The sequence below is a fragment of the Tauraco erythrolophus genome, chromosome 25 (genome assembly GCF_009769465.1).
Source record: "Tauraco erythrolophus isolate bTauEry1 chromosome 25, bTauEry1.pri, whole genome shotgun sequence".
NCBI lineage: Eukaryota > Metazoa > Chordata > Aves > Musophagiformes > Musophagidae > Tauraco > Tauraco erythrolophus.
This window is the reverse complement of record NC_141489.1, coordinates 7,646,288-7,768,686: the sequence shown is the minus strand read 5'-3', so window position 1 is coordinate 7,768,686 and position 122,399 is coordinate 7,646,288. Positions and strand designations below refer to the sequence as shown.

General features: G+C 45.9%; 2 protein-coding genes and 1 gene segment (V, D, J or C); 1 reads left to right on the top strand and 2 right to left on the bottom strand.

The window, feature by feature from the left end:
- The first annotated feature begins 6,737 nt into the window (after positions 1-6,737).
- Positions 6,738-9,040, top strand: LOC147527054 (dolichyl-diphosphooligosaccharide--protein glycosyltransferase subunit DAD1). The gene is made up of 3 exons (XM_086626654.1): positions 6,738-6,978; positions 8,124-8,274; positions 8,827-9,040. The coding sequence occupies exons 1-2, from the start codon at positions 6,738-6,740 to the stop codon at positions 8,252-8,254; spliced, it is 372 nt and encodes a 123-aa protein (XP_086482780.1). The 3' UTR covers positions 8,255-8,274; positions 8,827-9,040.
- A 5,063-nt stretch (positions 9,041-14,103) lies between these two features.
- LOC147527051 (T cell receptor alpha chain constant-like) lies at positions 14,104-50,502 on the bottom strand. The segment is given in 6 exon segments: positions 14,104-14,290; positions 14,774-14,879; positions 16,044-16,091; positions 16,545-16,808; positions 48,272-48,373; positions 49,917-50,502. Coding segments are annotated over 5 exon segments (501 nt in total).
- A 10,272-nt stretch (positions 50,503-60,774) lies between these two features.
- LOC147527053 (Ig heavy chain Mem5-like) lies at positions 60,775-92,461 on the bottom strand. Its single transcript, XM_086626592.1, has 7 exons — positions 92,404-92,461; positions 91,732-92,049; positions 65,224-65,280; positions 63,239-63,523; positions 62,497-62,559; positions 62,037-62,153; positions 60,775-61,386 (listed from the first exon to the last, which is right to left on the bottom strand). Exons 1-6 carry the CDS (start codon positions 92,459-92,461, stop codon positions 62,038-62,040), a joined length of 897 nt encoding a protein of 298 aa, XP_086482718.1. The 3' UTR covers positions 60,775-61,386; position 62,037.
- Between the last annotated feature and the right edge of the window lie 29,938 nt (positions 92,462-122,399).

Genomic DNA, 122,399 nt, shown 5'->3' with positions numbered 1-122,399 from the left:
CACTGAGTGGTCCATTCATCTAATCTGTGTCTCTCCAATTTAGAGACAAGGATGTCATGCGGGAGAGTGTCAAATGCTTTGGACAAGCCAGGTAGATGATGTCAGTTTCTCTTCCCTTATCCACTAACACTGTAACCCCATTGTAGAAGGCCACCAAATTTGTCAGGCAGGATTTGCCCCTAGTGAAACCATGTTGGCTGTCACAAATCACTTCCTTATTTTCCATGTGCCTTAGCATAGTTTCCAGGAGGATCTGCTCCATGATCTTGCCAGGCACAGAGGTGAGACTGGCTGCTCTGCAGTTCCTCAGTTGTCTTCATTTTTCCCTTTCTAAAATGGGGGCTATGTTTCCCCTTTTCTAGTCGGTGGGAACTTCACTGGACTGCCACAACTTCTCAAATATGATGGATAGTGGCTTAGCAGCTTCATGTGCCAGTTCCCTGAGGACCTGCAGATGCATCTCATCAGGTCTCATCAGCTCATGAGGTGTCAGCTGTTTTATTTCTACAATGGCGAAAGGATTAGCACAGGTAAAAAGCTTCAGATGTTTTCAAGTTAGCATGGCTGGAGCGGAAGAGATGGATTTTGGATAGCATTGGTTTAGGAAAAAACTAAGAACTCTCACTCATCAGTCCAAAAAGAAATACCATGCAACAAATAATCCTTGAGCATTCATTCCAGGTCTTTAGGTGGAGTAATGGCCATTGCTTTCTTCTCAAAGGCTTTGTGAAGAACAGAATCAGTTGTGTGGTGGTTGTGTTTTTTCAGCTATTAAATTGGTTGACTCAGTCATGATGAATCCAAAGTGTATTAGATACTAAATCTCAAGTGTGCAGGATAAATACTGGTTCTAGGCAGAAAAGAAAAATGCAGGACAAAGGCAAAGAGCAAGAAGAGGCTTAAGGGGTCCAAAAGGAAGTGGTGCTACAAAAAAATGGGAAGAGAATCTCAGTGGGAGTTGCAAGGGTACTAGAAGTGTAAAAAATGAGAGTACCTTACTACAGGGTCCTTGTAGGGTGTTTTTAAAATCATAATTTGTAGAATCATTAGATTATCACAAAACACATAGTAGTAGTATCATTTGGAAGAAACCTCTGGAGATCTCTGGTTCAACTTCTACTCAAAGTAGGCCCAAACTGGAGCAGCTGCTCAAGTTCAGTTCTGAAAATCTGCAAGATACTCAAGAATTTTTCAGGGTCCCTGTTTCGCTGTTTAACTACATTGTGAAAAATCTTTTCTGAATATCTAACTGAAATTTCTCATGTCGTGTCCATTGGTTCTCATCCTATGTCTGCGCACCTGCAAGAAGAATCTAGCTCTGCCTTTTATATACACTCCCACAGTAAGATCCCACCTGAGCCTTCTCTTCTTGAGATAGAACAAACCCAGTTGTCTTAGCATCATATGCTTTGTGCTCCAGCCCCCACCTCTCCTGGACTTGCTCCAGGAGACCCAAGTCTACCATGTTCTGGGGAGTCCCAAACTAGACCCTGTATTGCAGAAGGGGTTTTGCAAGTGCTGAACAGAGAGGAAGAGTCACCTTCCTTGATCTGCTACCTATGCTGTTTTTCCATCCAATCAGCCCCAAGGCTGTTTTGTTCCATAAGATTGTCGGGGGAGTTCCTGGCTGTCGGGGGAGCTCCTGGCTACTACAATAGAAAGCACCTGTGCCTTGTTAGGACAGGTGCTGTGAGTCATGTTGGTCAGCCGGAAACCACGTGACTCATGGATGAATAAAGGTGGGGCACTCCCAAGAGGGAGTGGGGCAGTTCCCTCCTGGAGACTGGAGTGATAGGAGCCCCTGGAGAGCAGCATCTTGAAGCTCTCTGTTGGAAGCCTTTGATTGTGACAAGGACCTTTGGAGTGTGATAAAACCTTCTGATATACGAGGAAGATCATAACAACCTTCTGGGTTGTGATCCCCGAAGATTGAGACACCAGTAGTCCGCAACAATTGGTGACCCCGACGTGATTCGTCGGAACAGGAACCACTGGGACTGCAGAACGAAGCTTGAGAGCGGCAGGAGCTGCGGACTGACCAGTTCTGACTTAGACACCTGGAACAAGGTGAGCCACTGGGAGTGAACATGGGTCAGAATTTTGTAAAGGAAAGCCAGACCTTCACCTTTCTCAAATCTGCAGGAATGGCTGCGGGGCTCAGTATAAGTAATGAGGATTTATATTACCTACTCAACTGGGCAGCGGGACATGAAGATCTAGTCAACCTCACCTTTACCTTTAACCTAGAACTTTGGAAAAGGTTGGGGGATAAGTTACTCTATGAAGCTGTGGTTAAGCAAAAGGGCCGGACCGACCTGCTGCGTACATGGGAGGCCCTAGATAATATAATTCAAAAGGGGTCAGCAGAAGAGGAGGAAGAGGAATCAACAGATTATGTATCTGCAAGCGAGGGGTATGAAGGGAACAACGAACTATCTGAAGGAAGACTAACCCCAGACAGCGTGGACAGCGAGTTAGACGTATCCTCACTGTTCACAGAGATCAATAAAGTTGCGGGGACTATGCAGGGACTCTACCCCACCCTGCAGGAAATAGTGGAGCGTCCCCCACCCTTTGCCCCAGCAACCCCCCCTTCCTCCTCAGGATGCGTTATGCCTACGGCTCCGCCATTTGAGCAATTGGCCCCACCCTTGGCAACTTCATATCCCGCGGTATCTGGTTATCCGGCCCAGGTACATTTGGCGCAGCCAGCACTAGTGCGCCAGGCCGTGACAATGCTCCAAGGAGTATCTCAGCAGCTAGCAGCTGTAGTGGAGATACTGCATCAGGCTATGACCCCCCCTGTAGCAAAAGAAATCTCCAAAACAAGTGACAGCCCAGCTGAGGAGTTACCACCGAGGGAAAAGTCACTAGAATCTGTCTGTTTATTAAATCCAAACCCCTTGGGAACCCCTACAGTGACAGTTCAATGCCGTGACCCGGTCCGTTTTTGGAACGAAATAAAAATGAAAGCAATAGAGGCTGGGGATTGGGACTTGGCTCAAGTCTTGGGGCTGCCAGTCAATAACGAAAAATTATCCATGATGGAAATAGGGGAAAGGCCAAATGTATTCCCTGTGGAATTGACCCTCCCGGGTTCTAACCAGCCCAATCAATACCTGGGCTGGTCATGGAAAGTCGTACGAGACATACAAAAGGCAGTAGCACAGTATGGGCCAAACTCCCCAGCAGTAACACAATTATTACGATTACTAAACCTGGAAATATTGGTGCCATATGACTTTCAACATCTAGCTCAGATTATGTTTCAGCTGGTACAACGCTCCATTTTTATGAGCATGTGGAGGCAGTTGGCTGATCGTCAGGCACTACAAAATATACAGTTACCCCAAGGTGACCCATGTTATGCCGTAGGTGCAGATGTCCTGATGGGAACGGGTCAAGTATTTAGTAATCCGGCAGTACAAGCCCAATGGCATCCCCAAATTCTTGGGCAGATCAAACAAATAGGAATGCAGGCCCTCATGCGGACCACAGAAATGGCGAAACCCCAAGCGAGGTATTCCACAATTAAACAAGGAATCAAGGAGCCTTTCTTACAATTTGTAGAAAGATTGCAAGGGGCTATAGAAAAACAAGTTTATGACGGCAATCTACGGGCCCTGTTGACAAAACAACTCGCAAGGGATAACGCCAACGCTGACTGCCGAAGAGCTATTGAAGTACTCCCAGGGGACCCCTCCCTAGAGGAGATGGTCATTGCATGTGCTAAGGTCGGGTCTGTGGAACATGAAATGACCGCGCTAGCCACCACCTTGATGGCCTCAGATAATAAGAAACTGAAGTGTTATAAGTGCGGGAGAATAGGTCATCTCGCAAAAAACTGCAAATCCAATGGCCGGCCGAGGAGCAGCAGAAAGAGAAAGTATGCACAGATGTCTTATACTCCAGGCAAGCCCTTTGCGGGAACACTGCAACAACCGCAAACTAATCCGGAAAAGACCCCTGAAGGAATGTTGCGGCAGCCGCAGATTAAGCAGCCAGAACAACCAGGGTGGATGTATCCAACCTCATCAGAACAGTGGATATATCCACCACCGACGTGGTATGACAGGAAAACATAAGAACGACTCCCCCACGGTTTTGTTCCAAGGCATCTGACAAATGGCAATGAAAAATGGAACTGGAACATTAGAAAGCCCTAAATGCTATTAGGTATTTTTTCAAAAAAAGAAAGGGGGAATTGTCGGGGGAGTTCCTGGCTGTCGGGGGAGCTCCTGGCTACTACAATAGAAAGCACCTGTGCCTTGTTAGGACAGGTGCTGTGAGTCACGTTGGTCAGCCGGAAACCACGTGACTCATGGATGAATAAAGGTGGGGCACTCCCAAGAGGGAGTGGGGCAGTTCCCTCCTGGAGACTGGAGTGATAGGAGCCCCTGGAGAGCAGCATCTTGAAGCTCTCTGTTGGAAGCCTTTGATTGTGACAAGGACCTTTGGAGTGTGATAAAGCCTTCTGATATACGAGGAAGATCATAACAACCTTCTGGGTTGTGATCACCGAAGATTGAGACACCAGTAGTCCGCAACATAAGATTATAGTACATCAGGATCAGGACTTTGCTCGAAACTTCATTGAACTCGGTGGTGTTTCTTTCGTTACATTTCTTGGCCTGTCGAGATCAGTCTCAATAGTAGCCTTGCCCTCCAGTGTATCGACTGCTCCTTCCAACTTGGTATTGTCCACAAACTGAGAGTGAACTCCATCCCATCATCCAGGCTGCTAAAAAAACCAGTATTGATCCCCAAATGATTCCACTAATAACCGTCTGCCTGTTGGACTTTGCATTATTGATCATCACCTTTTGAACTTGGAGGTCCACCACATTATAACTCACCTCTCCATTCCATAGCTCACCTGTATTTCATGTGCAGCCTAGCTCTGGGGTAGCAATTGTTATCTCCCATCAAAAGCTTGTTCTTCGACGCCATGGAGAGAACATCAAGTGCAGGCATTCGCTGATGAAAGATGACTTGCAGCCTGTCTTTCTTCGCACATGAGCACAGCAAGTTCCCACAGGTCCCAGCAATCCTGAGCACCACCAAAATTGTTAGGAGTGCCCCAAGACTGCAGCCACCATCTTCACCCAGGACATGGCATCACAGAGCTGTCTGGGTTTGATAAGGTGAAGAGAAAACACTACAGTTTCTGATGCTTCTCTGTAGCTGTGAATATGCAGAGGACTTTCACAGAGCAGTTGCTACTATCTAGGGGAAGAAGCAAGGGACATGGCTGTGGAACCCATCCCCACCCAGGCCTTTGCTCCTGTGCTGGACCAGAGAAGGGACACAGGCAAATGATTATTCCCAGAGATGTCACAAAAATGGGCAACTGACCAAGGCAAAAAGGTCCTAGGCCCTTTACGGGCACTGCAGAGAAACCTTGGGGGAAGATGCATGTTCAGGTCCAAATTTCCTCCATGACCAGTTAGACTTTAACAAATCAGGAAACCAGAGGCTGTAGAAGATGGTAAGTAACCCCCCAGACGGCGTCCTAGCAAAATCATGCTGCTAATCCCATCTCCCAGCCACAGAAACTGAACTCAGAAATGGAAAAGGTCTCTTGTACAGGATGAGGCTCCTTCAGGAGCCATTGCCAGCATGATCAGAGGATGGAGCACCCGCAAACATCCCAGCTCAGTTCTGCCACTTACAAACATGGACCTCAAAGGGGAAACAGTCTGCGTAAGTTGAAAAGAAGGGAACGTGTGCACACTTCCCCTGCCCAGCCCCAAGAGGGGTGCGTTCCCTATCACGTAACCACGTGTTCCTTGGGGGTATTTCTATCCCTATCTCAAGGACGGATAAGGAGAAGACATTCATGAGGAGCAAGCACACGAGTTAGAAGGGATGTCTCCAAAGATTCAGGCTACAGGATCGACGCCATGACGTAGTTCCAGTGACACACAGATGTCACTTCCGTCAGAGGGCAGGGGACAGAAGAACGCCCCACCTGCATTGCAGAGCCCGTCAGGACTATCAGCTGCCGCACGGAGAGCATCCCTGGGTTGGGAGTGACAGGAAGGCTGCAACGATTTAAACAGAAGGAAGATGTGGATCCAAAAGCTCTGCTTCTGGTCTCCTCAAAAGTTTGTGTTGTGTTTTTTTTCCCCAAAAGCCTAAAGCAGCAGAGCCACTCTGCACACGTTTGAGACTCGCCACCACGGGAACTTTTAGCCAAACGCAAGGAATAAACTGGTTTGCCCCTGCTCAGCCCTGAGAAAGCAGCCACGGCAGCCGGGCTCCCACCGCCTCCCGCTGGGATCGGGACAGCCCCTCGGTAAAGCGGCCGGCGAACACGCGGGGCGAGCGCTGCCCCCGGCAGCCGGACCCGCCGCTGCGGCCGCGGCCGCTCCAGACCCGCGGGGGCGGCGCGCGCGGAGCAGCTGCTGACGGCCCCGCGCGCGCGGGGAGCCGCTCCGGGATCTGCCCAGCAACAGCCGCCGCGTGGCTCCCATTGGCTGTCGGGACGCCTCGGGGGCGGGCACTCAGGAACGCCTTCCGCACCGGCGCGCGCGCCCGCTCCTCCCTCTCCGCGACACGTCAGCGCATGCGTGCAGCGGCCGGCGGCGCCGCCAGCTCCGCCCTGTGGCGGGCGAGACAATTGCGCCTGCGCAGCAGCCACCGGCCCGGCGGCGCGTTGCGCGTGCGCCTGCGCTGACTGCGGCGCCCCGGAAGCGCTTGCGCCGCTTCCGGCCACCTCACCGGGCGGCGGGGCCATGTCGGGCGCGGCGGGCAGCGGCGCGGCGGCCGCGGGCTCGGTGTGCGCGGTGGCGCGGCGGTTCCTGGCGGAGTACGGCAGCGGCACGCCGAGCCGCCTGCGGGCGCTGGACGCCTACCTGCTCTACGTGCTGCTCAGCGGCGCGCTGCAGTTCGGCTACTGCCTCGGCGTCGGCACCTTCCCCTTCAACTCCTTCCTCAGCGGCTTCATCTCCGCCGTCGGCAGCTTCATCCTCGGCGGTCAGTGCCGCGCCGCGCCCGCCCCGGCCGCGCGGTTCGCCCCGGAACCCCCTGCGCAGCCCGAGCCTCGCCGGGGCCCGCGGAGCCCCCGCACGGCCGCGGCCTGCAGCCTCCGGAGAGCCGCCCGAGGAACGCCCGCGTTCGCTGCGCAGTCGGAGCGTTCCCTCGGCGGCCGCAGGCGTTGCCAAAGCCCACGGAAGCCGCCCCCGTTAGCTCTTAAACCGGCCCGGCAGCCAGGCAGTGCTCATGCCAACCTCCAGCACCCCCCGCTCCCCCCGTAACACCGGGTCCTGCTCCCGGAACCCCCCGGGCCCCTGCCCAGCCCGCGCTGCAGCAGGATCCGCACTGTGGCTGTGAAGCTGTGGGTGTGCTGTCCCTGCGCAGCGCAGCCTGGCTCCGTACCAGCCCCAGGGTATCCCGGAGCCATAGAACGGTCAGGGTTGGAAGGGACCTCAAAGATCATCCAGTGCCAACCCCACCCTCCACTACACCAGGTTGCCCAAAGCCCCGTCCAACCTGGCCTTGAACACTTCCAGGGAACACTTCCATCAACAACTTCTCTGGGCAACCTGTTCCAGTGCCTCGCCACCCTCTGAGTGAAAAATTTCTTCCTTATATCTAATCTAAATCTACCCTCCTTCAGTTTAAAGCCATTGCTGGTATCCTTGCTTCTCCCTGATAGTCAAGGAACCCTGCCTTTATCATCTTGTACTGGTGTCCTCTGTTCACAGCCATCCCATGGTGAAACCCAGACTCTAGCAGTGACTGCTTTAGGGTGTTGCTCTCCCATAATACCCCCCAAAACTGCTTTGTTCCTCTGCAGCCTCCCCCAACACACCTAGCGGGGGACACAGAAATATCCTCACTTCTGTCCAAGTCCTATCTTATTGTGAGCCTCTTCCCCTCAGGATTCACTTGGCCACCCTGACAGTGTAGTGCCGTGGGAGAGCTGATTGCATGAAAGCCCTGTGCAGATCACCTGCCTCTGTCTTGCTTGCCTTGTAACAAAGATGGCGTTACCTTTTTTTGTGGTGTCCTGGTGGAACCGTGGCCAGGGCTGGGGTGAGCTGTCCCAGGAAGACTGTGCTTCCCGCCGTGACTTCCTTTTGTGATCTTTAATCTCTCATTCTTTCTCTGCCTTGCAGTTTGCCTCCGGATCCAGATCAACCCCCAAAACAAAGGCGAGTTCCAAGGCATTTCGCCGGAGCGGGCTTTTGCCGATTTCCTCTTTGCCAACACCATTCTCCATCTTGTGGTCATCAATTTTGTTGGCTGAGCTCTAGAAGAGCCTGTGAGGTACTGATCCGTGGGATCACAAGAGGGGCAACCACAGCTCACACGACTTCAGTGCCTTGGTAGAGTTGGGAGGGAACTAGAAAGACAATGAATCCCGGAGTCGTAGCTCCCAGCTGTGTCTTGGCCAAGTACAGTTAAGCCGTTGTCCTCTAGGTTGATACAGGATTAGGATTTACAGCTTTCTGGTTTCGTGCATGTATTTGTTTGCTTTGATCATTAAAAAGGCAGTTTAACTAGGAGTGTTAGGGAAACCTCCCCAAGTTTCTCTCTCATAAGAGAAATACCCTATTCTTCTTTACAAGAGGGGCTTTGGGAGCTGGAACTCCCGGGCTTTGTTTGTGAGGGTTGACCTATTTGGAGGCCATGGGATGGCTGATGTCCAAGTCTGGAGTTTCTCAGCAGGTGAGAGGAGGGAGTCTGGGACAGGGAGTTTGGTGCTGGAAAGTGGAGGCCATGTTCTGTTGTTACTGTTGCAAGGGGCCACAAGATCTCATGGGGTATTTCCTCTCCCATTGGAGAAACATCGCTCATGTCGCCTTTCTCTCTTTCCAGATCTTGAATTGCTCTTGAGCTCTGATGCCAAAGCCTGGCATTGGGAAGAGCTGTTCCCCAGCGGACTCTTACCTACTTCCTTGGTGGAGGAAGGGGATGTAGGGCTCAAGACTTTCCGACAGACTGTCCTATGGAGGAATCTACTGTCTTTTGGAGGGGTCTGCTGCCTCGTTACAGTTACTGTAATCCTTTCCATCAATAAAACTCTATAATACTGCAGTCTTTCCCCTGTTGGTGACAAATAGAGAGGTTCTTCGGACACCCTAGTTCCCTCTCAGGCATGACTCCCTGCTTTTACTCCCCCTCCCTCCCCTTCTACCCAGCAGGCTTTTTTTTCTATGCCCCAGTTTCACAGGGAAGCAGGAAACAAGTTGTCATGGAGACTCAATTGTCATGCACCCTTTTCATCTCCCTGTTTCCTGCCCCTTTATCTTATGGAAAGTATATTGCCAATGTGCCATCAGGCTTCAAAGCTCTGGAAAATTTGGGTTAGGCTGTGGTTAGCGGTCATGAATGGAAGGAAGAGGAGGGTGTCCTCCAGCGCATCGCCAGGTGTACCCATCTTCCCACAGGCCCTGCCGTATCTCGCGAAGGCATGTGGGGCAGGGCTGGGTGTCCCATCTGGACTTAAAGGCTCACTAAGGCCTGGCAGCGATCCGGCCACCCTCCCACAGTGTTCGCTTTTCCGTAGTCTGATGTGCTGATAAACCGAAGGGTGTGGGAAAGGGCTGCCAGGCTGTGTCAGTGCCTCAGACAGAGCTGCACTTGAGCTGTTCTGGGTCCATGGAGAAGGTCACCCCTCAGACAACCTCACTGAAAATCCTTTCTCTTCTAAAGCTTTGTGAAATGCTTAAACTCAATGAGTTTGGCCCCTGGCCATTGCCTCCTCAAGTCCAAGCTAGCTCCTGCATTGAGGCCAAATGCTTCTTTGTCCTGACGGAAAATTAGGGCCCTGTGATACCAGATGATGGGCACCAGACGAGATATTAACCCTAGCTAGCCCCTCCACAGCTTTGGCTGTGGAATCTACCTGGGTTACCTTCAGGCACGAGGCTCCATCCTTGTGCTGATCCTGCTTCACACTGGTCTAGTTTGTTCTGCAGCTGGAACACTGGGTAGATAAAATGTGTGTTGAGGCCATGTGACAAAGAAATGCTTGTCTGCTGGCACTCAGGAGATAAAACGTGGGGTCTGATAGCTTCAGCCTCAGCATTGGATTGTGGCTCCTGTTTATGACCTTTTCCCTTTCAACATTTCCAGCTGCGCTGCAGCTATTAAACCCATAAAAGTGTGAAACCTGGGGCTTCTCAGCCTCTTGCCTAACAAGCTCTGAAGAGTGAGGTATGAGGGAGCAGAGTCCTTACTGTCTCAGAGGATGCTGTCTGGGTCTGTGGCAGGAACAGGATTCGTGCCAGCCCTGACCCCACCACCCGCCTCCAGGCCCAGGCATTAAACTGGGTTTGTTTGCAGTGGAACCAGCTTTGCACTGATGGGGAGCCGGCAGGGGACGCGACAGCGTGCGGAGATTGCGAAGGAGCCCCCGAGCCCTTCTCTCCCGTAAGAAGGGCCCTCTCGGAGCCCGGCCTGCGGCAGCAGAGCCAGCACGTCCTCAGGAGGAGAAACAGCTCCGGGTGCCCCCGGTGCCCCGCGGCTGCTGCTGTTGGCACGCTGCGAGTGCCTCCCCGTGGGCCTGGGACGGTCTCCCCGCGCTTTGGCTTTAGCGAGCGCTGCGGGCTGGGACCCTCCCGTGGCCACTTCTGAGAACTGCGGCAGCCTCTGGGCGAGGGGAAACCGTGGGGTTTCCGTGGGGTTTCTTCTTTTCCCGAGTTTTTACCAGCTTGCAATGCCTTAGTTGCCGTAAACTCAGCACGAGGATTCAGGTCCTATCAGAGTTACTCCCGCACCTGAATAAGCTTCAACAAGTCTGTAGATGTCTTCAAGCTCTGCTCCTTATAAAGACCATGCTCAGGTCCCTGTTCACACTGTAGAAGAGGTCAAGAGAGAGGCTGTTTCGTGTACAGGGCCATGTTTAATGAGAGATGATAAATGTCAGGCAGGGTGTTTTCTCCAACAAAACCCTAGAAAATATGCAAATTCATCTCCTAGCCATAGGTAGGTATTAGGGGGCAGGAGGTGGCATAGGGGAGAGGGTGCTAGAGATGGACCATGGCAATATCTCCTTCCCTGCCAAGGTGGGAGCACTCTCTGGCCTGCCCCATCTTCCTTCCTTCTCTTTTGGGTCAGGAAAAGTGAAAGGCTTTTTCTGCCTGGATTCACTGCCTGTATAACAGTGTGCAGAGGCCTATCAGCAAATTCAAAGATCTTACACACTTCTAAGATCTCTCCCTGCCACCCATCACACTTTATAATGTATCTTCTCCCCTCCTTTCCCCTGCCTGCGCTATACATAGCTCAATCTTTCCTGCTATACCCAAAACAACTCCCCAGACCCAAGAGCAGGCTGTGGTGAGGGGGCAGGAAGGGAGGATGCCTTAACCTCATTCGACTTTGGCCTGTGGTCTAACGTCTGCTGTTCTTTTCCACACACTTTTCGCCCTCCCTGCCACGTGCCACACCAGCCCTGCTTCCCCCACCCCCTGTTTTGCACTCCACTTTCCAGAGGAAGCGGTTTCTGCGGTAGGGCATAGGGGAGCATCAAAAGGTGACCCAGATCTCAATTGTGGCGTCATGGAACTGGTGGTGCATCCTCTTCCTGCCCCACCTGGGCCATGAGACCACTTCCACGTCCTGTCCTGCTGTGTTATTTCCTGCCTTTGCTTTACACTGTGTTTTTTCTCCCTCAAAGTAAACAAGAAAGCACAAAGTGGTGAGATGGGGGGCACATTGTTGTGATGGGAGATTGGAAGCCCAATATCTGAAAGTATCTTTGAACTAGACCTACAAATTCAGTGCTTTGGAGATCACATGCTAAGAGTCACTTAGTCAAACCATTTTGCTTTATCTGTGCACTCATCCCCTCACTCAGCAAATCTCATCACTGGGGTCATTTAAGGTGGAACAGAAAAGACTGAGATGTGGAAGCAGAGGCACCGCACTGTCCTTCTTGACTATGCAGCTAAGAGCGTGTTTGAAGTGCAATACAAAAAATTTGAGAGGTATATTAATTTTTTAAAAGTGATGCTAAAGGTAAATGAGCATGGAAACTTTTCTTCCAAATCCCTGAAGGTTTCTGGAATGAGGTTAATCAGTTGGAAATCTGTGAAATGCAATGACTGGTCTCACTTTGTGATTCAAATATGGTGTAGGCAACTTCAGCTGTTTCCCTGTGAAGTGGCAGACCTCATCATGAGCGAAATGCACGCTTCCAGAGCTGTCTGGAATCTAGCGCTTAAAGATCCGTGGGCTCCTACAGCTAGAGAGAAATTAGAGTGACTGTTGTGTCAAGGGAGAGATGAGAATGAGTGCCTGAGCATCTGTACTATAAAGCAATCAGGGTAATAGACCTGGAAAGTTTGAAGTTGTTCCTTAGTAGGAGGGGTCAGCAGGTCTCTGTCACCCTGCGTCAGGGCACCTGATAAATGATCAGGCGGCGGCACCATGGCAGGAGACCGGGGAGAATTTGTTGTGTGGCTGCTCAGCACTGTGGGCTCGGACCCTGTGGCAGGGATGCTGGCATGGGCTTCTCACACAGACCCTCTTCCACAAGAATCACCAGGGCTTTTGGCTAAAAGCATTTGATGCATGAGGCTTTCCAAGACCAGGGTTCCTTGCAATGGCTGTGAATCCAGCAGGGTGAGAAACATCCCATGAGAGGGAATGACCCCACCAGTCTGGCAAGGCTTTCCCTGCCACTTCGTTTGGGCACAGGTGTGAGGTACAGGCAGGTTCAAGCTCTGCAGGGAGGGTGTGATTCCTTCAGAGCACCCTTCTCATTTCTGCTTCCAGAGAAATCTTTGGTGCTTCAGAAGAAAATGGAGAAACTGATGTCGCAAAAGGAGAAGATTTCCAGTCTTGCCAGTGACAGACTGAACCTGGAGACACAGGCCTGTCGCTTGGTGTCATTAATGCAAAACAGGCATCTTGTTCTCCAGTCATGCTTGGGAGTGGGGGGCGTTTAGGGGCAGGACAGTGCAGTCTGCTACATTCTATGTAGCCGTAGACATCACCTTCAAGAACCTGGACCATTTCCTAGTCCTCTCACTGTGGGCAAGCCAAATTTCACCTCTGTTTTCATATAGCAGAGTCTACTCTTGGAGCAGATGTGATCTCCTCCATTTCCCTCCCTCCGAGGCAGCCACACTGTCCTCACCCAGACAAGCAAGGATGTCCTGGAAAGGGAGTTTGTAGCTCTTCCCACCGCTTCTGTGGTGGATCCAGCCAGTTATTGCAAACAGCACCTGATGGCCAAGTCAGCCTGAAGAGGAGAGTCCAGAGACCCCTTCCCCCCCTCGCCCCAAAGGCCAAACTCATTCCTAAAGCTCATCTGAAGGGTAAAACAAGTTCCTCAAACTACACATACAAAAGACAAACAAGTTTCTTATTTTGTATAGGAATTGTTTAATAGTGGCCAAAGGCCTAAAGAACTGCCAAGGCATCAGGGTGGTTGCCGATACAATTCAAGAACTAGCAGTGTTCGATTTCACATGCATCACTGTTTCCAAGGAGTGCACACATGGACAGTTAATATTTCAGTATAGTTTTATGCAAAGATTATTAAAAATAAAATTGGGAAACCTAACGTTGTTAGAAGTAAACAAAAAGAGAAAAAGTAGTTTGTATTTTTACTAAATGCAAAGCCAAATCTTAAGCTGGTTTCAATTCAGAAAATGTTAAGGCCGGATAGACCTTAAAAACATAGTAAAAATAATTCTTTTCTTCTGTGATAATGAAGTGAGAATTTAATTGAATTAGAACTTCTGGGAGACCTAGCAGCTATCTTTTAGGGAAAAGAAGAAATACCTTGCTCTGATCTAGCAAAAGATGGCAGGACATGGTGCTTAGCACCTTGACTAAGACTCCCTTTGATTTTCAGTGTTTCATTTGCAACTGAAATGGTGTCTGTAGGGGTGCACTCTAAGACGTGTGTACCTGAAAGCTACCAAAATATGAAAAATTCACATTCAAGTGATATTTAGCTTGCAGTTTTCAGCAACACTGTCCCAAGCAGAAATTGTGTGTCAATTTAAGGCAAGTAATAGTGATGTTGGGCAATTTATAGCTATAGCAAACTATACTTCATGCAAAAATAGCGTTGTCATACCAAACGAATCGGGCATGTGGGGGAGCAGAATGCTGAGAATTTTAAGCTTATTTTTCAGTAGCTTTGTAACAATGCAAATAAAGCAATTTAGACTATAATGGCTGACATGATATATACACACAGCAAGTGGTATCCCTTGCAGCAGGAATGCCTGTGTTCCCTCTTGCACACAATGCTCTCGTAAAGATTGCTCAGCAGATTTTTCTGGTACTTCAGGACTGCACCATCTGATCACTTTCATTCCTGTAACAAAAACAAAGGTATGTTAAGCATTATTTGGGATAGAGTTGCAGCTACAGAACTGTAGACCTGAAGCATCTAAGCAGTAGAAAGAGGAGAAAGAGACACTGGGCCAAAACGACCACTGGGTCTGTGGTCTTAAAGTCAGTAAGCACCAAACTTTCCCAGCTGGAGACAGGTCAGGGGATGAATCTAATGGAGGAATGCAGACAAGGGAAGGGATGGATGCAGAAAAAGAAAGGACAGATGTGTAGAAAGAAGAAAAAAGTGAAATTTGCATGTGGATAAGGAAAGTAAATAGACTTGAGGGATGGGACAAAACCATGACATAGCCAAAGGAATGGAGGGACTTTATTGTTTCTACAAACAAAAGGTGCATGGACAGACCGCATAAAGAGTTATTACAAAGAGAAGGAACATTCATAGCTAATGAACTGACACAGACATTTTTTGTCAGAGGCCTTACCACCCTCCATGCATACTCACTTTTTTTTCCATATAAGCATCGTCATCAGCACATTAAAAATTATTCCTTTCATTAAAATTATTTTCAGGCCCAGCTGTGATAAAGACAGCATGTTCAGATTTTCATCTGTAAAAGTAACAGAGGATGAAAGTCACAAGAGCACTGAGACATCCTCACTTCCAGACAGACTTAAAAGCACTTCTTAATGAAGCTGTTTCCCTTCGTGTGCTTGAGTCAGCTAGCAGGAGAGCTAACAAGAGAGTGAGCAGGACTGCCTCATCGGGAGACTTTCATTTTTTCCAGCCGGTGTTCCGAGGGCCGGGTTTTCATTCAATAACCACTGAATTATCCAACATGTAAGTGTGCCAGCCGTCTAGCTGTTTTAAACACAGTGTATTTCGAACTCTGGATGCTGGTGGCATCGCTCCTTCCTCTCCCTACATTTTTTTAAGATGGGCAGGGGGAAAACAAGTTAAATTTTATTCAAAGAACACAAAGTCTATTTGTATTTTCTATTCATCTTTTAAATGACAAAGCCATTTTCATTTGAAAATACATTGATCTCTATCAGAGAAGCAGGGACCTGTCAAGAAAAAGTCATTTTATGTTTATCTTTGAAAACCTCTCTCTGAAATGACTGATAAAATCAGCCAAGTTTACCGGTGAGTATTCTGAAGTGATGTTTTGGAAACATTCGGCTAACTGGTTTCTTTTCAGCAAGGCTGCATGTTTGCAGAAGTACAGCTATGCTGCAAGCAGAGCAAGCACGGAGGCAGGCTCAGCTCCTTTGAACCATCAGGAGCAGCAGTTGCTTGGGCTCCCGCACTGGCTAGTATACTCCACAGCCATGAGCTGAAGCAAAGCTTGCTCAGATGCACCACACCTTTAGTGCAACCCTGCTTCTGAGCACACGCTGCAGAACCTGCTTATCTTCTGGTTCATTAAGTGTTTGTGCGCCCAAAAATACAAACAACTCTTCTGAAGTCTGAAGTGCAGACAGACATGCAGTAAGGCTGACTCATACCAGTGCCTTCAATCGTTATGTGGTGAGGAGTAGTTGTTTGGCTTGTCCTAGCGAGATCATGTAGGCACTGGCTACACTGGTCACATAAAATTACCAGCTCAGATCTGGAAGGATACATTAACCCAATGACTTCCAGCCTTGATGTTTAAAGTCTGTGGGATTCTTTTGGAAATGTCTGATCTGAGCTTTTTGCTCCAACAGGAATTTTGCAAACAGGCAACCTTAGCAAAACCTTGGGAAGCCAAGCTTTACTGCTGTGTACATACCTGTCCTGAAGTGCAGAGACACCCCTGTAACACAGACAGTGCTGGCACCTGCAGATAGTAACAATAAATCTAATTAATAAGAGAAATGTACTTCTTCAGAAGTTCATAATGATATCTCTACTTAGAAGGGCCGGATTAGATGTTCTGGCCAGTAAAGCCTCCCGTAAACACTCATTTCTCCTGTTTTCAGGGCAAGCGTAAAACATGATCTAATTAAACTTTAGTGTCTCATCAGACAAAGGAATTTCAAGCTTTATATCCCTTCCAGTGTGATTTTAAGATCTCTCTGCTGTGACCTCAGTCTACTGACCCTTAACCTTGCTTCCACCAAGGAGGAAGGCAGAAGAAAACAGAGGCAATGAGGCAACCTTCCTCTGGAATGTAGGAGCATAATTCGGCATTGCTTGCAGGGTTGGGAGCTGTGAACAAGTCCTGCTCATACTAATAGCACAGATATCAGAGTACCTCTAGCCCTGTACACACATCCAACAACGCCATTACCACTTTCAGGATCCTGGCCCTCCAGCTCTCCAAAGCCCCCGTGATTTGCACCACACTGCATTTCATCTTTCTTGGCCCAGTATGTTGACAGGTAGCTCGCTTCCTCTTTGTTCTCGGATGTTGTCACCTCCACAACAGCATTTGTCTGCATATTATCCGAGTTAAGAGTAAGATTTTCAGGGGAGTAATCTGTGATAAGGCACATTTCCAAATTCTCATCATCTTTAGAGATCAGCCTGTAGGCTGAAGGAGATGGAGTGACATCTGAAAATGGAGAAGTGAAGAGACATTAGATGGGAGTATACATTCATAGTTCCTTCAGTCTTAGCATACAGACACTTAGATGTAAAGGTTTTTCCATGATTTCACTGGGAAGTTACCTGATCATAGGAATCTTGTGCTAGGACTCCTTTAGAGAACCAGGGCATCCAGAGCAGACGATGCAGGAGCTACATAAGACTTATGTTGACTTATGTTGTGTGGGAGATGCAGAGAGTGGTCAGGCAGGATCTCTAGAGCATCTCAAATGATACTCATGTGGGCATCCACACCTTAGATGTCCATATCTAACCTAGTCATTCCTCCCTGAAACAACTCATTCAACTCTACTCTGGAGCCTGGGCTTCCTTCTGGATCTTGGGCTGGATGCATTCAGGAATGTGTATGAAAGGTGGAGAGAGCACTTTCTTCTTTCTTTGCTGCTACGATATGTAATGGGTCTGGAGAGAACTGAGAAGCCCAGGGGCACTCTGCCTTTTCTGCAGAAATTTGCGTAGCCAAATCCACCACTGACATTCACAATCCCACTTCCTCCTCCTGTTCTGAGGGACAGTGGATAAACTACCAAGTCTTAAGGGTGTCCACATTTACCACCAGTTTAGCTAATTGTGTTCCTATAGGAAAAAGCCAGGAATGCCATTGCAAAGTAGGAACACATAGTTGCTTCTAGGGAAAGAAAGATGAAACGAACAAACATTTCATTATATTCCACCACTTGACAGTGCAGTGCAAGATTTTTTAATACATTTTCCCCTACAGAAGAAGGGTTTGGGGAACTGAAGGCTGCAGATATAAGGCACCTGGGGTTTATTTCTATTGTCTTGCTTGAAATTCTGCTAACTAGTCAGTTAGACTAGGATTTTCCACACATATCAAAACACTACCTGTGGTTAAACTCTTTTTTGCATGTTTAGCTTTGTGAACTTGTACTCTTAAGCATACATTTCATCTTGTCCAGCTCTTGAAGTCTGATTCTTTGAGAAGGTACTTTCCTAAATCTTTGTTCATGCGTAATAGTAAAATGTTATGGGCGTTGCAGTAACATGATGAACAGATGAAATATCATTAAAGACATACTGTAGCCAAGATGCAGATGTGGGGCTCTCAACAACCCTCTGGCTGCATTTTCCATTGAACTTCACAATCATAACTGGAGCTTCAATTCACATTTATAAACTGTCAAATTGTTATCATGTAGGATTGAGAGTTTAGATTAATATTTACTTTGTCCCTGTTCACACATCACATTGATAAACATTGTAAAAAATACTGAAGACAGGTTACCTCCCAGGTGAAGAAGTTTAAATTTGTTCCCATGGGAGAAGTTTGGACTAAATCTTGACTTTTAGAAAGTGTCTCAAAATCTTATGCTAGTGCAGACCCTAGTTCTATCGCTGAGATAAATGCTTTTCATCTGTTCAGTTGCCAGTTGTCAGCACCTTAGAGAAACAGGTGTACTTCTATATTGGTGTGATCTCAGAAAAAAACTAATCCACAAAGCCTAATGATTAATTCTCTGGTCCTTCTCCTGAACTGCAGTTTGTCTATCCCAGCTTTGCCCTGGCTTTGAAAAACCTGATGAGATGGACTCTTTCCCAACTATGTAGAATATGGTCTGATATATGTTCTGACTCCCTCGGCACCACTCCCCACCTCCCGTACTCCCAGTTATTGTTTTGGAAATAGATTTCAGTGATCATTTGTTGGGGAGAGTAAGACAGGAGCAGATAAAAAGCTTGTTGGTAGATCCCTGTATGAAATACAGATGAACCAGGGTATATCATTGTCATGGAGTACATGGATATGAAAGAGAAGAGGAGGAATTGATTGAGCTGTTCTGCTTCTCTCTCATAATGAGTACTGTGCTTTATGAAGACCTACACATCCATCTCCAAATTAACGTGTTTTTCTCCCTTTCAATCTGTCCTTTTATCATAAACAGATAAAAAACCAAGGTCTGTTTTTTGCAGACAGCTTCAGCAGCACTTGTTTTGCAAAATACTCATTTCTCATTCTTGCTCAGAGTGGCTACTGGTTCTGGTACTAGGGTATTTTTCTCTAGTTCAAACTTCCTTTGCATATTTGCATACTGTTATGAAAGTTTGCAGATAGTCTGGTAAATATCAGCTTTTATAACCACAGCACTGTGACCTTTGTTTCCTGTTATTCTGTCTTAACGAGTTGGTGGATGTGTTGGAGATGCTGTATTGATATTTATGACCTGTATTTGCAAGAAAGATTGAGAATTAAATTGTGTTACCCTGAGCTGTCGACCCTGCCTAATTTCATCTTTCCTGAAGGATGATGAAAGATCCAGGTGGAAGAACAGGAGCTGTTGGAATGTTATTCCTGACCAGTCTGCAGAGAAAGCCGACTCCAGAGGCTGATTTCAGGGAGAGAGCCTGTTCCAACATCAGACTGAGACCTACGCCTTTTTTTCCAAACAAGCTGCAGTGGAAATCCTAAACTGATTTAACAGACAGCTTGTATTGTAGAGAGATTTATCTCATTCTGCATTGCCTTCAAAAGAAACCCTCTGAATCTCTGATCAGTCTGGAATTGGTGTGGTAGAGGTCTTTAATCCTCTTACCATTCCTCATCCTGAGACATATGTCTCAAAATATGAGACATGTGGTCTGGCGAGGTCCCCGATGACTGGAAGAGAGGGAACATAACCCCCATTTTTAAAAAGGGGAACAAGGAGGACCCGGGCAACTACAGGCCGGTCAGCCTCACCTCTGTGCCTGGCAAGGTCATGGAGCAGATTCTCCTGGGAACCATGCTAAGGCACATGGAGAGCAAGGAGGTGGTGGGTGACAGCCAACATGGCTTCACCAAAGGCAGATCGTGCCTGACCAACTTGGTGGCCTTTTACGATGGGGTGACAGCATCGGTGGACAAGGGTTGACCAACGGATATCATCTACCTGAACTTGTGCAAAGCTTTTGACACTGTCCCGCACGACATTCTTCTCTCTAAACTAGAGAGGCATGGGTTTGATGGATGGACCACTCGGTGGATAAGGAATTGGCTCAATGGCCGTACTCAGAGAGTAGTGGTCAACGGCTCGATGTCCAAGTGGAGACCGGTCACGAGTGGTGTCCCTCAGGGGTCCGTGTTGGGCCCGGCCCTCTTCAACATCTTTGTCGGTGACGTGGACAGTGGCATGGAGTGCACCCTCAGCAAGTTCGCTGATGACACCAAGCTGTGTGGTGCCGTCGACACGCTGGAAGGGAGGGATGCCATCCAGAGGGACCTCGACAGGCTGGAGAGGTGGGCCCGTACCAACCTCATGAAGTTCAACCAGGCCAAGTGCAAGGTCCTATGTCTGGGTCGTGGCAATCCCAGGCACAAATACAGACTGGGCGGAGAATGGATCGAGAGCAGCCCTGAGGAGAAGGACTTATAGCGGTCTTCCAGTACCTCAAGGGGGCCTACAAGAAAGATGGGGAGAGGCTGTTCAGGAGGGCCAGTTGTGACAGGACAAGGGGTAATGGTTTTGAAATAGAGGGAGGTAGATTCAGGTTGGATATTAGGAAAAAATTTTTTACCATGAGAATTGTAGAACACTGGAACAGGTTGCCCAGAGAGGTGGTGGATGCTCCATCCCTGGAGACGTTCAAGGCCAGGTTGGACGAGGCCCTGAGCAACCTGATCTAGTTGGAGATATCCCTGTTCCTTGCAGGGGGGTTGGACTAGATGACCTTTGAAGGTCCCTTCCAGCCCTAACCATTCTATGATTCTATGATATTCCACAGCTAGAGTCAACCTGGCGCTATTAATCAGGAACAGCTACAGAGCAAATATATACCCTCTCACACACTCATACAGGCTAATCTTGACCCCAGAGGAGCAACTCCAGTGACTTAACAAAAGCACTTAAGTGATGTTCACTGGCTGTCCTCCAAAGGAGGTTCCAAAAAGTCTACCAGAGATCCTTTGTGAAACTCCCAAGCCCTGCATGAAGGACAGCAAGACTAGATGTCCACATTTTGTACCTGAACCCTTCTCTAGACTTCCAGTGCTCGTGCCTGGAGGCACTCAGATAAAAGAAGCCAGGTCCTAATCCAGAATCAACCAAGTCATCCCAAGTACAAAGACTCTGTGCAGAGATTCAGTATTTGCAAATCTGAATATGCTGCTTCACTTATAGGGATCAGGCATAATTCTGGTCTCCATCCCAAAATGTGTTTGTCCTTGCCTCTGTAATTACACGGGGGAAATTCAAACTACCAAAACCATCCAAGATCTTTCTCACAAACCTTTAAATGGGAAGATTCCTAGCTGAACCAAAACTAAAGCTGAAATAATAGAGGAAGATACCCGATATGTGAGAAATCAACTGTCCAATGGACTAAATAGTTTTCTAGTACCAAAACAGGATAAATCCTGGACTTATAGCATGTGTTCACATTAAGGAAAAGTTGGCATGAAGTTTTCTTCAATTTCATATTGGGAAGCAATATCCTATTTGTGTTCATGCATCACCTGAACTGCAGGAGAGATTCACTATGATCTCCTCTGCTATTCCTTTCAATGATATTAAGGAAAGATTTTTGGGGATCAGAAGAAGCAATTCTCCTTATCTAATCCCCTCTTTAAAGCTCACAGATGAATGAGATGGCTTAACCCATCTGTGTAACTATTGTGCAGAAATAAAAAGACTGAAGTGGCTTCTCATGAACCTCCTGAGAATCTCTGTCATTTTCACAAAATACTTTTGCATGCTTTTTCTTCCAAAATCAGAGTTGGACTTTAATTGTCAGAACAAGTTTTCAATTTTATATGCCAGAGATTTAGTTTCTAGAAAAAAATTCATAGTGTCACAGAATGTTTGTGTTGGAAGGGACCTTTAAAGGTCATCTAGTCCAACCCTCAATTCAAATAATTTCAACTCAAAAAAAAGAAACTTTCTGAGTTAGACCTTAACTATTCACATAGTGCCAGCCAAAAAAGCCCACATTTGTTTAATAAGTAAAAAAAACCCCAACCAATAAAAAAACATTCAAAAGAATCAACTTAAAATTCTTTTCTCAAAGTCTAAAAGTAGGCAGAAGACCATTTTTACATTGATATCAAAAAGTCAGAAGAACTTTTGATGTTATTCTTGTGGAATTGCCTCGGATGTAGATGTCTATTTCACACCAAAACTATATCCTTTCCTGATCAGTCTATTTAATGGGTACATTTAATTAGATAACTTGTTTGGGATCATAGCCTTGTGCCATTTCCAGAAATTACTCTTCCAGCTCCAGTATCCTGCGTACCACAGTTTGAATAATTGCAAATACTGTCGTCTGAGTCACCTGGGAAATTTCTTCACAATGCAGTGTGAAACTTAGACTCAAACATGAACCCAGAGGTATGGCTGATGTTTTTTTCCCCCAGACTGAGGCAGAACACTATTACAGTCTGAGAGGACTCTGAAGTTAATGTTAATGATATGCCAACAACTCTAGCCCAAGACATGGATCGTGTCGTCTCATTTCCCCCTATTCCCAGTCTCCCTGCTCCATCTTCTCAAGCACTCTTTTCAGAAAAAATCCTGGGTTTGTTTTCTTTCAGCCTTCACTCCTCCCTCCACTCTTCATCAAGAGTTTGTCTTCATTCTCCATAGAGATAGATCTATTCAGAAACGCTAACCAGTGGACACTGCTTCCACCTTCATACCTTCATAGCCTGTCCCTCTCCAAATCTTGCTCACCTGGGTTGACTTTAAATCTAGTCCCTCTTCCAAACACAAATTTATTGCAACTTTCAGTTTCCCACTCAATGAGAAGCTTTTGCAATAAATTCCTGCCTGCCAGCTGCATATTCCAATGGCTCCTCATCCAAAATATGTGGGAAAACTATCTACCAGAGAACGACACAAAAATATTTGAAATTTCATTCCATCTTTCAGGTTTCTAAAGCATTTTAGAATGTAACTGAGGAAAGGAAAAGAGTTACTATGCATCACAACAAGTTTGATTCTCCTTTCAAATACAATTTTACTAGTTCCTGACTGCAACATCAGTTTTTACAAATATGGAAGGGGACTTTACTTTTGGATTTTAAACCCCAAAATCATGACCTGTTTGCTTAAGCTAAGAGTTAGAAAACCGAATCTCTAAGCCATTAGTCAGAACAACCTTTATATACAGTTTTAAAGATGCAAAAATCAAGTCTGAAAACTTCAGTAGCCAGAAACTCCATGAAAGTGCTAAACTTTTTATATAGCATTCAGCCATGTGTGAACGGCTTGCAGCACTCTATGTGTGACTGCGCCGTGCTGTGACTATTAAACCTGTGTGGACACTACCATCTTCTCTAGCTGTTCTTTCCTGCAGTGAGTCCCTGCCATGGCCAAGCACTCCTTGGATTCCAAGACAGCATCTCTATTCCGACTGGTTTTTGTTTTTATCTTGAAAAGCCAAAAAGAGATTGGAACATGCTCCCATGAAAGTCCCTAGTCCATCTACCCAAAGAACAAAATTTGCCAATCCTGGTGTTAATATGGAACAGAAAGCTCAAACTTGGAGTAACAAGAAGTTGGGTCCCAGTTCCAAATGTGAGTTTCACATATCCCTGACTGGCACACTGGTGTCAACCTCTACAACTATATAGAGAGGTTTTCCCAATGTCTACTGACAATTAGGTCAACAGACATTCCACAGCAGGGAACAACTTAAGGGAGCAATGATGAAACACATTGATTCAAGTCACCATAAAAGTACCAAAGAAGTCTACTAGGAAATTATCAGAATCAGAAACAGGGAGATCAAATCAAAAAATGTTCATTCATTCGCTGGTCACAATTGTATATTACGCCTTTCGAGGCAATACTAGGTACAAGCTGTGTTTTTCCGTCTGTAACATCATCTAAAATTCCTGTTTACTGTGCCATGTAGTTAGGGCTGCTGCCTTTCAGTCCAAGTTTTCTGCTGAATGTTTCACCATTTACTACCCACCTGGTTTGATCACCAGCAAAGTTCCTTTTCCTAATGTCAGCATATCTCCTTCTCTGCTTCCGTAATTCACACTACCCAGGAAACCTTTCAAGAACTCCTTTGACCTTGGTTACAGCTATCTCCTTACAGGTTTCAGTGGCACATTGTGACCCTGTCTAGATCTTAGAGCTTCACAGGCATCTGCAAAGGCAATATGAGTCTTCTAACTCTAATAGTTCAGGATTCATATACTCTCACTTATTTAGATATGCAGTAGCAGAAGTAAGTATTAAGTATGGCCTTGTAGCCGTGACAGCTCGGCAAATACGGATTCAAGCTCCAGTCATGAAGAGAATCCACTTACAATATTTGTGGATAGTGTAGTATCTGTACATCAGGCAAACCAACTAAAAGGCAGTCCAATTCCCATTCCAACAGCAATATTAAAAATGTTATAAATATAGTGTACCTTGGTGGGATTCTGCTACAAAAAAAAAAAAAGACCAGCTAAAATGGTGATAATCACTGTAAGAGGATATATTCTAAATCATAGAATCATAGAATGGTTTGGGTTGGAAGGGACCTTTAAAGGTCATCTAGTTCAACCACCCCTATAATAAGCAGGGACATCTTCAATAAGGTCACATTGCTCAAAGCCCTGTCCAACCTGACCTTGAGTGTTTCCAGGGATGGGCCCTCTCTGGGCAACCTGCTCCAGTGTTTTGCCACTTTCATTGTTAAACATTTCTTCCTTATATCCACTCTAAATCTCCCCTCTTTTAATTTAAAACCATTACCCCTTGTCCTATCACAATAGGCCCTACTAAAAAGTCTGTCCCCATCTTTCTTATAGCACTCTTTTAAGCATTGAAAAGCCACAATAAGATCTCCCCAGAGCCTTCTCTTCTCCAGGCTGAACAACCCCCAGCTGCCTCAGCCTTTCCTCATAGGAGAAGTGTTCCATCTCTTTGATCATTTTTGTGACCCTCATCTGGACCTGCTCCAACAGGTCCATGTTTTTCCTGTGCTGAGGGCTCCAGAGCTGGACACAGTACTGCAGGTGAGGTCTCACCAGAGCAGAGTAGAGGAGGAGAATCACTTCCCTTGACCTGCTGGCCATGCTTCTTTTAATGCAGCCCAGGATATGGTTGGCTTTCTGGGCTGTGAGTGTGCTCATGTCCAACAATATAAGTATCATAGCCATCCGTGTATTTCAATGCATTTTCATCTGATTTATATCACCCATGACTTTGTTTGAGTCCAACGAAAATGGTATGGATTTACCCTTAGGAGAGAACAAATCCACGTGATTTACTTGACAGAAGAGCTAAAACAGGCTTGGTCTTAGCTTATCACAGGAATGCAATTGATGGAAGAGCACTGAAACCACATGCCTGCCTGCAGCTGCCTCAAGGAAGACTGCTTGGACAGCTGTCATGGAATAAATTCCACTGGTTAAGGTGAGACCGCAGGCTACTATGCCTTTGACAGCTGCCATTTCCCAGATCTTTGTGTGTGTCCACAACAATCTTGCAAAGTAGGCAAAAAATCAGGATAAATGTACCTGAGAAAACCAGAAGTCTCATCCCAGATCCAAATGTTATTTTGTAACTACTTCCATAGTCACACAATAGCATAGACCTCTACAATATCCAGAGTGGTATTGAACTAAAGACAGACTCGTCTGTATTTTCTCCGTTTCTTTTAAAACGAGCGCTCCGGCCTCTGCGTGCGTGTGTCCATCTCAAACACAGTAAATCCATCGGTCTGTTTCTGACATAACTGTTCCTAGCAAAATGGAGTTCGAAAGAGGATACGATCTTTCTATTAGTACATCAGGGGACTAAGCACCAGGGAGGGGAGAAACAATTTTTCTTCAGGACAACACTCGGTACGGGAACAAACACGTGTAAACTGGTTGTGAAAAGGTTTTGGTTGGAAAAGAGGAAGGCTCATAATGGTCAGAGCAGCGGGGTTCTGGAACAGCTTTGCATATATTCTGCTTAGGGATATGGTTTAATGGGGGATTAGGGACGGTTGGACTGGATGATCTCTAAGGTCTTTTCCAACCTAGAAATTCTATGAAATTCTATGAAATTCTATTAATAAAACCTTCAATAATTGCATTCTCCACCAAAAGAAATCTTATTTATCTCTGTTAGGCAGATCTATCTATGTAGGGCTTTTCTTCCGACTGACTTTCTTTCATGTGGTGTTCTGCATCTTCCAAACTTGCAAACACCTGTTCCTTAATATTCCCCTCCATCACCTGCATCGCAAGTTCTATTCTTCATGTAATTCCTCATTTATTTAGTCCTCCATTCTGACTATTCTCTCAAAAATTAGTTTATTTATTGTTACTTCACAGCTCGCCTAGTCATCGATGATGTAGTACAAACTCCATCATCCCATTCTCTTGGATTTGCCATCTGAGTCAGTCAAGAGTGATTCCAGAGCAAATTTGCCATTTAGCTTTCAAGTAGAAAGCATACTTTTTGGTATGCAAATTCTTTGTGGCAGGGAGACCATTGCTTATTCTGCAATTAAACACTGAAGTATCGGTATACATTCAAGAAGCTCTTGTTCTACAGTGTGACCAAAACAAGATCTGCAGCAGTTGCATGTGGACATGACCATAACAGCAAATTTGGGGACTTGTAAATGAAGTCAGCCAGATCCTTGATTTATAACTTCTTTAGATTGCTGATAGCTCCATATAAACTTGAGATTCCTATTTTTCTCAGATGTTTTTGAACGGGGTCAGGAAGGTCAGTTGAAATCTGAGGAATTTCCCCAGAGGTTTTCAGAATTAATAGTATCTTTAATTGCTGTGTTTTTTAACTTTCAGAATAAAATTATTTTAAAATTATCTTAACAATCATTACCATTTTAAGAAAAAGAAAAATTACTTTACAAGAGTAAACCAAAAGCATTTAGATATTAAATGCTCCTAAAAGTATTCATAAGGAATTTGGAAAAATTGATATCTTTACAAAAAACTTGATGCCTCAGGATCTGCCTTACTTTCTTTCCCTTTCCAAAGACTTACATACAAGACAAGAGGTGTCGGGTTTGGGAGGGATTTTTTTTCAGATACTTGTGACAGCAACTGTCAAAGAACAATTTTTTCATGCTTTTTTTTTTTTAAAAAAAATTATTTGTGGTCAGGGTTGCCTTCAAATGTCATTCAGGAGTGAACTTTGTTTCTTAACCTCTTTCACCTCTGTCTGGTTATCTATTCCACTCCTAGTTTTAAGACCTGTCACACTGTGCAGAATAGTTTCAGAGTTTCAATTCTACTGTGCTCCGAGCTTCACATGGATGTTGAAGGCCAAGGTAATTTCACAGTACTCAACACGTTGACTGTAATTGCAAACTTGGTATCATACTCAAAGATAAGCTTGCTTCCTGGGCTTCCAGTATTTATAAAATACTTCACAATATGACAGAAACCCACCCCCTATCTTTACAGCTTTATAGAGGATCTCCAAAGCAAAGACCCAATACGCGCTTATATTTTGCATTTGCATACAAATGGAAGTCGTATTATCTTAAAGTGTTAGCATCCACACACTAGAAAAGTCCTTTTTACGGCTTTATGAGACTAGTCTTACCACTCTGCATTTTGCTGGCCCATGCTGGCTTTCACCATTTCCCTTTGTTTCTCTTCTACGTGAGAATTTTTGATTTGAGAGCTCACTTCCTGTTGACTTTCCAGGGATAATCCTCTTGCATATGTAAAACTTCTGCTATGACTAGTTCATAGACACAGGGAAAGGAAAATATATGTGTAGTCATGGAAATCACTCTCATACCAGTTGAAAGTTTATAGTCCTATTCCTAATATATTGTGGAGTGAGGAAATAGGCACAATAACTTCCAAAATGAAAGAAGTACTTCCAAGAGGAATCACATCTGAGAATTCAGACATACCTGGAGAAACGGTGAGTTTGGTCCCAGCTCCAAATATAAGTTTAGCATAACTCACAGTATTACACTGTGACACTGTGCTTTGCAAAATGGTACACTGGTATGCACGTGTGCTGGATTAAGATTTGAGAACTGTGCTTCCCACTGCAACACAAACCCCACTGGGATGCTTTGTCATAGGACAGCCTCCCATGGGGCAACTGGGACATTTGGGAGCAGGCATGTGTCACTTTGTCCATCTCAGGCAAGCTGAGAGCAATAAAGGCCTTATTGGACCAAAATGGTCATGATCAACATTGGACCTACAGGTACAAATCCCTTTCATGAGGATTGCTGCTTCTGCCTGAGCCAAAGCCTAAGCGGGCACATTCCCTTAGAGTGAAGTCCATCACTAGACATGGTCATGCATAAATGACCAAACACCCGGACATGCTGCTGCTCTCCACCACCCCAAGAAAGACCTCAAGAAAACAGAACACGTAGGAGCAGTGTTGGACTTACGTGGCCTAACAGTGAGTCTTGTTCCAGAGCCAAAGACAGGTTTATACACACCAGACCCGACGTCACACAGTATTTCCTCTCTCGAGAAAAACTTTCCCAACCACTTGGTCAGTCTGGGCATCAGCAGCTCAACTGGATAGTGATGAACATCACTCCTAGTCAGCTACATCCTGAAGTGAAGAACTCCCCTCGATCTGCCTGTGGAATCAAGAGCACCACTGCACCCCCATTTTGAGGGACTGCTGCGTCTGCTCTGTGCCACAGAAATGGGGATTTAATGCAAATTCACGACCTCTCCATTGTCTGCCTTAAATGAAAGAGTGCCTATGTCCTCCTTCCCCTATGAAAGGTGACCCAGATAAAGAAGTACATCTACAAGGCACTCCAGTGGACACTTGAGGACATAGGACAAATGACACCCAAGAAAGCTGCACGCTCACTGGATTGGACACACAGTCTGGTCCCTGAGCCAAAGGTCAGGTTGCATAACCTGGAGTCATAATCACACAGCATTTCCTTCCGTAACAAATGGTCCAACAAGCCCAGCCATGTCTAAGCTCAGAGGGGCAGTGGAAGAGTATCTGTGTTTCCCACTGCAACACAAACTCCACTGGAACGCAGTGGCATAGGACAGCCTCCCCATGGGGCAACTGGGACATTTAGGAGCAGACCTGGGACATTTAGGAGCCCAGAAAGCCAACCGTATCCTGGGCTGCATCAAAAGAAGCGTGGCCAGCAGGTCAAGGGAGGGGATTCTCCCCCTCTGCTCTGCTCTCATGAGACTCCACCTGGAATACTGCATTCAGCTCTGGAGTCCCCAACACAAGAAGGACATGGAGCTGCTGGACCAAGTCCAGAGGAGGGCCACGAAGATGATATGAGGGCTGGAGCACCTCTGCTATGAAGACAGGCTGAGAGAGTTGGGGCTGTTCAGCCTGGAGAAGAGAAGGCTCCGGGGTGAATCTTATAGCAGCTTTCCAGTACCTAAAGGGGGCCTACTGTTACTCAACAATAAAGGGGTTAAAGTTTTGTGTAGCAGTTTCATGAAGGGTTCAGTAGGCAGTAGGTGATTTACACCTGGCCATGGTCTCACGCCTACCTTAAGTCCACAGGAAGTATGGGACCATCTTTGAACTTAAATTTAGCTACTGTGGTTATGCGTGGAATGCAAATATACTCAGAACATGAGTGGGGCTGGGACAAGGACAGCGAGGCTCCCCTCTTGATGGGAACAATCGGAGAAGGGATCCAAATAGGTTGCCGAATGATCAATGGAACCATCCATGAGAAAGTGACTCAAATTACTGTAGAAGGAACCAATAATTCTGTGCTCACAAAGAATCTTTGTGCCCTCGAAAATGAAAAACTAGAATGCTGGAGCAATTTTACATTAACCCAGCCTGTCTTTATAATTTGCCTCTGGAATACTCAGAAAGGTGACATGGCACTCACATTTAAATTCAAAATGGGCATTATTGAACCAGTGACAACAATCACTCCCAGCCCTAACATGATAACAAGTCCATCTAGCACAACGCCACCTATGCCAAATACTCTATTTTTTGAAATTGGACCTTACGTAATTCAGAATACAGGACAACAGCAGATATTGTTTAACCCGTCACGATCCCTCAGACGAATTGAATTGTCAATGCAAAGTAACATCTCCACTGTCCAGCCAGCCTGTTCACCATTTCGGAAAACCTCTTACATGGGGTGGACAATGTGGTTACATAGACGAAATATCTTCTCCGAAAAACGAATGAAGAGGGATGTTACCGGTATCATGGGAACAGGAATGGGAGTTCTAAATAATATAGACTCTGAGGTCCTAATGAATAAATTAGTTACAATAACTAGTGACCTAAACGAGTTGGAACATCCTTTACGATCTTCCCTTTTGGCTCTGGGAAGTGAACAGTGGCTTTTATCACGTACATTACCTCAGTGGGAGAACATAAATGAAAAAGACCATCAGTCCATTATAGATGCATTTGGTGCAGCCCAAAACAATATCTCTTTAGCTCTCAGCTGCATCCAAGCTCAATCGTGGATTCAATCCACAACAGCTATGATTATAAAGGAAGGTGAAGAAGGCACTTTACCCAATGAGATTCGGAAAGTGATATGGGATAAGGCAAATAATTTTGAAAAAAGATTCCAATCTTGGTGGCAGTTAGTTAATTTTACTTATGATCCTAAAAATGATATGGTCACAGCCTTTGTGTTAACTATACACAATGCTTCAGTATACACAATATATCCAATCATTGCATTAGGATTAAATCACAATGGGACTACACTGTATCCCTTGGAACACAGAGTGTGGGCACGAAAGAGTGAGAATAAATGGCAAACAATTGGCATTAGCACATGCATTGTGCAAGGGCAACAAGGATTCATTTGTGAAAGCAATACCATCAGAGCTCAAGACATCTGTCTTGACACTGAACAGAATGTTTGTCACTTTGAGATACATCCTGACGAAAAACCTAAAACTGTACTTGTATATATAGGTAATGGCTGTGTTTGCATGAGAACTTCCTGTAATTCCATTTTGGTAGATAACATTACTAGAAATATGAATGATCACTCTAACCTTTGTATCTGTAATTTTGTAACTATCACAGGATGCGATTTTACTTATTTAGCTCCCATCACATCTTATCAATTACTAAAATCTAGCTATACATTGTATCATGACCTGCGGCCTACCCCTACTGGAATGAACTCAGCGTTGCTGAAAAGACTGGTGTAACATGAAGACTTAAGACGACTGCTGAAGCAAGTCCGAGAAGATGGACAAAAAACTCTGATAACTGTCCATCACGATGCTGAAGAAATACACCACGTCCTGGAATGAGTGAAGAAAGATGGAGAACATCATTGGTGAATATTTTTATAGGGTATTCACCATCAGCAACTAGAGTGCTGCACTTATTAATACATCCTTTGCTTGTAGTATTAGTAGCAGTAACAATACTAACAATTGTAAACTTTATGTTCTGGTACCAATTAACCAAGTTGACTAGGAGAGTTTGGGTGCTACTCACAATTCTTAAACATGAACAATATGAAGTTTTGCGAAAGAATTCGCAAGGATAAAGAAAAGGGGGGAATTGTTACCCAAAAATAAAGGGGTTAAAGTTTTGTGTAACAGTTTCATGAAGGGTTCAGTCGACAGTAGGTGTTTTACACATACCTAAAGAAACTAACAAGATGTCCATCCTTGAAGCTGCCAGGAGTGATTAAAACAGAGACTCTTTATCAAGAACTGTCTGCCCTTGGAGGGAACATCCCAGAAACTGCAGAAACTTTGTTATCATGTTTTTCTAAACTGTGAACATGCAGTGACTTGGGGGAAAAGGTAATTCCGGCGGGGGGAGATCGTGACCACCGACTCACGGACCACCTACCCCAATTACACCCCAGACCCAAAAGAAAGGGGCGGAGGAGGAAAACTGAGCATGCGAAGTAATTTACATGAAAAGCGAGAGAAAATTAACCAATTGTTTAAGAATATGTAAATATGTTATGAATTATGCATGATTGTAGTGTATAACTAATTTTCTGTCCAGAAGCTGGTGTGCACGCTAGGAGGAGAAATCCCCTGTGCACCCAGCGCTGCAATAAAGAATACCTGCTTTCTAAAACTTTAAAACAAGTCTTGGAAAGTTCAGTTTCCTTTTCAGGTATCACTACAGGAAAGCTGGAGAGGGACTTTTTACAAGGGTGTGTAGTGATAAGACAAGGGGCAATGGATTTAAACTGAAAGAGGGCAGATTTAGATTAGATATAAGGAAGAAATTTTTCACTCTGAGGGTGGTCACTCTGAGGGTGGTGAGGCACTGGAACAGATTACCCAGAGAAGTTGTAGATGCCCATCCCTGGAAGTGTTGAAGGCCAGGTTGGATGGCCCTTTGAGCAACCTGGTGTAGTGGATGGTGTCCCTGCCCATGGCAGGGGGGTTGGAACTAGATGATCTTTGAGGTCCCTTCCAACCCAAACCATTCTATGATTCTATGATTCTATGGGTGGCCACTTTGTCCATCCCAGGAAAACTGAGAGCAAGAAGGGTCATTATGGACCAACATGGCATGATCACCATTGGACCTACAGGTACAAACGCCATTTGTGAGGACTGCTGCTTCTGCCTTGACCCAAAGTCTGTCTTAGAGGAAAGCAGATGGCATTTAAGCCCACAGCAGAAGTGCTACAATCCCACGAAGAGAGATGCTGGAAAGCTCGCTGCCCGCTGGGCTGGGAACAAGCCTGCACTGATCAGCTAAATATAAGGGCTGAGGGAGTTGGCAGGGGAGGACTGGGAGAACAAAGCAGAAGGAATACCACCAGTGGGGCAACAGTTGTACTCACTGGGCTTCACAAGCAGGCATGTCCCTGTCCTCAGTGTCAGTCTGAAGTTTCCTCAATTCACAAGTCCTTCACCCCCTGGCAAAAACCATCAACTCTCATGCCAGTTACTCTACCACTAATCTCCAGGAGATCAGCTCTTTCCCATCATCATCAAGCATTTGAAGTCAGGAATAACTGTAGCCTGGGTAAGAAATCTCTTGGGAATCTCATCTACAGGGAGGGTAACAAATGGGATTCTGTTGCAAACAGGAGTATTATTAGTTTGACCTTTCTTCGGTAGAGCAAAGGACAGACACCCGGGGCTGTGCTAGACAGAGCCGTCAGCAGCGCATCCCAATTATCACAGGTACAGATGGCCATGGTGCAAAGTATCTGTCCCTGAGCAAGAGATTTCATGACCTCAGTCTGCTTATTTGAAAGGCAGAGAGCAGGAGCTGGCAGGAGTAAGCAGAAGCAATAAATTCATTATCTTGTTGAATCAAGGTCTCGGCTGCTGCCAGAGGAAGCAGAGCAAAATCCCCACATGTTGAACCAGTCTCCCTCCACTTTAGTTACACTACCTCATGACCACAAAACTGTTCCACCAAGTAGAGGAGTGGGAAAAGGCTTTAAAACTTACTGGGATTTATCCTTAGCTGAGTTCCACCTGCAAAGATGACTTGGTTGCCATAATTTGTCACACAGTGTTTGCCTTCACAACAAAAACCCTGTAAGTCATGTCTGCCCTGCGCTAGCTTGTTCCTTCCAAAGCAGTGGGTGACTTCCTCGGCACTTCTTTTACAGGAGCTGCAGCTGGTCACCCCTTTCAGCTCTGACAGAGATGATCGCTGACTGCATGCTTGTCCCATCTAGAGAAAAATTGTGGCATTATTTTCACAGCACCTCTCTTAGCCCTAAAAACTCAGGCCTAAAAGATCTCTGGTCTTTCCCTGGACCATCCTGCACACCCTGCATGCCTTCAAAAAGTCTTTATTAGTTCCAGCTGCTATATCTCACACACACACACAAATTCCATGCCTGTGCAGACCATTTTCCAACACAGCTGTTAGTTCATTTTCAAAGTAAGGGACATGACTCTCCTATCCTTACTCCATCACACTGGGTTTCCACCTACCAGGTTTCACCATCAGTTGTGTCCCGCTCCCAAAGGCAACTTTCCAGGTAGATGCTGAAATCACACAATGACACATTCTCTAACAAAAACTGCACACAACTTTTACTCCAGAAAACCGTATAAGATTTCCTATAGAGATGCAGGGGGAAAACAGATTTTACCCTTGTCACATGCCTCTGACTCCAAGTAGGGATGTCTTTCCTCTGAACTCTCCAGGTAGAAACAACTGTGAAACGCACAAAGTGGGAAGCCCAACCATGTATCCAGGTGGACAGATGAGAAAAGAGTCACCCACACTGATAGAGATTTTAAAGTATTTTACCTTTCCAAAGGTGAGTTTTGCATTAATCTATCCATAGTTCACCCAGCAGCCTACGGCTTGAGGGCTTTATAACAGCCAGAAACGTCAGCAGGGAGATGTGAAGAGACAGCATGACCTCAGGAATGGTGGCACTGGTGGCTTCCCAGCGACTGTCTGGGAATATACAAAATACTCTTTTGGGGAACATTGAAATTCACTTGCCTTTCCTCAACAGCCCTCAGTTCCCCCTGAGGACTGAAGCTGAACAGATGCTCCTCTTGCAACTGGATTCTCCCTGTCAGGGAACGCTGAGTGACCATGATGACCCAGCCGCCTCGAGACCTTCTTGTAGATTTCATAGATTTCTAGGTTGGAAAAGACCTTAGAGATCATCCAGTCCAACCGTCCCTAATCCCCATTAAACCATATCCCTAAGTAGATCATTCACCCTATTCTTAAACACATCCAGGGATGGGGACTCAACCACCTCCCTGGGCAGCCTATTCCAGTGGCTGACAACCCTTTCAGAGAAGAAATACTTTCTAACATCCAACCTGAACCTCCCCTGACTAAGCTTATACCCATTTCCTCTTGTCCTATCACCCATCACTAATGTAAAGAGCCCTTCCCCCACCTCCCCACCATCCCTTCTCAAGTATTTGTAGGCCGTAATCAGGTCCCCCTCAGCCTCCTCTTCTCCAGGCTAAACAGCCCCAACTCCCTCAGCCGCTCCTCCTAAGTTTTATTTTCCAGCCCCTTGACCAGTTTAGTCGCCCTTCTCTGGACCCGCTCCAGGAGCTCAATATCTCTCTTAAAGCGAGGGGCCCAAGACTGGACACAATATTCCAGGTGCGGCCTCACCAGTGCCGAGTACAGGGGCAGGATCACTTCCCTGCTCCTGCTGGTCACACTATTCTTGATACACGCCAGTATCCCATTGGCCTTTTTGGCCACCTGGGCACACTGCTGGCTCATATCAAGCCGGTAGTCAACCAACACCCCCAGGTCCTTCTCCGCCAGGCAGCTCTCCAGCCACTCTTCCCCGAGCCTATAGCGATGCTTGGGGTTTTTACACCCCAAGTGAAGGACTCTGCACTTGGCCTTATTAAAGCTCATGCCATTGGCCTCAGCCCAACGATCCAGTCTGTTCAAATCCCTCTGAAGGGCCTCCCTACCCTCGAGCAGATCGACACAGCCTCCCAGCTTGGTGTCGTCCGCAAATTTACTGAGGGCACATTCAATCCCCTCATCCAGGTCGTTGATAAAGATGTTAAACAGAACTGGACCCAGCACTGAGCCCTGGGGAACCCCACTGGTGACCGGCCTCCAGCCGGATTTAGCCCCATTTACCACCACTCTTTGGGCCCGGCCGTCCAGCCAGTTTTTAACCCAAAGGAGGGTGTGCCTATCCAGGCCAGCAGTTACCAGTTTCTCAACCAGAACACTATGAGAGACTGTATCAAAGGCTTTACTGAGGTCAAGGAAAACTACATCCACAGCCCTTCCCTCGTCAACCAGGCGGGTCACCCCATCATAGAAGGTGAGGCAATGACCTCACAGCAGACAGAGTTAAGGAGTCCTTGCCCCAAGTGCTGCCCATTCTCTCTTCCCACACGGAGCTGCCACCAGATCTTTCTCTCTCACCAAAATTTCAGTGAACAAGCCAGTCAACACAGGGCTACTTACTGAGTTTCATGGAAAGTCTGCTTCCGTGCCCAAAGGTGAGCTTGCCGAGACCTATCCCTGCAAATTGCCACAGCCACGGCCAGCTTCACAACAACCCCACAGCTAGCAGAAAGGAACCACTGTCACCTGCAGAAGAGGCTGACATTTGTCCTTCCTGGCACAGCATGGAAAAAACAGTGAAAGGCAAGGGAAATCACTAATTCCTGAGCTACGACAGCATCCTTCCCCACACGCCAGGCTAACACACAGCTGCTCCTCCTCTGACAGTGCCCCTGCCCACAAGGGCTGCAGTGCTGGTGTTGAGCCCTTTCAGGGGTGGCCAGCACTGCTCAGGACACATTTGCTGAGACAGATGCATTTCTCTCAATCTCACAGCACTTACGTGCCTTCATGAAGAGCTTTCTCCCCTTCCCAAAGACAAACCTTCTGCCCTGCCTCGCCTCCTCCCACAGCAGCTCGCAGGTTTTCCATCCCCAGAGAGAGGACAGAGGGTTGCGTGTGCTCACAGGAAGGCTTCCCAAAATTGACACTGTAATATTTTTGCCTTGGACATTTCTGCATTGCCCTGCAGGGATAAAAAGTAGCTTTGACTGTACTCACAAGGCTTCACACTTAGCTTTGTCCCAGCTCCAAAGGTGTGCTTGTTCCCATCAACACTCACAGCAACAAAAGCCATTACACAAACACTCTCATCTCCCCATAGCAAGGAAGCCGTTAATGTGGCTGACAAGAACTTTCCCATCAAGGCACAGGGGACACGTTTCAAAAAATCACACAGATGTCAAATTGACATTTACTCTGTCCTACCACAATTTCATTAAAGAGTGCGCTGAAGGCATTCTCAGAGTCTGTGATGGGAGAGAAGACATTTCAGATATGCAAAGGTTAAAAGAAAGCAATGAATATAAAACCACTCCTACTGCAAGAATGCCATATTTAAGATCAATGGCAAGCAGCACACTCACTGGCTTGGATGGACAGTCTGGTCCCTGAGCCAAAGGTCACCTTGCTGTAGTTGGAGCCATTATCACAAAACGTTTCCTTCCTCAACAAAAAGTCCAGCAAGCCACATCAGAAGCAGCAGCTCTCCCCACACCTTTGCCCAGCCATGGCAAGACTAGGAAAAAACAAATCCTCCATGTCTTTCACCTGCACCAGTGAGGATGCAGCAGCAGGGGACAGGATAAAGTGGAGAAACAGGAGGAGTAAACTTACTTGGCGGAACATGTAGCTTTGTCCTCTGCTCAAATTGGATTTTTCCTATGTTGGTGTACACACACAGCCCAAAAGGAACCCAAGGCTCAGCCTATTCTCTCATCTGCTTTTGTGAGAAGTGGAATTAGCCCCTTGGACAGGAATTTGCCTTGGGAACTGCAACACTGACAGGAGGGAAAGATAAAAACGGAGAGATGACTTTCTCAGGCTGCTTGGAGAATGCCAGTCATTCACCGGCACTGGGACTTTTCAGGACAGAGTGCCGAAATGGCTGCGTCTTGGTTTATTGTGCACATTCTTGCCATCAGCTGTCTAATTTAGTCTGACCAGTCCATGTTACCTTTCTGCTCTGTTCCCTTGCAATGTCCATCTTCCTTTGCAGGCTGCACTTCATCTTATATTAACTAATATTTGTTGAGTTCCACTCTGGGGGGGGGGGCGGGCACTACCATCCATGAGCTTGTATCATACAACCTGAGATGCCCTAGACAGCAGAATAATCTGAACAGATTGTGAGAAAGGCTGAAAAGCATAATGCAGAAACATCAAAACCAGAAACTGAATTCAGACCATGCATTTACAGAAGTTTGTGTCTGAACTGATAAATGAAAAAATGACGACAACAAAGAGCCCATCAAAAAAACCCCTCAGCCAAATGGCAAAGAGAAATCAGTTGGATCCAAACTGGGATAATTTAATTGTCCAAGTGCATCCTCCCAATTTGAACAACTAGCTGGTTTTGCATGATTAAAAACTGGCTTAGCATGCTGGAAGCTCTGTACCCCAAGTCGTATGCAACTGGGAAAAGGCTTCACACAGATGTTGACAATGTTACAAGTGTGAAAGTACCCACAATGTGAAAACCAGTTGCATGAACCTGCAGAAGTTACCAATTTTTCAAATGTTCTCTCACAGGAAAGCTCCACAGCTTGTGAAATTTACATCACTGTTCTGCAGACCATCTCTCTTGTTCTACACTATCCAGCAGACACTATAGTCACCAAGAGATCACTGGTACTACTCTTTGGCAACAGCCTGCTTCTGAACTGCATTCAGTTACTCTCTTAGCAAACAATTCTCTTGGTTTGGGGTGGATTGAATTTTCCCACTGAACAACTGTTTTTTTTGAAGTACAGTGTCATCTACGTTGAGACTACCTTGACTCAGAGAAGAGGCAGCTCACCTGGGGCAACCAGAAGTTTGGTTCCACTTTCCCATGTGAACTTCCCCCATCCTGCAGAACTTACACTGTGTGACAGATCTGTACAAAATGAGCCTCTTCATTCAGCCACCTCGGTGAGTGTTGGGGGCCTTGGATACGTTCAATCATGGATCTGCCTCTGAGAGAAGCTGTGAATGCCCATGCAGATTTCCACAGACCTCCTCCAGTCTCTCTCTGACAAATACCTTTTCCCATGTTCGAATGCAAGGGAATAACTAGATTTGATTACAGTCACCTCAGGCATCAGAGACGGGAAGAACCTGCTCCATAGTTATCAGGGAACACTTTATGTGTTTATGTGTATGTTTATATGTATGTTTATCTTTAATGTTTGTGTGTACACTGCCCCAAAGCCTTGCTGTGCTGGGATGGCAAAAAGGGATGGGAATAACAACATGAACCCAGTTTAGGCTCAGAGTAACTGATGAAGTCCACCTTCCTGTCTGTCCAGATTTCCATCTACAGGTGGATATTGTTCCAGTGCAAGAACCATTACAGTGTTTAAATCCGTACAATGCATTTCAACTAACCAATTCCTTTTCTTGCCAGGTTACAGCACAGCCGTAGAACAACGTTGTCGATGAGTTTACAAGATGCAGGCATTAACCTACTTACTGGTGAGATGGTGACTTTAGTCCCTGAGCCAAAGGTGAATTTGAGGTTTGTGTCACAACAGCAGAGCACTTTACAGAAGCCCAAAGGGTTAGCTCCCAGCTGGCAACACCTCCACCAGTCGGCCTGCACTGGCAGCCTCCTCTCTTACACCCTGGGCAAGCAGGATGCTCACTCTAAAGTGAAAACCTGCTGCATTCTTGCAGAGTGGATCAGTGCTGAACACTGCTTGGCTTTTTTGAGGGTCCTTCCACTTCTGGCTGTCTGCTTACCCACATCAGGTTCCTTCTTTCACTCTCTACACATTATCCAGGCTGGTGGCAAGTATCATAATGATCCACAGATTTTCTCTCTCTGGGTATGCTCAGAAAGATGATCTACATACCTAGAGCTATTTGACGCCACTATCAGGAAATATTTGCACTGAGCACGATCTGAGCCTTCCCAGAGTTACCTGAAAGTCTTAAGATAAGGAACAGAACAGAACTCCTTTTACATATCTCCCACAGATTTCCGCAGCCATACACAAAAACTAGGCTCAAGTTTGTCAATCTGTCTGTCTGTCCTAAACCACATCTCTTCTATACCTGCTCACTGCTGGATTATCAGCATTCTGGAACATCATGTCCATAGCATGTTTCTTGAAATAGCAAAAATCCTCTACCTTGAAATATTTCTAAGCACAAGAGCACCTTGAAATAGCACCTATCATTTTCTACGTATCACTTTTCATTACCAGCATCCCATCCCCCAGTATTTTCTGCCCTTTAGAAAAGAGAAATACTTGTCACAGAATTCAGCAGAACAACAACTTCTCACCTATGAATCTAAGGCAAAATCTAACAGAAATACCATTCTGATCACAAATTAAGAATCAGGACTTACTAAGAGTATTTAGCCTGACCTCTACATAACACAAGCAGGAAAACCGAGTGAAAGATTCCTGCAGTATTTCAGGTTGTCTCTGCACAAAAAGAATTACTATCTATGGGTTGGTATTATGGACCTTCAGGTATTTTTTGCTTTAATTCAGAGCAAGTGAAACTGGCCCTTCAAACTGTATTTTCATGTCCTTCAGCAAATTTCATCCCCTTACCATACTAAATCTGGGCTCCCTGGCCTTTGACAAGTTTACAGAAGAATATCTTAGGAATTTTTTTCTTATGTGAAAACATGCACTCATTGGAATAAACTGCTTAATACCACCAAGTATTTGTCTTAGGATTTACATTCAGCTTTCAGTTTCTCTCCCCCTGACTTTATCTTCAAAGCCAGATAGATTCCGTATCTTGAAAAGTTTAAAGAGAAACAGATAAAAAAGCTGAGTATCATTAACTAGGCTGCACTTACTTGGTGTCACATCTAACCATGTCCACTGTCCAAATATCTGCTTTATTCTTCCTGCAGTTGCACTGTCTGAGAGTCTTCTACAAAAATCAACTCTGAAGTTTGAACTTAAGAATTTCTTGGCTAAAAGCATCCTAATGAGTCCCAGAACATGACTACAATGAAAAAGTTGTGCCTTTCATAGTAAAAAATGGGGGAAAAAAAGGGTCATACATAGATACACGTTTTATGGGAAATGTTGTCTGGACTAGTTTTCTTCGTTTAAACTACCTCATTGAAATTGCAAGCACAGAACAGAACTTAACAGAAACTTGAATGACTTCTGTTATTCTGTCTGATTTATACTGCTGCACACTTCTAGGGTGAATCTGAATTCATTATTCAATCTGAATCTTTGGGAGAAGACATCTATGACCAAAAAAAAAAAAAGCAAGACTGGAGTGGAAATTTCTCTGCAGCACTTCCTCCATCCAACTCAGTAAGTGCTTATCTAATCCTAGTTTACACCAGCCTGCAACATCAAGGCACCTCACATCTAAACTGTCTAAACGCCTCATCTAATAAAGCCTAAACACAACAATATTTCTTAATTTCAGGGTTTATTTTTTTTTCAAATATTCCCCAACCCTCAAAGAGCCCAAGTCTTAAGGATTTATTCCTCTCTAAGATATGAATTTTTCACTGTTCTCACATTCCTAGATTTTTTTTTGAAAAAGTAACCAAAAACAAACCACAAACTTTTCCATGATAATAGAATCACAGAATCACAGAATGGTTAGGGTTGGAAGGGACCTCAAAGATCATCTAGTTCCAACCCCCCTGCCATGGGCAGGGACACCTTCCACTACACCAGGTTGCTCAAAGCCTCATCCAACCTGGCCTTGAACACTTCCAGCGACAGGGCATCTACAACTTCTCTGGGCAACCTGTGCCAGTGCCTCACCACCCTCAGAGTGAAAAATTTCTTCCTTATATCCAATCTAAATCTCCCCTCTTTCAGTTTAAAGCCATTGCCCCTTGTCCTATCACTACACACCCTTGTAAAAAGTCCTTCTCCAGCTTTCCTGTAGGCCTCCTTTAGGTACTGGAAAGCTGCTATAAGATCACCCCAGAGCCTTCTCTTCTCCAGGCTGAACAGCCCCAACTCTCTCAGCCTGTCTTCATAGGAGAGGTGCTCCAGCCCTCGGATCATCTTCATGGCCTCCTCTGGACTCGGTCCAGCAGCTCCATGTCCTTCTTGTGTTGGGGACTCCAGAGCTGAACACAGTATTCTAGGTGGGATCTCACAAGAGCAGAGTAGAGGGGCAGAATCACTTCCCTCAACCTGCTGGCCACACTTTGGATGCAGCCCAGGATACAATTTGCTTTCTGGGCTGCCAGCGCACATTGCTGGCTCATGTTGAGCTTCTCATCCACCAGCACTCCCAAGTCCTTTTCCTCAGGGCTGCTCTCAATCCATTCACCTCACAGCCTGTACTTGTGCTTGGGATTGCCCCGACCCACGTGCAGGACCTTGCACTTGGCCTTGTTGAACTTCGTGAGGGTCTCACAGGCCCATCTCTCCAGCCTGTCAAGGTCCCTCTGGATGGCATCCCTTCCCTCCAGCATGTCCACAACACTGCACAACTTGGTGTCATCTGCAAACTTGCTGAGGATGCACTCGACCCCACTGTCCATGTCGCCAACAGAGATGTTAAGTAGCGCTGGTCCCAGTACTGACCCCTGAGGAGCACCACTCATCACTGACCTCCACTTGGACATTGAACCTTTGACCACAACTCTTTGAGTGTGTCCATCCAGCCAATTCCTTATCCACTGAATGGTCCATCCATCAAATCCATGTCTTTCCAGTTTAGAGACAAGGATGTCATGTGGGACAGTGTCAAATGCTTTGAACAAGTCCAGGTAGACATTGTCGGTTGCTCTTCCCTTATCCATCAATGCTGTAACCTCATCATAGAAGGCCACCAAATTAGTCAGGTGGAATTCGCCCTTAGTGAAGCCATGTTGGCAGTCACCAATCACCTCCTTGTTTTCTACGTGCCTTAGCATAGTCGCCAGGAGGATCTGCTCCATGATGTTGCCGGGCACAGAGGTGAGACTGACTGGCCTGTAGTCCCCTGGGTCCCCTTTTTTTTCCCTTTTTAAAGATGAGGGTTATGTTTCCCCTTTTCCAGTCAGTGGGAACAGAACAAAAACTCTGTTTGCCAATCAGTGGGAATTTGACCAGACTGCCACGACTTTTGAAATATGATGGATAGTGGCTTAGCAACTTCATCCACCAGTTCCCTCAGGACCCGCGGATGCACCTCATCAGGTCCCATGGACTTGTCCACCTTCAGGTTCTTTAGATGGTCTTGAACCTGATCTTCTCCTACAGTGGGCGGTTCTTCATTCTCCCAGTCCCTGCCTTTGCCTTCTGTGACTTGGGCTGTGCAGCTGGAACTCTTGCCAGTGAAGACTGAGGCAAAGAGGTTATTGAGAACTTCAGCCTTGTCTATATCCTAGGTATCCAGGTCTTCTGTTTCCTTCCAGAGAGGGCCTACATTTTCCCTAGATCTCTTTCTATCACTGACATATCTATAGAAGCCTTTCTTGTTGCCCTTGATGTCCCTGGCCAGATTTAACTCTATCAGGGCTTTAGCTTTCCTAACCTGATTTTTGGTTGTTCATACAATTTCCCTCTATTCCTCCCAGGCTACCTGTCCCTGCGTCCACCCTCTGTAGGCCTGCTTTTTGTGTCTGAGTTGTTTCAGGAGCTCCTTTTTCATTCATGCAGGCCTTCTGGTGTTCCTATATGACTTCCTCTTTTTTGAGATGCATCTTTCCTGAGCTTGGAGGAGGTGATCCTTGAATATTAACCAACTTTCTTGGGCCCCTCTTCCCTCCAGGGCTTCATCCCACTGTACTCTACCGAGGAGATTCCTGAAGAGGCCAAAGTCTGCTCTCCTGAAATCCAGAGTAGTGAGCTTGCAATCTTGAATTCCACCATTTCATGATCACTGCAGCCAAGGCTGTCCTTGAGTGTCACGTTCTCCACCAGCCCCTCTTTGTTGGTGAGAACAAGGTCCAGCAAAGCACCTCTCGTCATTGGTTCCTCTGCCGCTTGGAGAAGGAAGTTATCATCCATGCATTCTGGGTACCTCCTGGATTGCCAATGCCCTGCTGTGTTGTCCCTCCAACAGATATCAGTGTGGTCGAAGTCCCCAATGAGGACCAGGGCTCATGAATGTGAGGCTGCTCCTATCCATCTGTAGAGTGCCTCACCCACTCAGTCTTCCTGGTCAGGCGATCTGTATCAGACCCCCACTACTATGTCCCCTGTCCCTGCTGTCCCTTTAATCCTAACCCATAAGCTCTCAGTTGGCATCTCATCCGTCCCCAGGTGCAGCTCCATACACTCCAGCTGGTGTTTGACATAGAGGGCAACTCCTCCTCCTCTTCTCCCCTGCCTGTCCTTCCCAAAGAGCCTGTACCCTTCTATTCTGACACTCCTTTACGATGGACAGACACTCTACAGAGCAACTCAGTCCCACTTTCTGCCTCTATTTTCATTCTAATAGAGGCACAGAGAAAGTGTCGTTACAGATCAAAATTCAGTATTATCTCTTTCTTGTCTGCACATGACTAGCTACACATCAGTAAGCCTGAGAACTTACGTGTAAACATAACAGTGAAATATACTGAGATAATTCTTTATTCCAACTCATTATTTTTTCTTCTTGCATTATACTCACTTGGATTTACCTTCAGAAGTGTCCTTGTCCCAAAGATAAGTGCATTGCCACTTCCAGAATTCCCACTGGCATGGAAGTTATTACCAAACCACCTCAAAACAATACTTGGAACTCAGATTTAAAAACCTGTGGAAACCATGCAAGTCCAGGCAACCTTGTATTGCTACTCAGTAGTTACTCTGGAATGATCAGGTTCTTTAGTGTTCTTCAGACTTAGTTTAATTAATTGTTAAGCTCTTCCTTGAACAAAGATGATCGTCTCAAAAACGATTTATCATAACTGTAAGAAACTTTACAAAAAGCTAAGAAGCTTTACAAAAAACTGAACTTTAAAATTGGTGAGTTCTCACAACTTAAGCAAGTAGAATTACTTGTTTTAGCCTGGTGCAAAATATGCCCTGTTCTTTAAGATAAATTCAGGGTACTACTTCCAAGATATCAATCTAGAAAAGTTGTTTGAGACAAATACATGCTTCTGCTCCCACCACTTTCTGTTTTAGAATTCTCTATTGGACTTTTAATGTAAAACTACAAAAGCACATAATTTTCTACTACGATGGGCACCCTACAGAGCTGTACCATCTGCTATAGCGATGCTATACCAACTGCTCCAATTAAAACATTGGAGTATGCTAAAAGCAGTCTTTAACGTTGAATTAACAGGATACTGGATCAGAGCTGCTGAACTATCGAGAACAAGCACTGATTTGATCCTGTTTGTCTAGTTTATTTGTAAACCAAAAGATTTCATGGAGATGTTTTCCGCTGTTTGGTCTTACTTGGAAGTACATGCAAATATATCCACTTCCAAGTATGTGTCTTGATATAAACTGTCGAATGCTATGTCACCATGAAAATATTTATGGAACAGCCAGCTTGCACCTGATACACTATTTTAACTATCCAATCATAATGAAGGTTCCAGGAAATGGTGTAAAATTCTCCATTGTCAGTTGTGGTGCACTATATATCTGTTCCCAAACCTCATCAATTTTGCTAAAGCGTCTTCAGAACCGTATTACAATCCTATAGTAAGTATTTCAGTTTAATATCTTGGAAACATTGCACTTTGACCAAAGTTTAGTGTACACTTTTTTCTTTCCAATACATCTTTGTCTTAATAATAATTCTAATTAAATCACTTAGGTTTTAGACTGGTTGACCTCCAAGCCAGATTTTGCACATGGCCTCTCCACCCTCTAGAGCAAAACCCCTTTTCTGCAGACACAGATGCAGTCATTTGTCACAGGTCCACTCCCTCTATATGGACAGTTGTATGATCTCCACTACCATGAGGTTTCCTGCTTGCATCATGAATTTAGAACAGCTGACCCTAGGTAAACGGCAGGATTTATTCAAACCTGTCCCATCCCTGAATGGGAATTCAACTCTCCTACACACTAGACAAGATTATGGAAGTGAAAGGAAACCATTAAAAAATCTTGTTGTGGTTCCTTTCTACAGATTTTGTCTTCGTCTGTAGAACAGAGAAGCCAAAGTGAATCTGCACTGATTCTACAGAATCATGCCCTTATAGGATTTAATTACCGTAAATGAGCATGCTCGTACAGCCACACATTGCATGAAAGAAAGTGCACAGCCTTCATACTGTTGTCAGTAACATATCATCTCTATTAGGTGTTGACCCAAGAAGCTTCATCTATCCTAAAATAGGTGAGTTCGTACTGAGAGAAACTGACCTTGCACCCTCAGTCTCATTCAAGACCTCACTTTTTAACTGTTAGAATGGCCTTTCACATCCACTGCTACCCTTATATCTTCTATTCTTACCAGGATTTACTTTCAGTCTAGTTCCACCTCCAAGTGTTATTACCCAGCTGTCCTTGTTAATTACAAGAACTTATAAGACTCTACAAGGGTGATGCCTGTCTCCACAGTAGTTACCTTTTTTACCATTTTTCGTGGTTGAAAAGGAACCACTTAGTGACACTTTCAGTGTTTTTTCAGTCCCAGAAGTGAATTTCTTTTTCCTTCACTGTCTTTCAGTCCATTACAAAAAATTTCTTTGTTTTTCCTTTCAGTCCTCCTCTTTGCACCTTCCTCTTGCCAACTGTAAGATGTGTCATGTCCATACAAAATAACATGTCCCATTTGTTAAACTAATCTTTCCAATTAATATTACAACAGAATTTCTTTTTAATTTTTTGAACCCAGAGCTACAGCACCTAAACAAAGCCTTTTCAATGGAAAGTCTGTTTCAACTTAAGAGAATAAGGTTAAAAATTTCAGGCTACATTGTCACTGCTTTCAGAAAGGAGACAAGACCACATACAGTCACACTGGTACCAAATGGTTGAGTTTGGAAGGGACCTCTGAAGGTCATCTGGTCCAACCCTCCTGCTCAAGCAGGGCCGCCTAGAGCCAGTTGCCCAGGAACACATCCAGATAGCTTTCTAATACCTCCAACAAGGGAGACGTCACAAGCTCCCTAGGCAACCTGTGCCAGTGCTTGGTCACCCTCACAGTGATAAAGTGTTTCCTGATGTTCAGATGGAGCCTTCTGTGTTTCAGTTTGTGCCTGTTGCTTCTCATCCTGTCACTGGGCAACACTTTGCTTGCATTTTGTAACTTCTAGTGGCATCCTCCAAATTACTCAAAGGCTAGTATCATAGTGCGGTGAGATTTCCAAAATTATCTGGTTTGACATATTGTACAGATTCATGCAAATCACCATTTCTGCTTTCGGACCTACTTACACTGACTTTCAGACATATCCCTTTCTGGAAGTCTTGCTGGGAGTTTTTTACATCAGTACTACATGGTAGCTGAGAACTCTACATGAAGTTAATTGGACCGTGCCCCATCACAAAACTATAGTGTGCTCTTTCAGCTGGGATAAATGACTGGGTACACTTCTCTAACTATAGTTTCTCAAGATTCAGTGCTCAATCTACTTTTACTTAACTCATGAATAATTAATTAGGCAAGTAGACTCATCACATGATAGAGCATTGAGAGAAAATTTCTGTTCTTTGACCTCGCTCAGAGTTAACTGTAAAGCTTTCAAGCAGCTAGGGTTGTAAATTGTAGCTGAAGGCCATTTCCTAGAACTCAGTGATCTTCCTTATTCATTGTGATTTTCTGCTGAAAAATACAGGGGATAACCTCTTTGTGTTGCTAAAGAGAGGCTGACATAAACCCTCTGGAGATCTCCTCTGTGAGCTCCATTTATTTACTTTCAAGAGTCAGCCACTTCTCTACAATATTAGCGTAGCATATACTTTATTGGGGTTTGAGTACTTACAGCCTCATTTCTTTCTAAATAATGTTTGCATCATTAACACTCAAGATATTTTACAGTGCTGTCAAAATCAGTGATCTAGAATTTCTGACTCTCAGCAACAAATAAAAATCATGTTTTTAAGAAATAGTTTCCAGGGATTTTGCAGGAAATTATTTTATAAGATATCCAAGAAGCAAACAAAATCTCAGATATGATAAGGATTAAAAAATTGAAGTACATAAGCACTCTATTAATAGTGTTTCTAGACTACAATATATAGATATCTGTATAGTTATCTTCAAGTTGCAGTTTAAGATGAGTATGCCAGAAAAGCTGGATTTACATAATTGAGTCTATGGTATTGTGTATATTTCGTGTATTTAAATAGAATATATTATATTTTAGAAAAAAAAAAGGGGGGAAAAAAGGTCAGAAATTCTTACACTGAGTGGGATTTAGTGTCAGATATACCTCCTTGACAAAAAGTAGGTTGATATTTGCCACAAGTGTTTTCACTACCATAGAAAGCTGAATCTTCTAATTATTTTTTAATCTTATGCACTAGTTCTATTTTTTTAAATTGCTGATTTACAGAAAAGAAGCATTGTAGGATTTTAATCCCATTTTTTCCTTCCTCAAATATAACTTCAAATCCTTCCCTAGAGGACAAGCGCTCTTAAGCTTTGTTTCTGTCTATAAACAGGTAGTAGCCTTCAAATCCTTTCTAATGTAAGACTGGACTGGAAATCATGATCGGTTTGTCCAGTCAGAAAGCAGGCCTAAATTTACAGAATGACATCAAATTGATAACATAATTGAGTAGCAAAAATCACAGTTGATACTGGCCTTGAAAAATGATACACACAGCTGGCTAACTTAATTTCACTTTCATTTAAGTTCATTTAAATGCACAGGGAATAATATCATCTATTTTGCAGATATCCATCTATTTGCAGTGGTTTTTTCCAATCTTTCTTACCTGGCTGCAGTTTCTCTTCTGAATGTCACCTCTGGGAAGCTACTTCATCACTCTATCAGACAACAGGTTTGAAAGAACCTACTGCAAGCAGGATTTTACTGATTATCTTCCTTTTACTTCACAAAACTGGCTGCTATAGTTGGCAGGGGAGTGATTTGTGCTTCTGTCAATTCTTTCATGTTTGGGAATTTTAAAAGGGAGCAAGGCCCTTGGAAAAAGCATCCTCATATTTCTCTAGCAAAAAATGAGCAGCTTACCTGAATGCATTCTTAGATGTATCCCATGCATGAAAATGAACTTCTCAGACATTGCGCCCACAGCAGCTCAGCCCTTTACAAAAACATGACTTCCATCCTCTCCTGAAATTCAAAATGTTTTCATTGCACATTATGAATTTTAACTATTCCTCATCACATAGAAGCATTGATATTTTTTATTTTAAAGCATCTTGACAATTATACACAGAGACTAAATTTTCAAAGCCATGAAAAATCCATTAAAATGAACAGCACCTCAAAAACCAGTCATACCTTTGTCTGCTAAGGAAAGGTAACTGACATAATTGTGATGAAATAAATAATCCTATAGTAGCTCTTTTAAAACAACTGAATATGTGCAGATTTTCTTTAGAGCAAAAAGAACATTTATTCTAAAACTTTTACTTTTCTTATGAATGCAGTCTTTCTTTCTGTGTCACACTCCAGGGAAAATAAAAATATTTTGAATGGATATTCAGGACCAGCTGAAAAAATCCCAGGACATTTCTTCCAGAGCAGCTTAGTCAATCAGTTCTGCTCCAGTCAAGCAGTCCTGAAGATATTCACTTGCAGCAAATGAAAGAAAATAAAATTAGAACCACCAGCTAATCAGACTTTTTCTTGGATAACAAGCACAGCATGAATTATGTTTTCACTCAGAGTTATAGTAGTCAAATAGAAGTCCTTCCTGTGCAGCAGTAAGTTCCCTTCCAACTCCTAGCATCACAGTGTACCACCACTTCACAAAAAAAATCTCTTCTAACCTTATCCAGATCAATTTCTATCTGTAAGTCAGCCATAGCACAATTTGCATTTGGGATTTTTCTTTGAGTGCCATTCCCAGGTTCCAGAATTGCTGTACAACACAGTGAGGAAGGAGGAAAGGAGGGAGGGAAGGAGGGAGGGAGGGAGGTATTACTATTGCTCAAATTCTAAGTTTAGTGGTGGGAAACCTTTGTGTCTCCCCATGGAAAAACGATGTACATACAAAATCATTGGCTTTGGAAGCTGCTCTGTATGTGCAATCTTTACTAATCTCTACTTTGACTGAAGTCAAAGATTTTCAACTAAAAACTGTGGGGAGGAAAAACTGCCTGGTTCATTATAGGATGAAAAGTAGCAGATCAAATCACTCAACAGTTTTAAACATCTCACCCAGAGTTCCAAATACACAAACTTGTTCAACAAATGGAAACTTTCCCACTGATGCTACTATAAAATATATAAATGGAATAGAATTTAAAGCAAGAACAGACCAACTCTGTCTTTCTGTTTAAGTCATTCCACCCTCCTCTGAGTCCCTGCAGCATTTGAGTACATAGGTTTTAAGGAATTTAATTTCTCCTGTTTCACACATAGCAGACTCCAAAGAATAAGTCGTTTTACCAGAGTCCTATAGCAAGTGACCATCTCTAAGGCCAGTCCTTTAATATCCACCCTCCCCTTGATCAACTGTACCACCAAACCCAATTACATCTGTTCAAGAGCACGCCCCTCAGTATAGTCATTATCGTGACTGCAGTACACCTAACGAAAAGATGGATTCCAATGTATGGCACCCTGAATTCCCAGTTCAATGAAATTAAAGAAGTATTATCTACACAGGCTTGTGGCATACAGAATTCCCAGCCGAGAGCAGACTTACCTGTTTCTAGAAACACCAGGTACATAGGCAGAACTTGGTGGAACTGACGTGGCTTGGTCCTTCAACAGTGAGAAACCCCTCCAGAGAAAACCTTGCAGTTCAAAGGAGCAGAGAGCCTCACCAGAAGAACACAGCTCGCACCAGACTCTTCGGTGCTTGTATACGTCCATCTTCTTGTCAGCCTCCTCATTGCCCGAAGCCAGGAAGTTTATGTTGCATTCCTTGCTGTTTCAGACTTCCTCCCTGTTTAGCAAGACATCCATATCTCTGGAAGACCCTAGCCTGCTTTAGACATAACAGGCACAAACACATCTCTGAGACCCAGCAAAACATCTTTCCTCCAGCCTAGCACATTCTGACCACTGGGTTTCTTGAATAACGTACAGTTTAAAGCTCCCTTAGAAATACTAATGAATGTCAAAGCAGTGCTGCATTTCCCACATTCCACTCTATTTCTTCTGTTACAAATCACTTACAACTCTACAACTGTTTTGGCTTGTATCTTCGAACAAAGCTTTGAATCTCAGTTCAGCTGACTTCTTTCACTTGTGCCTTTCTGGCACTGGACTTTCTAAAGTCTCTGTATCACATAGCAAGAGTTTTCATCTGCATCTACTGGCAAGGCAAGAATGCAAACAAGAACCAAAGAAGTTTAATTTGTGGTGTGTGCAGAGACAACACATTGTGTGGTTTGGGAGTCCGTCGGTTTTTGGTTTGGTTTTTTTTTTTTCATTTGACCTATTTACTGGATTTCATCAAACCGAAAATGTTGCGAGCTCAATAAACACTTTGACCAGCAGGTAGCGGGAGAGATCAAGTAAAGAAATTCTGTTTACAACACTGTATCTAATTTTAGCAAGAACTTTTTAGTATTTTGGGGAAACAGATCAGGCAGGTCAGATTATGCCCAATAGAATTCAGAAATAATGTTATTATATTTTATTTTTAATACTCTATAAGACAACAGAAGAATTCATCTGTACAAAAAACTATTTAATATTTATCATTCTTATGCAGTTTGGTATTGTTTAAGGTAGTAACAAGAAAACAATCAGTTTATCTTCTTAAAAATATCTATAAATGTTATATGACCAGAAAGTGAAATAAAGCCTGGTTTACCATCCCAATTATAAGGTTTAAATTGAAAGGAATATAGTGATCAAAAAAAGATTAAAAGGGCATGAGGGATTTTTTCACTTCATTTCATGTATTTTAATTACTTTTACCAAGTTAAAACTCCTAGAAATTTTAGGGTTCGCTTTGAGTATCCTTTTAAGTGTATATATGCTCTTCATTCCAAATGCAATCCTTGCACAAAAGAATACAAGCACATGCAATAACAATCACAGAGATAGCTCTTACACCCAGCTGGAGTTGACAGTAGTAAGAAATAAGCATCATTAGCCACATTATGTCCAGACTCATTTTAAAAGCAACTTAAAGCAAATTTCCTTACTCTCCTTTGGCAAGAAAGTACTAAATAAACCCTAAATCAGGTTCATGTGCTGTGCACATAAGCAGCTTAAAGACTTGAGGGTGAGGAATAGGAACTATTCCTGCCTTAGAAGACAGTGGGGCATCACATGAAAAAAAGTAAGGAACAAGATTTTCTACAAGGGTAAGACTGAGACTTTGATAAGTGTACATTCACGAGGCTTGAGGCTGAGCTGGAAAGGGGTTCAGATAGCTGTTCCTTTTCTTTCTTTCTTTTTTTTTACGTATGATTGGAGTAAGAATTTGTGTTGTAACAGTTTGCCAGAGGATACAAAATCCTGTGCATCATTTGAGGCTGATGTAAGCACTCATCTCTGGCAGTCCACATACAGAGATGTTGATGCTGTCCCTGAACTTCTCCCTTTCTGTGACGTTCTTATTGGCTCTGAGAAAACCAAGATACTAAAGGAACAAGGCTGGGAGTCCTGCTTTGTGCTGCCAGAGCCTTTCTTACTATGAAGCTTTTCCATCCTTAGCACCTTGTGGGAGGCTGAGCACTGAAACCTTAGAGATATTTAATCTTGCTTGTGGTGTTCCCATACATCTCTGCAGAAGCAAGAAATGTATAGGCTGGAAGCATGAACACTCTTCTCCCCATGTATAAATAAAAGTATGAGGAAAAAATGCAAAATACTCTCCCTGCTATTCAGTTTTCCTTGTTCTTCACGATGTTTTTCCATATAACCTTTTGGAAAGGTGTTTATTCACTTAGGGTGCTTTTAGTGTTCTCTGCCACAGGAGAGAGCTGTCACCATTCTGACTTGCTCGGCAAGAAGAGGCACACAGGTGCTAGAGACCATGCTCTATCTGTGAGGCCCCAGGCGAAATAAGATTAAAATTGATGTGCTGGAGGTGAACATTTGCTGAAAGTACTTAAAAGGTTTGATTTAGCTTCACATTGTGGGTGACGTGTCTTTTTATAATAAGAAGCTGCAAAACATACAGTGCTATCATCTGCTGGCAGCAAAAGGGCTGGGAAGCTGTTTGTAGGTGGAATCTTTTGGCAGTCAAATCTCAAAGTTCCTGGTTGCTACAGCAGTTTCACCCTCTGTAAAATCAGAGGAGTCTGCAAAAAGGCATGGCATGCAACACCTTATTTTTATCAGGCAGAGACCTGCTTTCTGTCAGTGATGAGTGAAGCTCCCATGTCTGAATGATTGCAGGTATCACTAGTCAGTAGAAATGCAGACGTTGCTTAGGCTCAGGGAACTTCTCTGCATTCCCGTCTTGCCTATAGCACCAGTTAAAGATAAGTGGCTGCTTAGAAGCATTTGCAAGTTCAAGGAGAAGCTATGAAAATGACAAGCAGCAGATCCCCAATAGAAAGGTGAAGATGTAGCTTTTGCCAGAGAACGCCAATGAGGTTCAGCAGCAGTCAGAAAAGAATTGCCAACTTAAACTGGGATGAGACATTGTTAGCAATGCGGATTTAATGCTTCATGCAGTTCAGAAATATCTGAAGCCTCTCTGACCTAGGGTGTGAGCTAAGGACTATCAGCGGGTAAAACAATGGCTAAGCATACCTTACGTGTCTTACTAAGTTAAAATAACAAAACAACACAAAAAAATAGGTTAGAGAAAAATAGTCATAAACTTATATCAAGCAGAAACCATTGTGGTGAATGGAGTTAAATCCAGTTGGCGACCAGTCACAAGTGGTGTTCCCCAGGGCTCAATTCTGGGGCCAGTCTTGTTTATCAATGATCTGGACGAGGGAATTGAGTGCTCCCTAAGCAAGTTTGCAGATGACACCAAGCTGCGCAGGAGTGTTGGTGTGCTTGAGGGTTGGAAGGCTCTACAGAGGTATCTGGACAGGCTGGATAATTGGACCAAGGCCAATTGTCTCAGGTTCAACAAGGCCAAGTGCCGCGTCCTACACTTTGGTCACAACAACCCCACGCAACGCTACAGGCTTGGGGGAACACAGCTGGAAAGCTGCCCAGCAGAAAAAGACCTGGGGGTGCTGGTTGACAGCCATCTGAATATGAGCCAGCAGTGTGCCCAGGTGGCCAAGAAGGACAACAGCATCCTGGCCTGTCTCAGCAACAGTGTCACCAGCAGGACTAGGGAAGTGATCGTGCCCTGTACTCAGCACTGGTGAGGCTGCACCTCAAGTACTGTGTTCAGTTTTGGGCACTTCACTACAAGAAGGACATTGAGGTGCTGGAGCATATCCAGAGAAGGGCAACAAAGCTCTTGAAGGGTCTGGAGCACAAGTCTTATGAGGAGCAGCTGAGGGAACTGGAGTTGTTTAGCCTGAAGAAAAGGAGGCTCAGGGGAGACCTTATTGCTCTCTACAACTACTTGAAAGGAAGTTGCAGTGAGGTCAGTGTTGGTCTCTTCTCCCTGGTAGCTAGCGATAGGATGAGAGGTAATGGCCTCAAGTTACACTGGGGAGGTTTAGATTAGATATTAGGAAAAATTTATTTACTGAAAGAGTAGTCAAACATTGGAAGAGGTTGCCCAGGGAAGTGGTGGAGTCACCATGCCTGGAAGCATTCAAAAAACATGTAGATGTAGCACTTCAGGACGTGGTTTAGTGGCCATGGTTGTATTAGGCTGATGGTTGTACTTGATGATCTTAGAGGTCCTTTTAAACCTTAATGATTCTATGATTTGATAAAACACAATTCCAAAATTTCCTAATGTTGACAATTCCTGACATCATCAACCTTGGCTTGTGCAAAGCATTTGACACTGTACTGCATTACATCCTGGTCTCTAAATTGGAGGGACATGGATTTGATGCATGGATGACTCAGTGGATAAGGAATTGGCTGGATGGTCACACTCAAAGTGTTGTCATCAATGGCTCAACATCCAAATGGAGACCAATAACAAGTGCTGTTCCTCAGGGGTCGGTATTGGGGCTGGTGCTGTTTAACATGTTTGTCGGTTACGTGAACAGCGGAATTGAGTGCACCATCAGCAAGTTTGCTGATGACATCAAGCTGTCTGGTGTGGTTGACACACTGGAGGGAATGGATGCCATCCAGAGGAACCTTGACAGGCTGGAGAGCTGGGCCTGTGTGAATCTCATGAAGTTCAACAAGGCCAGGTGCAAGGTAATTGGCAATCCCAAGCCCAAATAAAGGCTGGGAGAAGAATGGATTGAGAGCAGCCCTGAGGAGAAGGTCTGGGGCATGTTTGTTTATAAGAAGCTCAACATGAGCCAGCAGTGTGCTTGCAGCCCAGAAAGCCAACCATATCTTGGGCTGCATCAAAAGAAGTGTGTTCAGCAGGTCGAGTGAGGTGATTCTGACCCTCTACTCTACTCTCATGAGACCTCTCCTGCAGCACTGCTTTCAGCTGTGGGGCCCCCAACAAAAGGACATGAAGCTGTTGGACCAGGTCCAGAGGAGGGCCATGAAGATAATGCAAGGGCTGGAGTACTTCTCCTATGAAGACAAGCTGAGAGAGTTGGGTTTGTTTAGCCTGGAGAAGAGAAGCCTCTGGGGCACCTTCTAGCAGCCTTCCAGTATTTAAAGAGAAAGGCCTAGAAGAAAGCTGAAGAGGGATTTTGACAAGAGCGTGTAGTGATAGGACAAGAGGCAATGGCTTTAAACTGAAAGAAGGGAGGTTTAGATTAGTTCTAAGGAAGAAAGTCTTCCCTCTGATGGTGATGAGGCACTGGAATAGGTTGTCCAGAGAAGTTGTGGACCCCCCATCCCTGGAAGGCCAGGTTGGATGAGGCTTTGAACAACTTGATCTAGTGGCAGATGTTGCTGCCCATGGCAGGGCAGTTGGAACTAGATGATTTTAAGGTCACTTCCAACCCAAACCATTCTATGATTCTATGATCATCATAATTTTAATGAACTATTCCACAGAAAAGCAAAGTAGCATTCTGTACAGCTAGGCTCTAGAAGTTATTCTATAGTTGAAATAAATCTAACAGAGAAATAACCATCATAATGTCTAGACAAAAAAGAAAGTCCTTGAAATATAATAAAAAATACAATACAAGCCTATACATCCATTTGAAACCTGTAACCAAATGGCTTAAATTTACAGAAAGCTGTCATATGACAGAATTTGATTAAGTATTGTAAATATCACCATTTTGTGTAAATAAAAGTGCTGATAGTGGATTGGTTCCTTAAGGTCTTTATTCAAAACAGGATTGTATTGCAGCACGTGTAGTAGGACTTAAAAGTACCCAGGAAAACTAAAGCAATAAAACTTTGTGTTAGTAAAAATAAACAGTTTTTTTTCCACATACTTAGTAGAGAAGGATGCATTACATGCTCTTCCCCCTGAACCACCTGACTTGTTGGAATCTTTTAAAGAAAAAATCTGAATAATTCAACATGTTAGACCAAGTATTCTCAAAAGTTTTTACACTGATTCTGATGCTGGACTCCCTGACGATAAACTTAGAAGCTACCTAGAGCTTTAGCTGCCCCATTACACTAGACCTCGAGGGCATTTTAAGCTCTTCACTGCTTTTAATGTCTTATGGATGAACATCTAGGATCACGAAGGTACACAGAAGGAAGAATAAGGATTCCAAACCAGTGGCAGTCCTGCAGCACCCACTGCAACGCTAAAAAGGCACAGTTCTCCAGAGATGCTGTGACTCATCCGATGTGCCTTCTCTTTGCGTCTGATTTGGACTCCTGTGGACTTTGTATACTAAAATTTCAGCTGTTTCCTGAAACTCCCAGGTAGGAGACAGAGGGAGAAACGCAGGCAACCAGCTGGCTTTGGGTAAGAATAATAAGCTTATGAACATCAGACTTTTCCTTCCTTTTAAAAGAGAAAAAAAGCTGCAACTTATTATGCAGGTGGCAGGAAGAAGATTTCATAAAGCAATGTAACAAGGAGGTGAAGCAAAAATCCTTGCTGACACAATGGCAGAGAAGGAGGGAAGGCACCTTTGAGCAGTCATTCTGAGCAAATCATGCAGAATTTCACTCGTGAAGGACTTACCTTGTTGACTCTTATTGCTTGGGTGATCATTGTTGATGATATATTAATGGGATCCTTTCCAAGTACTTTTAAACGTAACTAGGAAGACAGGCACTTCATCATTTTCACTGCCATAAATGTCTGTAACTTCCAGTAGACTTCAAGTATAGCTTTAGGGTTTATGGGCATGCTGCTGACTGGTATGTACCAGCTGAACATTTTCTTTCATGACTTGAGTTTCCTAGATCTGCATTAAAAGGAGAAAGGGTGTGAATCCACCTTCAAACAAACAAACGAAAACCCACAACACAGCAACAATTGCACAGCAGAGATGAGGAGATACTCACAATGAACAACTTCAAGGCATTCAGACCCCTAGTCTGACACACATACAACCTTTACCTGCAAAGATGAAAATTTCCTAGCCCCCTGAGGCAGGTAGATTTGACTTAGCATGACCCAGACATGTCTGATAGTTCTTTAGGACCAGAGGTGAGAATGGAGAGGAATGCATCATTGTGAAGAGCCATAAGCATTAACGTCAAGGAAAGAAAGACAGAAGTCCACAGACTCTCCAGTTTGGATATACACATTTGTTTATGGAGGCAGATGCTCACATCAGCTGTTTCCAGGATCTGGCACTGGGTAGTGAGATAATACTGTTTGGAGGAACTTGACACCAAGCTTCTACTTTGAGCGAATGGATCTTTGGAGGTTGTTCTTATTCTGAAAACAACACCAGTGTTGGGAGCAGTTTCTTAACCCTAGGCCAGACTTAAGTTTGAAGAATGCTCCCTTAGACAAAAACACTGTAGTCAGATAGACAGGAGGGAAAGGTCAAGCCACAGTCATTACTAGTGATTTTAGCATCATTTTCAGTCATTTCATCATGCTCATTTATAGCTTTGAGTAACTACTAGCCCTAAGCTGGACAGATCTTATTCTCCCATATGCACATTCAGGAGAAAATGAAGTTGATGAGTGACAGAGATGATATGGTGTAATACAGTGTCCTTGGAGCAGTAGTAGCAACACTGCTTTTTGTAATCATGTCAAGAGACTCTGAAGCCTGAATATTTTTGTATGCTTCACATGTACCCCACCTATTTGTCTGTCCAATAAGACATTGCTCACCTGACATTGTCTTCAAGAAATTTCAGATTGTGTTAAGGCCCTGTAAGCTTGAATTGCCACATTAGCTGAGTTTCTGCTGGCTGTCTGCAACATCTCCTCTGGGCTTGCTCAGATCATGATCTGTGGGCTTCAGCTCCTTACAGCCTGCCTCACACCAGTAATATTGAAACTGTTTGAGGTTCAGTTCTCCTCCATCTCTCATTGTGAAAGACAGCAAAGAAAAGTATTCAGACTCTTATGCTAAGTGTTACTGTCATCACTGTCTTCTCAAGCCCCATAATGCATTTTTGGTTTTTGTTAAGTATCTCATGGCTGACTTATCTTCTTGAGCCTTATTTGACTGTGTTAGTGCTCCTGACCTCTCTATCTACAACTATAGGGTAAGATAAGCTGCTTTTTTTCCCTTACTGAATTGCACTGTTGATGTGCAATTTATTTCTCTTATCCAAATAATTATACTCCTAACCCGGGCTTTTCTCTTTGAAATTTCAGGGCAAACATTCAGTGTGTGAGAAAGAGACCGCAGAAATACAGAATGATTGCAGTTGGAAGGGACCTCTGGAAGTCATCTGGTCTCCCCTGCTCAAGCAGTACTATCTAGAGCTGTTTGCTGAGGACCATGTCCAGATGGCTCTTGAATATCTCCAGGGATAGTGACTCCACCCCTGGAGATATTCAAAGGCCATCTGAACACAATCAAATACGGACACAATTAAATCTGTAGGAGGATATGGATAGTACTGTTAAAATATTTTGTACTAAAGAGTTCTGCTTATCATCATCCTCAATTATTCTGATAAGATCTGATCTGTTACAGGACAATGTGTTTTTTCCTATTTAGGGATAATTCTAAAGCCGAAGGTGCTGATTTTAACAGAAGATATTTTATTGTGGAACGCATACAAAAATTCTACAAAAACTTCTTTTACTTTTCTCTACAAAAACTTTCCCTTAGCTCGCATCAGCTAGGAGAGCTGGAGACTTCTATGTCCTCTGTGAAATTAGCCACACCAACACAATCTGACTATTGAGCTGTGCAAAAGCTCCATGTTAAGGATTTTCTTCTGAAAAAAAAAATCGTATTCTCCTCTTTTCTTAAGCTACATGTTCTGCATTGGCTCAAAATTACAGGTTTGCAATTGTAGAGTGAAAAGTCACTGCTAGTGGGAGGCAACCAGGAAATCATAATGACAGAAAATAGGACAGAGGGGCTACAGGCTCTTTCCTAACTCAAACTGCAATAATCAGACCTGGACAGCTCCTGGCAGGGAAAATGGTTCAAATCCCGCACAATCTGTCTAGAAGTTTAAGAGCTGGAAAGGGGTTGTGTGTGTGCACATGTATTTGCTTCTTCCAGCCGTTTTTTTTGGTCTAATATAGTATTGTCTTTCCCATTAGCCTCCCTTCTCTAGACATCAGCTGTCTAGGTGCCAAAATTCTTCACTGGGTATAGATAACTCTTCTCTCCCAAAGGGTGTATTTATGCAGTCTGTTCCCATTTCCACTCTTATTCCCTGTTAGTCTAAGCCAGGATAGGTTGCTTCTTGACACAAGAAGTTAATCCTTTCCTTCCAGAAGAAGGCCAGACACAGCCAACCAAATAGTTTTCTCCAGATAAAGTGAGAAAAATGGACTGCATCCACTTTGGCTACAGTATGAGGATGCTTGGTCTGTCTTCATTATCCATCCTTGGCATCATGTCTCAGAAACATCATTGTAGCCAGCTGTGATTCAGCCCTCTTATTTCACATACTCTGACCTGAAATAAAGTCTTAGGGGACGCACAGGTCTGGCCACCACGATAGCCCACTCCAGTGAGGACTAATTGTGCTCACTGTGGGTGAGTGATAGACTATGGTAAGAGACTGACAGATGGGCATTCCCTCCGTCTCATGATCCACAGTGCTGAAGACATAGAATCATCTTCTCAAAGACATCAGTTTCTCTTTTTCTGAATGAGACTTAGATAAGAGGCTTGAGTGACTGACATTTTAGGGGTTAGTGAGGGTATAGATATTCCCACAGTGACTGGTTTCCCAGTGGTGCACAGGGAGGTCTGAAAAACCTGACCATGGAGGTATCACTCAGGTCATGAATCTCTTTGTGATGAAAATGAGGGATCTGGTGTCCTATGCCAATGTGGATGGGTGTTTGAAGCAGTAGAGACTGATGTCTTTATCTGGCTGATAAATTTCTGTATGAGTCAATGCTGTCCCTCAGTAGTCACACATTTGGAGATTCCTCTTTTTGCTTGTGTATTGTTGCATGATTTTGATTCTGCCAAAGCTCTCAGGCACAAGCAAGGACTACTCAGGAAAACATCATTCTTTGATTTACAGAGACACAGAAACGGTACTCCCACTCTGAGTCTTGCCTGAGAGATTGGGAAAAGGTGTGGAGTGTAAGATAAAAAGGTTCAGGGCGATATCAGAAAATTAGGATAAAAATACAAGTGAACAGCTCCCCTTGATTTACATTATGGTAGTAGAGTGCACTAAATAACCATTTCATTGGTTTTGGATTTGCCATGCAAATCTCACTTATCTTCTGCATAGGGTGAGGGTCTTCTAGGTGTCTGCAGGGTTTGAGGGACTAACCTGAAAAAGCTTAACCAAACAGACCTTACTACGCACTCTGTAGAGACTGTGTTGAAGCAGTAACTCAGTCAGTATGTGAAAAATCTTATTTCCCCTTCAGGATGTGGTTAACTTGTTTTTCAAAACAAGGAGGAGTTAATCTTGCATGGTGTAAGTTAGTCATAAATGTTGACCACAGCATCCTGCCTGTTGCTTGCGAGAGAAAGAGGAGTTGGGGCATGTGTGTGTTGGCTTCTTTTTGACTAATAACCAAGTTGCCATGGAAACTATCACTCCATCAAACCACCATACATTATTTCCTGTTGGCTGCTTCCTAGTAGCAATGAGTGGAAAAAACCCAGCATATTTTCTTCTCTTCTGATACATGTGTTTTCCTTCCTCATGTTCATATCAAGCTGTTTCTTAACTTCAAATTTCTCTCTAGACATGAGTCTCTTCTTGCTATGATGCAAAATATCTTGCTGGAGTCTTTTCAAAGTGATCTGAAAGACTAGACTTCATTCAAATCCCCTAAGCCTAGAATTCACAGCCCTACTGAAGCTTTTTAATGTGCCAAAGAGAATGTCCACTTCCTTGTACTACGTCTAGAAACAACAAATTCAGCCTACAGGAAATCTAATTTTTCAAAGCTGTATTTCTAATCTCACTGGTCATTAGGACAGTTGGATTTCATCCTGAATTCAGACAAAAAAGCACAAAACAAACCACAGCATTTTGGATTAGTGAAACTTTACTTTGGTTGCTACTACAGTAACCTAAAAGGCATGTGCCATACACTTTGCAGAAGAAATACAGGTTTAATAAAGAAATGCTTCTATGGTTGAACATTATCTGGTTGAATTGATTCACTTCAGATCCAACATAGGTCTTCTCATCTACACTAGAAAATTATTGTTATTAAAACTATCTAAAAAACATTAAAGCTATAAAAAGCATCTATGCAACATGCAACATGCCTGTAAAAGATGTTTTAAAAGGGTCATGTTTCTATAGCGAGGATTGGATTTTTCAAAACTATTGAAGCAGGTTGGATGCTTCTATGCAAAGCCTAGAAGAGTGGGGAGATCAATTTCTACTTAGCAGGGTGAGGAGGAAAAATACATCCTCCTCACTTCACAGAGAAAAAGAAATAGCAAAATCAGTTACAGCTCTTAAAACTAAATAAACTGGCTAGGCAGGATTCAACAGTATAAAATGTCCTAAGGCGAAGGTGCTGTGTTGTGTTCTGGGTAGTTGCTGTCAGCAGATTTGACACTGGCCGTTCGATCCATTGTGCTGCTGGTGCACGGTCCCACCTGCTGTTCTTGATTGCTGTCGCCTTGCTTCCCCACTGCCTGGAAGAGCAAAGTGTGTTTTAAACTACGTTTAATGCACTTGAACCTACATGCCACTGTTTGATAGCTGTTAGATCGAGAGAGGTAGACTCAAAAAACTTAGGCTGAACTATCTTTTGTGTCTCTTCATGTACCTAAATTTACAAATCCTCCCCCCTTCTTTCTTTCCTCCCACTATTTCACATGCCTGTGTTTTAGGAGCCTTGCTTGTGACTCCTTATTTGCCTTGTTTGTGCTCTGCTGCTTGGAATAGTCAATGAGATATCTCTTAGGCACTTCTGGTAATATCTGAGTTGTTCTGGCAAAGCAAGTTTGCTGCAAAGAAGATTTGAGGACTGGCCACCAAGAACTGAGTTTTGGATACAGAAAGGGGCTGTTTTCTTTGTGTTCTGGGAGGAAGGGTGTGTATGAGGCTTAGTTGTGTTTTTTTGGGTTGTTTTTGGGGTTTGGTGTGGTTTTTTGTTTTGTTTTATTTTGTTTTGTGTTGTTTTGTTTTTTCCCCCTGGAAACCTACAAGAGTTATTTAAAGGAAAAAGGAGCAGATGAATAGGTATCATTGCATGTGGGGTTAGAGAAATACACAAAGGCAGACAGTCTTTCCTGGCACGTGCTTCTAGTATTTCTACAGATCAAGCTGTATGCTTCCTTACCTCAGAAGAGAAACAACTTGATACTCATGAGTGTATTGAAGGCGATACTTTTTGCAAGCAGGACTCTCAAACCCAACACAGCCACAGAGAGCATGTTTGCTTTCTCCACTTTGGTATCTGCTTAGTGATAGAGAAAAGATGAGAGAGATCATGGTCTAGATTGGGATATTGTGATATTGGCAGAAAGTGGAAAAAAACACAGGTAATAGTTTCAGGGAAAGAAACAGCAGCGAAGGAAAAGATGATAGAGAAACACGGCAACATCAGAGGAGGAAGACGTCTGTCTAGATTGGATTTTGCTTCCTGTTGCTTGACTGTTACTAAACTAGCTAACCCGAAAAAGCAGGTGGTGTTTGATGACTATGTTGTATTCTGATTCCTCTGCTTCTGAGAAAATACATTTCCAGGCATTTATCTCCAACATAGTAATGTAACTTTACAATCTGTACAGGTAACTAACCTTGTGCAGAGGTGTCGGTGGTGTTGCAAACCTTCCCCGTTACTGGTTCTTCAGCCTTCTCTTCTGTAGCATGACAAAGAAAAGGCATTATAAACTATATACAAGTTTTAAAAAGGATTAAACAAAATGTTCATGTGACCCTTACGATAGGAACATGTGAGCAGTACGGTCTGAGGGTCAGATGACCAGTCACTAATTCTAACATTAATTTGAGGAGAAAATTTCTCCATGCAATTGCAGGAAACAGAAGAATTACTGAGTTGTTTTGATTTTACTTTTTAAATGAGCTTCATGCTGACAAAAACAATCCCCTAAATATAAAAAGTGATGTAGGAAAAGAAACCGCACATTTTAATTTTTTGTTGTTTTCAGAAAGGCTATTTCAGGCTTTGTTCTAGGAGGTTTGGTGCTATGTGGGGAAGTATTTAGTCATTAGTAAATGTACATTTTAAAGAAAATATTGTGTCTTTATTTCCCCGCCCCCCCCCCCCAAAAAAAAGTAACTCCAAGTTGTTCAACAGCTAGATCCATTTATTCTAGATGCTTTTAAATATCTTAAAGCTCTGAAGATGAAGTACCAGACGAATATCTTTAATATACCACATGAATATCTTTAAGCTGAAGTACTAGCCATCTTTCCCATTTCTGGTTATCCAGAGCAACGCTTACTAGTGGGAGAAATAGCAAGCACTGGAAGAGGCTGCCTTCAGAAATAAGTTGCAGCTGTAGCACAAAATTATACCTGGCAATGTTGTGTTGGCTGCAATAGCTCTGCCGTCGAATTTGGCCTTGCAGGTCACCTCTGCGTCTTTTGTCACACTGACCACCTTAATAGCATTGTACAACCCATCTGATGTCAAAATGGGTGTACTCTGTTCATATATGACTTCATCAGAGGACATCTCCAAGCTGAAGTCCTTTGTATAGAATTTCCTTGCCAAACAAGCTGCTTTCCCAATGCTGCCATCTTCTTCCAGTTTCTGTGATTTCATCACCATGACCTCTGGGATAGAACTGGTTTGATTGTCTGTAAAAAAAAAGCATTGTTCGGGCATGATTTGATTTTATTGCAGGTTTACCTGAGAGCTAACTAACCTGAAGTTCATATATATTCCAGTTGTGACTAATTGCTAGCATTATGAATGACTAACTGCCTTTTTTGTCATTATTTCTTGTGCTGCTTCCAAACAATCAGATCAAAGACAGTAAGGATGTAGGACAGTATTTTTTTTAGTAGGAGCTTCAGTTCCACAGAATTCTAAGCTTCTTTTTTTCCAAAGCTCGTGTCTATATGTGAATTCTTTATGTTATAAATAAGATTTCTGCAAATTAGAAGGGATCTTTTATGAATGTCACTCCAAGAGTCAAATTATTCTGTTTTACCAACAATTTAATTTCTAAAAATAGCACTTCTATAAAGGACTGTCTTGCATATTCATGAGATATGAGGGAATAACTGTTTTTCCTTTACTCTCCCTCCCCTCCCCCAAGTCGTCTTTTGATGTGGTTAAAAGGCATGACAACTGCAAAAGCCTCTATTTCAACTATATGGTAGGAGTTTATTGTTTAAATTTGAAGGGGATATGTTTTAAGGAAACAGTCTCAAAATTTAGTAGCCAATAAATCATTATGATATCATGATTTTTTAAAAAATAAAATATTTTGCCCTCACAGGTGGAGAAACTCAGGTGACTCCACATGCTAATGTTAGGATAAGGTTAGCAACAGGAATTATAATAAAGATACAAAACTGAAGGGAATCATCTACCATCCTTCCTTGCCAAAAAGGGCTTATCTTATGCAAGACTATCAGACATATCAAAACAGATTTACATATTCAATTTGACAGGAGCATCCTGATGGGTATCTTTGCTAGAGAGGTGCATTAGGCTTTGAATTTTGCATGGCATATGCATTGCAGTGTGGTCCAGAGACCCCTCAAGTCTAACATTTTTTTCATCACAGGATATTTTTTTAAGGTTTGATCAAGGGGCTCTGATTTTACTCTCTTGGCCACCACCCATACCCCAATAATGAGGAACTGAGGTGAAAGCCAAGTAGTACTCTGCCATAACTTCATGGGTTGGCTCTACTAACAAAACAGGCACAACTCCATGCTTGTCAACACTTACAGCAAACAGATACCAAACAGGAATCAAACATTCATTGACTTCATTGGACCTATTCAGTTTAACCCAAGCTCTGAAAAATTTAAGTTAAAGTTAAGCTAGTACAGAGATGTTGCATATGATTCCATTTAATGCTTTCATACATTATCCTTCTCTTCTCTCAGTGCTGTCTTTCTAGCTGCAACAGAATAGAAAGTCTTAGGAAATTAAATGTCAACCTCTGCAGAAACTTTATTTCCCTTTAGACTGTCCAAGCTTGACTTTAAAACCTAACAATTACTATGAGAAGCTTATTAAGATGCCTGAATAAGTGGGTAGATGTTAGTTCGCAAAGAAACTAAGCATGATAGCAGGCAGGACTTGCCCTTGTGGAACCCAAATTCCTTGGCAACTCCTGAGAAGTGGGATGAGCATGGGTTTTAGACTTAAATTGTCTAATTGCATGCAAAAATATTATATATACAAAGCCTAAGGTCTGATTAGTGACTTTAAGCATGGGGGGGGGGGGTATGTCTGAATTTTAGGAGGAAGAAAAGGGAAAAAGTGAAAATTCAAAAAATAACAACTCTGAAAAGGTTAATGCATAAAGAAAACTTACTTGGCTCCACGGTCAGTTGAGTCCCCTTCCCAAAGACAAGCGCAGCAGTAACACACAGTTAAATGTGTAAATCAAAAAAGGTTCATTTTTTTATTCCTCCTGCACACACTTCCTTTCCAGGTGCTGTAACATGGTTTTGTCAGAGCCTGTTAGTCTTGTGTGTTTTTCGTTATCTGAGAAGATCTTTAAACACTTTTCATGTTTTCTGATCTCCAGTGTTTCCAAACAGCCAGTATACTAGCAAGCTGCTTCTCTAGCACAACTCATTGGATAAGATTTTCAGCAAGAACAAATGTATACACTGAAACTGTAGCTAATAAAGCTGAATGATTTCTTTATCAGACCCCAGAATCCTCAACTGAATCCCACTATTTTGCATTACCTGAAAATAGAGCCATGAATTCCTACCACTGCTTGGTTTTGGGAAGAATTTGTGTATTATATTCTGCAGTGGCATTTTATTAGCACAAAAAGTTGTACTTCTTTTTCCCTTTAATCTTACAAAGTCATAGGAAGAGCTGGATATTCCATAATGTTATGAGCCTTAGTATTCTTAATGAAAGATTTATCTAGGATAAACAAAACCAAAACAAAATAAAAACCTTATCTTTACTTAACTGAGTCCTCTAGAGAATATGCCTTGAATATCCTATAGTGACTAGTAATGTTTTTCTGTGTCATTTTGGTTTTGAGGATTCTCAAAAAATTCAGGTCATAAAGTATGTCTGTTTTTATCATCTGAAAAGGCTTATTATTATCTCCCAAAGAAATCAAAATTTAACAACAAAAGGGTCAGGATGCTCAGATTCTGGAAATTTTGGCTTCAACTTACTAAGCTTTTCAACAGACACTGAATGACTTCTATACTTAAGGTCTGTTGTCTTTTACTGTCAAACATAATCCTAGTCTTTGTGCAGCTTTGAAAATGTCATCCCATCCTTGGCTAGAAGAAGAGAAAGCACAGAACAGCATGAAAACTTCACTCAACTGAAGTTTCCTGTAATTTTTCATCAGGATGCCAGAAAAAATAGACAGGCAGGAAAAAAAGAGAAGAATGATTTAAAGTATTTCAGGGTAGAGGAGAAGAAAAGGCTAATAACTATATTTTTTTGTGTGAAATTAATTGTTCTCTAATCCAAGTTGTGGAAAACTCAGTGAAGATCTTTTAGAAATTTGAGTAATGTGCTGTAAAAGTTTCCTTAAACCAAGAATACCTTGCGGCAGTCAATGAGCCACATGCTACCTTCAGCTGATGAGAAACAAATCTTTTCTTGCCAGCAGAAGAATCAACACACTAAAGTTTTTTTAAAAAAGAAGACTCTATGTGAGAAACAAGAGCAACATATCACCGTTTCTGCAAATGTCGGAAATGACCATACATGGCTCAGTCTTCCACCTGGCAGCTCTTAGTGTTTTGTTGGCTGTTTTTCTTGCCAAATTCTACTGTTCTCTGTGGGACATTTTACCTCTCTTTTTTTTTTTGAACGATATAATCTTCAAACCAATGTAGACTTATGTTAAAATAATGGAATCTGGAGGCTTCTTCTGGTCCTACATTTATAACAGGATTTGCTGGTTGGAAAGAACAGATCTTTCTTCAGAATCGTAACTTTATATTCCTTTGTCCCTTTGGAACTGGAAGTAGACTTAAATTGTTCCAAAATAGACATTTATTCCCATGCAAGATACTCTACAGACCTGGACAGATATTAGGCAACACCTAAGGGAGCCTCATGCCCTTCTGGAGTGAGAGCAGGATGTTTTAAGTATGTAAAATTACACAGGACATTTTTTGAGCAATTTGAAGACTTGCAGACCTCTGAATGCACCAAAACAAGTCTTAAGGTCTGCACCTGGATAACAAAGATCAACCTAACAAATGCCCCTGCTGCCCCAACATTCACATTCCCATAGAAAAGCTTGGGGTGACATTCACCTTTTTTGTACGTCGTGAAATCCCAAATAAAGATAGGAAGAACTAAGGCTTGTTGTAATCCCTACTCACTACATCTGCGTTTTCAAAGCCCAGGCAACTTAGTAGCCAATTTTCATTCATTCTAAGTGTTCTTGGTATGAGGCAGTTGTGAAAATTTAAGCCCAAGGATGTTTAACCTCCTTCCTTGTCTGTCTCCATGCCAGTGGAGGCACCATTGATGACACTACGAGTGTGGTGTCAGCGTCAAAAACTAACTTCTCATGCCAGAGATCTAAAGATCTGTCTCAAAACTTCTCTCCACTGTCAGCTCTCCATTGAGCTGTGCGTTCCTGCTTAAAATGAGGCAGGGACAATCCACTGGAGGATAGGATATGTCACAGCAAATTTGGACCAGAGTGCTATCCAGACCGGGAATAAATTTTAACATGTTAAATGTAAGTAGTGCACACCAGGTGTTTGGGTATCGTGGAGTAATGGTGATATACAGAAGTAACCCAGTTGTTCCTGTAAAGCCTTCCTAAGCAGATATAAGCTGAGGATCCAGCTTGAAACCCTGGCCAGACAGAATGCACTCTAGGGATTATTGCAGCAGAAAATTCTTACAGTGAACTCAAACCATTAGATTCGTTTGTCCTCCCCCACCTTAAATTTAACATAATTTTTAGAAATAAAATAGTGGCACTTACTTGGTTCAACTGTGAGAGTGGTCCCACTTCCAAATATAAGCTTATCTCACACTGCTAACACTTACTACAATAAATAACTTTTTTCTCATGGTATTCAAAAGTGTTGTAAAAACAGGAGATGAAAAGCCAGATATTTGTGCTAATTATCCATGTATGAAACCCCATGAGGGTATTCAGAGCCACATTTTCTTCCAAAACTGGAAAGGGAAAACCAATAATTGAGTAGTTAAATAATTTCAAATAGCTTGATTGAGTACAGAATTTCCAAGTCCTCCCTTGCTTCTGTCTTTTAGAAACCCTGTGAGCTCTATATGTCCAGGATAAATGGAAAACCAAAATGAATGTTCTATTTGTCTCCTTAATCATTTAAGTCAACCATCTCCTTTCTTCCTCAAAATATATTGCCTTTTTTCCTTCTTTGGGTTTTTGTACAGGGCCCTACGTTGTTTGTATCATTGTGGTAGTCCAGCCACCAGATCACAGTGATACATTTCATTACAAAAACTGTCTCTTTCTTCTTTTTCACTACACAGGATTTTGAATTATGCAGGCAGTCACATGACTTCTCGAGTGGTTTCTGACCCAACCTACCACAAGAAGAAATATGACTTTCAAAGAAGGGTCTAAAATGATACCAAAAAGATTGAATTATAAGTGAAAACTTGGGGATTACACAACACCTCTGAAAAGTCTCACGGAGTTAAGATGGATAGAAAGCAGGAAAAAAAATCAGTACTTTTAGTCCTATCTCAAAACATTGATGAAAATTCTCCTGGGCTGCAGGAAGCTGTCTACTCTTTTCCACCTTGAATTTGATTTCAGTGCTCAGGAGCACGAGGAATGTGCCTCATGTGAGCTCTTAGAATTGATGCCTGGGGGTCATTTGGTGCCTTAGAAAGTCTTTATGCTGTTTTAAGTAAGATGAGAAAACAGGTAAAACAATTGTTATTAGGCAGAGACACTGATCCTATGGGAGTGGCTATTAAAGACCAAAGGAATTGTTGCAGATTGATCAAATCCTTCATGATGATCAATTTCTGCATCATTAGCACTATCTGGACCTTAACAGCAAGAGATGGACTCAGTCCCTGAGACTCTGCAGCTTCAGGAGCCCACTCCTCCCTTTTCTAACAAAGGAGAGGCAGGTTGAGCCTGTGCCCATCAGGATGGGAAATGGAGGTTCCCGTGATGACAAAGGCTGTGAGTTTGTGACTTCTGGCACCAAGAGGAAGGTTCTTGATTCACCTGAAGATTGCAACTACAGAATAGATTCAGTGCTGTCATAGCAATGAGTTACTGGGAGCTCTGTCAAATGAAGTGTCTGAACCCACTGATCACCAGCAACATAGGAGCACCAGAAAAAGCAATGAGTGTTAGTAATGGAAGGCTCCCTGCTGCAAGGAACAGGAGACCCATCTGACAGCTGGACCTGTCACCTAGAGAGGTTTACTCCTTGTCATGGACTTGTACTGGGGACATTTTTAAAAGACTGCAAAAGTTCCTACACCTACAGACTATCACTCCCTGCTGCTCTTCCATGTGGATATTAATGACACTGCCAGGGGAGTCCTGGGAAGTAGCAAGCAGGCTCTGGGGGTGATGATCAAGGGCATGTGGGCCCAGGTGGGTTTCTCTCTGATCCTGCTGGTGAAGGGGAAGGTGGTCAGAAGGAGGAGTGGATGGAGTCTGCTGGTAAACAGTTGGTTGCACAGCTGGCGTTGGCAAAAGGGACTTGCTTTCTATGACCATGGGGCCCTCTTTGAGGATTGAGACTGTTTGAAAGAGATGGGATCCGCTTGACTAAATGAGACAAAAACATCTTTGCCAGCAGGCCAGTCAAACTGATAAGATCTTTAGACTAGGAAGAACTGAGGAGGAAGAGAATGACCAATAATCAAGTGAGAAAGTGGTGGGAAGTGTTGGTACAGAACATAGGAGGAGACATTTGAAGAGAACAGACTTCATAATAATAAAAAAAAAGGGCTGAGAGGGGTGCACTTCAAGTGTGTGTACAAGAATAAGGACATATCTATGGGGAAAAAGAAAACCCTCATGCAGTTTCTGGGAAATTAGCATGTCTGGGTGCCTCTTTAAAGTGCCTGTGCACAAACACGTGCAGCATGGGGAACAACCAAGAGAAATGAGAGCTCTGCTAGTAGTTGCAGGGCTGTGATCTTATTGACAACATAGAAATGTGGTGGGATGGCTCACGGGACCCAAGAACTGAAATACATGGTGAAGTGCAGCTTAGAGAACATTGCCGGCATTCCTCTCTTTCTCTCCACTATGGCCCAGTTTTAGCTCCACAGCCTGGTTGCAGACCTGTGGGATCATGGAGATATGGTGGGGTAGCTTGCAGAAGTATCATAGTGGATGAAGCTAGGCTAATCAGGAAAGATAGTCTGGGAAGGCGAGGAGAGGGGATTGCCCTATGAGGGAGTAGCTGGGATGCATGGAGCTCTGCTTTGGGATGGACAATGAGCCAGCTGATAGCATATGGGTCAGGATTAGAGGGCAGATCAGCATGGGTGACACTGTGGTTGGTGACTACTACAGATCATCTGATTAGGAAGAAGAAGTAGACAAGGTCTTCTTCAGACAACTAGAAGAAATCTCAAGTTTACTGGCCGTGGTCTTCATGGGGGACTTCAACCATGTCAAATATTTATTGGTAGGATGTTTGGCAGCACAACAGGGCACAAGCAACCAAGCAATTTTCTGGGGTGAACCGATAAAAACTTCCTGACACAAGTGACTGATGAGATGGACCACCTACTTGCAAATGAGGAAGAATTTGATGGTGGGTATGAAGGTGAGGGGCAGCCTTGGCTGCAGTGATCATGCAGTGTTTGAGTTCAAGAGCCAGAGAACAGGGAGCAATGTAAAAAGTGGCTCCAGAGTCCTGGACTTCAGGAGACAAGAATTTGGGCTCTTCAGAGATCTTCTTGGAAGATCCCAGGGGTTATGGTCCTGGACAGAGGAGGGGTCTAGGAGAGCTGCGTGATTGTCAGAGATTAGCTCCTTCAAGCTCAAGAACAGTTAATCTTGACAAAGCAATAAGTAGAGCAAGAACGGCAGAAGGCCAAAATTATGAACAAGGGACTCCTGAATGGTACAAATGGAGATCAGTGACAAGTGGCGTTCCTCAGAGGTCAGTAGATGGACCAGCACTGTTTAACATCTTTGTCAGCAACACGGACAGTGGGATTGAGTGGACTGTCAGCAAGTTTGCTGATGACACCAAGATGTGTGGGTGTGGTCGACATGCTGGAGGGAAGGGATGCCATCCAGAGTGACCTTGACAGGCTTGAAAGCTGGGCCTGTGTGAACCTCATGAAGTTCGACAAGGCCAAGTGCAAGGTCCTGCATGTGAGTTGGGGCAATCCCAAGCGCAAGTACAGACTGGGTGGTGAACGGATTGAGAGCAGCCCTTCAGGAGAAGGACTTGGGGGTGCTGGTTGATGAGAAAATAAACATGAGCCGGCAATGTGCACTGGCAGCCCAGAAAGCCAACCATATCCTGGACTGCATCCAAAGAAGTGTGACCAGCAGGTTGAGAGAGGTGATTCTGCTCCTCTACTCTGCTCTCATGAGACCCCTCCTGCAGTACTGCATTCAGCTCTGGAGTCCCCCAGCACAAGAAGGTCATGAAGCTGTTGGAGTGAGTTCACAAGAGGGCCATGAAGATGATCTGAGGGCTGAAGCACCTCTCCTAGGAAGACAAGCTGAGAGAGTTGGGGTTGTTCAGTCTGGAGAAGACAAGTCTCTGGGAAGACCTTCTAGCAGCCTTCCATTATGTGAAGGGAGTCTACAAGGAGAGGTACTTTCTACAAGGGTATATGGTGACAGGACAAGGGGCAATGGATTTAAACTGAAAGAGGGCAGATTTAGATCAGATAGAAGGAAGAAATTTTTTACAACGAGGGTGATGAGGCACTGGAACAGGTTGCCCAGAGAAGTTGTGACTGCTCCATCTCTGGAAGTGTTCAAGGCCAGGTTGGATGAGGCTTTGAGCAACCTGGTGTAATGGGGGGAGTCCCTGCCCATGGCAGGGGGGTTGGAACTACATGATCTTTGAGGTCCCTTCCAATGCAAACCATTCTATGATTCTATGATTCCATGAATAAAGTAATAAATGGGGGATACAAAGGAACTACATGTGATGTGAAGTCCTCGTTCTGATGTCTAGTAGCTGGGAGATTACTAATGGGAAATATCCTTTCTAGTCTTCTGTTCCTGTTCATGCATCTCCTTCTGGCTGCTGTTGGATATGAAATTAAAAGTATCTTTTTTCTTCCCAAAAAACTATGAACAAATCTTACCTCCTCTGTGCTCTGAGACAAGAGAACATAATGCTAAGCTTAAATGGAAACATCTAAATATAGTAGGTTAATCCTCACTTGCTCAACTTGAGCAGACAATCAGATGTCTAAAATGACATGCAAGATCCAAGATCTGATGTTGTATGTTGGGGAAACTGGTCTTGCATAGAACAGTCTTTCTGCTGAGTCGTTCTGGGAATCAAATTTGGGTATGTGCATACAGTTGCCTGAGAAAAAAGAGACTACGTAAGGCACCATGTTTACACTTTCAAGAGAAGTCAGTGAGTGAGACAGTTTGTGTGCAGTGGTTCAGCCTTTTTCAATCACTGTGGTACGTAGTTGACACAGTGGTAGACAGTTCTACAAAAACATTTACTTTTTTCAGTGCCAGGTGATGTCTCCTCTTTCAAGTCCTTTGAACAGATGGATTTTGTTTTCCTCTTCCTCAACACTTCTGAACAATTTAACACTGTTCCAGAAAGGTTGCTAGACACTAAAAAGACATTATCAGCATTGGGGTTTTTTTTTAGTAGATAGGGTAGTATTAATCTCTTACTAAAATATTGCCCATATTAATCAAAAGGAATACTGTTTCTTTTGAGTTGTTAGAGCTGTTCTCACTTAAAGGATCCAGTTACTGGTTTGACTTTTAACAAACACCAAGAGATTCAGGGTGAAACATTTTAAAGAATATCTGGGGATCAGCTGCCCCAGTTTTACTCATTTTCAATTTAGTTTCATTCTATGTTTCCTAACTCTTTCTGGACCTTCAGGTATTTATGTTCTCAAAGCCTATTTTCATGCCAAAATAAAAAATCAGTCCATGTTTATTAATTGTTCAAAAGTTATTTTGGTCTAGCTGATGGTGGTTTAATGGACTCTGTTTGCCTTGATGCGCTAAAGTTGCTTATTTACTCAGGTATTTGATTTTTACTATATCTTCTTTGAGTGCCATTTAAAATATTAAGGGTCTTTGGAGTTTTTTCCTGACTATATGCACTTTTTTTTTCTCAGTTTCTTCAATCTTGTGAACTAGATGATTTGACCAGTGAGTTGGCTATGCTTTGGACTTTTGATTTATTTATATGTGCCTTTAGGTGAGCTTGACAGTGGGAAACATCTAGTTATGGTTGATTAAAGTTGGCATTTAGTTTTATTTTTATCTTACTTTAATGATTTGGTTAAAGGTTACCTAGAATTGTGGAACTGTTTCTGAATCCTCAAATCCAGTTCTAAGACACAAAAAAGAACTAGCATTATTTCATCCTGGTCACAAATCTGCATGGTTCCACGCTGTATTACTCAATATGTTTATTTGCATGATTGTTGTTACCAAGTACAAAGGTGTATTTCTCATTTTTAATCACTGTTTTTAATACCAGCGTGTCATGGTTTGATGGGGGGGGAGGTTCTGGTGGCAGGACCTGGCCACCGGATTGGACTCCCATCCCCCTCGAGGTTTGATCCAATCGGTGCCTCTGCGAATTGCCCTATTTACACTGGGACAAAGGAACCGGAAAGGTGTGTGCCTTTGCCCGGGAGCAAGAAGAGGGGAGGAGGGCACTGCCCCCGCTCCCCGGCTCCCGGCCTGGAGGTGGCCCGCGCCAGGCCGGCACCACCCCCTGAGGATGGCCGTGGCGGAGCCACTTGGGGAACTCGGGGAGAGTCCCACTCCTGGGGTGCCCACCGGGCCGAGTTCACCCAGAGAGGACTGAGATCCGAGAGAAACGGCCACACCAACACCAGGTCAGTGAAGATGGGATGGGATAAGGTGTGCTGGAGCTGAGTTTCCCCTGCAACTGGTGGTGAGATGGCAGGCGGCCCCCCTTGCAGCCATGGCGGTCTCGGTGGAGCAGAGACCCATTTGTGGCCCATGGAGAGCCCATGTCGGAGAAGAGATGCCTGAGCCTGAGGACAGTACGCATCTAGAGTCCATGGGACAACCACCGTCGGTGGGGAGGTGTTTTGTTTAGAGGAGATGCCTGAGCCTGAGGACAGTCATGAAGCATAGGCACAGGTAGAGACACATTTAGAGTCTATATGATGACCCACACCGGAGCAAGTGGCAACAACTCCCTAAGAATCTGAGATTGTGGTAAAGCCCACACTGGGGCGATCCGATGGGGAAGGATTGCATCCTGCAGGTAGGACTCATGCTGGAGAAGTTCGTGGATTTTCCTCCTGAGTAGGGGATCCACTGGGGCAAGGGAAAAATGGTGTAAGGACTCCTCCTCCTTTAAGAGAGGAGCAGCAGTAACAGCACGGAATGAACTGACCTGCACTCCCCCACTCCCTGCCCCCCTGCGCCGCTGGGGGGAGGAGGTAGAGCCGGGAAGAAAAGGAAAGGGGGGTGGAGAGGTGTTGTTTTTAAGATATGGCCTTGTTCTCTTCTTATCCTTTTAAGTAACTGGTTTTGCTTGTCTTTATTCTTTCAAGTAACTGTTAATAAATTGTTTTGCTTTAAGAAAGCCGAGTCTGTTTTGCCCGGGACCATGGTCGGTGGGTGCTCCCTCTGTTCTTGTCTCGACCCTCAGTCTTTTTATTATATTTTTTTCTCCTCTTCACTTTACTGGAGTGAGAGAGCGGCTGTGTGGAGTTTAGTTGCCGGATCGGACTAAACCACGACACAGTGCTGCTATGATTTCCATTGTTAACATGGGCGTGGTCATCTGCTGTTCCCTTTTTAGTGTCAATTTGTTTTCTCCTCCTATTGCCTCACTCCTCCAGGACAATTGTTGAGTTGGCTGATGAGATACTTTCAATCTCTTGAACTGTCGAGAGGACAATGAGGACGAGCTCAAAGTACCTCCTGTGACAAACCTGGGTACTTACAGGTGCCTTTCCCACACCCTTCGCTTGCTGCCAAATCTTCCCAGAGCAGTGACACCGCACCCTGCTTGTCACCGAGATCTCAGATGCAGTTAAACAGCCTTTTTCCATTTGAGTGGCCACAGAAACACACCTGTCTTCACAGCCTCCCAAAAGCCACATGTTTGATTTTTTTCAATATAAAAGTTGAGTTCCACCTTTGTTTTTTCTTTCTCTGTCCTGGTGCATCCCCTCCAAAAAATTGCAAGAGTTGCTCCAGTACTGCCAGTGACATGTTAGAAGAATGTTTTAAGCTATATGTGTTCCACAAAGTGATGCTGAACACCTCTCCCCAAGTTCTACTTCAGAGGAAATGAGAAAAGAGAAAGTCCCCCTTTCCTCTAGAAAAGTGTACTAGGCAGATGAAGATATGTTTTGGAGGAGAACTAGCAGATGGTCTGTGCATGCATGGCTGGTTGAATTCCTTCATCCCTTGCAGAAAGGTCTGCCTTGTTTTTTTCCCGAAGAAACTATACTGGCCCTTCCAGCATAATTCTTGATTCCCCAAAAACCTCCATTTGTATTTTAACACAATTTCGTTTTTTTTGGGAACGTCGCAGTCTGAGTCTAGCTCCCAGCATGTCCACTTGATTTCATCCCACATTTATAAGAGGCTGTGTCCATGGCTTTTATTAGCAAGAAAAGCTGGTTCTGGGGTACATCTGTCAAGAAGATGACTTTTCTTTTAAAGGATGCAGTGGGCATTATGTTCTTCTGTAGACAGAACCATCCCATTCAACCTTTCTTCCAAAACGGAAATATTACTGGTCATGAATTCCCTGGAGACACTATAGGCGATCTTAGGAAACTAGATATTTAACACCAAACAGTAAGTCACAACTTTCACTACGGAGAGGACAGCTAAAAGCAGTCATTTAAAAAGAGATCTATAATATCTGCTGGGGAAGTTCCCGAGCCACTAACACCTACAAGAAAGGAGGGTGGTAACAGAAGAGATAAAGTAGCATTTGCTTTGTATTTATAGGTTTTGCAAGACATCTGGCATTGGCCTGACAGGTAGTCTACTATGTTGAACGGCTTTTAGATTAATCCACTGCAGCAATTGTTCCATAGGGCCTTCTGTGGTAATCGGGGCAAAGTTTGGGGATAACTGACCTCACACGTACCTGTAGCTTTTGTACAGGAAGCCTAGGGCAATGTGTGCATGCACACATGCGTATGCATACGTTTGCATATGGAGACATATGCAAATACACTTCCATGAAAATCTTCACTTCCAAATAAAGAAATGAACGGTCAGTTCTCAGAATAAGAACATGTGTGTTTATTCACATGGAGCCAAAGCTAGGAGAGTGGAGAATAAATTTTTCATCGAATCCTGGGAAAAATTATCTCAGCAGCACAGTTCCTGGTGCAGTGTCACTGTCTTCTCAGATACCTTTAATTGACTATTGTTATATGCTGCTGCAACATTACTCTGAAACTCTCTGAACAATATGAAGTATCTACATAGAACTGAGTTCTGCATTTCCATATTAAAAAGAAATAATTAATTGGACCACTCGGTGGATAAGGAATTGGCTGGATGGTCGCACTCAAAGAGTTTTGGTCAATGGTTCAATGTCCACGTGGAGGCCTGTGACAAGTGGTGTTCCTCAGGGGTCAGTATTGGGGCCAGTACTATTTAACATCTTTGTCAGTGACATGGACAGTGGGGTCGAGTGCACCCTCAGCAAGTTGGCAGATGACACCAAGCTGTCTGGTGTTGTGGACACGCTGGAGGGAAGGGATGCCATCCAGAGGGACCTTGACAGGCTGGAGAGGTGAGACGGCAATGTTCTCTGGCAGCCCAGAAAGCCAACTGTACCCTGGGCTGCATCAAAAGCAGTGTGGGCAGCAGGTCGAGGGAAGTGATTCTGCCCCTCTACTCAGCTCTCGTGAGACCCCACCTAGAATACTGTGTTCAGCTCTGGAGTCCCCAACATAAGAAGGACATGGAGCTACTGGAGCAAGTTCAGAGGAGGGCCACGAAGATGATCCGAGGGCTGGAGCACCTCTGCTATGAAGACAGGCTGAGAGAGTTGGGGCTGTTCAGCCTGGAGAAGAGAAGGCTCCGGGGTGATCTTATTGCAGCTTTCCAGTACCTAAAGGAGGCCTACAGGAAAGATGGAGAGGGACTTTTTACAAGGGCATGTAGTGATACAACAAGGGGCAATGGATTTAAACTGAAAGAGGGCAGATTTAGATTAGATAGAAGGAAGAAATTTTTCACTCAGAAGGTGGTGAGGCACTGGACCGGGTTGCCCAGAGAAGTTGTGGATGCCCCATCCCTGGAAGGATTCAAGGCCAGGTTGGATGAGGCTTTGGGCAACCTGGTGTAGTGGAGGATTTCTCTGCCCATGGCAGGGGGGTTGAAACTAGATGATCTTTAAGGTCCCTTCCAACCCGAACCATTCTATGATTCTACGATTCTAATTTCTTCAATGCTTGTTGTGCTTCTTCCAAAAAAACCCACACTCTTTCTGCCTATGGGAGAGACTGAGAGGGAAGAAGGTAACTGCCTGTTCATGTTTTTGTGTGTGCTTGTCACAAAATCTGATGATGCTTCTGCAGTACCTTTCTGCCCCTTTCAGGGAAATACAGCCCAGACTAGTCTTGAGAGGCCTTCTGGCAGCCAACCACAAAAGATATGGCCGGATTTAACCCCCTCCTTCCAGTTCTGCCCTGGCCCTGCCTGTGTTTCAAACACTGGGCCCTTTTCCAGCTCTCTGCTGCTGCAGAAATAGGTGGCCGTGTCTGCAGCTGATGGCGAGAGCACTTCCAGGGAGAGCTGGTTCCTGGAGGGGTCTGCAGAGCTGGTGACTCTGGTCTGGAAGGATGAAGCAACGTGCTGGAGTCCCGTGAAAGGATACTGCAAGGCCAAATGCTGCAGGTCTCTGCCAGGAGTCTGATGAATCCAGTCCCAAGCATAGCTGCTATCAGCGATGGATACACCAGAGATGTGGCAGGTAAGTGTGAGAGACTCTGAGACCTTTCCCACCATGGGCCCTGAGGCCTCTGTCTGCACCTGAGAAAGGGCACCTGCAACCCCAGAGACAAGGATGAACCAGGAATGAGAAGTCAAGCAATTGCTTCAACTACTGCACCAATTCCCTGGGCTTCTGCTTGTGATCACAAGCTCTTGCTCCTGTTATAGTCTCAGATCTGGAAGAGATGCACACAAAAATTAACAAACAACTCAAAATGTGACCATGTGAAAAAGGAAGACATACTGGCTAGAAAGTAGCTTTGCTTTCCAATGCAGAGTCCTAGACTCCTCCTCTGTCCAGGACGATAAACCATGGAATTCTTTCAAGCAGATCTCTGATGAGCCCAGATTCTGCTCAACCTGAAGTCCAGCGCTTCTGTCCCACCAGCAGACATCTGGCATGTTTCAAGTACTCTATGAGAACCAGAGCCAGTGAACATGAAGCTTCCTCCAGTTGTCTGAAAAAGGCCTCATCTAATTCTTGTTCCTGATCAGGTGATCTGTAGTAATCACCCACCACAGTGTCACCCATGCTAATCTGCCCTCTAATCCTGACACGTATGCCATCAGCTGGCTCATCATACAACCCAAAGCAGAACCCCATGCATTCCAGCTGTTCTCTCACAGAAAGGGCAATTTGTCCCCCCCGCCTTCCCAGCCTGGCTTTCCTAAACAGCCTGGCTCCATCCACCACAGTACTCCTGTAAGCTACCTCACCATTTCTCCATGATCCCATAGATCTGCAACCAGGCTGTAGAGATAAAACTGGGCCATATTGGAGAGGAGCCCAGGCAACGTGCACTAACCTGCACTTCACCATATAGCCTCTGAAGTTCCCAGAATAGAAACATAGAATCATAGAACAGCCCTGGTTAGAAGGGATGTCAAAACATCATCTGGTCCAATCTTTCATACAAAAGAGCTTATCTCGCACCCGTTCCGTTTGCATGTTGAAAACCTCTAGTGATGGGATTTCTACCGCAGCCCTGGGGAGGTTGTTCCAGTGAATGATTGTTCTCACTGTAAAAAGTTTCTTTCTTATATCAAGATGAACCTCTCCCACTGCAACTTGGACCTGTTGTCCCTTTTCTTCTCCATGTGCCTTGTTGTGAAGGGGGAGTCTCTGTCATCTTTATAGCTGCCCTTTAAACTCTGGAATACTGGGATGAGGTTCCCTCTAAGCCTTCTCCTCTCCAGAGAGAAAAGACCAAACTCCTTCAGTCTTTCCTCACAGGGCAGGTTCTCCAGCCTTTTGATCATCTTCCTGGCCCTTCTTTGGACACTCTCTGCTCTGTCCATTTCTGACTCAAGGGGTGGTGAGCAATTACACTGTGCATCACATGTTTGTATATATTATTATCATTGTACGTCTATATATTAATATATTAGTAGTAGTAGTATTAAATTTTTCTTATCCCAACCCACGGGTATCTTTCCCTTTTCTCCTTTAATTCCCTTCCCCATCCCCAGGGAGTGGGGGAGGGTGAGTGAGCAGCTATGTGGAGTTTAGTTGCTGGCCTAAACCACAACATCATGCCAGACTTCCTACCAAGTTTCTGTGATCTTATGATATCATAAATCTCAGACTGGGCAGAGCTTCAGTTCCCCCTTTGTTGCCCAGACTATGTGCGTTAGTATACATGCGCTTGAGGTGGCTGAACTTCAGATTTCTGAATTTGGAATGGGTTGGAAAGCATTCCTCACTACTCTTGTAGATGTGCTCATCCACTCTGTTCCTTTTTGAAGATGCAGGTGTCACAGTTTTGGACACTGATCATCAAGTTTACTAGTTTAAAGCACAATTCACTGAGTCAGCCAATCTGCTAGTGAAGATTCTCCTGCCTCTTCTGGATAGGTAGATCTCATCTCTCCCCCAGAGGCTGTATTCATTGAAGAATATCATCACAGAAACCAAAGCCCTGGAAAGACATCAGAAAAAAAGACCGCCTTAGCACCTGTCCCTTTCACTTACGCCTCCATGGACCCTGAAGCCCTGCCAGGTTGTCATGGGTTAGGTTGAAACCCCCCCACACAGCCGGTCACTCCCCCTCCCCCAGCCCCAGGGATGAGGGAGAGAAGTAAAGGAGAAACGGGAAACCCGTGGGTTGAGATAAGAACAATTTAATACAGATGATTTAATACACAGAGTAGGTGCTCACCACCCCCTCGTATGCGAAGCCCGTCTCGTCCTGAAGCTGCAATCCCGGACGAACGCGAGGCCCCGAAATAGAGAGGGGCAGAGAGAGAGAGAGAGAGAGCACTCCGAGAGTGGGAGTGCTGGGAGAGAGAGAAAAAGAAAGAAAAACAATAGAGCAAAAGCGCAGCAAGTGCGAAAGAGCAAAAGCGGCAAAAGAGCCAAAGCGCAAAAGCCCTTCTGTCCGGCTGCCCCTCACTTTTATACTGGGCATGACGCTGCATGATATGGAATACTGATTGGCCAGTTTGGCCTCAATCTTAAGTTCCACCACAAATCACAAGGGGAATCGTGTTCCCCTTGTCCCAACCATGCTCCCCCCTTATCCCGCCGTGCTTCTGCACTCCGGCACACTGAAAAGTCCTTGGAGTTTCACGTCCAACCACAAACATCAACTTGCTATCAGCATTCTTCTCAGAGCGAGCCTCTGAGTAAAACCAAAACACGGAGCTCTTCTGGCTGCTAAAAAGAAGAGCTAACCCGGTCCCAGCTAAAACCAGGACACAGGTTTTGTATTACTGTGTCATTGGTGCCCACAAGGAAAGAAGTATGGGATAGGGGTGTGTTTTTTACCAGTGGTGACAGTCTTTCTGAGACTGGCTCGTGACAAGCAGTGAACTTCCCTTGATGGTATATCAGGCCAGCAGACAGATGCCTCAGTGCCTCTCAGCAGAGAGTCACCCACTACCACTACTCAATGCTATCTTTGATAGCTTTTAGTAGGTGCTGCTGGTGCCATTTCTCCCTCTGAATCTGGGTCATTGGTATTGTGCTCTGCCATAGATTCATATCTGTCACTGGTTCGTACTTTGGAGGAAGGGGAGTAAAGTGATATCCTCTTCCCATGGGTCACCAGAGACCATGGCACCTCTTTTTCAAACGTGCCATCTTTGCAGTTCCTTGATATGTTGTTCCAAGGCCATCTGGCCAGTGACTGCTGCAGTAAGGAAGAATAAGCCATTTTCACTCCAATTTCACTCCATTTTCACTCACTAAGGAGCTGAATAAGAGCTTATGGATCAGGATTAAAAGAAAGGCAGAGAAAGCTGACACAGTAGTGGGAGTCTGCTACAGGCCACCTGACCAGGAAGACTGAGTGGATGAGGCCCCCTACAGACAGGTAGGAGCAGCCTCATGTTCACAAGCCCTGGTCCTCATAGGGGACTTAAATCACTTCGATATCTGCTGGAGGGACAACACAGCAGGGCAGAAGCAATCAAACAGGTTCCTAGAACACATTGACGCTAACTTCCTTCTCCAAGTGGTAGAGGAAACAACAAGGAGAGATGCTTTGCTGGACCTTATTCACACCAATGAAGAAGGGCTGGTGGGGAACGTGGCACTCAAGGACAACCTTGACTACAGTGATCATGAAATGGTGGAATTCAAGATTCTTAGGGAACCAAAGAGGGTGCACAGTAAGCTCACCACCCTGGATTTCAGGAGAGCAGACTTTGGCCTCTTCAGGGATGTCCTCGGTAGAGTACAATGGGATGAAGCCCTGGAGGGAAGAGGGGCCCAAGAAAGCTGGTTAATATTCAAGGATCACCTCCTCCAAGCTCAGCAGCAGTGCATCCCAACAAAGAGGAAGTCAGGCAGGAACACGAGGAGGCCTGCATAGATGAACAAGGAGCTCCTGAACCAAGTCAAACACAAAAAGGAATCCTACAGAGGGTGGACGCAGGGACAGGTAGCCTGGGAGGAATAGAGAGAAATTGTTTGAGCAACCAGAGATCAGGTTAGAAAAGCTAAAGCCCTGATAGAGTTAAATCTGGCCAGGGACATCAAGGACAACAAGAAAAACTTCTATAGATATGTCAGTGATAAAAAGAGAACTAGGGAAAATGTAGGCCCTCTACAGAAGGAAACGGGAGACCTGGCTACCCAGGATATGGAGAAGGCTGAGGTTCTCAATGACTTCTTTGCCTCAGTCTTCACTGGCAAGAGCTCCAGCTGCACGGCCCAAGTCACAGAAGGCAAAGGCAGGGACTGGGAGAATGAAGAACCGCCCACTGTAGGAGAAGACCAGGTTCGAGACCATTTAAAGAACCTGAAAGTGGACAAGTCCATGGGACCTGATGAGATGCATCCGCGGGTCCTGAGGGAAATGGCGGATGAAGTTGCTAAGCTGCTATCCATCATATTTGAGAAGCCATGGCAATCTGGTGCAGTTCCCACAGACTAGAAAAGGAGAAACATAGCCTCCATTGTTAAAAGAGAAAAAAAGAAGAGCCGGGGAATTACAGGCCAGTCAGTCTCACCTCTGTGCCCAGCAAGATCATGGAGTAGATCCTCCTGGCAGCTATGCTAAGGCACATAGAAAATAATGGAGTGATTGGTGACAGCCAACATGGCTTCAGTAAGGGCAAATCCTGCCTGACTAATTTGGTGGCCTTCTATGAAGGAGTAACAGCATTGATGGATAAGGGAAGAGCAACCGACAATGTCTACCTGGACTTGTTCAAAGCATTTGACACTGTCCCACATGACATCCTTGTCTCTAAACTGGAAAGACATGGTTTTAATGGATGGACCACTCGGCGGCTAAGGAATCGTCTGGATGGTCACACTCAAAGAGTTGTGGTCAACAGCTCAGTGTCCAAGTGGAGGCATGTGACGAGTGGTGTTCCTCAGGGGTCAGTACTGGGGCCGGTGCTGTTAAACATCTTTGTCAGTGACATGGACAGTGGGGTCGAGTGCATCCTCAGCAAGTTTGCTGATGACACCAAGCTGTGTGGTGTTGTGGACACGCTGGAGGGAAGGGATGCCATCCAGAGGGACCTGGGCAGGCTGGAGAGGTGGGCCTATGAGAACCTCACGAAGTTCAACAAGGCCAAGTGCGAGGTCCTGCACATGGGTCAAGGCAATCCCAAGCACAAGTACAGGCTGGGCAGAGAATGGATTGAGAGCAGCCCTGAGGAAAAGGACTTGGGAGTGCTGGTGGATGAGAAGCTCAACATGAGCTGGCAATGTGCACTGGCAGCGCAGAAAGCAAATTGTATCCTGGGCTGGATGACGATACACACACACTAGTATCCTTCCCAAGGACCACACATATCAAGACATCCTCAGTTAAGAAGAAAAGGCGGGTGATTGTTTTAGGAGACTCCCTTTTGAGGGGTGTGGAGGGCCAGATTTGTAGACCTGACCCTTTACATAGGGAGGTCTGCTCCCTTCCTGGGGCAACAATTAGGGATGTGATAAAAAAACTCCCGTCTATAGTCAGGCCCACGGGTTACTATCCCCTTCTCATTTTCCAAGTTGGTATTGATGACTTTAGGAAAAGAAACATCCGGACTATTAAGAGGGATCTCAGGGTTTTGGGAAGAATGTTGAAGGGATCGGGGGCCCAAGTAATATTCTCTTCTATCATACCGACTTCGGAACATGACATGGGATGGAAAACAAAGATCAAGGATTTAAATAATTGGCTACATAAGTGGTGTGAGGAAGAAAACCTAGGGTTCTTTAACCACGGGCTGACCTCAAGGCCAGACCTTCTATCCAGGGATGGGGTGGGTTTGTCTCCATGGGGGAAAAGGCTTCTTGCTGCAGAACTAGCTGGGATTGTTAATAGGGCTTTAAACTAGATGTGAAGGGGATGGGGGGCATTGCCAGACTTGGAGGAATAACAGCCGAGGACGGCCCTCCAGTGTCTGACGAGAGGAGTGTAGGCAGGTACCTTCGGCCTGCCACCTCAGTGGTAGTAGGGGGTGATTTGTGTAGTCAGGGGCAACACACAAGTTGCCCAGAGGTAAAAGAAAATCCCAAAAATAACGGCTCAGGAAATAAAGCTTCCCCCCCTAGGGGTGCGGTGGGGTCGAGAGCCAAACTTACGTGCTTCTATACGAACGCACGCAGTATGGGCAATAAACAAGAGGAACTGGAAGCCCTTGTTATCCGGGTAAACTATGACATAGTTGCCATCGTGTAATTGGATGGCTCATGTAATTGGAGCGCTACCATGGATGGCTACAAGCTCTTCAGGAGGGACAGGAGAGGTAGGAGAGGTGGCGGGGTTGCCCTTTATGTAAGGGAAGGTCTAAACTGCTTGGAGTTTAATGTTGGGGATGACTTGGTGGGTGAAAATCCAAGGGGAGCCTATGAAGGCGGATATTGTAGTGGGAATCTGCTACAGGCCGCCCTATCAGGACGGCGAGGCTGATGAACTATTCTTTAAACAACTGGGGGAAGTCTCACGCTCACCAGCCCGTGTCCTTGTGGGTGACTTTAACCTACCTGATGTCTGCTGGAAGTATAACACGGCAGTCAGGAAACAGTCTAGGCGATTCCTGCAGTGTGGAGGACAACATCCTATCACAACTGGTCAGTGAACTGACTAGAGAAGGTGCTCCCCTAGACCTGCTGTTTGTGAACAGAGAAGGTCTTGTGGGAGATGTGAAGGTTGGAGGACGCCTGGGGCATAGTGACCACGAGATAATAGAATTCTCAATTCTAGGGGAAGTTAGGAGGGGGAACACTAAAACGGCCAAGCTGGACTTTGGGAGAGCTGACTTTGGGCTGTTTAGAAGTCTGATTAATAAAGTCCAATGGGAGACAGCTCTCAAGGGTAAGGGGGCGCAGGAGGGCTGGTTACTCCTCAGAAAGGAAATTCTGGAGGCACAGGAGCGAGCTGTCCCTATGTGCCGGAAATCGAGCTGCCGGGGTAGAAAACCAGCTTGGATGACAAAGGAGATTTGGGAACATCTCAAAAGAAAAAGGGAAGTTTATAAGTCTTGGAAAAATGGGCAGGCATCCAGGAATCAATACAGGGAGGAAGTTAGGACATGTAGGGAGATAATCAGGGGGGCAAAAGCCCAACTGGAACTTAGACAAGCCTGCTCCGTAAAGGACAACAAGAAGCCCTTCTATAAATACATTAATAACAAAAGGAGGGCTAAAGATCACCTCCAGCCCCTACTGGACACAGGGGGTACGTTAGTCACTAGGTATGAGGACAAGGCTGAGGTCCTTAATGCCTTCTTTGCCTCAGTCTTTAATAACAAGGTCAGCAGTTCCCAGGTGAGCTGGCCTATGGTGTCTGAGAGCAGGGAGGGAGAGCAGATCGAAGCTCCTGTGATCCAAGAGGAACGGGTCAAGGATCTGCTTCATCAGCTGGATGCCCACAAGTCTATGGGGCCTGATGGTATCCACCCGAGAGCCCTGAGAGAGCTGGCGGATGTCATTGCCAAACCCCTGTCCATTATCTTTGGGCAGTCTTGGCTCACTGGGGAAGTTCCGCTGGACTGGAGGCTGGCGGGTGTTGCCCCCATTTACAAAAAAGGGCGGAAGGAGGATCCGGGGAACTACAGGCCTGTCAGTCTGACCTCGGTGACGGGCAAAGTCATGGAACAGGTTATCTTGAGTGCTATTAATGAGCACATACAGGTTAACTGGGTGACCAGGCCCAGTCAACATGGGTTTATGAAAGGCAGGTCTTGCCAATCAAACCTGATCACCTTCTATGACAGGGTGACCCGCCTGGCTGACGAGGGAAGGGCTGTGGATGTAGTTTTCCTTGACCTCAGTAAAGCCTTTGATACAGTTTCTCATAGTGTTCTGGTGGAGAAACTGGTAACTGCTGGCCTGGATAGGCACACCCTCCTTTGGGTTAAAAACTGGCTGGATGGCCGGGCCCAAAGAGTGGTGGTAAATGGGGCTAAATCCGGCTGGAGGCCGGTCACCAGTGGGGTTCCCCAGGGCTCAGTGCTGGGTCCGGTTCTGCTTAACGTCTTTATCAATGACCTGGATGAGGGGATTGAATGTACCCTCAGTAAGTTTGCGGACGACACCAAGCTGGGAGGCTGTGTCGATCTGCTCGAGGGTAGGGAGGCCCTTCAGAGGGATTTGAACAGACTGGATCGTTGGGCTGAGGCCAATGGCATGAGCTTTAATAAGGCCAAGTGCAGAGTCCTTCACTTGGAGTATAAAAACCCCAAGCATCGCTATAGGCTCGGGGAAGAGTGGCTGGAGAGCTGCCTGGCGGAGAAGGACCTGGGGGTGTTGGTTGACTACCGGCTTGATATGAGCCAGCAGTGTGCCCAGGTGGCCAAAAAGGCCAATGGGATACTGGCGTGTATCAAGAATAGTGTGACCAGCAGGAACAGGGAAGTGATCCTGCCCCTGTACTCGGCACTGGTGAGGCCGCACCTGGAATATTGTGCCCAGTTTTGGGCCCCTCGCTTTAAGAGAGATATTGAGCTCCTGGAGCGGGTCCAGAGAAGGGCGACTAAACTGGTCAAGGGGCTGGAAAATAAAACTTATGAGGAGCGGCTGAGGGAGTTGGGGCTGTTTAGCCTGGAGAAGAGGAGGCTGAGGGGAGACCTGATTACAGCCTACAAATACTTGAGAAGGGATGGTGGGGAGGTGGGGGAAGGGCTCTTTACATTAGTGATGGGTGATAGGACAAGAGGAAATGGGTATAAGCTTAGTCAGGGGAGATTCAGGTTGGATGTTAGAAAGTATTTCTTCTCTGAAAGGGTTGTCAGCCACTGGAATAGGCTGCCCAGGGAGGTGGTTGAGTCCCCATCCCTGGATGTGTTTAAGAATAGGGTGGATGATCTACTTAGGGATATGGTTTAATGGGGATTAGGGACGGTTGGACTGGATGATCTCTAAGGTCTTTTCCAACCTAGAAATCTATGAATCTATGAAAAGAAGCGTGGCCAGCAGGTTGAGAGAAGTGATTCTGCCCCTCTACTCTGCTCTTGTGAGATCCCACCTCAGGTATTGCGTTCAGCTCTGGGGACCCCAACACAGGAAGGACATGAAGCTGCTGGAGTGGGTCCAGAGGAGGGTCAGAAAAATGATCTGAGGGCTGGAGCACCTCTGCTATGAAGACAGGCTGAGAGAGTTGGGGCTGTTCAGCCTGGATAAGAGAAGGCTCTGGGGTGATCTTATTGCAGCTTTCCAGTATGTGAAGGGGCCTGCAAGAAAGCTGGAGAGGGACTTTTTACAAAGGCGTGTAGTGATAGGACAAGGGGCAATGTATTTAAAAAGGGTAGATTTTGATTGGATATAAGGAAGAAATTTTTCACTCAGAGGGTGGTGAGGCATTGGACCAGGTTGCCCAGAAAAGTTGTAGGTGCCCCATCCCTGGAAGTGTTCAAGGCCAGGTTGGATGAGGCTTTGGGCAACCTGGTGTAGTGGAGGGTGTCCCTGCCTGTGGCAGTGTCGTTTGAACTAGATGATCTTTGAGGTCCCTTCCAACCCACATCATTCTACGACTCCATGATTCATCAAAGGTCAGAGCATCGTTCATGGGGGCATTGTGATGTCAATAGACTACTGGGAGGATTAAATAATTCGCTTGGAACACAGCTGAAAATACGGGCAGAGGAATAGAGCTGGTAAAAGAAGCACGTTTCCCCTCCCTCATTTACCCTGTCAGACAAGGAATCTTTTGGATTTTTCTATTCGAAGCAGGAAGGTTTTGTACCAGAGAGTACAAAATCAAATCCCTTTGTCTTTGCCAAGATGGAATGGTGAGGAACCCACCCTCCAGTCCCAGAAACTGCTCTCAATGAATACACAAGAGAGACAAGGACCTCCCTCAGGCAGGAGAGGTTTGGCCCTATGCTGCCATCCTCAACCTGGTCGTTGCGAGATGGGTTGCAGTGCCCTGTGAGCAGAATGCCAGTCCAAGTGCAAAGTCTTAGGCCCCAGGATGAGGCAGAGGAGGCAGAGCATTAGGCCCTGCAGAGGAGGCAGGCTGGACAGAGGTGTCTAACACACAGGTAGAAGAGGAGGAAGCTGTTCCCACTGTGCTCTGCAGGGATGGGAGGGGAGGAAGAGTTGGGGGGCAGGTCAGGCTGCAAGAGGTCAGCACAGCTCCACAGAGCCGTGCAGAGCACAGGAGCATGCTGAGTTCTGGGGGACATCACCCCTTCCTTTCACTTACCTACGATGGGCAACAAGCCCACGCACGTGGCAGCCCACATGGCCAAGCCCGCTCTGTCTCGCCTCTCTCCAGCTTCTCTCTGCCTGCAGAACAGCTCTGCCCACATCTTGCCAGTCTGTGCCTCTGTCACTGCAGTCAGTCCTTGTCCCTCCTAGTCACCCCCTCGGCCAATGACAGCAGTGAAGGCGAGAGGCGGGGGCTGGAGGAGCAGAAGCAGCTGAAGCTGTTGGTGTCACACACTCCGGGTGTCTCTCACCCTGCAGGGAGCAATAACAGAGTGCTCGCTTGGCAGGAAAACCTTTGGTGGGCAAAGGGTGACGTGTTGCTCCAGAGCCATCCCCGACCTTCCTCTGAGGAAGGACTGTAGGGTGCTGTTGGGACTTTGGAGCTGGCGCTGGGGGTGGCAGGTTGTCCTCCCAGGGGCCTCCTGTGCCTTGGTGCTGCTGAGCTGCTGCTACTGGAGCCCAGCTCTGCTTGGACAGGGAAATGTGCTCCCAACTCTGCTCCCTCCACTATGACACAGCACTCTACTGCTCCACACATTCCCTCATGCTGACACTTCTCACCCTGCTTCTTCCTTGGCAATGGCCTGCAGACCCTCCCCCCAAGCAGCAAAGGGCTTTAAGATCTCTGGGCAGTAGAGATCTGGGTTGTCCTCAGTGCAGAAGGCCTGGGGCAGAACTGCAGCCTCAAGTCCTCAGCTCGTCCCCCAAAACTCCTGTGCACAGGACTCAGCACGGACCAGGCTGTTGGGGCTGCTCAGCAGAGCTCCGACACTCCCTTCTCTGTGCTCATCCTACTCACCAGGAACCCGGAGCTCCTCCTACAACCACAGGATGGGACACCTACTCAGTCCTGACACAGTGTCACTGTCACGATACGTACCTGCGTTTGGGGAGCACTGCCCGCTCTATGCTGCCCCTCTACAGACTCAATCCTTTCCCTCCCCTCTCTTTTCATGGCTGCTCCAACAGTCTTTTTGGGAGGGAACCCAGGACAAAGGTGGGAAAGGAAATCAGTTGAAATTGGTAGAGGAATCCATTGAAACTGGAGGCTTGAAACCAGGAAAAGAAGCAGGGGGTGCAGGGCCTGCAGGACCTGTCATGAAGATAGAGCCAAGCTCTTCTCAGCGGCATCCAATGATAGGACAAGGGGAAATGGATATAAGCTGGAACATAGAAGGTTCCGCTTAAACATGAGGAAGAACTTCTTCCCAGTAAGGGTAACAGAACACTGGAACAGGCTGCCCAGAGATGTTGTTGAGTCTCCTTCTCTGGAGATGTTCAAAACCCACCTGGACACGTTCTTGTGTGATCTGATCTAGGTGGTTCTGCTCCGGCAAGGGGATTAGACTAGACGATCCTTTGAGGTCCCTTCCAATTCCTAACATTCTGTGATTCTGTGATTCTGTGATCTAAGATGCACTGCAACACTTGCAGCTGTCCCAGCATGGAAAGACCTAAAAGGTTCCCTACGGCCCCAAGCGCATGGAGGGCTGCAGTGTTGTTCTGGTGCAGGACACCCTCCGTGTTTTCCTTGGTGGGATTCCTCGCAGAAATCCATGCTGGCTCTCAGTGTACACACATGAGCGTATCTGCACATAGAGCCAGCACTAACAACACAACGAAGAGACTATTCATCGTGTCAAGGGGAAAAGATGCTCTGCAGCCCAGCTCCTGCTGTTGCACCACTCTGGGGCTCCCTGAACAACATGAAATTTCAAAACTCAATTCAACTCTTCTTTTCCATGTTCAAATTTTAGTTCCTTAATGCTCACTGTGGTTTTTCCTAAAAAACCCTCTTTCCCTGACACTTTCTGCCTGTGGGAGACACTGAGAAGGAAGGAAGAGGGTTAACAGCCTAGTTACAGGAGTTTTTTGTGTGCTTGTGAGAGACTGCTGCTGCTTCTGCAGTACCTCTGCAACTGTTTCTAGGAAAAGCCAGCCCAGACTAGTCTTGAGAAGCCTTCTGGCAGCCAACCACAAAAGATATGGCTGGATTTAACCCCCCTCCTTCCAGTTCTGCCCTGGCCCTGCCTGTGTTTCAAACACTGGGCCCTTTTCCAGCTCTCTGCTGCTGCAGAAATAGGTGGCCGTGTCTGCAGCTGATGGCGAGAGCACTTCCAGGGAGAGCTGGTTCCTGGAGGGGTCTGCAGAGCTGGTGACTCTGGTCTGGAAGGATGAAGCAACGTGCTGGAGTCCCGTGAAAGGATACTGCAAGGCCAAATGCTGCAGGTCTCTGCCAGGAGTCTGACGAATCCAGTCCCAAGCATAGCTGCTATCAGCGATGGATACACCAGAGATGTGGCAGGTAAGTGTGAGAGACTCTGAGACCTTTCCCACCGTGGGCCCTGAGGCCTCTGTCTGCACCTGAGAAAGGGCACCTGCAACCCCAGAGACAAGGATGAACCAGGAATGAGAAGTCAAGCAATTGCTTCAACTACTGCACCACTTCCCTGGGCTTCTGCTTGTGATCTCTGGGATCCAGCAGATGTAAACACACATGCTCACATGTGCTTACTCTTCTTATAATCTCAGATCTGGGAGAGAAGCACAGACTTCTCCAATCTCTCAGAGAGCTCCCAAATCACCCTCTGTACTTACCCTGTTTCATCTGCTCACTCCTCAGGGAGCAAAATTCATGCCTCAACTGATCAAATCAAAGTCTTGCCCAAAAGCAGAGCAGGGCTATTCACACATCTCACCAGATGGGCCGTAACTGGATACTCATACTACAGGAAACAATGGAAATCATAGAAAGGTTTGGGTTGAAAGGGACCTTCGAGATCATCTAGTTCCAAAACCTCTGCCTTGGGCACAGACACCTTCCGCTACATCACGTTGCTCAAAGCCTCATCCAACCTGGCCTTGAACACTTCCAGTGATGGGTAGCCACAACTTCTCTGGGTAACCTGGTCCAGTACTTCGCCATTCTCATTGTAAAAATTTTCTTCCTTATATTTAATCTAAATCCTCCCTCTTTCAGTTTAAAGCCATTACCCCTTGTCTATCACTACATACCCTTGCAAAAAGTCCCTCTCCAGCTTTCTTGTAGGCCCTTTTGAGTAGTAGAAGGCTGCTAGAAGGTCTCCCCAGAGCCTTCTCTTCTCCAGCCAGAACGATCCCAAATCTCTTATATTGTCTTGACAGCACAGATGCTCCAGCCCTCAGATTATCTTTGTGACCATCTCCAGCAGCTCCATGTCCTTCTTATGTTGGAGACCGAAGACCTGAATACAGTACTGCAGGAGGGGTCCCAAGAGAGCACAGTAGGGGGACAGAATCACCTCCCTAGTTCTGCTCGCCACACTTGTAGCTAACTTGTTTACAAATGTGGAAGTTTGTTACCAACTTGCAAAACTTGTTTCCAGAGGTAAAGGACTTTGGGAGAGTGAGAGGAGAGACGGTTTGCAAGGCACATGGGAAGATGGCAAGCAGAAGGAGAGCAGAAGGGAACAGAATGAAGTAAAATGTTCCAGTCAGAATGAAACATGTGAAAACTGTGTGCTGTAACTCTGGGAGTAACCCTGAACCAACTGTGTGAGCAGACTCTTTTCCAGCTCTGAGGCCCAGAGGAGGGATGCTGGCAGGTTTGTGTTAAACTTGAGCTGAATTTCCTATCTCTGTGTGAACTGCACAGAAATAGCGGGAAGAGTCCTGGGGGTGCAGGGCACGCAGGGACAGAGATGACTCGGACCGGGAATTGTCCCGGGATGCTGTGGCTCGACCCTCCACTGCTGGCCCATAATTTGTAGCACCGAACGACCAGCACACAGACAGCATCTCGGGTGTGCCACCGGGTGCCTGACGGTACCACCAAACTGCATAATTCCCGAAGTCGAAGCCGGATCCCCGGCAGGAGAGGAGCACGGAGTCCCCGGGCGCTCGCAGCCCTCCGCCGTCCTCCGCCAGCCTCAGCTGCGCCCACAGCCCTGCGGACGGAGAGCGCGGGCAGCCGGGCAGGGCGCGCCCACGGCCCCGGCACGTTCCCCCCGCCGCCCCGGCGCCCCCCGCCCCGGCACAGCGACAGCCGCCACCCCGCTGTGTCCCGGCCGAGCCCCGCGCCCGGCACAGTGCCCGCCTGCCCTCCTCGGGGCTCAGCCGCGCCCGCTGCCGACACTGCGGCCGGCGCCCCGACAGCCTTCCTCCGCCTCCGCCTCTGCCTCTGCCCCGGGAGCGGGGGAGCAGCCGCAGCCCCGGGGCCCCGGCACGGGCAGGGCCGCCCGCGGGCAGCCCCGGCCCCGGGCCCAGCCCCGGCCTCGCTGCCCTCCCCGCCCGGCTCTCACCTGCCGGCCCCGCGGCCAAGGACAAGGCCAGGAGCCACGGCCCCAGCCCGGGCGCCATCGTGCCCCGCCGCGCCGGGGCCGGCCGGGGCACAAGGGCCCGGCGGGAGCCGCAGACGAGCCGAGCGGAGCCGCGCCCGGGCCCGCTCCTGCCCGCCCCGCCGGATCGGGCCCTCCGGGGCGGCCACGACGCCTCTGCCCGCCCCCAACACGCCCGCCCGGCCCGGCCCGGCCCGGCCCGGCCCCCCGCTGCCGCGGCCCCTTCGGGCAGGAGAAGGGGCGGTGCGGGGAGGGACGCGGGGCAGGGGCGGCGGCAGAGGAGGAGCGCGGCGCCCCGGAGAAGGAATGAAAGGGAAAATAACAAAGAGAGAGAAATAAACCCCAAGAAAGACAGGTGATGCAAATGAAAACAATTGCTCACCACCAACTGACCGAGGCCCAGCCATTCCCCGAGCAGCAGCCCCCCTGCCAACCTTCCCCCTAGTTTTATTGCTGATCATGATGTCCTGTGTTACGGAATATCCTGCACAATTGGTGGAAAAATACCAGAATATTTCACCATCCGAGTTGGACCAAAATGGAAAAGTACCTGACAAAAGTCAATTATCTCGGACCCTATAAACAGCCATTCCAAGCGACACCCTTTGAGGTCTCCTGGATCGCAACAGGCTGTGACCAGCATCTTCCCCTGGGCTAGGACGCCTCTCAGGTATGAACTCCACAGATCATCTGCTGACAAAGTTGACGGAAGGCAGCGGTGAAGTACTTTCCTTGAGACTCAACAATCGCCCGCTGAGGAATGCTGATGCATTGTATTTACTCTAAACTTGAGGGGGAAATTTTAAGTATTGGCTAGACTCTTCCATCTACCTCTCTACCTATCTAGGTGTTTGAATACACGCATTTGCCTTCATGACTGTGGATGTCTATATTTCACTGGATCCAAATATTTCTATCTGTTTGTCTATTATGTTTTATACATATGTACATATATAGAATCATAGAATCATAGAATCATAGAATGGTTAGGGCTGGAAGGGACCTTCAAAGGTCATCTAGTCCAACCTCCTTGCAAGGAACAGGGATATCTCCAACTAGATCAGGTTGCTCAGGGCCTCGTCCAACCTGGCCTTGAACGTCTCCAGGGATGGAGCATCCACCACCTCTCTGGGCAACCTGTTCCAGTGTTCTACAACTCTCATGGTAAAAAATTTTTTCCTAATATCCAATCTGAATCTACCTCCATTTTAAAACCATTACCCCTTGTCCTATCACAACAGGCCCTCCTGAACAGCCTCTCCCCATCTTTCTTGTAGGCCCCCTTGAGGTACTGGAAGACCGCTATAAGGTCACCCCGGAGCCTCCTCTTCTCTAGGCTGAACAGCCCCAACTCTTTCAGCCTGTCCTCATAGGAAAGGTGCTCCAGCCCTCTTATCATCTTCGTGGCCCTCCTCTGGACCCTCTCCAACTGGTCTATGTCCTTCTTATGTTAGGGACTCCAGAACTGGACGCAATACTCCAGGTGAGGTCTCACGAGGGCAGAGTAGAGGGGGAGATATACCTATTTTGACTTAGGATACCTGGTAGTAAGTTAGTGTGTTCTTGTTTTTTTCAAATCTGTAATTAAGGCACTATTTTAATTATAACATATCTTACCAAATCGTCTTGTAAATCTTCACATTGGTTCATCATCAAGTACTGATAAAATTTAATCATTGATTTATCTCATACCATTAATAAATCTTGAATTGCTTCTAAATCATAACCGTGTTAAAACATTCCATCTGAGAGAGCATCTTGCCTTTCACAGCTACTACTCTGATGACTTCCAGAAACAGCTTTTTACAGGAGTCTTGAGGAAAAGTAATTAGAGCGGTAAAAAAGTAGCACACAGAGAAGTCTGGAGAGCAATCCAGCATGATTATGTCTTGCATATTACTGGTGTCTGCTATATCTATGGTTGTCCTGGGTTTTACTGGGATAGAGTTAGCTTCTCATGGGAAGCTGGAAGGGGACACAGCACAGGCAGCTGACTCTGACAAGCCAGGGGGCTATTCAATACCATGTGAAATCATGCTCAGAGTATGTATTGGGGGAGCTAGCTGGGGGAGAGGGCCTTGCTTCGCAGATTGGGAGGGGGTTGAATTCTGGGTTCTGTGTGGTGAACAGTTGTGGCAGTCATTTTGTATTGTTCTTGCACTAGCATTTGTTGCGGCCGAAGACGGGGAAGCAAGACGCATCAATATGATGAGTAAAAAGGCTTCAGCTTTATTCTGTGATACTGCTCTTTTTATAGCATAGCTCGGTTCTGTGCACGCTTTCATGCGCTGTACTTAGCAAGCTAATTGGTCTAGCACTACTGTTCACGCGACAAGCACGAGTATGATACACACTGTGATTGGATACAGATTTCTATATTTGTTACAATATTTTAATATTTTTGCAGTTAGTATGTTTTGCTCAGAATCTTGTTTTTCATAGTTTCATCCTTCTTGTTTTTTTCCCAGGGACAGTGTGTTTTTCACAGCTTCAACCTACCTTCTTATCTCAAGGACAGTGTTCTTTTTATATTCGCTGATACACATTCCTTACTGTTAACACTTGGGCTGCAACATCTCCCCCTCTTTTTTCAAAAACGGCGTGCGCTATAGCTGACAAGCGTTGGGTCATACATTGCATTAAGCATGGTCCAAAAAGCAAGAGAAAGCCTAACAACAAAAGAGGCCCCAAGCACGTTTTGATGAGATCTCTCACCCAACCATCTATCCCCCAGGAAGTCAACCATCCATCGATGCCATCTACCTCTTTCAAGGCATGTAGTTTGTCCTTTAGTTGTTTAAGTTTTCTATGCACTGACTCTCCTGGACCTGTTAAATTCATACAACACATTCCTTCGATCTCTTCATAACCATGCCCATGGGCTAAAAGCAAATAGTCAATCGCTGCTCTGTTTTGCAATACTGCATGATTTACACTTTCTACATCTTTCGTTAATTCATCTAGAATGCTGGATGTTAAGTTTATCTCGTCACGAGCCCAGCAACCTAGTTGTTTTGCTAAGGTGAGCGCTTTTGCTGCTGCTAACCCTGGGAAAAGTGTGGAGGCAGCTACTCGTCCAAATTCACTCCAAAACATGGGATTGCCTACACTGCTACAGTCTAGATCATGTAGGCTTCTTTTTCTCCTGGTGTGATTTTCACTCCATTTTCTTAATAGGGATATATTGGGATGGAATAAGGCTAGTTGGCCTAAATAACAAGGACCTCCTTCTGGTTGTTTTGGAATGCCATTCCATGCCCTGTCTCCACAAATTAAGAAAATTCCTTCGGGCAACCTTCGAGGTTCAGTAATGTTGCTGCCATTGCAGCTCGAGTATAGAAAGCGAAGTACCGATGCGCTGTCAAGATTAGAATCTAAGGTTGCCCATAGTTTCCTGTTTTTATTTGAGCTGTTTGGGTCTAACGGCAAAAATGAAAACCATCCTCCTATTTTCCCAGCGTTAGTGTTTGCATGCATACTACCAAGCAGGTCTAATTCTTCTGGATCAGACTGGAGGGAAGCATTAAGTGCATGAATAAGCCGGCATTGTACTGCTCCGTCATACTGTTGAGGGGTCGCTCTATAGATCGTTGTGGTATTGAAGTTGCTATATGTTAGGTTAGTGGTGTTTACTAGCCCTCTAAAGGCTGCCACTTTCCATGTTGGTACTCCTATGAGACAGGTACGGAATGGGTTTCCAATACCACCCAGGGCTAGGCAGATTGATGACTGGTTTGTTTTGTTAGCAATGGTTACCCATATGTTGTCTCTCGGGCTGATGGAGTTGATTCCGTAGGTCATTTGGCACCAAACTAAGATTCCTGTTACTATGAATATTGTCTTACCAATAAACTCCTCCATTCTTATCATGACGTCTACACTGCTTCTGATATCTGGTACCCATCACTTGTGTCTTTTGTGCTACTTCTACAACAGTCAGTAGTTTTTGTAACCTAAAGGCTGCGTATGCTAATATAGCTTCTTCTGCACTTTCAAACAACGCAGTTAACCTTTGTCGTGAAGCGTTCTCTATTTTAAGCCAAGCAGCGAGCGCCTGGTATGGGTTAATATCTAAAGCGCGTCTACAATCTGCACAGCCTTGCACTGCGTCACGTTGCGATTCATGACATATGCGACTACAACCTCCACACTCTATAGTTATAATCTGTAAATTTCTACATCTACACCTACAGTGCGTTAGCGGGTATAATTTTGCAGCTTTGCGCGTGCGTATCAGACTACGGATAAAGGCAAAATCTATCTCGTCTGGATCAGAGTCGTCTAATATGTTCTTTGGAAGATTTAGCACTTCTTCTATTCTTCTGCAGAGAGGTCCGAGTCTTTGGGAACTCCTGGATTGCCTCCGCCTTCGCCTTTCAGTTCGCGCGTTGGGGGACATCTCCCCCTCTTTTTTCAAAATGGCAGCGAGTCGCTTTACATCTTGATGGCACTGTTCAACAATAGCCTGACCCGTACTGTTGTACGGAACACCTTTTCTATGTTCAATTCCCCAATCCGCTAAAAATGCAGCACATGCTGTTCCTGCGTATGCAGGAGCATTGTCTGTTTTGATGACTTGTGGTAAGCCAAGGGGCAGCAAATGCTGAAAGCCAATGTTGTTTTACACATCGGAAGGCGGTAGAAGGCGCTGGTGTCGCCCATACAGCTCTGCTGCAAGTGTCCACGGTGACGTGGATATGGCGCAGTGGACCAAAGGTGGGAAACTCAGTTACATCAGTTTGCCACACTCCTCTTGGTTGCAATCCTCGAGGGTTGGTGCCTTGCAGCGACGATGGCACGGGCTTGTGCTCGCGACAGTGCAAACTCTTTCTGAAGAGGTCGAGCAGATTGGTGAAAAAATTTGTGTGATCGATCAGTGACAGCGTTGCCCCTTTTTCTTTTCTCGCACGAATAAAACTCTGTGTAGGAGACTGGCAATTTCAGTTACTAGCATATTGTTTTGGTACAGCCTTGCAAAAGCAGTTTCTAGTATACTACTTCCCTTTCCGAGGGCCTTACTATTTCCACTATACCCAAGATTTCGCTGAGCAGGAGGGTGTCAATCGGCAGGGTCATTGTGGAGAAGGGAGGCAGGCACGGCACCTTCAGGGCGTCCCCTGTTTATCCATACAGTGTGCTCTGCAGCCTCCCTCAGCTCCGCTCTGAGCCATCTCTTTTCACCCTTAGCAGAGTCTACGACAAAGGTACTGACACGGCGTTGCCGCACGCGTGGCCAGTGCGTGCAACAAGGCTGCCCAGTATGTGCTCTGCCGGCTAACAGCGGTTTTTGTGAATCGCAACATGTTGTTCAATAACAATCCTCCTAGCTTCTCTTTTCAAAGTTACGTGCTTACAACTAAGTCCAATTAGTAATTCTTTGTCATTAATTTGGTACCAGTTAATTCTTTTCCTTCCAGTAGCTACGGGTGGAATCCATACACTTTCCGATCAGAGAAAAGACACAAAGCATATATACAAGCAACTTTCACACACATACTATACCTAACAATGAGAAACATAAGAACAGTTGATATATTAACATGAAATCTTCTATTACAAGTCTGTCCATTTGAACCATTCTCTTCATTCGGTGTTTCTGTGATCTCTGCTTGCTCTGCTAATTCTTGGATCTCCCCTTCTCTATTTGTAGTTTCAAAAGTCCTGGTTGGCTTTACGTTTCTTGCTGGTAACCAGTATGGACCTGTGGGAAGAACACAAACATACCCTCTTCCCCATGTAAGCAGAGGCGCAGGGCCATCCCATGAGTTGAGTCCAGCTTCTTATAACATGCTGTTGATTTTTCTGCAAAAATGGCACTGGGTTTAAAATTGTGATCCACAGCCATAGTATGTTGCCTAGAAGCAGACAAATTAAGAAAATTTAAAACATATGTGGCTTTGTCCAAGGATTCTTGCGGGGAAATATATGGAAGACTGCCCCTTTTTGTTTATCAAACATTTGTTTTAACGTTAAATGAGTTTGTTCAACAACAGCTTGTCCCATAGGTGAATGAGGGATACCGGTAGTGTGAGTCACTCTCCAATCCTGTAAAAAGGCACCATACTGGATCACTGTTTGTCCCAATTTTCTTTGGTACTCCCATGGTTTTCTTCAGTGTGAGCAGTAGCAATAACAAGGGCAGAAAACATATCAACAGTTACATGCACATATTTAGATCGATTAGACAATTGAATATAAGTAATATCAGTTTGCCATAATTCATTGGCACATAAACCTGTTGGATTTACTCCTGCTGGAGTATTTGAAGGCACAATACATTGACGGTCAGGGTAGGCACGTACAATTTGCTAAGCTTGATTTACTGTCTGACCTGACAGAGAGCATCATCTACTACCAATTGACAAACTGTAGGACTATTCATCATTTCTTGAGGCAGTACAATCCAATGATATTGTTGCGTGGGTCGTTCATTGTTAAGCACTGGAACTGAAAAGGCAAATCTAGGACAATCGTTAGGGTGCAAATAAATAAAAAAGTAAAAAGGTGAAATAACCCAATCTTCTAAATCAATTGCCATCAAATGCTAACATTCTGGAATCATAGTAGGATTTGGTACACCCGGTTGTAATGCACCCATTGGTGAAATGATTGTATTAATAGCTCTTAAATCTTTTAACATAAATCTCCATTTTCCTGATTTCTTTGGGATAACAAATATTGGAGGGAATTATATGTCCTAATTTGAGCTGTTCATTGACTAATTTTTGAGTTCAGTCCAGTCGCTCACCTTTTAGTGGCTACTGATCAACTCAGACCGGCTTGCCAGCTTGAGTCAGGGCTGGACATCAGTGACGTGCTAAAAATTTGAGGTTAGCCTCACATTCCACTGATTCAACAAATCCCGACCTCATAATGTACATGGGACATCAAAAACATATGGTTTCAAAACAGCTTGTTTGTTACCTGGGCCTACTACTAACAAGGTCTGTGCACTCTGCTGTGGGATCTGTGTTCCACCTACTCCGATCACAGCTGCCAGGGCTTGTATCAGAGGCCGAGAGGGCGGCCAGTCAGGATTTTTCATTATAGATACATCAGCCCCTGTGTCAACTAGGCCAGAAAAGCCTTCCCATTAATGATTACTGTTAAAGGAGGCTGTGCAGCTGTGATTGTCTGTGTCCAAAATTCTTTTGTGATAGCAGAGTGGCCTTTATTGTTGTTATACATGCAGCTTTTATAGATTATTACTCAGGCCACGATGTGTCCATGCGGCTCTCACCCAACTGTGATTGATTACAAACAATAGTGCACGCACCTATTTTAATTTTACTATTGGCTATGCCTAAAAAGGAGCTATTTTTTACTTGCTAAACTAAACATCATTTTCTCACACACTCTATATCAACTTCCAAACTCCTCATGTCAACTTCTCACACTCCCTGCACCAGCTGTTCACACTCCCTTTTCTTTCTCATCCTCTTTATCGGTGTTTCCCAACTTCAGAAAAGAGCACAGGCTTAAATCATCAAGGTCAAACCTCAACTGTAGCTGTGTGTATGATGCCACAACAACTCCCCCCTTTTTTGTTTTTCTGTGATCATTACTTGATTAACCGTACTCTGTACCGTCTGCTGGGAGCATAACAATAGGCAGGGGGTGATTATTACTATGCATAAAAGAACTACTAGCAAAATAATGTCTGCTTTATTAAAGATTTTAACCATCCTGTCAATTAAGAGCATTGATAAAGCAGAAGCTGTAGCATTAATTTGTTTTGCAAGCCAACAACCCAACTTATTCAGTGTAGTTAACACCTGTGCCACTCCAACTCCTGGTGCAAATATTGAAGCTGCAATGATTTTAGCTGGTTCCCAAAATTTTGCTTTATAGTGTTTCGAGCCCACATTGTGACACGCCTTTACTAAATCTGCAATCGTTTTTGCCCGATTTCTGATAAGATCAAGAGCTTATTGACAGTCTGTGTTAGCATTTTGAATGGCTAACTGGAATACCAACACATCTGCAGTAGCCGGATTTTCTGTTTATCTCTGAACTGCCATTTGTAGCTGATCAAAGAAATGCTCATAAGGTTCCTGTGCTCCCTGCCGAATGGAAGCAAAGGAAGCCTCCCCTGTCCCAAAAATCAGGGACACGTCTTAATGCTCTCGTAGCCAATTCAGTCAGCTGTTGGAAAGCCACTTGCTGTAACCCTGCCTGTGCCTAATTTTGACATGAGTGACATTTTATTCATCCCAAAATGTTTAGCTCTCGATTTAAGAGATTTAACACCTATAACACTTTAGCTATTGTTTCATTGGGAGATTTCCCCATCATTCTTGTTTTAAAAGCATATTCTCCAAAGTACCATGTGCGTGTTCTATGATCGGTTGCTCAGTAGGATTGTAAGAAATACCAGCAACATGCTTAATACTTTATGATGACAAAAATACATATGTCTGATAAGAAGTGTATGCCAAAGTTCCTGCGAGCGTAAACCACGAAGATCAACAACATTCACTGGTGGCATGATCATATTTTAACAGCTAGTACACAATTGTACGATTGAGCGGGCTTGTTGTCGTGTTAAACCAAATTGTCCCTTAATAGCGTCAGTATCCTGATGGTAGAAGTCCTGCAAGATTTTGCCTGTATTAACGAGTTTGGTACCAGAGCTGCACTCGTGAGAGGCTCAGCTCGCCTGTTCCCTTCTGCTATAGGCCCTGGAAGCGTGGTGTGCGCTCGCAGATGTACAATGGAATGTGCATGTTTACGGTTTTGCAACACTGATATTAACTGTTGAAATTGCTGGAACAAAAGAGGATTAGTTATTTCCCGCAATGCCGATCGAGACGATCCAAGTTACGATGTGCTCTCTCTTGGTACAACCTGGGCCACAGGCAGCGGCCGGGCGGGGGGGGGGGGGGGGGGGGGAGGGGGGGTCAGCCCTCCCTCGCCTCAGCCGGGCGGGGGGGCGATGACGACCCAGCAGCCCTGTGCCGCCCCCCCCTTGTTGTTGCTCTTGTTGTTGTTGCCGCAGCTCCGGCCGCTCGCGCTCCGTAACCGCCGCCGCCCCCTCCCGCCGAGGGGACCATCAGCCGCGAACGAACCGGCGCAGCGGGGCCCGCAGCGCGTCTTCGTCCTTTCCAGCCGCGGCTCGTTCCCGCACACGAGCGGCAGCGCCGAGGCAAACGCCGCCCGCGGCCCCGGCCGGCAGCAGCAGCGGCGTTCCCGGGGCGCCGCCGGGCGCGGTGGGCGGCGCGGCGCGGGGGTGCCGGTGTACCGACTTCGTTGGAAGAGGGGGAAAGAAATAAGTCTGTCTTTCGTTCGGGGTTCTGGATCAAAAGATTCGATGATGACTTTTCCAGGCCGGCAGCATCCCCACAGGTGGCTGCACGCCAAAGTTTAACGTCTATAGTGTCCCAAGTCCTTGTCAGGCCTCCGGTACATGGGCTGATACCCAAACCAGGAGTACCGGGAGTTTTATCAAGTTAGAACTGTTAGTAGTGCTGGTTTCTCTAGCACTTTGTCCCAATCGCTTACCTCCTCCTGTTGAGGCAGTTGTTGCTTTTTTGTGTTGTTTTTTTTTTTGTTTTGTTTTGTTTTTTTGTTTTTTTTTTGTTTTTTTTTTTTTCAGTCGCTTACTTCTTTTGCATACCCCCCTGCAATCAGGGGCCAATATCTTTTTCCAAGTTTTAGTCCACGCTCCTCTAAGAAGCTTTTCAACAACGACAATGCAACATCCTGTTCCATCATCTCGTTCCCAGGCTGTCATTGCAGCATTCCCATCCCGAACCAGACCTCGGTCTGCCTGACTCACCGGTCAGTCCGTAGCGCTACGATTCCGCCTCTCTCGGACGATCCGCCTCTCTCGGGCTATCCGCCTCTCTCGGGCTATCCGCCTCTCTCGGGCGCCGGGATGGCCGTCCTCTCTCTCGTCCGCGTTGTGGTCGTTGAAAACCCTCTTGATCACGTCGGGGTCACCAGATGTTGCGGCCGAAGACGGGGAAGCAAGACGCATCAATATGATGAGTAAAAAGGCTTCAGCTTTATTCTGTGACACTGCTCTTTTTATAGCATAGCTCGGTTCTGTGCACGCTTTCATGCGCTGTACTTAGCAAGTTAATTGGTCTAGCACTACTGTTCACGCGACAAGCACGAGTATGATACACACTGTGATTGGATACAGATTTCTATATTTGTTACAATATTTTAATATTTTTGCAGTTAGTATGTTTTGCTCAGAATCTTGTTTTTCATAGTTTCATCCTTCTTGTTTTTTTCCCAGGGACAGTGTGTTTTTCACAGCTTCAACCTACCTTCTTATCTCAAGGACAGTGTTCTTTTTATATTCGCTGATACACATTCCTTACTGTTAACACTTGGGCTGCAACAAGCATTGTCATAGTTATTATCCCTTCCTGTTTTTCTTGTAATGTCCCGTTAAATTGTCCTTATCCCAACCCACCAGTTTTGCCCTTTTCTCCCAATTTTCTCCTCCCCACTCCAACGAGTAGGAGGAGTGAATGATTACCGACAATGGTGTGGGGTGTTCTGTTAGATCTCATGGTACGTTGCTCTTTTATGAAGTTGCAGACACAGGTACACGCACATGTGATGAGGTTGTACAACTCCATACACAAACCTGGAGCCTGGCTTTGGAAGGATGAGGAATAACAAGCACTCCCATTGGATTGGATGACTGGCTGCTTCCTGGAGCCTTAGGAGCCTACTGCTGGCCACAGCTTGTTGGTGGAGGCAGCATTCCTAGGCAGAGTGGAGGGAAGAGAATTCAATCACACTCAAAGGACACTGCCGGAGGATTTCAGGGGGAATATGGTGGCATCTTGGCAGCGCATGAGGTCAGGAAGAAAGACTAGAGATCTTCCCCCCTATCAGAAACCCAACAATGCAAGACTACACCCAAAGCATTTCCAGCCACCAAGGACGTCTCTTAAAAGCTCTGGCTGGCTATCAGGCCTGATGCTGCCCTTTCAAGCTCTCCAGAAAGGGCACAAGAAAGGGGAGCACAAGAGGAGTCAGTTTTGCTCCTAGGATCGTAGAAGATTTGAGACTGTAATGGACCAATGGAAAAGGTCTAGTTTAACTGTTCTGCTCAAAGCAGGGTTGACCAGTGTTGAGTAAATGTACCAGATGTGGTTGGGATGCAGTTTATTCTCTTCATGGCAGCCTGCATGGGCAGCTGCAATGTTTTGTGACCAAAACCGTGTTGATAATACACTGATGTTTCAGCTATGGCTGAACAGTGCTTACACAGTGTCAGCACCTTCTCTGTTTCTCATGGTACCCACCAGCTGTACAGCAAACCACAACTGGCCAAAGGGATATTCCTTTTTGCATGACATCATGCGGAGCAATAAAAACTGTGTGAAATAAAGAGGACTGGTGAATATTCGGAGTTAAGACATTTCTCTTTCCTGAGTGACCGTTTTGTGTGATGAATGCCTGCTTTCCTGGAAATGGCTAAACACCTGCCTGCTGATAGAAGGTGGGGAATGAATTCCTTTTTTTGCAATGTTATCATCATAAATGGTCTCAGCCTTTGAACAACACATCTCTCACCAACTTTTACTGCAACCACGTCACGTGTCTCTTTCCTGCACCTGCCATTGGGTGACACCAGCGTCTGGTGAGCAGCTGCTAGAAAGACACGCTGAGAAGTCTGTATTCCATAGCAGTTGTTTTTTGTTTCACTCCGCTGCAGAGCTGCACCAGGGTGACGCTAGCAGCACAGTAATACACTGCTTCATCCCCTTGCTTTGCTGCCTGGATCTGCAGTGTGAATCTGTTCTGGGAGCTCTCCACTGATCCCTTAAAGTGACCCTGGAAACCTTCTCCATACACATCACCTGTCCGGTAAATCCAGTCCAGAGTGCCACGTGGTCCCTGCCGGTACCAGAACATGTAGTAGCTGCTCATACTGTCTCCACTCATGCTGCATTGAAAGGTGACTCCATCTCCCTCTCGCACGGCCACTTCCCTCGTGTGTTGCTCCAAGGCCACCTGGCCAGTGACCGCTGCGGTGAGGAAGAACAAGCCATTTTCATTCCAAAATTCAGCAAAGGTCAGGGCAGCGCTAGTGGTGGCATTGTGATGGCAGTGGACTAGTGGGTGGACTAAATTGTTCTCTTTGAACCCAGCTGACAAATGTGGGAAGAGGGATAGAGTTGGTACCAGGAATCAGGGCTCACGAAGAGAGACACCACATTTCCCTCCCTCCTTTTCCCTGTCTGACAAGGATCTTTATCTGATTTTTCCCATTCAAAGCAGGAAAGTTTTGCACCATGGAAGACAAATCCCTTTGTCTTTGCCAAGATGGGATGGGGAGAAACCCACTCTCCTGTCCTTGAGGAGGCAGAGCATTAGGCCCTGCAGAGGAGGCAGGCTGGACAGAGGTGTCTAACGCACAGGTAGAAGAGGAGGAAGCTGTTCCCACTGTGCTCTGCAGGGATGGGAGGAGAGGGAGAGGTGAGCGGCAGGTCAGGCTGCAAGAGGTCAGCACAGCTCCACAGAGCCGTGCAGAGCACAGGGGCGTTCTCAGTTCTGGGGGGCATCACCCCTTCCTTTCACTTACCTACGATGGGCAACAAGCCCACGCACGTGGCAGCCCACATGGCCAAGCCCGCTCTGTCTCGCCTCTCTCCAGCTTCTCTCTGCCTGCAGAACAGCTCTGCCCACATCTTGCCAGTCTGTGCCTCTGTCACTGCAGTCAGTCCTTGTCCCTCCTAGTCACCCCCTCGGCCAATGACAGCAGTGAAGGCGAGAGGCGGGGGCTGGAGGAGCAGAAGCAGCTGAAGCTGTTGGTGTCACACACTCCGGGTGTCTCTCACCCTGCAGGGAGCAATAACAGAGTGCTCGCTTGGCAGGAAAACCTTTGGTGGGCAAAGGGTGATGTGTTGCTCCAGAGTCACCCCGACCTTCCTCTGAGGAAGGACCGTAGGGTGCTGTTGGGACTTTGGAGCTGGCGCTGGGGGTGGCAGGTTGTCCTCCCAGGGGCCTCCTGTGCCTTGGTGCTGCTGAGCTGCTGCTACTGGAGCCCAGCTCTGCTTGGACAGGGAAATGTGCTCCCAACTCTGCACTCTCCACTCTGGCACAGCACTGTACTCCTCCACTACCTCTCTTGTGCTGACACTTCCCTGCTGCCTCCTCATGTCAAAGACCTCCCAGACCTCTCAAGTAGCAAAGGCAGTGAAGGGCAGGTGAGGTTTCCAGTGCCCGTGACACTGAAGTTCTGGGGTAGATGTACAGGTTCAAGCCTCCCAGCTCATTCCCCAAAAGTCATGTGCACAGGAGTCAGCAAGGATCTGGGGAAAAGACGCTCTGCAGCCCAGCTCCTGCTGTTGCCCTACTCTGGGGCTCACTGAATTACATGACGTTTCAAAACTCAATTTAACTCTGGATTTCTATGTTCAAATTTTACTTCTTTATTGCTCTATATGTTTTTTCCCAAAAAAAACCCTCTTTCCTTGTCACTTTCTGCCTGTGGGAGACACTGAGAAGGAAGGGAGAAGGTTAAAAGCCTGATTAGGGTTTTGTGTGTGCTTGTGAGAGAATCTCCGGCTGCTTCTGCAGTACCTCTGCAACTGTTTCTAGGAAAAGCCAGCCCAGACTAGTCTTGAGAAGCCTTTTGATAGACAACCACAAAAGACATGGCTGGATTCAACCCTCATCCTTCCAGTTCTGCCCTGGCCCTGCCTGTGTTTCAAACACTGGCAGAGAAAGTGAAAGGTGCTGATGGTCTGGCAATATCCCAATCATTGTCAATTAACTAGAAAGTTATAATAATCAGGATGAAGTAGAGGAAAACAAAAAGTAAAAGAAATCAAAATTACAAAAACTTCCTTGCTGGCTGCCTTGTCAGAAGGACAAGGAGGAGGCAGAGGGAGAGGTAGAGGAGGTTTTAAAGGAGATTTTAGAGGAAGATTTAGAGAAAGAGGAGAAAATCATGGAAATGTTGGAGAAAATCATGGTGATATTCCTTTAAGAGCAAATCAGTGTGCCTGTTGTAAACAGGACGGGCATTGGAAAAAAGAGTGTCCACAAAAAAAAAGGAAAAGGAAAAAAAAAGAAAAAAATTACAACAGAAGCAACTGCCAAGGTCCTGGCAGCAATAGAATTAGACTGAAGGGAACCGGAGGAATCTGTTAAAGTTTCCCCAGCTGATCCTCTAGTTCCAGTCAAGCTAGGGAATGAAACAATAGATTTTTGAGTGTTTTAATAGGTAATGGAGCAACTCTTTCAGTCCTTACTGACTGTAAAGGACCTTTAAGTAAAACTAAGATTAGTGTAATTGGTGCCACCGGGAGAAGAACTCTAAAATGATTTTTGCAACCAATGGAGTGTACTATTGGAAATACTAAGGTAACTCATTCATTTCTCTATATGCCAGAATGCCCCTTGCCATTGATGGGATGAAATTTGTTATGTCACAAATAACTGAAAATTTTGTTACAGTTACATCTTCCCCCATAAAATGCCTGGAAAGCACAGATGGGTTCGCTGATTCAAGGTGAGAAAGATGAAGATACAGAAGAAGTATTGAATGCAATGATAGTCCTGGTGTGGACATCAGGGAAACCAGAAGGAGTAAATAAAAACAAATGATGCTGAAATCTGAAGTTAACCAGTAAGAAAAAACCCCCAACATCCTACCAACTAGAAGCTCAAAAATGACTGGAACCACTCATCAATTCTTTTTTTTTTTAAATATGGACTATTATGGGAGTGTCAACTCCCATTTTGCCAGCAGAAAAAGCCTAACTCTTAAGAATATAGGTTGGTGCAGGACGTGCAGGAAATCTACACTTGGACAGTCGATTTTCACCCTGTGGTGCCAAATCCATATACGTTACTTTCTTCCATCCCTGAAAATAATATGTATTTTACAGTTTTAGATTTAAAAGATGCTTTCTTTTGCATTCTGATGGATGAACAGAGTCAACTCATCTTGGCTTTTGAATGAGAAAGTCTGACCACTGGACAAAAGAATCAAAGTTGTTGGACTGTGCTACCACAAGGGTTCAAAAATAGCCCAACGCTATTTGGGAATGTATTGGCAAAAGAACTGGAACAACAGCAATGTAGATACACGTATAACCTTGTTGCGGTATTGGTGGTGATTTACTAATTGGCTCAAGTCACTACAGTGAATGTCTAGAAGCCACAGTATAGCTCATTAAACTTTTTAGGATTTGCAGGATATTGTGTCTCCAAGAATAGGTCCAAATCATGAAAGATAAGAGTCCAATATTTGGGATTTAAAATCATGCAGGGACAGAGAAAAGTGAGTGCGGAACAACAAAAGGCAATTAGTATAATTGCTGTACCCACATCAAAAACCCCCACACAAAATCTCCTCAGTTGAGAGGATTAGATGAAATCGAGAATGACTCAAGGAAGTTCCTGCATTAGTACTTCTAAATTTGGAAAAACCCTTTCAGATATATGCGCATGAGAGATAAAAAGCGGCTCTAGGAGACCTAACCCAAACATTGAGAAGCTGGAAAAGACCTGTGGGGTATTTCTCTAAACAGTTAGATGAAGTCAGTGAAGGATGGCCTACTTGTTTGAGAGCTGTTGCTGCTGCAGTAATTTTCATTGAAGAGGCCAGGAAACTGACCTTGGGACAAACTTTAACTGCGTAACCTCCAACTCCTCCTCTGCCCCTGTCCAATTACCAAGGATGGGCAATGACACCATACACAGGGTGTTGCATATGGGCAGAGCAGCTCCTGTTCACGCCTCCCCAACGCCTCTCTGCCCACACATCTGCTCTGCTCAGCTTTCCCACATCAGGTTTCCCCCAATAAGGGCTGGAAGGAATATCTTATGAGGAGTGGCTAAGGACTTTGAGTTATTTTAGTTTGGAGGAAAATAGGCTGAGGAGCAACCTCATGGCTCTCTACAGCTTCCTGAGGAGGAGAGGCAAAGTGGGAGGTTCTGATCTCTTCTCCCTGGTAACCACTGATAGGACACATGGGAATGGCTCAAAGCCACAGCAGGGGCGATTGAGACGGGACATCAGGAAGCATTTCTTTATGGAGAGGGTGCTTAAAGACTGGTAGAGGCTTCCCAGAGAGGTGGTTGATGCCCAATGCCTGGCAGAGTTTAAGACTTGATAACATGCTTTAACTTGGTCAGCCCTGAACTGGTCAGGCAGTTGAACTAGATGATCATTGTAGGTCCTTTCCAACTGAAATAGTCTATTCATTCTATTCTCTGGACCACAGACAGCACCCAGCCACAATGAGACCCCCTTCTCTCTGACCCACCAGGCACAGCCCACTCACTGACTCGCTCCTGAGATGGGCTCTGAACCCCGTGAATGTGAAGGAGGAGGGAGCAGGAGGGGAGGAAGCTGATGTTGTTCAGGCATGCCTCAAATCTCTCTCACTGTGGTCCCCGCAGGGCACAGTAATAGAGCGCGCTGTCCCCCAGCTCCAGTCCAGTGATGATCAGGGTCCCGGAGCTCCTGTCAGCCTGGCAGGAAAACCTCTTGCGCACAGAAGAGGCTGTGTGGCTGTAGGAGCCTCCCCGGCCCTTGCTCTGCAGCAGGTACTGCAGGGCTCCACCTGCACGCTGCCGATACCAGGCCACGTAAATATAGGAGGCGTTGGAGCTGTAAGTGCATCGTAAGGTCCCAGTATTCCCTGCCTGCCACCACACTGCAGAGCTTGTCGCTTGGATCTCATGCTCCCGTAATGCACCTGAAACAAAAGCAGGGCTGTTCCATCACTGCTTTTCTCTCCCTGGCGCAAGGAAACAGCCCACAAAAGGGTCAATGTAAGCAAGCAATGGTGTTGTGAGGAAAAGGTGTTGCCAAAGCCCAAATGCAAAGGCCGTACAAGAAGAGGGCAGAGTTCTCAGGGTGCAGGGTGTGAAGGGACAGAGACAACTCAGACTGGGAACTTCATTGTCCCACTACAGCTTCTGGAGACCTGCAGCTGAGCAGATATCCACACTGAAGCCCATGCAGCACCTCACGCTGCAGAAGTTAGATGTGCCTCCTTGAGCGGTCCATGCTGGAGCAGTCTGTTCCTGAAGAAGTCTTACCTCATGGAGACGATCCACCCTAGAGCAGTTCATGAAGGAATGTATATTGTGGGAAAGACCCCACCTCAAGAGCAGAAGAAAAGTGTGAGGAGGAAGGAGCAGCAGAAACAAAGTGTCATGAAGTAACTCCAAGTTCCCTTTCCCATCTCCCTGCACTGTTTGAGGTGTGGAGGAGGTAGGAGACTCTGGAATGAAAGAGGGAAGTAGAGCCGGGGAAGAAGTGGCCCGGGGAGCATGTTCTTAATCTTCTCATTGTTTCTCATTAGCCTACTCTAATTTTGATTGGCAATACACAAATTTTCACGATGTTTTTTGCCTGTGATTGGTAAGTGATCTACCCGTCTTTATTGGGACTCATGAGGTTTTTCATCTTCTTTTCTCCCCTTGTCCCATTGAGGAAGGGGAGTGAAAGAGCAGCTTGCTGGGAATCTGGCCAGCACCCAAGGCAGCTAATGGTATCCTGGGCGGCACCAAGAGGAATGTTGCTAGCAGGTCAAGGGAGGTGATGCTTTCAGTCTACTCAACACCGGTGAGACTATACCTTGAGTACTGTGTCCAGCTCTGGGCTCCTCAGTACAAGGGAGTCAGGAACATACTTATGAGAGTCTGGCAAAGGCCTATGAACATGATGAAGGGACTGGAGCATCTCTCCTATTAAAAAAGGCTCTGAGAGTTGGGACTATTTATCCTGGAGACATGAAAGCTGGTAGGGAGGGTCTCACAAATGTACAAAAACACCAGCAGATGCCGCCAGGCTCTTCTCAGTGGTGCCTGGTGACAGGACAAGGGGAAAGGGCACAAACAAAATCACAGGAGGTTCCCTCTGTACATGAAGAAACACTTTTTCAGTGTGAGAGTGAATGAGCACTGGTACAGGTCGCCCAGGCACCCTGAGGAGTCATCATCCTCAGAGATATTCCAAAGCTATCTGGTCATGACCCCAGGGAATGGAGACTGTGGAGAGCCAGGCTGGAGCAGGTTGATTCTGGAAGACTGCAACCCTTGTGGAGGAACCAGACTGGACGGCAGAGTGTGGGAGGAAAGAAGGAGCCATAGAGATGAAAAGTAGTGAGTAAGTGTTATGAACTGACCCCACATCCCATTGCTCATTTCCTTTCTGTCATGGGTTAGGCTGCTCCGGCAACCAAACCCTACACAGTCGCTCACTCACCCTCCCCCAGCCCCAGGGATGAGGGAGAGAAGTAAAGGAGAAACGGGAAACCTGTGGGTTGAGATAAGAACAATTTAATACAGATGATTTAATACACAGGGTAGATGCTCACCACCCCCTCGTATGCGAAGCCCGTCTCGTCCCGAAGCTGCAATCCCGGACGAACGCGAGGCCCCGAAATAGAGAGGGGCAGAGAGAGAGAGAGAGAGAGTACTCCGAGAGTGGGAGTGCTGGGAGAGAGAGAAAAAAAAAAAAAGGCAATAGAGGAAAAGTGCAGAAAGTGCAAAAGAGGCAAAAGAGCCAAAGCGCAAAAGCCCTTCTGTCCAGCAGATCCTCACTTTTATACTGGGCATGACGCTGCATGATACGGAATACTAATTTGCCAGTTTGGCCTCAATCTTCAGTTCCACCACAAATCACAAGGGGAATCGTGTCCCCCTTGTCCCAGCTATGCTCCCCCCTTATCCTGCCGTGCTCCTGCACTCCGGCACACTGAAAAGTCCTTGGAGTCTCACTTCCAAGCACAAACATCAGCTTGCTATCAGCATTCTTCTCAGAGCGAGCCTCTGAGTAAAACCAAAACACGGAGCTCTTCTAGCTGCTAAAAAGAAGAGCTAACCTGGTCCCAGCTAAAACCAGGACACCACTGTGCCTTTTGGGCAGAAGAGGTAGAGAAGTCAGGAATGAAGGATTGAAACTGAGCCTGGGAGAAAGAGGGGGCAAAGTGTTCGAAGGATTTTTCCCCACATCTAACACACCCTCGGACGGGCCCCAGCAGGTCTGTGCTGAAGCTCAGCTGGATTTCCTGTCTCTGTGCCAGCAGCGCAGTAGTGGGCAGAGTCCCGGGGGTGCAGGGCACGCAGGGACAGAGATGACTCGGACCGGGAATTGTCCCGGGATGCTGTGGCTCGACCCTCCACTGCTGGCCCATAATTTGTAGCACCGAACGACCAGCACACAGACAGCATCTCGGGTGTGCCACCGGGTGCCTGACGGTACCACCAAACTGCATAATTCCCGAAGTCGAAGCCGGATCCCCGGCAGGAGAGGAGCACGGAGTCCCCGGGCGCTCGCAGCCCTCCGCCGTCCTCCGCCAGCCTCAGCTGCGCCCACAGCCCTGCGGACGGAGAGCGCGGGCAGCCGGGCAGGGCGCGCCCACGGCCCCGGCACGTTCCCCCGCCGCCCCGGCGCCCCCCGCCCCGGCACAGCGACAGCCGCCACCCCGCTGTGTCCCGGCCGAGCCCCGCGCCCGGCACAGTGCCCGCCTGCCCTCCTCGGGGCTCAGCCGCGCCCGCTGCCGACACCGCGGCCGGCGCCCCGACAGCCTTCCTCCGCCTCCGCCTCTGCCTCTGCCCCGGGAGCGGGGGAGCAGCCGCAGCCCCGGGGCCCCGGCACGGGCAGGGCCGCCCGCGGGCAGCCCCGGCCCCGGGCCCAGCCCCGGCCTCGCTGCCCTCCCCGCCCGGCTCTCACCTGCCGGCCCCGCGGCCAAGGACAAGGCCAGGAGCCACGGCCCCAGCCCGGGCGCCATCGTGCCCCGCCGCGCCGGGGCCGGCCGGGGCACAAGGGCCCGGCGGGAGCCGCAGACGAGCCGAGCGGAGCCGCGCCCGGGCCCGCTCCTGCCCGCCCCGCCGGATCGGGCCCTCCGGGGCGGCCACGACGCCTCTGCCCGCCCCCAACACGCCCGCCCGGCCCGGCCCGGCTCGGCCCGGCCCCCCGCTGCCGCGGCCCCTTCGGACAGGAGAAGGGGCGGTGCGGGGAGGGACGCGGGGCAGGGGCGGCGGCAGAGGAGGAGCGCGGCGCCCCGGCAGATGAAGGCTCCCGGCCCTCGGCTCCCAGCTCGGCTCCGCCGCTCTCCCCGCCTTGTCTCCCCGCCCATCCCCGCGCAAGGGGGTCGGCGCCTCGGCCGGGCGCAGCCGGGGCCGGCCCCAGTGCCAGGGACGGGCCGTCGGCGCGCACCGTCCCCTCGCAGGACCCTCCCCGTGCCCCGCACCCCCAGCCCGCCCCGGCCTCGCTCCCTTCCCCTGCCCGCGGGGACCGACACGCACCCAGGGCTCTGCTGCCATCCACAGGACCTCGACAGGAACCTCCTGCACTTCAACAAGGGCGAGAGCAAAGTCCTGCACCTGGGGAGGAACAGCCCCACGCACCAGGGCAGGCTGGGGGCTCCTCAGGTCCAAATCACCTTCTTAAACAAGGACCCATCGTTCTAGTGGACAACAACTGGACCATGAGCCAGCAATGTGCTCTAGCTGCCAAGGAAGACTAATGATATGCTGAGATGCATTAGACAAAGTATTGCCAGCAGGTCGAGGGGGTCATCCTTGCCATCTACTCAGCACTGCTGAGGTCACACGTGGACTTCTGGCTCCACTTCTTCACTCTCCAGTGCAAGAGAGACTTGGGCATACAGGAGAGAGGCCAGTGAAGGCCAAGAAAGTGTTAACAGACTGGAGCACCTCTTACACAGGAAAGGCTGACAGAGCCGGGACTGTTCACCCTGGAGTAGAGAAGACTCAGTGGAGATCTCATCAATATATAGAAACAGATGAAGAGAAGGTGCAGTGAAGACAGGGCCAAGCCCTTTCCAGTGGTGCTCAGTGACAGGTAATGTGCAGCCTAATATGACACTTTTTCACTGTCAGGGTGACTGAGCACGGGCACAGATTTCACAAAGAGGTTGTTGCGTCTCCACACTTGCAGATACTCAAAAGCCATCCTGAGATGGTCTGAGGTAACTGGCTTTAGGTGACCCTGCTTGAGGCTGGGGCTTGGTCTATATGGCCTCCTGAGGTGCCCTCGCACTTCAGCCTTTCTGTGATTCTGTGAAAAGCTCACAGGCACATCCATGTCCTTGCAGGCGATATGTGCCAGAACAAAAAGGAAAACTGAAACTCGGGCTTTGCTACTCCCCTGATGATTTCTAGAGACAGCTTTACAGGAGCGTTAAGGAAAACGCACTTTCCTCTTTTGACTACAAGTTTCAAAGCTGAAACTCAGAAGTGAAATATGCAAGTGATTCAAAAGGAATATTGTGGATAAAACAATAGCACCCAGAGCTAGGACTCGAGAGAGCTGTTCAGCATGGTTATGTTTGCTGCATTTCGGGTGCTGAGTCCTCTGTTAGACCTCACGGTTCTTTTGCAAAGTTGCAGACACACGTACATGCACATCTGATGAGGTTGTACAATGCCGTACACAACGCGGAGCCTGGCTTTGGAAGGATGAGGAATAACGTGCATGCCCATTGGGCTGGATGACTGGCTGCTTCCTGGAGCCTGAGAGGCCTACTGGCCACAGCTGGTTGTTGGAGTTGGGATTCCTGGTCAGAGTAAGGGGGAGGAAATTCCATTGGGAAATGAATGATAGTGGCTCTACCCTCCTCCCTCACAGCCACCCAAAGTCCACTGCCTGAAACACAAAGACATTTATCTTCCCAAGTTACCATTTTGTGTGATGAATGCCTGCTTTCCTGGAACAGGCTAAACATCTGCCTGCCGATGGGAGGTGGGGAATGAATTGCTTTTTTTGCAATGTTATCATCATAAATGGTCTCATCCCTTGAACAACTCTTCCTTCACCACCTTTTACTGCAAACGTATCACCTGTCCCTTTCCTGCATCTGCCATTGGGTGACACCAACATCTAGTGAGCAGCTGCTAGAAAGACACACTGAGAAGTCTGTATTCTCTAGCAGTTGTTTTTTGTTTCCCTCTGCTGCAGAGCTGCTCCAGGGTGAGTCTAGCAGCACAGTAATACACTGCTTCATCCCCTTGCTTTGCTGCCTGGATCTGCAGCGTGAATCTGTTCTGGGAGCTCTCCACTAATCCCTTAAAGCGACCCTGGAAACCTTCTCCATACTCATCACCCTCCCCGTAAATCCAGTCCAGAGTGCCACGTGGTCCCTGCCGGTACCACAACATGTAGTAGCTGCTCATCCTGTCTCCACTCATGCTGCACTGGAAGGTGACTCCATTTCCCTCTTGCACAGCCTTTTCCCTGATGCTTTGCTCCAAGACCACTTGTCCAGTGACCACTGTGGTGAGGAAGAACAAGCCATTTTCATTCCAAAATTCAGCAAAGGTCAGGGTGATGCTAGTGGTGGCATTGTGATGGCAATGGACCAGTGGGCGGACTAAATTGTTCTCTTTGAACACAGCCGACAAATGTGGGAAGAGGGATAGAGTTGGTACCAGGAATCAGGGCTCACGAGGTGAGATGCCACATTTCCCTCTCTCCCACTTTCAGATCTTTCTCTGATTTTCCCATTCAAAGCACGAAGGTTTTGCCCCACGAGAGACAAATCTCTTTGTCTTTGCCAAGATGGGATGGTGAAGAGCCCACTCTCCTGTCCTTGAAACTGCTCTCAATGAGCGCAGGAGGGACAAGGACCTCCCTCAGGCAGGAGAGGTTTGGCCCTATGCTGCCATCCTCAACCTGGTTGTTGCGAGATGGGTTGCAGTGCCCTGTGAGCAGAATGCCAGTCCAAGTGCAAAGCATGAGGCCTCAAGATGAGGCAGAGGAGGCAGGCTGGACAGAGTGTCTAACACACAGGTAGAAGAGGAGGAAGCTGTTCCCACTGTGCTCTGCAGGGATGGGAGGGGAGGAAGAGTTGGGGGGCAGGTCAGGCTGCAAGAGGTCAGCACAGCTCCACAGAGCCGTGCAGAGCACAGGAGCATGCTGAGTTCTGGGGGACATCACCCCTTCCTTTCACTTACCTACGATGGGCAACAAGCCCACGCACGTGGCAGCCCACATGGCCAAGCCCGCTCTGTCTCGCCTCTCTCCAGCTTCTCTCTGCCTGCAGAACAGCTCTGCCCACATCTTGCCAGTCTGTGCCTCTGTCACTGCAGTCAGTCCTTGTCCCTCCTAGTCACCCCCTCGGCCAATGACAGCAGTGAAGGCGAGAGGCGGGGGCTGGAGGAGCAGAAGCAGCTGAAGCTGTTGGTGTCACACACTCCGGGTCTCTCACCCTGCAGGGAGCAATAACAGAGTGCTCGCTTGGCAGGAAAACCTTTGGTGGGCAAAGGGTGACGTGTTGCTCCAGAGCCATCCCCGACCTTCCTCTGAGGAAGGACTGTAGGGTGCTGTTGGGACTTTGGAGCTGGCGCTGGGGGTGGCAGGTTGTCCTCCCAGGGGCCTCCTGTGCCTTGGTGCTGCTGAGGACAGGGCACTCCTTGGCAAATATGCTCCCCACTCTGCTCCTTCCACTCTGGCCCAGCACCATCCTCCTCCACTACCTCTCCTGTGCTGACATATCTCTGCTGCCTGCTCCTTTCAAAGTCCTTCCAGACCACCCAGGCATTAAAGGCAGCAAAGGGCAGGTGATGTCTTGGGTGTCTGTGGCACTGAAGATCTAGAGTAGATGTGCAGGTTCAAGCCTCCCAGCTCATTCCCCAAAAGTCATGTGCACAGGAGTCAGAACGGATCTGGATAAAAGACGCTCTGCAGCCCAGCTCCTGCTCCTGCACTACTCTGGGGCTCCCTGAACAACATGAGGTTTCAAAACTCAATTCAAGTCTTCCTTTCCATGTTCAAATTCTAGTTCCTTAATGTTTGCTGTGCTTCTTCTTAAAAATACCTCTTTCCCTGTTGCTTTCTACCAGCGTGAGACATTGAGAAGGAAGAAACAGGATTAACATGATTTTTTGTGTGCTTGTGAGAGACTCTGCTGCTGCTTCTGCAGTACCTCTGCAACTGTTTCTGGGAAAAGCTCACACACAATAGTCTTGAGAAGCCTTCTGGCAGCCAACCACAAAAGACATGGCTGGAGTTGACCCCCTTCCTTCCAGTTCTGCCCTGGCCCTGCCTGTGTTTCAAACACTGGGCCCTTTTCCAGCTCTCTGCTGCTGCAGAAATAGGTGGCCGTGTCTGCAGCTGATGGCGAGAGCACTTCCAGGGAGAGCTGGTTCCTGGAGGGGTCTGCAGAGATGGTGACTTGGGTCTAGAAGGATGACGCAAAGTGCTGGAGTCCTGTGAAAGGATACTGCAATGCTATATGCTGTAGGTCTCTGCCAGGAGTCTGACAGATCCAGTCCAAAGTGTAGCTGCTATCAGCAATGGATACACCAGAGATGTGGCAGGTAAGCATGAGAATCTCTGAGACATTCCCTACCGTGGGCCCTGAGGCCTCTGTCTGCACCTGAGAAAGGGCACCTGCAACCCCAGAGACAAGGATGAACCAGGCAGCGATAGCTCAAGGTGTCCCTCTGAATGTCACAAAACACTTTTTCAGTATTGGGTGAGCAAGTACTGGCGCAGGTTGCCCAGGAAGCTTGTGGAGTCTCCATGCTTGGAAATATTCAAAAGATGTTTGCACATAGCCCTGGGCAACTGGTTCTACGTGACCCTGCTAGAGCACAGGGGTTGGGACACATGACTTCTGAGGGTCCCTTCCAACCTCAATCATTAAGTGATTCTGATGTCGAAATCCTATGTGTTAGAAATTAACTCTACCAGACCTAGGTATATTGTGGAACCAGGATCTTAGAACAATATGTCATTGCATATATCTGTCTGAAGCAGAAGTTTAACGTGATGAAGTACCACCTGCTCAAAAGAGAACAACACAAGTAGGAAACTGAGCATTTGTTCTAATTTGCACTCTGGACAAAGAAATCTTAACTAGCCATTTAACAGAATCACCATGCATATGTATTAGAAAGATGAATATTGTTCTGTTTTGTGTAGAAATAACCATTGATTTGGGGTGTGCTGTCTTGGTACAGGCCCCCATATGTATGTAGATGTGTGATAAAAGGAAATACCTCCACTCTGCGTGTGTATTGTCGTATTGCACATCAGATAAACAAACCCCAGGTTTGGGGACAACAGTTTTTGATGACCCAGATGGGACTGTGCTGACAGCCTTGCCCGGATCATATTGCCATACCTGACGGGGGAGAGAGAACTAAGTGGACTCCAGCATGCACCAATCCGTTGATCAGGACCTCCATCAGCTTCTCTCCTGTAGGCTGATGGTAAGCGACACAACGGTGCAATGCTATTGGAAAAGTGTTTCCTAATAAATAAATGAAGAGAAGAAAAATCTTTTGGAAAGTAGCACATTGTCATGGTTTAGGCCAATCCAGCAACTAAACTCCACACGACTGCTCTCTCACTCCTTCTCCAGTGAAATGGAGAGGAGAAATATATAATAAAAGGACTGAGGGTCGAGACAAGAACAGAGGGAGCACCCACCAACCATGGTCCCGTGTCGGAGTGCAGATCCTTGAAGAGACTGCACGAAGAAAACCCTGTGTAAATAAAGACTGGAGCTCGAAAGTTAGGCCTCAAGGGCAGAATGCCCTTGAAGTTAAGGATAAGAAAACTATGCAGTATGATAAGGGAGTAGTGTTTGCTTAGAGCAGAGCTTCGCTAGGTGGGTGTCTGTTTGAAATAAGCTGTTAAATATGACAAGCATATGTATCATCCAATAATGGTGTAGAAAAGGTGTGGTCTCAAGATGACTGACAAAAACTGTCTATATAAGCAATAAGAACTGCGCAATAAACGAGATTCCTGCAGCTAACTCATATTGAGTCGTCTCTGGGGTCTTCAAATCCCGCTTCCGCAGCCCCGGGCAAAACAGACTTGGCTTTCTTAAAGCAGAACAATTTATTAACAGTTGCTTTAAAAGGACAAAGGGAAACAAAATTGGTTACTTGAGAGGATAAAGAGAAAACAAGGCCAGATCTTAAAAACAACACCTCCCCACCCCCCTTTCCTTTTTATCCTGGCTCTACCTCCCCCTCAGTGGTGCAGGGGGACAGGGAATGGGGGAGTGCAGGTCAATTCATCCATGTTGTTACTGCCGCTCCTTTCTCAAAGGAGGAGGAGTCCTTACACCATTTTCCCTTGCTCCAGTGTATCCCCTACTCACGAGGAAAATCCACAAACTTCTCCAGCATGAGTCCCACCCGCAGGATGCAATCCTTCCCCATCGGATTGCCCCAGTGTGGGCTTTACCGCAGTCTCGGATTCTTAGGGAGTTGTTGCCACTCACTCTAGCGTGGGCCGTCCCACGGACTCTAGATGCCTCTCTACCTTGTTGTACTCATGCTTCATGACCGTCCTCAAGCCCAGGCATCTCTTTCCCAACGTGGGCTTCTCCACGGGCTGCCACCATCTTGAGCAGGTGGCGCCAGCCTGATGCGGGCTGCCACCCGGCTGGGGGCCAGGGAGCGGGGGCAGCGCCCTCCTCCCCTCTCTCCTCCTGGGCAAAGGCACACCTTTCTGGTTCCTTTGTCCCAGCTTAAATAGGGCAATTCGCAGAGGCGCCGATTGGCTCAAACCCCGAGGGGGATCGGTGTCCGATCTGGTGGCCAGGTCCTGCCACCAGAACCCCGCCCCACATGAAGCCATCACACACATTTACTACCCTGATCTGTTCTGTTCGTATTCAGGGAAGATACACGGCAGTAGCAAAAGTGAAATGTTTCCATACCGGTAACAGAGGAAGATGTTCCTCAGTCTGATCTGTTCTGTTCTGTGGCAGATTGTGTGTGAAACGCGCGCTTGATACTTCTGGTAACGAAACGCACAGTGCTACTTCCCAAGAGACTCCCCTTGCTCTCCCTTAGGATGCCTCCTGAAAAACTGGTGTCAGTTTGGAGGGGATCCCCTGAATAAGGATAAATTGAAGCAATATTGTCATCAGCGGTGGCCACAGTATCAATGGGAGGATAGTCTGCAGATGAATCTGTTAAGTATACTACTATGTTGCAATTGATGTTATTTTGCCGAAGGGTTGAAAACTGGGATGAAGTGCCTTGTGTAGATTTGTGCTTTGCTCTGGGAAATAATTGGAAATTTAAGAAAACGTGGACTTGTGGATTCTAAGTATCAAAATGGTATTTATTTAGTTAAGAAGAAAAATACTGATTCGTGTTGTATGAACTGCAAAACAGAAGGGAATGGTGCAGAATTCCTGTATATGTGCATGTTCTTGTTTTGTTGAATTGGAAACAAGCAGTAAACTCATATCGGGACAACATGATAAGATGTATAGCACTGTTAAAACTGTAATGCTGACCCATAATCCCAGTTGGGGTGACATTCAAGCCCTTTTAAAAGATTTATTTAGTACAGAGGAAAGGAAAACAATTGTAGGGAAAAAACCAAACCAAACCAAACCAAAACCCCAAACTAATCCAAGAACTAGAAGCAGTGCCTAACATGAATACTTACCTGCCAAACAGGGAATCTCAGCTGAGACATTAATACTGCTGGAGGGCTACAAAAAATAAGACAGTACCAAAAATTTATCCTATATGAAATTCAGCATGAAATTCAGAAACCATAGAATTGGGCTAAATTGTTTAAAATACAACTGGGAGATAAAGAACCCCCCATCAGCCTTTTATGAAAAGTTACATGAAGCAGCTCAAAAGTAAACTAATTTGGACTCTGAGGACGAAAATAATTCTAGGCTTCTAAGTGTGTTGTTCATTGGTCGAGCAATACCTGACATTAAAAAGAAATTACAGAAAGTGAAGGGTGCTGATCGTTATGACAATATACCAACTGTTATAGATTACCTAGAAAGTTAAAATAATCAGGATAAAGTAGAGGGGGGAAAAAAAAAAAAGCCAAACACAAAAGAAATTAAAATTACAAACCTCCTTGTTGGCTGCCTTGTCAGAAGGATGAGGAGGAGACAGAGGGAGAAGGAGAGGAGGTTTAATGAGATTTTAGAGTCAGATATAGAGGAAGAGGAGGGAATGATGGAAATATTGGAGAAAATCATTGTGATATTCCTTTAAGAGCAAATCAGTGTGATTGTTGTAAACAGGATAGGTATTGAAAAAATGTGTCCACAAAAAGAAAAGGAAAAAAAAATGAAAAAGAAAGAAAAAAGAAAGGAAAGAAAAAAAAAAGGAAAAAGGAAAAAAATTACAACAGAGGCAACCACCAAAGTCCTGGCAGCAATAGGATTAGACTGACGGGGAAAAGACGAATCTGTTAAAGTTTCCCCAGCCTATCCTCTAGTTCCAGTCAAGCTAGGGAATGAAACAATAGATTTTTGACTTTTTTTTAATAGATAGTGGAGAAACTCATTTGATCCTTACTGACTGTAAAGGTCCTTTAAGTAAAATTAAGACTGGTGTAATTGGTGCCACCGGGAGAAGAACTCTAAAACGATTTTTGCAACCAATGGAGTGTACTATTGGAAATACTAAGGTAACTCATTCATTTCTCTATATGCCAGAATGCCCCTTGCCATTGATGGGATGAAATTTGTTATGTCACAAATAACTGAAAATTTTGTTACAGTTACATCTTCCCCCATAAAATACCTGGAAAGCACAGATGGGTTCGCTGATTCAAGGTGAGAAAGATGAAGATACAGAAGTACTGAATGGAATGATACCCCTGGTGTGGGCACCAGGGAAACCAGAATGAGCAAATAAAAACAAATAACGATATCCCAATCAAAATTGAGCTGAAATCTGGAGCCAGTAAGAAAAAAAACCCAACACCCTATTAAACTAGAAGCACAAAAGGGACTGGAACCACTCATCTTTTTTTTTTTTTTTTTTAAATATGGACTATTATGGGAGTGTCAACTCCCATTTTGCTGGTAGAAAAATCCTAACTCTCAAGAATGTAGGTTGGTGCAGGACTTGCAGGAAGTCAACACTCGGACAGTCGATGTCCTCTCTGTGGGGCCAAATCCATATACGTTACTTTCTTCCATCCCTGAAAATAATATGTATTTTACAGTTTTAGATTTAAAAGATGCTTTCTTTTGCATTCCAATGGATGAACAAAGTCAGCTCATCTTGGCTTTTGAATGAGGAAGCCTTATCACTGGACAAAAGGATCAACGTTGTTGGACTGTACTACCACAAGGGTTCAAAATGGTGTCCATTGTGAATCCCTAATTTTAAACTAATCATCAAACCACTATATTGTGCCACCAAGGGTCCAGGGGAACTGTTGACATGGACTGCTGAGTGCCAAAAGGGTTAGAAGAAATCGAGAACAGACTCAAGGAAGCTCCTGCATTAGTACTTCTAAATTTGGAAAAACCCTTTCAGATACATGTGCATGAGAGACAAGAACTGTCTCTAGGAGACCTAACCCAAACATTGAGAAGCTGGAAAAGACCTGTGGGGTATTTCTCTAAACAGTTAGATGAAGTCAGTGAAGGATGGCCTACTTGTTTGAGAGCTGTTGCTGCTGCAGTAATTTTCATTGAAGAGGCCAGGAAACTGACCTTGGGACAAACTTTAACTGCGTAACCTCCAACTCCTCCTCTGCCCCTGTCCAATTACCAAGGATGGGCAATGACACCATACACAGGGTGTTGCATATGGGCAGAGCAGCTCCTGTTCACCCCTCCCCAACTCCTCTCTGCCCACACATCTGCTCTGCTCAGCTTTCCCACATCTGGTTTCCCTCCATAAGGGCTGGAAGGAATGTACTATGAGGAGCAACTAAGGATTTTGGTTTGATGTGTTTTGGAAAAAAGGAGGCTGAGGAGCAACCTCATGGCTCTCTACAGCTTCCTGAGGCAGGGAAGCAAAGTGGGAGGTTCTGGTGTCTTCTCCCTGGTAACCACTGATAGGATGCATGGGAATGGTTCAAAGCCACACCAGGGGGGGTTGACACTGGACACGAGGAAGCATTTCTTTATGGAGAGGGTGCTTAAAGACTGGAAGAAGCTTTCTAGAGAGGTGGAAGATGCCCCATGCCTGGCAGTGTTTAAGAGGCATTTGGACAATGCCTTGGATAACATGCAGGAGAGGAGGAAGCT

Coding starts and splice junctions, on each gene's coding strand:
- LOC147527054 (XM_086626654.1), top strand. CDS start 6,738: ATGTCGGGCGCGGCGGGCAGCGGCGCGGCGGCCGCGGGCTCGGTGTGC. Junction 6,979..8,123: donor CGGCAGCTTCATCCTCGGCG/GTCAGTGCCGCG, acceptor TCTGCCTTGCAG/TTTGCCTCCGGATCCAGATC.
- LOC147527053 (XM_086626592.1), bottom strand. CDS start 92,461: ATGGCGCCCGGGCTGGGGCCGTGGCTCCTGGCCTTGTCCTTGGCCGCG. Junction 92,050..92,403: donor CTTGGCCGCGGGGCCGGCAG/GTGAGAGCCGGG, acceptor CTCCGTCCGCAG/GGCTGTGGGCGCAGCTGAGG. Junction 65,281..91,731: donor AGTTCACACAGAGATAGGAA/ATTCAGCTCAAG, acceptor TACACATTTAAC/TGTGTGTTACTGCTGCGCTT.